Source organism: Pleurodeles waltl, chromosome 6 (genome assembly GCF_031143425.1).
Source record: "Pleurodeles waltl isolate 20211129_DDA chromosome 6, aPleWal1.hap1.20221129, whole genome shotgun sequence".
Lineage (NCBI taxonomy): Eukaryota > Metazoa > Chordata > Amphibia > Caudata > Salamandridae > Pleurodeles > Pleurodeles waltl.
In genome coordinates this window covers 1112015314-1112159492 of record NC_090445.1, presented here as the reverse complement: position 1 = coordinate 1112159492, position 144179 = coordinate 1112015314, and the positions used below count along the sequence as shown (strand labels likewise).

The window sequence follows — 144179 nt, the reverse complement described above, 5'->3', positions numbered from 1 at the left end:
TAGCACCCAAATTATCACTCCCCTATCAAATGCCAAATAGGTAGTATTGTAAATTTTCCCCGCCAGTGCTTCTGCAGTAGCAGCCAATTTTAATAAGGTGAATTTTCTGGAGATAAGGAACTTAGGGCCAGATGTAAGAAGTCTTTTGCATGTTCCAAACTGCGAAAAACGCAGTTTGCGGCATGCAAAAGGCTGAACGCGATGCTCATCCTCAAATTGCGAGTCGGTACCGACTTGCAATTTGAGGATGCGACTCGCAAATAGGAAGGGGTGTTCCCTTCCTATTTGCGACCGCATCGCAATGATGAGTTGCTTTGTGACCGCGAATGCGGTCGCAAACCAACTCGCAGTTACCACCAGTGTCACACTGGTGGTAACTCATTCGCAAAAGGGAAGGGGTCCCCATGGGACCCCTTCCTCTTTGTGAATGCCGAAAAAAATATTTTTTCAGAGCAGGCAGTGGTCCTATGGACCACTGCCTACTCTGAAAAAAACGAAACCAAATGGTTTCAGAAGTTTTTTCTTTTTGCACCTCGTTTTTCTTTAAGGAAAACGGGCTGCAAAAAGAAAAAAAAACTGCTTTATTGAAAAAGCAGTCACAGACATGGAGGTCTGCTGACTACAGCAGGCCACCATCCCTGTGAGTGCAGGGACTTGCTATGGGGTCTCAAACTGCGACCCACCTCATGAATATTAATGAGGTGGGTCTTTGCGACCCCATAGCGAGTCGCAGAAGGTGTCTGAGACACCTTTCTGCATCCCATTTTGCGAGTTTCAAATTGCGAGTCGGTCAGACTCGCAATTTGCAAGTCTCAAAATTTTCTTTTACTACATCTGGCCCCTGAACTCTACTCTAATAAATGTTTTTACTCTATGCCTCTTATTTAATTGAGTCTGCGTACAGTCAAGATAATCACCCTCAAAAGTCGCAGAAAGAGGGCCCTGCCACCTGTGAAAATAAGACCCTCATAATTTCCACCAGACAGGGGCCTGAAGTGTGTGTGTGCTTGTCTCAATAAGTAATCTCAGTCTTGAAAGTGCAGAAGGAGCACCACCATTGGCCTCTGTGGTGCTGCGGTGCTCTCTCTCAAGGACATAAAACTTGGGGACAGGCCCTCTGGGGTGACCACTTACTGCAACCACTTCTCAGGGAAGGCAGACATAGAACCTCCTTCAATGTTTGCAGGCAGTTGAACAAGTATGATATTATTGCCATCCTGATCCTCAATCCTGTGTTTTAGGGCTTTGCTTCAGACATTGTAGAGAGTGTGGGCACATGTTCTTTCGTAAAAGGTGTCAAATCTGACACAGCAGATTCCACTTTATGCACTTAGCGATTTTCCAGTGACCCACCCTCAGTAGCCTCAGGTCCACCACCAGAGGATCACTTCATTTTTTCCACAGGCTCCATTGTGGAGACTGGAGGAGTCAGAATACCATCCAGTTCATCTCGGGGGATGTGGCCCTGTTCAGCGGTGGTGGACAGAGGTAGCCTCTCCAGCTAGGGAGAATATGTATGTATGTATGTGCTCCCCATTGCTCCAGAGGGCGAGCAGACAAGAAAGCGAGAGGAGGGACAGCTGGCCACTAAAAGATGCAGGGGCTGCTCTGAAACGAGAGAAAAAATGAAACTATACACCCAGAAATCTGCAGCAGGAAAGCAGGTAAAGGATCAGTGCTTTCACAGTTCCAAAGGTTCTGCTGTCAAACAGAAGCTCAAACTCATGTCCAAGTTAGAGTGCAGGTGGCAAATTGATGGTGCAGGGATGGCTATTCAGTCACAAAGGGGCATTGGGAGCAGCAGTTATTGTGATAAGTAGGAATGTCTCTGAGCGTTACAGACCAAGAGAGGCCCCGTCACCGCAAACACCCACCATCATCTAAGGCAGACTTAGTGAAAGAATATTTGTGGAAGAAGAATACTGAACGTTTTAGATGCTTTGAAAGAAATTATAAGTGCAAACGTCAGAAATGACTGTAGATTGTATTTTGTAACAGTGTTGTCAGCCTAGCATCTTTACTTCATTAAAATTAAGATTTTTCTCTCTATAAGGAGAAATTGAACTATAAAGATTTAACTGAGTGACAAACTGACTTGCAAAATAAACAAAAACAGGATTAATCAATCAAACTAATGTTTTTTTAAGTTGTGATGCAACTGACACATGAGGTCAGGTCAGGTATTTACAAAGCAATAAAGGGCTATCACATTAGTTGTATTTCCATTTCTGGAAATTGAACCTCTACTGGGTGAAAACGTTTAAAGCCTGTGTGGGCCAACAGCAAGTCCGATATTGATTCCTCACAGGCACACCGACAGACTAGTGTGTTGTCACGCCTAACCAAGTGGTGCCATAGGGAACATCTTTTGGAACTTATGCACAAAGGTACACCTACCCCTAAGACTTGGGCCCAGTTTACAAAACTGTCAGGCAACACAGCGCAGCAGCCAAAAATGCTGCACTGCATTGCGTGACAGGGAGAGAGCAGAAGAGAACCATCTCCAAAGAGATATGGTACTCTCCTCTCTCCCTACCGCCACACACACACACAGATCTGTGCCATAGTGCAAGGGCGTGTGCGTGAGTCTAGCATAGCTTTGTACTGGAAGGGTACTCTTCCACTACAAAATACATGTGTGCTGTACAGAGCAGCATACGTGCAAAGTGGTCAAAGAAAGAAGAAATGAAAACATTTCTCCTTTTAACACCTCCTTTCAAGTGGCATTAATTTTTGGCCCAAAATCTGGTCTACTATTGTTAGTAGATAGGGTTTTGCATCAAAAAGCATGGGTGGTTGCATGGGAACGCCTATGTACCACCAATGTAATGCTTCCTTGGCGCTAAGTGACACAAAGCAGTGCTTTGCTCTGCTTTGCATCACATTTTGGGTACTTTTCAGTGTGAAACAAGTTTTGCACTCGAAAGTAAATTAGAAAAAAACATTTTGTGCTGGTTTGGTTCACTTCTGTCTTGCAAACCCAGCAAAACGTTTATCTCAGAAGCCCACTGTTGGTGTTGAGGAGACTGCAGGATTTTTGAATATCGTGGCTGTGAAGCATTCATTCCAAATCATGCCACTTTCATCTTCCACCAGAAACTGACTACCTCCTTATTTCATCCTTACAGGTTTTTTTTGGTCTCTACTTTTTCCTCTTGTGTTTTTTCTGCCTTTCTCTTCCATCTTCTTTTCCCCTTTTGTGTTTTTTCCTCTCTTGCTTCCGGTCAATATCTGATGAGGAAACAGAGGTATCAGTCCCCACAAATGATTGCCTGTGAGCCCTACCTGCAACCACCCGCTCAAATTAAGTGTTGTGGATATCCTTCCACTCAGTTCACCTTTACGTCACTAGAATTCATAATTGTTTCTTTATTGCTCCCTCTCCCTGCCCTTGGCCTGCCCTGGCTTCATTATTTTTCTTCCAAACTCTAGCACCTTTAGCTTGTAACCATGGATTTACTTTTGACCCTTTCTTTCCATTTCTAACCAAATGTCTCCTCTTAGAGACATTACAATAAGAATCTTCATAATTGTGCTTATTTTTTACCTTTAAAACCACTAAAATACTCATCAATTCACTTTGCCTGTGCCCTCTTGATTTCAAGCTACTCCATCTCTCCATGCCTCCTTGACGTTCTTGTATTTCAATGCTTCCCCACAAACTCCCAGAAATACCCCCAAATATTCAGGGAGAGAATGATTTGCTATTTTAACTAGAGCCCTCGAATATTTGGGGAAAGTGCTTGTTTGTGAGCATTCCTGTACATTCGGAAAAAATGGGTGGTTAAAAATACATGGTTGTCAGTGCACATGCTTGACATACATTGGCATATGCACCAGAGCCTGTAGGGCATTGACAGATGAGGAGTTCAATAGATGGAACACCTACACCTCTATGTTGAACTTCTTGCACATTCTCTAGCTCCTCTACATTATGTTTATATTTATGCTATTGCCAGGGGTGTGGCTTCAAGGACAGGCGTTTGTAGTGTTACACCCCCTATAATAAATGTAGTTTCTGATAAATAGTTGGGTACAAGTGCTTTCAGTCAGGTATGGTGAGTGAGGTATCTGTAGGATTTCACCAGGGAGTTTTACATATGCCCAGCTGAAAACACACACATTCTCTCTCTCTCCCTCTCTCTCTCTCTCTGTTAAGAAAGCCTTAAAAAATGTTGGTTATTTTACAAAATATTGGGGCATATTTATGCTATTTTTGCACCAAATTTGAGTATTTTTTTAATGCAAATTCATCGCAAGCTTAACTCCATGTTTATATTTTGACGCTAGAACCGTCTAGCATCAACATATTGGAGTTAAAGTAATTTTTGGGATGCGTGAAACCACCTTGCGTCAATGGGATACAAGGTATGCGTTAATGTCCAAAAAATGACTCAAAGCCCCTAGCACCTTATTTATCCTCTCATGTAAAGTAGTGCCACGGGGAGGGGGGACACCAGAGGATGGGGGACCCCATCCCAGGTAAGTAGGGTAAGTAGAGATAAGTACATAAAAAAAAATGATAAACTGCCTTTGTGGGCCCTGAAATGCCCCCCTCCCCCCACAAGGCAGTGGGTCCAATGGCCATGCCCAGAGGACCCTTGTCCCCTGTGCAGGGCACTGGGGTGGTGGGCATGACTCCTGTCTTATATAAGACAGGAGTCATGTGTTATGGACGGTTTTGCGTCAACTAGGCTGGTTAAAGGCACTTTTGTGCCTCTAACCAGCCTAGCGTCATTTTTTGGTGCAATACCCCCTTTCCCCATATCGCCACCCCCACCCGGCTAACATCATTTTCCCAGGCACTAGCCCACCCTTTCAGCCAGCTTTTGGGATTTCATAAATTTTGCGCCCGGCTGGCACTCTGGAATGCCGCAAGCCGGCGCATACCGTTTGATGCAAAACTGTGTTTGCGCAGTTTTGCATCAAAAAAGATAAATATGGGCCATTGTATGTTCTCACCATACTACCCCTACCAATCCAAATTCCCCTCCCCTTACACTTAGTGCTTGATTTGTAAATAAAAACGTGCGGGTAAAGCATATGGCTGCTGCATTTAAATGTGTGAGCACCGAATGCTGAAGCAGCGTAGAATCCAATTGGGGAGTGGAACTCTCTCCCCCTTCCTGTTTGTGCCACTTCATCAAACAATTATTTCTGATATTTAATAAAATAAGCATTTACAAAGCCAGTAGATCTTGCCTATGCAAGAGCTATTGTCTTTAGCAAAATGTTTTAACCATTTGTACGTCACAGTGGTTGCTGTTCAGCATGGCTGAAAATTTGTGGAGTAAAGAAGAGTGGAGTCGAATGCCATAAAGTGGAGTAGAGTGGAGTGGTATGGAGTGGCATAGAGGGTCTTGGAGTGGCGTGGAGTGGCCTAGAGTGGTGTAGAGTAGAGTTGAGTGGCTTTGAATGTCATAGAGAGACTTAGACTGAAGTGCTGTAGAGCGTTGTGGCGTGTCATTGAGGGAGTAGAGTGTCATAGAGTGAAAGGGCACAAAATGGAGTAGAGTTGAGTGCGTAGAGTGGAGTAGAGCGTTGTAGAGTGGTGTAGAGCAGAGTGGAGTGGCATAGAGGGTGCTGTATCAAGTGTAGTAGAGTGTTGTAGAGTAGAGTGACTTAGAGAAGAGTAGATTATTGTAGAGTGGAGTGGATAGAGTGGAGAGGTGTAGGAGAGTACAATGGCATGAGTAGAGTAGAGTGTTTTAGAGTTGAGTGGCATAGAGTAGAGTGGAGTAGCATAGAGTGTCAGAGTGGAGTGGCACAGAATGGAGTTGACTGGCACAGAGTGGAGCGGGGGTAAAGTGGAGCAGTGTGCCATAGCACAGAATGGAGTATAGCTGCATGGAGTGGCATAGAGGGAGTTGCATAGAGTGTCATAGAGTAGAGTAGTGTCGTAGAGTGGAATAGAGTGGAGTAGAGTGTTGTAAGGTGGGGTGTCATAGAATGGCGTTGAGTGTTATACAGTGGAGTAGAGTTTAATGGAGTAGAGCATCCTAGAGTTGAGTGTTGTGAGTGTCATAGAGTGGAGTGTCATAGATTGGGGTAGAGTGGATTAGAGTGAAGTGGTTACAGTACAGTAGTGGAGAGTAAATTGGTGTATAGTACATTGGTTTTGAGTAAAGTGGTGTTCAGTCCAATGGCATAAAGTGAAGTGACGTAGAGTAGAGAGGTGCAGATAATGATTGCAGTGGCATAGAGAGCAATGGCATACAGTGGAATGGTACTGAGTGGAGTAGAGTGGCGTAGTGAGCTGTGGCATAGAGTGCAGTGAAGTACAGTAGATAGTTATAGAGTGAAGTGGTGTACAGTGGAGTGGTGCAGGGTAAAGTGGTGTGGTGCAGGGTAGAGTGCAGAGCACAGTGGCATAGAGCGCAGTGGAATAGAGTAGAGTGGTGTGGAGTGCAGTTACATAAAGTGTACTAGAATGGCACAGAGTTGAATGGTGCAGAGTAGTGTGCAGTGGTGTAGATTAGAGTGGTGTTTAGTTCAATGGTGGAGAGTGCAGTCCTACAGAGTGTAGTGTTGTAGAGTGCAGTGTCACAGAGTGCATTGGCATAGATTGCATTGGCATAGAGTGGTGCAGAGTGCAACGGTGCAGTGGCAAATAGTGCAGTGGAGAATAGTAGACTGGGGTAGAGGGCACAGGGACAGAGTAGAGTGGAGTAGAGTAGAGAGGCTTAGAGTAAAGTGGCATAGAATGCAGTGTAACTGAGTGCAATGGTGCTCAGTAGATTAGAGTGGTGTACAGAAGATTGGCATAAAGTGTAATGGTGCAGAGTATAGTGACATAGAATGCACTGGCATAGAGTGCACTAAAGTGACACAGAGTGGAGTGGTGCAGAGTAGAGTGTAGTGGCATAGATTGCAGTGGCACAGAGTAGAGTGGTGCAGAGTAGAGTAGTATAGAATGCAATGGTGTAGAGTAGAGTGTCATATAGTGCATTGGTGTAGAGTGCAGTGGCGTAAACTGACTGGTGCTGAGTAAAGTGACATAGAGTGCAATGGTGTAGATTGGAGTGTTGCAGAGTACAGTATTCTGTCCTACAGAGCAGTGTTGCAGAGTAGATTGGCATAGAGTGCAGAGGCGTTGAGTATATTTGATTATGAATAAAGTGGTGTAGAGTGCATTTGTGTAGAGTGCAGTGGCATAGAGGGCAGTGCCTTAAAGTAGAGTGGCATAGAGTGTGGTAGGGAAGAGTAGAGTGGCACAGGGTAGAGTGGAGTGGTGTGGAGAGGAATGGGGCAGAGTGGAAGAGAGTGGAAAAGAATAGATTGTTTCAGGGTAGAGTAGAGTGAAGTGGCATAGAGTGCAGTGGCATAGAGTAATAATAATAATTTTATTTCGGATTCGTATAATCCATAAAAGTGCATAAATACATAAATACTTAATACACATAAAAACCAACAAGGGTGGATCAATCAATAGTCTATAATCTACTCCATCTCTTGATAGTCCTGTAGTACGTCATTATATAATACTTAGTCCATCTATATGAAGCGCTTATTAGCTCCACATAATCAACTATCAACATTAAAACCCAATTCAAACAATAAAATAAAACCACCAATTTAAACTTTTATGCTACGCCCATCGGTAAGATCAGTGCTCAACCAAATCTTTAGTCTCCCTGTCAACTCTTAGAGGCAATCCAACTCTCGCTCTACATAAAGTGCTCAGTGCAACATCGAGCCTATCAAGGTCCGTACTTTCCTTTTATCCTCGGGCTTTCTATAAATTAGCTCCCCAGGCCTCTCCCGAGCCAGAAACCTATATCTTTTAGTCCACACACCCAGGAGAAAATGGCTCATTGGGTAAACTATGGTCTTATCTGTACTTTTCATAAACATGAGCAACGCCACTCGATAATCCCCGATCCCTAGGATAGACAAACTGGCCTAAGCCACCGCTGCCTAGAGGCTCAATGCCATGGGCAGACAAAACAATATGGTTCACCGCTTCAGGCATTAATATGCGAAGAGGGCATAAGGCAGATGACCTATCTCCGCGCCAGGAGCTACAAAAGGCATTCAATGGCAAGCAGCCGTATCTAAATTGCAAATTCTAACTTTTTTTCTTCGGGAAGTAATATAATCCAAGAGTTCTTCAAATTTAGGCACAACTTTAAACTCCAAATATGTTTCTGTTAGATGGCCCTGGTTGGCCCTGGTCGGCTGGTACTCCCTATTATACTGCCATTAAGCCACCTTAGCTACCTGTTTAACTTCTCTGAGATTTGATCCGGCTGTTCCCAGAGTGCCTCAAGCTTCAGCTTTTTGGACCAAACATAAACAAAACTCAGCCATGGGACTTCCGAGCTAAGGCAAGTTTTACCAAGTGGCCCAGACATGCACTGTACGTGGCCAGTTCAGGGGAAGACCAAACCCGTACCCAGTAGAGTAGGGGATTTAGCAGTATTTGATCAGTCACATGGTTGATGCCCATGCCATGTCTCAAGGGGATAAGCGAAGTGCTAGTTTGTACAGACACTAATTCACTGATGAAATTGTTTTCAGCTCCCTCTAACCTATGTCTATTGGCATACCCGAAATTGTCTGCACCGTACATTGTTGCATTGAGGGCCTTGGCTCGATATGCCTTGAGGGCTGGTGAAATAGAACGGGAGCCTGTGGCTGTAAAAAAGTGAGGAATGGCCTTAGATCTATGTAGTAATGTTAGTTTTACTACTTGGGAATCCAATTTTAGTTTTGGAGACATAGTAATACCCAGATAATCAAACATTTACACCCTTTCAAGATTGGAATCACCCACTCTTATGCTCCTTGTTCTTGCTATAGAATTCCCAGTTCTATTAGAGATTATTACCCAAAAGGTGTGGGTGTCTCTTAGCTTCACGGCCTGAAGTATCTTCTGCCAGGTTTCTTCGTCCCTCTATTTCCTCGCCACCCTTAGAGCCTTTTTGTACCTTGCTCGAGCACACTTAATGTCTGCTCGTTGCACTCCCTTGTGGCAATTACCAGCACTGCAAGGCCATCCTACATTCCCGATTAAACCACCTTGGAAGTTTAGATCCCAACCTTTGGCTACCTTGGTATTCTCTGACAAAAAATTATTTAAGTTTGTCAATATATAAGGTATGGATTTATAAAAATGAGATTAGGGTCAACAAGCAGGCCTTTTAATTCAGCTAGATACTGTACAAACCACTGGTAAATCTCAGTGTGCGTGTCCTGGTCGGCAAAAACTCTAGGCCACGTTACTCCTCACTGGTTGCTAGTGACACTTGGTACCTGAAATAGTTCCCTCCATTTAGCAGTATAGTTAGGGGGGCAATGATCACTCTCAGTGGTACTCAGCACTTCCATATCCACCAGATCCTGCCATAACCGCACATCCATCAGTTTGTAATCGATAACACTCCTCTGGTGCCCCTTCTGAATGTAGGCACTTGCGCTTGACCTCAGCTAGTTCTCCCATTGCGGGTGTGTAGCCCATGGGCCACCACCATTGCCACTATCTGAAAGATGGCTTAGTGGCTTGCCAACCAAATCGGGAACACCCCATTGCTCATTCTCCTCTTTACTTACCAGGTTGAGAGCAAAACAAGGTTCAAATGAGGTATTGAAATCACCAGCACCTATTATTCTTGGTTTACATTTATAAGTCTCCACTAACTTTTCAAGCATGATCAGAACCGAAGACTCCCTATTTGTTGGCATTGAGCATGCATACACATTTAATATCACTAGAGTAACCCCATAGGGAATCGTAATCTGATGCCCATTACATCAGAGGAGTCTATCCTTAGTAATTTGTACCTGCAAGCTATTTCATTTCTAACCAAGATCATGAGTCCTCCCATTGCCCGTCCCATTTTCCTAAGTGGCAGGACCTCCACACTATATGTGGTAAATCCACAGACAAAGAACTTATTAACAGACCATGTTTCTTGAAACACACAGACATCATATTTCCCTATAAGAGAGATCCACTCTTTATCCACCACTTTAGGGTTCACCCACGCCACACTCCAGGAAATTAATGATAAATTTGTCCTGCATTCAGATGATGTTTCAGGAGAAACGTCCCTATGAGTGCCGACCACCAGTATACCAGATGCCCCCCCCCAAAGGGAACCTCCAAGGTTGATTCATTGGCAGCAGATCCGGGGGGAGTAAGTGTTCTCTTATCAGATTGTAGCCCCAACAAACCTAGTCAGTCTAGCTGATCTAGTGAGGTCAATGGGTAGTATTGGTTGCAAATTGGTACCCTAAAAGTAGTATGGTGTATACCCTGAATTTTTGGTGGTCGATGTACATCAGACTGGATCTTTCCAATGTCCCCTGCTACTGGGGGATTTAAAAAAACCAAGGGTAGCGCTCTAATGCCCCTGTTATCTTGGCTTTTTGGGCTAATCAAATATAACAAAAATTGGACACAACTTGGTGTGTTGAAGTTCACAATTATACAGTCACCCTGTGAGGATTTTGGCATACGATCCACCCAAGCCACCCTTCGGGTAGTTATAATTTCCCCACCGAGATCCTGTGGCCAGCCCGACTGTTTCCGTAGCCAGTATGCAACTTTATTTAAGAATGAGTTATGCAACTCACTTATTCCTCTTGATAGCCGTGGCATATTCTCTAGAATGATAATATATGGGTGCATTCTGGGGGAATACTAGGTCGCATATCAGGGGTTTCAGGGTGTAAGCGCGAAGTCCCTATTTCCTCTGTACCACTAGCTGGGTCCGGTGCCCCTTCCACTTCACCCGCAAGGTGTTCACTACATGGGCATTGGGAGGCTCCCTTTGTGGGTCCATTAATCACTAGTGGTCCTCTTTCCCTACTTATTACATGGTAGGTCAGTAATCCTTCTTAGTTCCCTCTCAGGCTAACTCTCTGGGCATCGGGAATTACACAAGACTCCAGGGAACTGTCACTACGCCCATCCCTAGGATTAAAAGAGTAGTCTCTACTATTGTGAATAAGCTCATACTGTTTGAACTTTGCCTCGATCGAGTTAAATGCTTCATAGTTTTACTTCTATCTGTTCAATTGTCACCCCCTGGGCCTGCATAGATCCCTGCCCCACCCCAATTTCTGCCCCCTTTTTTGGGTTGAGTGGAACATTATGTTACCAGCTGGTTACCTTTGGTGCTTATAATTCTTAGCAGAGTCAGGTTGTTTCCTCTTCCCACCTGTCACCATATCTACACCTGAACTTTGTGGAGAAACTAAAACTAGGGCTCTGGACTGGGCTCGGACTCCTCCACAGCCCCCTGAGTCCCATCTATCACCAGGTCAACAAAGGCCATTGCAACCCTACTTCCTCCCCTCCCGACCAACTGTTTGTCGTTTGTAGTGCATGACAACGACCCCCGATATTCCCAGAGAGGATACAGAGAGCCGGCGTTCCACCAGCTCAATTTCTTTGTCAATTATGCCCACAGCCCTTACTATAAATTTGTCCATACACGACTTGCAGGGCCTGCTTGACCAATAGGGCTCATAGGCCCTGGGGCGGCCTTGCTGGGTGTTTTATGACTAGATGTATAGACTCTAGGCATACTGCAAAAATAATATGAGTCCCAACAAACACTAGTCAGAGGCTCAAGCTCTCATCTCATAGTATGCCTTCCCTCAGCCCATATAATTACAAATAAAAGACCAAGAGAGTAGGCCCGGCCTCTTCTGGCCAATGACGGGCGAAGACGGGTGTCTGTTACATGCGCCTCCGGGCGCCGGAAATGTCGCTGTGCACCTTCCCCTGCCGCCTGCGCTACTGGGGGATGTAGTACAGCCCCCCAGTCAACATTCCAAGTTCCCAACACTAGGGATGCGGTGTTCATTATATGTGCCTCCGGGAGCCAGAAATGTTGGTATGCAGCTTCCCCTGCCACCTGGGCTACTGGGGGATGTGGTGCGGTGCCCCCGGTCAACTTTCCAAGTGGCATACAGTAGAGTGTCATAGAGTGTAGTGGTGCAGGGTAGATTAGAGTGGCTTAGAGTGGATTGCGTAGAGTGCAGTAGTAAAGAGTGTAGTAGTGCATATTAGACTACTGTGGGGTAGAGTGCACTGACATAGAGTACAGTGGTGTAGAGTATAGAGGCATTGAGTGAAGTGTCATAGAGTGAAGTAGTGCAGGGTAAAGTGCAGTGATGCAGTGTGTAGTGGAGTGACATAGGGGGTGATTCTAACCCTGGCGGTCGGTGTTAAAGCGGCGGCCAACCCGCCAACAGGCTGGCGGTAAAAAAAATGGGATTCTGAGCCTGGCGGGAACCGCCAACACAGACAGCCACCTTAACACTCCGACCGCCATGGCGGTACAAACAAACAGCGCGGCGGTCACCGCCAACAGACAGGCGGGAGACAATGTACCGCCCACACTATTCCAACTCACCAATACGCCACCTTTTCCGGGGCGGGAGCACCGCCGATAAAAACACGGCGGAAACAGACTACGGACGGGAAAACGCTCACCAATACGCACTCCAGGAGGAAGGAGGACAGCATGGAACCCGAATTAAACATCCTACCTGCTCTCGTCTACCTTCTCATCTACCACGAGTACGAAGTCCGGCGCAGACGACAACGGTGAGTACTGCACCTACGACACACGGGAGGGGGAGGACGAAAGGTCACGGGCACACACATATGCGACCCCCCCCCCCCAACTATGTACTCACCAATGCAGAGCACCAAGTCACAGTGACACCACCCAAACACCCCTGAAAAATGCCAGGACGTAATCATATTTGGAATAAATATTTATGTACCAAAAAGCTCCAGAAAATTAGAGTACAACCATGAAAGATATCCACAACAAAACTAATGACATACACATCAGTGTATAACTGAAGTAACAAGTCCTGCACATCCTACGAATTCAGCATGTCCGTGGGCCAAAGTCTTGAGAAACAAGGGCAAAGCCCACACAGGAGACCTGAGTCCTTTGGAGAGAACACTGCAGGGGCATAAGATGTAAAAACTACAGGCACCTCAGGGGGAAGGGAAGGGGGGGGCACCACAGCCACATGAGTCCACGACGCCAGATCCACGAGGAGCCACCATGCCCACTGGACCATCCTGGGGAGTGCAAAGCCACAGTCTCTCAATGTCTCTACAGTGGGTGGGCTGCCCACTGGACCATCCTGGGGAGTGCAAAGCCACAGTCTCTCAATGTCTCTACAGTGGGTGGGCTGCCCACTGTACCATCCTGGGGAGTGCAAAGCCACAGTCTCTCAAGTCTCTACAGTGGGTGGGCTGCCCACTGGACCATCCTGGGGAGTGCAAAGCCACAGTCTCTCAATGTCTCTACAGTGGGTGGGCTGCCCACTGGACCATCCTGGGGAGTGCAAAGCCACAGTCTCTCAATGTCTCTACAGTGGGTGGGCTGCCCACTGGACCATCCTGGGGAGTGCAAAGCCACAGTCCATCAGGTGGATGACAGTCTCCACTGGTCAAGGAGGAGGCATGGTGGGCACAGTGAACCATAAACGGTGCTTGAGACGGCGGTGCCCAGCGGAGCGGTGCTTGAGACGGCGGTGCCCAGCGGAGCGGTGCTTGAGAGGAAGGGCCCAGCGGAGCGGTGCTTGAGAGGAAGGGCCCAGCGGAGCGGTGCCTCAGAGGAAGGGCCCAGCGGAGCGGTGCTTGAGAGGAAGGGCCCAGCGGAGCGGTGCTTGAGAGGAAGGGCCCAGCGGAGCGGTGCTTGAGAGGAAGGGCCCAGCGGAGCGGTGCTTGAGAGGAAGGGCCCAGCGGAGCGGTGCTTGAGACGGCGGGGCCCAGCGGAGCGGTGCTTGAGACGGCGGGGCCCAGCGGAGCGGTGCTTGAGAGGAAGGGCCCAGCGGAGCGGTGCCTCAGAGGAAGGGCCCAGCGGAGCGGTGCTTGAGAGGAAGGGCCCAGCGGAGCGGTGCTCGAGAGGAAGGGCCCAGCGGAGCGGTGCTTGAGAGGAAGGGCCCAGCGGAGCGGTGCTTGAGAGGAAGGGCCCAGCGGAGCGGTGCTTGAGACGGCGGGGCCCAGCGGAGCGGTGCTTGAGACGGCGGGGCCCAGCGGAGCGGTGCTTGAGAGGAAGGGCCCAGCGGAGCGGTGCCTCAGAGGAAGGGCCCAGCGGAGCGGTGCTTGAGAGGAAGGGCCCAGCGGAGCGGTGCTTGAGAGGAAGGGCCCAGCGGAGCGGTGCTTGAGACGGCGGGGCCCAGCGGAGCAGTGCTTGAGACGCCGGGGCCCAGCGGAGCGGTGCTTGAGAGGAAGGGCCCAGCGGAGCGGTGCTTGACAGGAAGGGCCCAGCGGAGCGGTGCTTGAGAGGAAGGGCCCAGCGGAGCGGTGCTTGAGAGGAAGGGCCCAGCGGAGCGGTGCTTGAGAGGAAGGGCCCAGCGGAGCGGTGCTTGAGACGGCGGGGCCCAGCGGAGCGGTGCTTGAGACGGCGGGGCCCAGCGGAGCGGTGCTTGAGAGGAAGGGCCCAGCGGAGCGGTGCTTGACAGGAAGGGCCCAGCGGAGCGGTGCTTGAGAGGAAGGGCCCAGCGGAGCGGTGCTTGAGAGGAAGGGCCCAGCGGAGCGGTGCTTGAGAGGAAGGGCCCAGCAGAGCGGTGCTTGAGACGGCGGGGCCCAGCGGAGCGGTGCTTGAGAGGAAGGGCCCAGCGGAGCGGTGCTTGAGAGGAAGGGCCCAGCGGAGCGGTGCCTCAGAGGAAGGGCCCAGCGGAGCGGTGCTTGAGAGGAAGGGCCCAGCGGAGCGGTGCTTGAGACGGCGGGGCCCAGCGGAGCGGTGCTTGAGACGGCGGGGCCCAGCGGAGCGGTGCTTGAGAGGAAGGGCCCAGCGGAGCGGTGCCTCAGAGGAAGGGCCCAGCGGAGCGGTGCTTGAGAGGAAGGGCCCAGCGGAGCGGTGCCTCAGAGGAAGGGCCCAGCGGAGCGGTGCTTGAGAGGAAGGGCCCAGCGGAGCGGTGCTTGAGACGGCGGGGCCCAGCGGAGCGGTGCTTGAGAGGAAGGGCCCAGCGGAGTGGTGCTTGAGACGGCGGGGCCCAGCGGAGCGGTGCTTGAGACGGCGGGGCCCAGCGGAGCGGTGCTTGAGAGGAAGGGCCCAGCGGAGCGGTGCTTGACAGGAAGGGCCCAGCGGAGCGGTGCTTGAGAGGAAGGGCCCAGCGGAGCGGTGCTTGAGAGGAAGGGCCCAGCGGAGCGGTGCTTGAGAGGAAGGGCCCAGCAGAGCGGTGCTTGAGACGGCGGGGCCCAGCGGAGCGGTGCTTGAGAGGAAGGGCCCAGCGGAGCGGTGCTTGAGAGGAAGGGCCCAGCGGAGCGGTGCCTCAGAGGAAGGGCCCAGCGGAGCGGTGCTTGAGAGGAAGGGCCCAGCGGAGCGGTGCTTGAGACGGCGGGGCCCAGCGGAGCGGTGCTTGAGACGGCGGAGCCCAGCGGAGCGGTGCTTGAGAGGAAGGGCCCAGCGGAGCGGTGCCTCAGAGGAAGGGCCCAGCGGAGCGGTGCTTGAGAGGAAGGGCCCAGCGGAGCGGTGCTTGAGAGGAAGGGCCCAGCGGAGCGGTGCTTGAGAGGAAGGGCCCAGCGGAGCGGTGCTTGAGAGGAAGGGCCCAGCGGAGCGGTGCTTGAGACGGCGGGGCCCAGCGGAGCGGTGCTTGAGACGGCGGGGCCCAGCGGAGCGGTGCTTGAGAGGAAGGGCCCAGCGGAGCGGTGCCTCAGAGGAAGGGCCCAGCGGAGCGGTGCTTGAGAGGAAGGGCCCAGCGGAGCGGTGCTTGAGAGGAAGGGCCCAGCCGAGCGGTGCTTGAGACGGCGGGGCCCATCGGAGCAGTGCTTGAGATGGCGGGGCCCAGCGGAGCGGTGCTTGAGAGGAAGGGCCCAGCGGAGCGGTGCTTGACAGGAAGGGCCCAGCGGAGCGGTGCTTGAGAGGAAGGGCCCAGCGGAGCGGTGCTTGAGAGGAAGGGCCCAGCGGAGCGGTGCTTGAGAGGAAGGGCCCAGCGGAGCGGTGCTTGAGACGGCGGGGCCCAGCGGAGCGGTGCTTGAGACGGCGGGGCCCAGCGGAGCGGTGCTTGAGAGGAAGGGCCCAGCGGAGCGGTGCTTGACAGGAAGGGCCCAGCGGAGCGGTGCTTGAGAGGAAGGGCCCAGCGGAGCGGTGCTTGAGAGGAAGGGCCCAGCGGAGCGGTGCTTGAGAGGAAGGGCCCAGCAGAGCGGTGCTTGAGACGGCGGGGCCCAGCGGAGCGGTGCTTGAGACGGCGGGGCCCAGCGGAGCAGTGCTTGAGAGGAAGGGCCCAGCGGAGCGGTGCCTCAGAGGAAGGGCCCAGCGGAGCGGTGCTTGAGAGGAAGGGCCCAGCGGAGCGGTGCTTGAGAGGAAGGGCCCAGCGGAGCGGTGCTTGAGACGGCGGGGCCCAGCGGAGCGGTGCTTGAGAGGAAGGGCCCAGCGGAGCGGTGCTTGAGAGGAAGGGCCCAGCGGAGCGGTGCTTGAGACGGCGGGGCCCAGCGGAGCGGTGCTTGAGACGGCGGGGCCCAGCGGAGCGGTGCTTGAGACGGCGGGGCCCAGCGGAGCGGTGCTTGAGACGGCGGGGCCCTGTTCAGCGGTGCTCTTCTCCACGGCGGGGCCCTGTTCAGCGGTGCTCTTCTCCACGGCGGGGCCCTGTTCAGCGGTGCTCTTCTGCACCGCGGGCCCTGTTCAGTGGTGCTCTTCTCCACGGCGGGGCCCTGTTCAGCGGTGCTCTTCTGCACCGCGGGCCCTGTTCAGCGGTGCTCTTCTGCACCGCGGGCCCTGTTCAGCGGTGCTCTTCTCCACGGCGGGGCCCTGTTCAGCGGTGCTCTTCTGCACCGCGGGCCCTGTTCAGCGGTGCTCTTCTCCACGGCGGGGCCCTGTTCAGCGGTGCTCTTCTGCACCGCGGGCCCTGTTCAGCGGTGCCTATCTCCACGGCGGGGCCCTGTTCAGCGGTGCTCTTCTGCACCGCGGGCCCTGTTCAGCGGTGCTCTACTCCACGGCGGGGCCCTGTTCAGCGGTGCTCATCCAGCAGGTCAAGGGAGCCAGACCTGGCCTCGACTCCTTGCTCAGTCGCCCTCGGACCGTGACGTTTCTGGACCCTTCGGGGACGGACTCCTGGCCTCCTTAGTGTCCTCCTTCCCAGCTGGGATGTGGCATGTGGGGTCCACCTTCTCCGCGCTCCTGCTGGCCTTCCGCTCCTTTGATGGGGCTCTTGGGCCCTTGCCTCCCCTAGATGGTGTCGGGGGTGAAGTGGCCGCACATTGCTCCTTGGGGGCAGCCCTGTCGGTCCTCGCACGGCGGTCCTTGGTTTTGCGGGTCCTCTTGCCGGGGGGGGGGCTGGACGTGTCCTTGCTGCTGATCGATGTGTCACTGCTGGCAAAGGGTGGGCTCCAGAACCCAGGCACAACAGTGACACCCGAAGCTGGGCTGGTGGTGGCTGCGGTGCTCTTGGGACTCTTTGAAGATGGATGGGGGAGGTCATCGGGGGGAAAGAGGTTAAGGTTAGCCAGGAAAAGCTTTTTAGGGCCAAGGTAAAGGGTAGGAGAAGTGGAGATGGAAGTGGAGGTAGAGGAGGTGGTTGTAGGAGAGTCAGGTGTGCTGTCATTGGGTGAAGGTGCTGGTGCTGTAGGCTGTTGTGAGGTGGATGGCTGTTGGGTGGGTGGCTGCCTGCGTTTGTGTGTCTTGGAAGAGGGGGTGACAGACACAGTGGGAGAGGACACAGGGGACGTGTACATGGCAGTGGGGGTGGTGACTGCACGAGTGTGGACTGTACTGGAGGGTGAGGTGGTGATGGAAGCACTGGCTGATGTTGGGGTGCATGCAGGTGTGAGTGTAGACGTCACAGGGAGGGAGGAGGGAGACGAGGAGGAGGGGGACACAGGGGTGGCAGTGGCTGTTGGCATGTCTGCATCTGGGTGTTGCTCGGGTGAGTGTTTGCGGGATCTGTGGTGCTTGTGTTTGGATGAGCTGCTCTTGGGTGTTGAGGTGTGTGCAGGCTGGTCTGATGGTGTGGATGGGATAGGCTGAGGAACAGGAGACAGAGACAGGCTGGAGGCAGTCAGAAGAGGGAGGCTGGAAACAGGGACAATGGCTGCCGTCAGTGCTGAGGCCAGAGCAGTGAACGCTCGTTGATGGGCAGCCTGACCCGAATGAATGCCCTCCAGGGACGCATTGCTCTGTTGCACCTCCCTTTGCACACCCTGGATGGCATTCAAAAGGGTCGTCTGCCCAACAATGAGCGTCCTTACCAGGTCAATGAGCTCCGCACTGAGGGCAGCAGGGGCAACAGGGGCAGGGGCTGAGGTGCCTGGGGCGAAGGAGACGCGCGCCTTCCTGGGCGAACCGGCACGGAGCGAAGACTGAGGGGCTGCTGGGAGGGCGGGGCTGGTGCGCTGGGTGGCGGCTGTACCTGTAGAGGCGGGGGGCACGGATGTTGCCGCCACCCCTAGGGAGCTCCCATCCGAGGACGTGTCGCTTTCGCTGCTCTCACCAGCGGTCCCCGTCGTGGTGCTCCCCTCGCCCTCCGGATCACTGGTGCCCTCGGTGTCTGTTCCTGGGCCCACCGGGGCCTTGTGTCCTGCAGCTCCCTCGTGCTCCGATGTCATATCTCCTCCGCTTGATGATGCTAATGCACACATGCACAAGAAGATGAAGGAAAGGGTGGGGGGAGAAAAAAGAAGACCAGGTTGAGTGCATGCAATGTCAACACCGTTGGCGGAGAGGACAGACACAGGTGCCTAATGCACTAAGCCGCGCATTCGGGGTACACTACTCAGTACTACTGACTAAGACAACAGGCCAAGAGACGTCAAACGCGCACATGGGAGATGCTGGACCTTCAATGGCTGTACTTGTCACCCTACAGAGGTGGGGGCCGGGGGCACAGGGCCATGCCTAAGGGAGAGGACTACACTACAGAAAGCGCCCTGGCCTAATGTCACCCACAGCCCTCCTCCCCCACCCAGACGCCTCCACTGCGCAGAAAGATAGGAGAATGTGCTGATACTCACCCCCTTGTGTCTGCTGTGATGTCTTAAAGCGCCCATCCAATTCAGGGTAGGCCACCGCCAGGATCCGGGACATCAGGGGGGTCATGGTGCGACTGGCACCCCTCCTAGGTTGGGAGGCCATCCCCAGCAGTGTTTCTGCGGTCTTCCTTGTTCCGCGGCGGATGTCCTCCCACCTCTTGCGGCAGTGGGTGCCCCGTCTGTTGTGGACCCCCAAGGTCCGGACTTCCTTGGCGATGGCACGCCAAATCTCGATCTTCTGATGGGCGCTGACCTATTAGACATGTACAGGGTGGAAAGGAGGAAATCATCAATGACCTGCATGTTAGATGTAATTGGCCCCCACCCACCCACTTTGCCATATGGCACATGCTCTCATCTGTCGGGCGTTGCACTCCTCATTCGCCCCCCACCCCACCAACTTACATCCACCCCAATCCACACAGGCATAGCCCATTCCATTAGCACCCGGTGTACTCACTTGTTAGTCTGGAGGACCGTAGAGTAGCGCATACTGGGGGAGGACCCCATCCACGAGCTTCTCCAACTCTTCAGACGTGAAGGCAGGGGCCCTTTCCCCAGGCGCAGCAGCCATTGTATCTTCCAGACCGAGGTCACAGCAGCACTTGCAGTATAGGTCCTCTCCTGTGGATGATCAGGTCTCGAGTGATTAAGCAGATAGAAAATGGCGGTCACGCCCGCGGCGGTGCGTACCGCGGCGGTGCGTACCGCGACCGCCGGCGCACTTCGTCATTGGCTCCTGAAACCCATAGGCTTCAATGTTAACCAATGCGGCTTTGCGCCGCGGTCTTCGACCGCCTACCGCCACGGTGTGCCCCGCCAGCGCATTGACCTCACATCCCATTGTCCCACTTCACAGGTCAGGCAGCCGCCATTTCAAGGGCCCACATGGCTTAATTTTGACTGCGACACACAGGCCTAGGCCTTGCATTGCCACACATACACGCCTTTCAACCCATTGCCATTCTTTAACTGTGCAAGCTGTCTGTACGTAACTGTGGTTTGCCTGACTCTGTGCTCCATGTTGTCCTTCCTAGGCACCGTCCGCTGGGACTTGCGATGAGAAGGAGGAATCCTCGCGTGTACCGACCGCTGGTGGACCTGTCGACAATGGAAGAACGCCATATAATACTTCGATACAGACTTGACCGTGCCACTATCCATGAACTGTGTGCCCAGCTGGAGCCAGCCCTGATGTCCCCCATCCGCCAACCCACAGGGATTCCCCCTCTGGTGCAGGTTTTGTCAGTCATTTTTTGGCCAGTGGGTCATTCCAGACCACAGTGGCCATGTCATCTGGAATGTCTCAGCCTATGTTTTCTAAGATTTTGAGCAGAGTGTTGTCTGCCCTGATGAAACTCATGCGGAGCTACATCATTTTCCCCGAGGAGGGTGACTTGCCTACAGTGAAGGGTGATTTCTATGCCCTTGGACATATCCCCAACATCATTGGTGCCATTGATGGGACCCATGTGGCTTTGGTACCCCCAAAAGACGATGAGCAGGTGTACCGAAACAGAAAGAATTATCATTCGATGAATGTCCAGGTGGTCTGTTTGGCTGACCAGTACATCTCCCATGTAAATGCCAAGTTCCCAGGGTCAGTGCATGACGCGTATGTGATGCGAAATAGCAGCATCCCCTATGTGATGGAGCAGCTACAGAGACAACGTGTGTGGCTAATAGGTGACTCTGGTTACCCCAACCTGCCGTGGCTACTGACCCCAGTAAGGAATCCCCGGACAAGGGCAGAGGAACGCTACAATGAGGCCCATGGGCGTACTAGGAGGGTGATTGAGCGAACCTTTGGCCTCCTGAAGGCCAGGTTTAGGTGCCTGCATATGACAGGTGGATCCCTAATGTACTCACCAAAGAAGGTGTGCCATATCATCGTGGCGTGCTGTATGCTTCACAACCTGGCTTTGCGACGCCAGGTGCCTTTCCTGCAGGAGGATGGTCCAGATGGTGGTGTTGTAGAAGCCGTGGAGCCTGTGGAGAGTGAAGAGGAGGAAGACTCAGAGGACGACACAGACAATAGGGACAGAGTGATACAACAGTATTTCCAGTAACACCCAGGTAAGAATCACCCACGCCATTTCACAATTGCTTATAGCCTCCTGCATCTGTACTTTCTGTAGTTCCCCACAGATGTTTGTCATTGATTTTTGCCTTTCCCTTCCCTTCTCAGTGCTGTCTGACTCAGTACCTGACTTCTGCTTGGTTCGCCCATGAAATACAGCGTATTGACATTGGTATGTTGTCATGACTAATTGACAGAACAGAAATCGAACAGTAATATGTAATACATTTGTCAATAATACAGCATGACTCAAAACAGATTTGTGTGCAAAATGTGATTTATTTACAGTGCTAGATATCGGTACATGCGATTCTTAGGGTGATGGGTGGGGGTGGAGGAATATCCATGGCAGAGTCCAGTTCTCAGTCTCACAGGTGCATTGTCCTTTTGCCTGTGGAAGGATGGAGCATAGGCAGTTCATGGTTGGACAGGGTGGCAATGTGGGACAGTGGGAAGACTTGAGGGGGTATGTCCTGCAGGCGGGGTCTTGACATCCTACTCTGTCTTTTTCTTTGGTCTCAGGCTCCTCTTACGGGGTGGTTGTTCTTCAGCAGGAGGTGGGGTTCTGGGGGGCTGTCGAGGTGTTGGGACCTCCTGTCCACTAGCGCCGGCGGAGGTGGTAGGCTGTTCCTGGTCCGGGCTAGTGACAGGGGCCCTGTGTGGTGCACCATGGTCCCGCAACGCGTCCTCTATCCTGTGGAGGGCCAGGACGATGGTCCCCATTGCGGTCCCGATGATTCTCAGCTCCTCCCTGAAACCCATGTAGCGTTCCTCCTGCTGTGCCTGGATCTCAGTGAACCTGGCCAGTACCGTCGCCATCGTTTCTTGGGAGTGGTGGTATGCCCCCATGATGGTGGTGAGGGCCTCTTGGAGAGTGGGTTCCCTGGGCCTCTCCTCCCCCCCCCTGTCGCACAGCAGCCCTCCGAGCTGCCCGGTTTCCCCCGGCCTCTGTCCCCTGGACGGTGTGCCCGCCACCACTGCCCCCAGGTCCCTGTTGTTGTTGGGGTGTTGGGTTAGCCTGGGTGCCCTATAGTGGCAGACACACCGCTGATTGAGCTGTCCTAGAGACAGAGGCATGGGCCCGCTGGGTGGGAGCTGTGCTGGTGTCGGCAGAGAGGGTCGGGTCTGGTGTGGCCTGTGGCTGCCTGAGGGGAACCGACTGCCCAGAGGTCCCCGATGGTCCGGGCTGGTCATCAGGTTCACTGTCGACAGAGCTGCTATCCTCAGTGTGGGCCTGTTCCGGTGGTGGGATGGACACTTCTGGACCCTCCTGGCTGGTGTGTTGTCGTTCGGGTCCTGCATGGGGTAAGAGAGTTTGGTTATTATTTCTGTGTGTGCAATAGCATGCGTGTTGTGGGTGCCCTTGTCCCCCAGTGCAGGCATTCCCTGGAGGGAGGTGTTGTGAGGGTATTTAGTGGGGGGGAGGGGTTGGTGCAGTGGTCATGCTTAGGTGATGGGTGCCCATGATTTGTGTTGGCATGCAGGAGTTGGTGTTGGGATGGGTGGGTTGTGCTGGTGAGACATTGTCAGGGAGGATGTGTGCTGGGGGGTTGGGGGTGAGGGTGGGGGTGTGGGTTGGCATGCTGGTGGGGTGGGGGGGATATAGTAGTTGGGATTGGACTTACCAGAGTCCATTCCTCCGGCTACTCCTGCGAGGCCCTGAGGATGCAGGATGGTCAAGACCTCTTGCTCCCACGATGTAAATTCGGGAGGGGTGGGTGGGGGTCCGCCGCCAGTCTTCTGGACCGCGATGTTGTGCCTGGAGACCATCGATCGGACCTTCCCCCGTAGGTCGTTCCATCTTTTGCGGATGTCCTCCCTATTCCTGGGATGCTGTCCCACCGCGTTGACCCTGTCCACGATCCGCTGCCATAGCTCCGCCTTCCTGGCTATACTGGTGTGCTGCACCTGCGAGCCGAAGAGCTGGGGTTCCACTCTTAGGATTTCCTCCACCATGACCCGGAGTTCTTGGTCCGAAAAGCGTGGGTGCCTTTGGGGTGCCATGGGGTGGTGTGGGTGAGGTGTGGGGTGGTGTATGTGATGAGGAGTGTGTTGGTGAGTGGTGCTTTGTGCTACTATGTGGTGTGTGTGATGGTGTAGTGTGCCTCAGTGTGTCTTGCTATGGATTGTCTGCTGTGTCTCTCTCTCCTTCTCTCAGTAATTAGGGTCGCAGGGGTTTGTGGGTGATGTGGGTGTGTGTTTTATAGTTGGTTGATTGTGTGGGAGTGGTGTGTGTATGTGTATCAGGTGTGTGTATTTCAAATTGTCCAATGTGGCTGTGTTTTGGTGATGTGTGTGTATTCTGACCGCGGCGGGGTGTACCGCCAATGAAATACCGCGTTTGAATGACCGCCGTGTGGATTCGTGGGTCGTAATGGCATGGGCGTATTTCTGTTGGCGTGACGGTGGAGGTTTGGTCATCTCCAGTTTATCGCTGCCCGCCGATGTGGCGGGCTGCAGTGGAGGACGGATTTTTGGAGGTTTGGCCGTTGTGGGTCAGAATGACCGTGGCGGTTGACCGCGGCCGCGGCGGTGTTATGGCGGTCTTATGACCGGCGGTAAGGGCATTTTACCGCCGAGGTCAGAATCACCCCCATAGTGTAGAGTGTGCAGAATATAGTGCAGTGTTGCAGTGATGCAGTGTGGAGTGGAGTGGAGTAGTGTGGAGTGGTTCAGACTAGAGTGCATTGTCATTGAGTGGTGCAGAGTAGAGTGGAGTGAGGTAAAGTGGAGTGTGGTGCTGCTCTGTCTTATAAAAAAACACACCTTCAATTGAAATGACCATTACATTTGCACAGAAATATTATTTACTGGTAAAAGTATACAGCACTGAAACAATGATGTGTGGAAATGTCATCACCTACTGCATTGATTTGTTTAAAATATTTGTTTCCACCACACTTCAGAATTACCAAAAATGTGCTTCATCTTTGCTTTCCATACTCTAAAATATTTGCACAGTTCATTTACAGACATTTAAATTTTGTTTGGTGCTAGTAAGTAAGTACTAGTAAGTAAAAATAACATTGGACAGCACACCCCGAATAGCGTGCTTGATTGTTACAGTCTGACATTCGAACTCTGCCTTTGCAAGCATAGCATATGTGACAAAATTGTGACAAGATTTGAAGGCCTGTTTACAGAAATTCAGTACTGGTGGAAGAATACAGTACATGGGGTTTGGTCAAGGGAAGGGGCAAACTCCAACTGGACAGCCTAAAATAAATAAAACCAACAAATAGAAAGCAAAGAAATGTGAGTGACAAACCAAAGCCAATGGTACGCAATGCATTCCCCGGGAAGCTTTCTGAATGTCCCCAAGATGTTGTTAACAAACCAGACAGCTCGCTGTCTGGTAGGCTCTGACCTGGTAAAAAGGCCACTTTGTCTTTAGTTCGGGTGCCTCATCTGTATTTGTTATATGTAGAATTTCAATTGGCAGCTGTGAATTACACAAATGTTCTTCCACTGAGGTGTTTGGAGCACCATTACATCAAAAAGAGTTAAACTTGATTTGTCTATGAATGTAACTCAGAATCATAACGTGAAAAACATCCCCTTCTTACAAAGTGTACCATCTACAATTTTTGGTTCTGTATGGCCCTTCCACAGCCCCTTACTCTGCTCTGATGAGAAGCACGGGGTAAAGGCATCATTTTAGAGCCATGAAGTCTGGCGTTTTGTCACCCACACCTACTATCCTCAGCATTACCCTCTTCTCCCAAATATCTAAATAACTGGTGTCCTGTCCTCATCACCCTCGGCTTTCTCCTCTCCTCCCTTCTCAAATATCAAGAAAATTACCTGGTGTCCTGCTACCCACCACCACCCACAACATTGCATGCCCCTTCCACGACCACACATACAAAAATAATTATCTGACAGCCTTACATCCTGAGAGACCTCCCACATCAAACTCTGTGCAACCCCACTTCCCTCTGGTCTGCAGAGATCCATGGGAGGCTGTGGATCACACCAGACAGAACCTGGGCTTCAGTGGTCTGCCTCCACTGCTCTGACGTCAGAACAGAGACTAACCGGGATTTGAAACCTATGCTAATGCTTCGACACCTGTTATTATGCTTCTCCTGAGGCAACATTTTTCACAGTTATCGCTAATACGCGATTTGGATAAAGCCCTGTATACAACCGATAACGGGAAATGAATTGAGGCATTCCCAATTTGTTATGTGAATTGGGCCAGTACATCAATTTTTCGTTTGGGCTAATATACTAAAACGTGTACACTTATAATTACGGCTTATACCTCCTTCGTTGGCTTGTTTTTCTATATTTTAATAATTATACAAAAAGGAAACTCGCAAATACAACAAACGATTCTATAGTGTGATTGTCTTGATACCTAATTAAAACCCATATTAATCTAAAATACAATAAATAGAAAAACAGAACCCACCAGGTTTATAACCTTAACAATTAAAAAGGCGACCTGAGTCACAAAGGCTTTACGATGACGAGCTCTGACTTACTCCTGTCGTACGTACAGTCCTGGCACACTCTTGGGATGTCTGAGCATGCTAGGAGTACACAAAAGTAAGGAACAGAAAGAAATGTGAATCGTGCACACCAAGTTTAGCCCACTACTTGGTGCTCCTTTGACAAGATTTCCAATAGAGTGTTTACATGTTACATATAACACTTAAAATTGTAATTTCACATTATTTATAACAGCTTAGCATTTACCATTTCTATTCACTGTTTTTTGCGTTGCTTTTATTCTAACTACTCAGCTGACGATTTCACGCCACCCCATCCTTCCACACACACATACACATACACACTTGCCACAGCCCACTCAGTGTTGCATATGCACGAATGCAAATGTGTACACGTAGGCACAGAGCTTGTATTGTTTACTTCCCCCATTGTTAAGATTCGTAGCTGATGCCAGTGTAGCCTGGCCTTTGTTAAACGAGGGTGGGCTGGGTGAGAAGGGGTGGGGCAGAGGTGCTCTTGCATCTTTAATGCCAAATACCATGAACTTTCTCCTCTCCCCTGTGGGCGTCACCATGGCATTCCAGCATTCTGCCGGCCACGGCCAGCCCACTGCATTCTGCAGGCCGAGAGCGCAGCGCCACATCAGTACAGCTGCTCTGTCCACCGTGTGTCCCACAGATCCAGGGCCTGAATATGAAAGTTTCTCTTTTTCAGAGTCCTGATTCTTGCAGCATCTCTTAGCAGCACCAGATTTGGGCCTTCCTCTGTGGAATAATGACGCTGATCTAAAACCGGTAGTACCTGTGGGATGCCATTTTCTGATTGAGGCCCCGGAGGAGAAGCGGAAGGATTTCACTTGACTGAACAATTCCGGATCTAGAGGGAGCCGCATTTCTGTGACCATGGCCAATTCTGGATTTCAGCTGCTGGGCTACTTCCTGGCCCTGGGGGGCTGGGCCGGCATCATCAGCACCGCGGCGCTGCCCCAGTGGAAGCAGTCCTCCTATGCGGGGGATGCTATCATCACGGCGGTGGGGCTGTATGAGGGACTGTGGATGTCCTGCGCATCGCAGAGCACCGGGCAAGTGCAGTGCAAGGTCTACGACTCGCTGCTGTCTCTGCACGGTATGTGACAACACCATAAAAGCGGGAGAAATACTGCGCAAAAATTACATGTAAAACTAGAAAAGTTCGTTTGTGTTTTTGTCGGCTTTTCTCTTTTGAGCTTTAGGGCCGGGTTTACAAAAATCAGGCGCAGCGCGGTGCTACGCCAAAATTAACATTGCTGTGCTGCGCCAGTTTTGAAATGCAGGGATTGACAACAATACGACCCATCCCTGCGTTTCCCTTTGCGCCAGGGTTAAATTATGCAGCCAACGCAACTATTTGTAGTTCTAACGCGAGTCAGAAGACTTTGGGCCAGATTTACAAGGCCCTAGCACCACCGGAGCGTCACTTTTTGCAATGTTCCGATGGCGCTAACCACTTCTGCATATTTACAAGGAGGTGTTACCCCACTTTTTGTGGCTTTACACCTCCTTGTAAATATGGGCCCCTCTGACACAGTTTTCTGCATCAGAGGCGCATACAGTGGGTGTTGCATGGGGCGTTTCATGCCAACACCCATTGCTTTTGATGCTGTCCCAAATTTACAAGAATTTGTAAATCTGAGGCAGCACCAAAATCTAATGCAACCCCACGGGTGGCATTAGCATGGCGCTATGAGGAAGAATACTTTTATTCCTCCTCGTTTTGTGCTTTTTCTGTGTGCTGCATCACACACAGAAGAATCAAAATGCCATGGTTGATTTTTTATGTGCAGGAAGGTGCACCTTCCTGCACATAAACAATCACACCCATCAGCACAGACACCCTGGCACTATGGTGCAAGGATGCCTGCGTTGGTGCAGGCTGCTTAATGTAGCGCCGGTGCCGGTGAAACGCAGGGGTGCGCCGTATTCTTATAAATACAGCAATTCCTGCTTTTCAAAACTGGTGACGCACCACGCTGCGCCATTTTCTTGTAAATCTGGCCCTCTGTACTCCAGAGGCTGTTCCACAATGGTATTTTATGTGCTGCACCAGCATGGATGGCCCCCTATTTCATGCACTTCTTTTAGCTATCTTCAGCATATATATTAACATGAACATTCTCCAGTTAATGCATATGTTGCTGACAGCAGAGCTCGGAAACACAGGGCAGTAATTGACTCTTTGTGTTTCAGAGCTCACGTGCGTTTCAAGTTAATTTATGCGTCGAAGGTGCTAAACAGACTTTACAGGCCCCTTCTATGCTGGCGCACTGAAGAAAGAGGGCATCATGATACCCCCCATTGTCGGTATAATTATAGCTGTGTTGGCTCAGCACAACATTGTGGGCCTGTTTTTTGGTGTCCGCAGTGTGCAAAGTGAATTCCTTTTTCTTTATAGTTTTATCGGTTAGGGATGGATGTTCAGACAGTTCAGCTAGGAAACAGCGAACAGAGACTGCCTGTTTTTGTTTCTGAGCTGTACTGTGCGAAATAATGCCCTGTCTCAGAAAAATATCAGGTTAAATAAATTCCCGTGAAACTTGATCTTTTGCGTTGAGCAGCACATTCGATTCTGACATGGCGCACCTTTCGACTAATTTTCCAAGGGTTACTTGTGTAAAGTTCAGGGCGTTTGTGCTACCACTTGCCTCTCATATAAGCCATCGACCTTAAGGTCACGACCTTGACTTCCGGCAAGGCCAGTTCAGCAGTTAACATTTCTAAGGTCGGCAACTTGAGTACCAATACATTTGATAATAGTAGCATATGTTGCGTGCAACTCTTAGAACTGGCAAGAGTGCGCTAGAAAGCACAGTCTGTATAAAATATCTGTGTATTTAATGTTTAGACCTTATTGCACAGAAGCACACCTCCGCTCTTTTCTGCAACGGGAAGACAATAAACGTTGGGGCAAAATCGCAAAGGTATTTGTGAGTATAAGAAACAGTATTCATTTAGTGTTACTTCAAGTACTCTTAAAAAAATGTGTATTGGCTCCAAAATATCGAAAATGGGGATATTAAGGGGCTGTTCATATACAATTGGTACAAATACAAAGGACTTTTCCCCATTAGTTGGACATTTTGGGGCCGATTCACAAAGGTATTTATGAGTATCTCATATAGTAATTCTATACAGCTACTCGACTTAGTGAATCGCCTCAAGATGCGAAAACAAAAAACAATGGTCTCTGCTCGCAAAGTTTGAGCGAGCCCCTGAGTCTACTATATCTGGCTTTGTTGCAATTTGTTTCGTACTGAAACATGTTTCTGAATCACAGTATGTTCGCGGATGTTGTCAGATTGCTAATGCTAGAGATGTATAGTTAGGCGGTGTGGCGGTAAACCGTATTTTTGCAGTATGAAATTCAGAAACAGCGGAAATAACGTATTGTACTTGGAATGTTTCAAAACACAGCAGGAAAGCTTTTCTTCGGTATTTGTTTTGGGAGTTCGTTATTGAAATACATAGAACAATCCCCGTGGACAGCTCTAGATTTGGCAAGTCGAGGCCCCTCAGAATGGCAGGTATAATGTCCTTTGCCATCCCCACTCAAAATTAGTCCCAGACCTCTTTATTCCCCCAGCTTGTCTTTGTTAGACACTCCTTCACTCCCACTCATGTTACACCATCGTTGAAACTCAGCTTCACAGATTGGGGTTGAGAGCACTGGGAAACATCTTCCATGAGGACGGTTTCTCTTGCTGCAAACGGGTAAGGAGGGTGCACGCCCCTCCCTGCTAGACATCTTTCTGTACTATCACCTCGGAGGTTCATGTTAATTCCCGCATCCCTTGCTTCCTCAAACTGATCTCTTCTTCTCACTCTTTTACAGGGTGATAACTAGCCTGAGTGCGAAGCTCCTTTTTGACAGCCTGTGAACTTTCTGAACTTTCATGCAGAATGAATTTGTCCACACTACAATAGTGGTGAGGGCAAATGGGAAGCAGACTTGGGAATGTCGAATTCCGAGTGGGCAGTGGTGCTGTTGCTGCGCTCCAGTAGGAGAGATCTACATCAAAAATGGACATAGGATGATCCATTGTAAGATCAGGCAGAGAGCGCATTGTACTACAAAAGTGCTACTCAAAAGGGATTGGTGGAAAACTCTGGTTTGCCCTGTGCAATACTGATGCAGCTGAGCCCTGTATGACCATGGAAGAAGTGCATACTTCTATCCCTAGATACCGCTCTAGGACCATATATTTGGTACATTCTGAACTATCTTGGAGGGGCATTTGGAGGGAGATAAATTCCAAGGGATTTCATACTGTTGAGAAAATACATTTAACCAGACAGTATATTTTTAGTTAGAGACCCTGAGTGGATTGAACATTAACATGAATGAAAGGTCTGTTCAGCCAGTGTCAGTGGTATTTGGCTCAACTATGCTAGATATTATAATTAAACATAAGGATGATTCTAAGGCATAATGGTGGTTGTCAATGGGATTGCCCATAAACATTTTGTTCAAGATAATGTTGCACATATAAAGGATAAACAGAGTCATTTAGAGTTATGTGGAGTAGGAAAATTGCTGTAAATTGGTAGTTTACCCAAACACACACACAGTTTACCCACTCTATTTAGACTAGGTTCTTAATTGTGGAACCTCCACTGGCTCTACCACCAGAAGCCTCTGACCTCACAGGCTCTCCGCTACAGTGCTGTAAGGTCATAGTGACAGTTATCCCGCCCTCTTTAGAGTAGGACAACCACCAGTAGGTTTCCCTGCCCTGTACTATCACCCTGGGCAGGGATTTGGCCCTTTGGCCCTTATGTGCAGTAAGAAAACTTAACATCTGGTGCATTTCTTTAAAGAATAAACTCTTGCTTTGGGAGTTTATTCTTGCTGCTGAGTAGACGAATCCAACATGGTGCCTGCTCTGCAAACCTTCATTGCTTTAAGTGGAGCTGCCACAGCGCAGCTCCACTGAAAACAGGGTGATCCTAGCCAGATTAGCTGGGGTCCCTAATTATGGAGGAGGATCTTCTGCTGATAAGGTGGAGGTAATGGCCTCTGCTGAACTGGAAGCCTGGCAGACAACCTACCATTCTGTACATTTCCTCCCTAAAAACAGCAAATTATTGTCAAAGTGGAATTGCTAAATTTTCCTACGAACTTGATTTTATGGGCTGCATACCAACAAACGGATTTGACACTAGAGTCAAGGCAATATACCAACTTTTGAAAAATTCTTTTAATTAAATTTCACAAGTGAGGTATACAACAAGTAAACAAACATGCGAGGCATACCAGTCATTTTACAACATTGACCTTATTCAACAGCACTTTGCACATTTACAGTGGAGTACAAACAACCCCCCATCTCGTGGGTGTCGCCTGCCCTCCCTCAACCAGCAAGGAGTTCTCTATGTCCATCCCTTCCTGCGAGATGACCTCCTTTTGTCTCTACAGTGTTAGCCCAACATCTTTGGCGGCTCTCCAGGGTCCCCATATTTTTGCACATTTTTGTGGGCATCCCCTGCTGGAATGTTTAGCTGATTTAGGTGAAAGCCTGCTCTTAGGGCTACTTCCCAGGGATAGCGACATGCCGCTACCATCGTCATCATCCTCCAACCAGCCTAGGTCTCACTGCCATTTATCCCTGTGTTCCTCCAGGGGAGGAATGTTGTTATGCAGCGGGGAGGAATATAGACGGGGCCCAGTGTGACTTGTCAAGGGGGACCCCACGACTGTATATTCCAAAGGGGTTCCTCCAGCACCTCCTTATGATCTTTCAGGAGAAAACGTAGATGCTGGTAACTGGGATACTGGCTGACTGTCAGCTCGTATTGTTTCTGCAGTTCAGAGTGAGGTAGCATATCCGCACCCTGCCAAATGTCCCCTACTTATGATATCCTCATCTAGTCCCATTTCCTGCCGTAGCCTGCAGTGCCTTCAGAAATTCCGAATCCCACAGCAGGGTTTCTATAGTAAACTTGCCTTTCCAGTCCAGGGCTCAGGATGTTTTTTGCCATATTCTGACCACCACTGCGGTAGAGGTCAGCAAGGCCACCATCCCCCAATCGCTGTAGAGGGGACATTCATATCCCTCTGGGCTCATAGCTCTTCTATCAGCTAATACCGAGGGCTCCTGCTGGGAGGCAAATAGCCAGTCATTAATAGCCTGTAGCTGCAATGCCCAGTAATACAGCCTCACATCTTGGAGAGCAATTCCACTCTCCAGGGGTTTTCTGGTGAGAAAAGACCGTGCTATCTGCGGTCATCCCCCATCCCACAGCAGACCTCGTGTCACATCCACCACAACCTGAAAGAAGGAGTCTGGGACCTCAACTGGGGCATTTTGCAGCACATAAAGGAATTTTGGCAAATAAATAATTTTTATAAAGGGCTACTTTGCCCATCAGGGACAAAGGGAGTCTACTTCAACCATCCTCATCAGCTCTGTATGAATCCAGAATTTTATCCAGATTTCCTCTGTGGAACAATTCCTGTTCCAGAGTTACAAAGATTTCCAGGTACCGGAAACATATAGGTTCTCACTTCAGGGGGTGATTCCAGCTTCCTACCACTGTTCCCTCCATCAGAAGGAATTAAATTAGTTTTGCCAGTTACTGTAGATCACAGAATAGGAGCCAAATACTGTCAACATCTCTAACCCTCTATGAATGGAGCGATCTGGGTTAGCCAGGTATAGCGGGACGTCATCTGCATATAGGGAAACAACGACCTCCCACTCCCCGTCCCATCAAATGCTCCTCATCAGTGCATTCTTCTGTAGCCAGCAGGCCAAGGGCTTCACCGCTAATGTGGAGAGAAGAGGGAACAACAAACATCCCTGCCAGGTGTCTCTGCCAAGTTGGAATTCTTTGGAGACAGCCCCATTTACCTTAACTCTTGCAATCGGTCTACGTATAGCAACCGCATCCAGGCCAGGAAGGAGGGGCCTATCTCAATTTTTTAGAATAGCGACATTGAATAGGACCATTCTACCGAGTCGAACGACTTTTCAGCATCCAACAACAGCAGAATAGCTTGTTCCTCAATTTGGTCACACTGAGCCAGGCTACCACCAGTCTATACAAATTATGCCATGTGGCTCTACAGAGGAAAAAGCCAGATTAGTCAGGCACCATCACTGTGTCTACCACCCGCATTAAGTGGTTGGATAACACCTTTGCCAATACTTTGGATTCAAGATTTAGGATAGAGATTTGCATTTATGAGGTACAGGCATCCTACAGATTACCATTCTTATGGATTGTAACTGTAGTTGTCCATTGCGGGTCTTGGGATAGAGCAACCTCCTGCTTGGCTCTATTTAACATTTCCGGGACTGGACCTACTATGTGGGATTTGACACCTTTTAAAAAATCATGTAGCAGACTATTGGGGCACAGGGATTTGCTGCTTTTTATCTGTCCCAAGGCGTCATAAATTTCCCTTTCTGTTAGGTCCACTTCTAGGGAGCGACTCGCTTCATCCTGAAGTTTGGGCTTTGGACGTCCTAGATGAAGCTCTCCAGGCCAGACTGCATCATCCCTCCCCATGTCTGGTACAGGCTGGCCAGGTGTGTGGCTAAAGCCAGGGCCACTGTCTCTGGGTTTGTCGCCAGCCCCTCTGCTCCCAGGTCTATGACAGATATCCACCTTTACCCTTCCTCTCTTTTAGCCAGTCACACTAATTATTTACCTGTCTTGCCCCCTCCTCATAGAGTCTATCTTGTTTTACCCAGAAGTGTCCTTGCCTTATGTTTAACCAGTTTTGGAAGGTCCTCCCTCATCCCCTCTATCTTGGTGGCCAACGTCACGGTGGGGGGCCATGACATATTCCACCTGTCTTTGTAGGAACTTAGAAGCCAATTCTCTGGCCTACCTGTCACTTTCCCTACGTTTCTCCAACATGTGTGCTATCAATAGCCCTCATATTACAGCCTTATAGGTCTCCAACAGATCGATCTCAGATGCCACTGAACCACTGTTTTTCTTAAAGCATTGGTCTGTAGTGTCCTGAATCAGTTTCCTCGTGGCCGACTCCAAAAGCTGCTAGGGGTCCAGCCTCCACTCCCCCTCTATCTCCCTGGTGACTGTCAAGTGTGTCAGTAAAGGTGAGTGGTCTGAGATGCCTCAGGGCAAGATATCTGTATGGCTAAATGTGTGCAGGAAGTAGTTCAGCCTGGACATTGACCGCAGTTGGTTGGAAGCATAAGTGCATTGTCTAGTCCCAGATTGCCCTTCTCACCACATAGCTGCTATCTCCAGGGATTTAAGAAAGGAGGCAAGACGAGAACCTGGAAGGGGTCAAGCCTTAGACAATGTTGTCATGTCCATGTCCGCATGTAGGGTCAAATAGGATCCCCACCAATCAGGAGCAAAACCTCCAGCTTCCCCGCTTTTCTTTTTTCCCATCCCGCCTATTCCCTCAGTCTGCAACCCTGGGGTGAAGTACCAGGTCACTAGCAAAAGGTCTTCCTGTGCCATCATCCACACACTGGTGCTTGGCACCCAAGCGAGCCCATCCATGTTTGCAATATACCGACTTTCTCACCCCCGCAGTTAGATATTTATGTCTACCCTTTGATTTAGCATCAGCAGCTTCTGCTTTTCAGAAGGTAACGTGAACGGTTTTGGAAGATCTGTCAATTTCGGATATACATTTTAATTTTAGTGTTAAAGTATACACGTCTTTATGAAGTGTTGGAAATTCTAAAAAAGTAGAATTCATGTTAAATGAGAAAATGTGAAAATGAGAATTATTAATGACTGCAGTCGAACACCAGGTACATTTGATAACATCAGAAGGAGACAAACGTTTTTTTACCTACCACGAAATGTGTGTTTACAGTTGATGCCAATGCCACAGGATTAGGAGCAGTACTGTCTCCATTTGTGTCAATTTCTTATCACACCAGAAGCAGGCAAACTCAAATCTGATTTAAATAAAAGTATATAGAGGATCAATCGCATCCAGTTCATAGAGAGTTACAATTCGGTTTGGGACTTCCAATCCGAAGCGGCAGCCCCTGTTTCATGGAAAAAGGTGTCTTTAACAATCACAACTGTATTGTAGCTGTGATAAATGTTTTGTAGGTCGAGGCAATGAAGGTCAATAACATAATGGACAAGGTACATAATTTAGTTACGAGGAAGGGAAAATGTGCGTGTTTTCCCTGTCACCTATTTAAATGGGCAGCGATGACTTACCTGTGATGTGCGAGCTTGCATAAGGAGTTACCAGTTTATGCCACCTGAGAATATTAGATGCAAATAGATTTTTGTGACATATTTTTGTCACACATGAATGATGGTTATTAAGAAGATAAATGTGTGAAACATGTATTTGTGATGTTTTAGAATGGTACCAATGAGTATTTTTAAAGAGATCGTGCAACATATGTGAGGATGCATAATGTTCATTTATGGTGTATGCAGTTTCCATAGAGTGCTTTTAGGTTACTAGTAATATACTTGTTGGGGAATTTGATATTCTACTTATATTTAGGAGATTTATGATAGTTCTACCATAAAAAGTGGTTTGCGAGTGAGTGAACACTCCTTACTAATACAGTTATTGAGTTTTTACTAGGAGTTTTGCACTCAAAGTGTTGCTGCAGGAAAGTCACTTTTTTTGGCATTGTCACCCCCACCTTTTGCCTGCTATCAGTGTGTTTAAACTATTTTCACTGGGATCCTGCTAACCAGGACCTCAGTGATTGTGCTCTCTCCCTATAAATTTGGTTGCCTAGGACTTTGGTGCACTCCACACTTGCCATATTGGTGCCCCCTTTTCAGTCCCTAGTTTATGGTATTTAGGTACCTAGGGGATTTGGGCACCCCATGGGCTGCAGCATGTATTGTGCCACCAATGGGAGTCTCTGTAAAATGTGTCTGCAGGCCTGCTATTGCAGCCTGTGTGAAAAGGTACATGCACCCTGTCACCACAGGTCACTGCACCAGGTCATTGTAAGTCATGCCTATGGTAGACCCTCCTAACCCAGAGGGCAGGGTGCAGGTCCCTGTGTGTGAAGGCCCCCCTGCATAAGCAGAGGTGTCCCTGCAAACTCCATTTCCATTGCACTGGACTTCGTAAGTCTGGGGAAACCATTTTACCTGTGTACTGGACACAGGCCACTAACTGTGTCCATCTACGTACTCGTAACTCCGAACCTGAGCATGTTTGGTATCAAACATGTCGGAATCACACCCCAATACTGTTGCCAGTATTGGTTATATGATTCCATGTACTCTGGGGACTCCTTAGAGGACCCCCATTATTGCTCCTACCATTCTTCTAGGGTTTTCCAGGCAGCCCGCACTGCTCCACCCCTCAGATAGGTTTCTGCCCTCCTGCTGCTTGACCAGCTCAAGCAGGAGAAGGTAGAACAAATGATTTTCTGTGGGAGAGGAAGGCAACACCCTCTCCCTTGAAAATAGGTTTTGCAAGGCTTGGGAGGAGTAGTCTCCCTAAGCTACTGGTTTGCTTTGAAGGGTACATTTGGTGCCCTCCTTGCATACACCAGTTTGCACGAGCTCAAGGACCCCTGGTCCCTGCTCTGGTGCAAAACTGGACAAAGGAAAGGGGAGTGACCACTCCCCTCTCCATCAAACCCCAGAGGTGGTGCCCAGAGCTCCTCCAGGTGGCCATTTGATTCTGCCATCTTTAAACCAAGATGTGCAGAGGCCGCTGGGAGAATCTGAGTGGCTAGGTCAGGCAGGTGATGTCAGAGACCCCTCCTAATAGTTGGTCACCTTGCTAGGTGACCAAACCCCCTTTTAGGGCTAGTTAGGGACTCCCTTGAGGGTGGGGCCCCAGATTCGACATCCAAGACTCCACCAGGACTCCTCTGCAAAGTTTACTTCGACTTCTGTCCATTGGAACCGCAACTGGAATGGACAAGACTGCAATTCTGGCGACAACTTCGCTTTTCAACATTGCTTCTCCGGCTCCTTCCAGCAACAGCAACATTTACCTGGCTGTTCATCCTCTGGAGTCCACGGTCTACAGTCTGCACAAAGAAGCAAGAAGAAATCTCGCTTGGAGTGAAGGAGTCACTCCCCTGCATCTGCAGGCACCTACACCAACGACGTCCACCTGTGTGGATCTGCTGTCCTTTGGAGTTACATGGATCCTCCATCACGGGTGGTGGTCTGGAATGGTCCCCTTGGTCCTCTCTGTCAGCTGTCCAACTTGAGAGATGTCGAGCCATTGCCTTTCCTTCCATGGCAGTACCCCTGTGCACCACAACTCTTGCAGCTACCAAGGCTTGTTGTCTTCTGCTCCAAGGGATCTTCAGGCTCCGAATAACCAAGGCCACAGGACTTTTTCCTGCCAAGAACAATCTCCTCTTTGCTGCTCCAGTGACATGGGAATCCTCATCAGGTGTGCTGACTGGGCCTCACTGCAACTTTCTGTACCTGCCTGCTGTCAGTGGGTTGCCTGTGGGGACAGCAGGTGCTTCTGTTGGCTCTGCTGAAGGTCACCCCAGACTCCCCCTCCAAGGGTCCAGTCCTCTAGGCCTTGCTGGTCCTCTTCAGCCTTGCAACTCTTCTTTTGATCCTCTTGCGTTTGCCAAGGCTTGTTGGTGGTTCTCCTACACCCTCTGCAACCCGACAACCAACATGGGACACAATCTGCACCACTTCAAGGACTCCTTTTCAGCTCCTGGGCTCCACAGCTGAACTTCTTCTTCCCACGTCAACCTGGTTCTTCATCCACAAAAGGGTGGGTAGTAGCTCCTGTCCCCACTGGACACACCATTGTGGACTGGACTCTATCCCCTTCTTTTGCAGGTACCCTTCTTTCAGAATCCACTTTTGGTTTCTTCTAGACTGGTCCTGTTCTTGCACAATCCCTTTTCGAAGTCCTCCTGTTAGTCCGTGGGAAGACCAGGTACTTAACACCTGCTCTCCTAGTAGCTGGGGGTCACTCAGGCACTCACCCCCTGGGGTGCCTAGTTCTTCCAGCTCCCCTCAAACAACTCAATATCCTTGGGTGGGGGACTTCACTTTGCATTCCACTTTCTTAGTATATGGTTTTGCCCCTCCCAGGGCCCTTACTATTTTCCCAAAGTATTGCCAATGCTTGTTGTTTCTAAGGTAATTTCTGATTGCTATTGTGTATATAACTAGTGTGTACTTGCCTCCAGTTGAGGGGGACTGCCTATGAGTAATCTAGTGCTGAGTTACTATAATAAAATTACCTTTATTTTTGTAACACTTTGTGGTTCTTTTATGTGTGACAAGTTGCTGTGTGACTATAATGGTATTGCACAAGCTTTGCATGTCTCCTAGATAAGTCTTGGCTGATCACCCACAGCTACCTCTAGAGAGACCTGGCTTCCTAGTAACTGTCTACACTCCACTTATAGTGGTTGCCTGGACTTGGCATAAGGTGCCAACACCATAGGTGTCCACTAAACAGCAGGCCAGCTTCCTACAGTTGCATTTACCCATAATAATGGATAATGACAGTCTATATTTTGAATGTGGTGAAGGCATTTTTGCAATATCGTAGTATTGCCCTTAAGTGACAGTGAAGATGATTAGCAGTACCATCAAAAAACAGGTGGAGTTAGCCATTGCCAGTAGTATGAATTCGTTGACAAGTTTGAGGGGAAGATTCTCTACCTACAACTGTATGTCATACTGTATTACAGAAGTTTATATTTTCCTTCAGAGTTGCATAAGAAAATATTTCCAGTTCCAAAGTTACGACCTGGGTAGCTGTGGGGCATTTCCAAATCCAAAACGGAGTATTCCTTTTTTATTGCGGCTAGACAGAGAGTTAAACAGAGAGGTCAAAGTAAAGTTGTCAATGATAAGCATATTGTGGTGCAAGAAGTGCTTCATCACAATGGAGATTTTGTTAAGGTGAGGAAGCCTGATCTGATTAAGAATGATTTTCTGACATTTTCACAAGTGCAACACATTGTAGGAATTTTGCCCATGGTAGTTTGAAAGATTAGTGGACCTTGGTAGGGCCAGCATTGTGTTACTGTCGAAATAGTGAGCTTTTAGGATTGTCTCTAAATTAGGGGTCGTTCTGATTTGAGGGCAATGCTGACGCTACGTAGAATACCATCTCTGTTTCATCATAGAATGTGGAGTTAGAGGAGTTGATCGATCTTTTTCATATGAATGTCCCTGGAAAGGAGGGTTATTCTACTAAAAGGATTATTGACTTACCAAAATTCCTCTATGACTTATATGTATTTTGATACGTTTCTTAATTTTGTGTATTGTTTTTTAACAATCTTGAAGACTTTCGTTTATTTTGACTTGTTTCATTATTGATATTTTATTTCCCTCATTTGCATTGTGACATTCAAAGGGTGTGGCTAGTACCTTACATGGAACTTTATATTTTTTTCTACTGTGTTTACATTCTATTTAAATCATTTGCTAGCAGCTCTGTTGTTGCTGTTGAACCCTGGTTATTGGACAGTTGCTTCCTGTATCCGATAGTTGCTAATTCACAGCAGCTCTCTATTTGTACTTTGTTCTAAATTGTGGTATTGTGGAATTATTTTTTAGAGCTCAAATAAATGTTTTACATTTTCACCAACATAAATTTCAAGCTATGTTAAATGTTATAAGCTACAATATTCTCCACTTGAAAAAGTCACCATTTAAATTTGTGTAAAGAATATCATGCAGGAGGAGTATCTAATAATCACATCATATTAGGGAATAGAGTTTGATGATTCAGTTTTGACTTTTATTCATAAATATGTGACGTGAAATGTGGAAATCCAAAAAGGAGAGTGTACCTCATGCTTGGCATGTGAAATGACCAAATCAAACATTTTTTGTCAGTAGTAAGCCACTATGTTAAAGGGAAATCGTGCAAAATACAATCCTCAGTAAAAGAAAGAATCCAAACACATCACTAACTATAATCAAATTAAAGGAACGCTAAAACGGATGTACATTTTGTTGCAGAGAACTGCACTGCAGATGGACTTTCAGTAATTGCACAAATCACCAAGGGCCTGATTTAGACCATATTCTATTTCAAGCTAATGGGGTCACTTAACAAGTCGAAGGACCTGGGTAAATTATGATGCATATAACAAGTGGTTTTCCGAATCAAACAACGTATACACAAACAATATTATGCAAATTGAACGATAGTATAAAGCAACAGTCAGAGAGCGAGACATAGAGAAAAAACAAAAACACTCCAAATCGTGAACACGTTTTCACTGTATGAAACATGGATAATGCATAAACAATATGTAAAGTTCAATGGTTGCTCCTTGAAAGTAGAACAAAGTGCAAGAAAAGGTTCTCAGGAAAAGGTGAAAAGATTAGGTATATGTTTTATTGTGTAAGGATTAAGAATCCTTGATACCTTCTCAAGCTAAAGACCCAGAGGGACATCCTGAAGCAGATTTGCCTGGGAGATGTGTGGAGTTTCCCAATGACAAGAAAGAGAAAGAGACGACTGGAATGGTGACGGCTACTGAAGAGTAATTTTAAAGATGAACAAGTCCAGGAATAGGTTAAACATTGAGAAAATACCCAAATTAAATGTCCAAGTAAATACCCTGCAGCCACAACACAAGATCCGAATGGAAAATAAATGCCCAAAATAAATGAAAATCCACTCCCATTCCTAAGCAGCTGAGGCCCTTCACATCTGGTCATGACAGTTCCCTCCTTCCTAGCTGCCTGCTGAAAAGGAATGAAAAGAGAACAGGCAGCTCCTTAGGGCAAATGTCAGTCACTTCACATGCAGTACAGGAGACAATTTGGTCATTTTATTAATCCCTGTGCTAAAGACTTGCATAATCATGTACCTCGCTCCCTTGTTGCATGATTGTATTCTCTTTAATGCCCATTTGTCCAGTGACTCTTGGAAAGAAAGGAGCAGTTAAATGCCACTAGTGGATTGACTGCAGCACCTATTGTGCCATCCACTACAATAGCAGTGCAAATATGGCTTCAGGCCTACCCCTTTAGCCTGACTGTAACAGTGCAAAACATACGCTGTGACCAGGCATAATAACCCCTTTTGACAGGTACAAGCCACCATTTTAAATATACATATCTCACTTCTATGTAGGCCTGTAGCTAACAAGGCAGACCACATGGTTTTCAAGAGTAGGACATGTAGAAATGTCATGTTAGCATGTTCTCACAGTGACAAACACCAAAGACTATTTTCACTGGGCAGGCCTACTAATACTGTATCTTGGAATTGGGACCAGCTAGAACATTAAATTATTTGAAATCCAATTCAATGCTGAAGTCAGTGTTTTAATAAATGCTATGAAAAGTAACTTGTAGAAAGTTACCTTTTCCTAGCCTGAAGTTCCCCCGGGGCCTGGTTTGTGTTGGCTCTTCAGCTTCTCCCAGTCTCTAGGCAGCCTGGAATAGGTGTGAATAGATGTGAAATGCCTTCTAGGAGCTAACAATAGGCTAACCTGAATAGGGAGTGATGACTCCTCTGAACTCAACACAATATGCAGGGTGGTGGCTGTGGGCATCTTTTCTGACACTACAATGTCAAATCCTGCTTCAGTTTCAAATCCTGCTTGACAGGACTGTTGGGTTCACATATAACACTTGGGGTACATTTGAAAGGGTAGAGAACAGGATGCAACAACAATTCATGTTGATCCCCTGTGTGGCTGCTTAAGGACTTTGGGGCATATTTACAAGAAACTGACGCATCACTGCTGATGCGTCAGTTTTCTTGCGTCACCCCGTCCCACCTAACGACATCATGTGTGCGCCGTATTTACAATATGGCACACCATGGCGCACGTTAGGCCAATAGCATCAAAATGTTTGACGCTTTTGTAGTGCTTTGCTGCACTAGCATAAAAAAAATTGACGCTAGTGCAGCAAAGTGCAAGGAGGCCTATTGATTACAATGGGTGCATCACTTTAACGTCTACGTTGAGCAGGCATTCAAAATTAAGCCTAAAATGGTGCAGTGAAATCTTGTAGATCTCACTAGCCCATTTTTGTAGGCCTCCTAACGCCGGAATGACCTTGCCTACATTATTAAGCCTGACTCAGGCATAGTGTGGCGCAAGGGGTTGCAAAGTGGTGCAATGCATGCATTGCACCACTTTGTAAATATGGTGCAGCGAAAAATGCCTGTTTGATCCACATTAGTGTAAAGAAAAATGATGTTGGTGTGGCACGGATGGGCTGCTAGGGACTGTAAATTTGGCCCTTTGTTTTTTTCCTATCAAATGTGTATTTCCAGACTTGTTGTGGATGCAGTTGTTGTGTCAATTTTTTTTTTTGTCTTACATTTGAGAGGACTCCAAGATTACAATAGGACACTCTCTGCACACACCCTCAACCATCGGGGCCCAAGCTGAACACTTTTACCATCTTCAATAGGTCCAATGGGGTAAAATTGGCCCGGGACCATTCAATCCCTTGATTAGAGCATGAACAGGAGTCATTCCCACCTACTAGCTGATGCCGGAATAAATGCGGCACCACTAGGCACCCACTTTAGAATACTTTCTGAACCTGCAAAAGATCAGAAGAGGACTGGACCTGTTGTCTGTGACCTGGGAAGAGCCCTGAAATACTGGACCTGCTCCCTGTTGTACCCAGGACAAAGAGGTGGACTCCAAGGTTAATAGGCCTGATCCCCATGTTCAATCTACAAGGATACAACAAGCTACAAGAGGGCCTTTCCAGAAAATATCCAGCTGACCGGTGACAACTGGACCTGGACTGGATTCTGCTGTTGGCTGCTGCCTGACAAGCTGTGAATCTCTAAGCACCGCCCCAGCGAACCTGGGGGCTTTAGAAGCATACCCTTGGGGTGAATTGGGACCTAAAGAACTAAGTTAGAAGGTAAAATGTTTAACCAAGATGAACATGGTTGACATATCCGGCCTGTGCTCCATCACAGTCAGCCTTAAATTGTGCCTGGGTCCTGATTTATCTCGACCATTGACTATCATTGGTGCTTTGTGCTTTTTGGTGCTATTTCTACTTAAACCTGTATATTTCTGGTTCCCCTTGTTGGAGTTTAGACATTTTGGTGTCATTTTGTTTATTAAATTTTGCTTTCTTTTTCTAATTTGGTTTGGGATATTTATTGTTTTGCATTTTTACCTTTATTACTGTTTTGGTATTGCATAAATACTTTACACAGTGGCATAAGTTAAGCCTGTCTGCTTTGTGCCATAGCTACAGAGGGGGGTTCAGCTCAGGCTAATTTAGTAACTTTGAGGGTTCACCCTGACAAGGGTTATGATTGTTCCTCAATGTGGGAAGTCATCCACCCCAAACAATAACCCCATTTCTTACAATAATGTACACAGTGTCTATGATCTGTGACATATATCAAGTAGTACTGTGTGTAGGTTAATTGTTCATTTAGCAGGACAAAGTGCCAAGGGCCTATCATTTGAAAATATGAGCATAATCACATTGAGATTTGCTTGAAAGCTACACATGATCTGTCACAACCATGTTCCTGTTTGCCATAGTGAGATACAGGTGCATGTGATACATGTAGTTAGGTGACTGTGACAAATCCAGATGATAATTACTTTGGCCAAGACTTCTGAATCACAAGTTGTGTCTGATACCATGGCATTTAGACAACTTGGACAAGACAAGGCCGAATGAAACAACAACACTGGAAATCCATAGATGAAGGTGGAGAGTTTACCTGTATATTACTGCCATACTGGTGATAATGTTTTTGGTTGAGCTTGGCGTTCCATCCAAGTTGTTCTAAGGTCCTTCCCGTGCAGTGGGGTCAGCTGTGGATAGTGAGTATTTGGTTGGGAGGACAACCCCCAGCACACCTACTGACTTCAGACATGCCCATAACTGTAGGACCTGCCAGCACTTCCAGCTTTCCCGGGATCAACAAGAGGCTCCCATCACACTGCAAAGCTTGGTGATGTCTGCTGAGACTAGATTGCCATAGATGCTGTATTGCTCAACCAGGAATCTGTGTCCCGACATAGCCGAGGGCAGTTCTGCAGGACTTCCATCACCTTGTCCTCTGCTTCATCTTCGGCAAAGTTTTGGATCCTCTCCTCATGATCCTCAGTCATTTTGGGGGCTTCTGTAATGGATTCAACATCAGTAGGCGAATTGTGCACTTTCTGTTTGTCACGACTGGTGGAAAACTTTGCCTCTCCTACATTGTTCTAAATCAATAAGGCAAAGGTGGAGAAATGCCTCTGTTATATACTTCTACAATGCATATGCATAGAAACTATTGAAAAAAGAGAGAGAATGTGAATTGGATAACATACCTGACACCATGTGTGGCAGCATAGAGATACCAACACAACACCTTCCAGTGACAACACCGACTTGGAAAAAATATGTGTGAAATGTTTGAATTATGTGAGTTTACTCTAACACGTGTTATGTCTATTTCTCTGCAGACAACATGGAGATGCCCTTATCTGGAGGGATTACAAGTGTGAGTGAATTATATAGGTGCTATGAATATCACATTTACAAAAGCAAGTTTGGTAGTATTTGCGGACCATTGCATAGGCCACATTTCATCATTGGCTCAACCATGTCCAATCAATAGGATGCAGTGGTCAAACTAGCAGTCCAGGTGAAGCTGAGTCTACTGGTCCAGGGGTCATAGATGTGATTTTTCTTTTATTTTTTTGTACTGTGTGACTGCTCCAGGTATTTTTACACAAATGAAAACAATTTTACTGTCACAAGTGTATTGGGATGGGATAAAGTTAAGAGTGAAGATCTTTGTGAAGCCATTAGCAGGTAAACGGCCCCAACGTGAGTAATGTATTAATAGTCGTATGTCACTGAAATCTCCAGCAACCAACTCACATACAACAACTATCGTAAAATGTAGCTGTTGAGTGTGAACCAAGGGAAGGCAACATGCATACCACTAAAGCAGCCCCTGATGCTACAGATAGCTTGCACGTTGAAGTAGTGGGAGGGTGCCTGTTATGGAAATGTTGCTGCCTGTGTCAGGCTGGCTGAAGCACCATGTGGGCCCAATCAATGGCACTTAAAACCAGAGGGAAGGGGGTAAAGTCTTAGTATTGTCGTGCCACCCATTGCTTTTCCACCAGTGGATGTGAGGTGGAATTACTGATACTCCCTTCTGGTTATGCATCTCAGTACCTGGGTCAAGCACCAGGATTGGCTTGCCAGTCAGATGCCTAACATGCCCCCATTTGTCCTCTGCAAAAAAAAAGAGTAGCCCTGAGATGGCATGCAGCCACTATTTTGACTTGGGTAGGGATGGCACAGTTTGTAGGTGCTGTAATCTCCTACTCCCAGTCTACAACAATGTCAAGAATCGTATATGGAGGAAAGCGGGATCATGTTAGTACTGCTTAACTGGCCGTACAAAAAACAGTGATCCCTACCGGAAGATACTCCCGCTCTTTCTCAAGAAATTGTTCCTCAAAATGAGAGGCAAAGTGACAAACACATTCCCTGAAATGGGGAAACAGTTGTTTATGGCTTGCCTTCTTACAGTTCTCTCATGGGACTGGTTGATGGTGTGCTGGGTCTGACCTCATGATGGGTGTGGTGGAGTCATGAGTATTGATTCCCCAACCTTGTGGATTGGCAGGCGCGTTCAAATGGAATATACCATTATAGCTACACATTTATAATAATTAGTCTGAAGTGATCATTTTCTGTTTATATTTTTTATTGTATTCTTGTGTGTCAGTTGTGACACTGTGAAACATATATTGCTACTTCTGTAGGTGTGTACCTCAGAAGGAGGATCTAAGATTGCATTTGATTTATTTTAATTTTACTTTTCGCGCTGCTAGTTTTAGTCACTGCTCTATTGATTCCTATATGGTGAACTTGCAGTAGCTATGACTGGCTGTTTGTGGGGTGTGACTTACTCCAAGGTGTTTCTGGGGTACAATTGACTCTGCATGCTCTGAAGTACATGTGGGTGTTACTGTGGTTGATTGCATACCCTTTTGTTGATGTATGTTTGTGTTTTTTGGCACTCCCTGTATCCCTCCTTCATTTTCCATTTCCTCCTTCTACTCTATAGTGCTTGTTCCCCATCCACTCCCCCATGCCACTCCCACGTGTACTCCAAACATGTATAACCCTAGGTGTTCTTTACAACCATGGCAGAGAATATTGCACATATGACTTAGGACAAGTGTCGCCAGAGATCTCGGCCTTTATCTTTGTAAATTGTAATTGCGATTATGTCAATTAGTGCTACAGAATTTTATGGCAAGGCAGGGAGGCAAATATTATGCATTCCTATGTATTCCCACTCTGACAGCAGCAACTAGAACTTTCCATTTAGAGCTTAGAATAAGAATCTTAACAACATTTTAATCGTGTATAATCCTAAACCAGACAGCCATCTTCCTTCTTTGTTGCCTCTCATGCACAGATAAGTAGTCAGAGTGCAATTTAACATTGCATAGTTGGATTTTCTGGTGCTTTTCTTATGATGTGTTAAGAGAATATGGGCCTGATTCTAACTTTGGAGGACGGTGTTAAACCGTCCCAAAAGTGGCGGATATACCACCTACCGTATTACGAGTCCATTATATCCTATGGAACTCGTAATACGGTAGGTGGTATATCCGCCACTTTTGGGACGGTTTAACACCGTCCTCCAAAGTTAGAATCAGGCCCTATGTTTGAAAAGGGTATGAATAAAGGTTATGGTTCGTTGAGGAATGATTAATTTCTGCTGGGAATGGTAATAAGTAATAATGTTTAAACATTGAGTTGGTAGCAGTCTTGTATGGATTTCATTATTGTTACACTTCGGTGGACATTTGTATTTACTTTTGATTAGGCAGGGATTTCAGCGGTGGGCACGTGGCAAGCGCACAGTGTAATTACTTAGACTCAATAAGGGCATGCGATGTAATTAGTACCAGCAACGGCTCAACTGCAGGTGGACGATGTTAGTTTAATCGGTAGCATCCAAAATTTGAGATCTATAAAAGCGTTGTTATGCCACGCTCTAAACAATGGCCCTCATTACAACTTTGACGGGCGGCGGAGGCCGCCCGCCAAAGTTGCGCCGCAGGAATACCGCACCGCGGTCTGAAGACCGCGGCCGGCATTCTAAGATTTCCCCTGGGCTGGCGGGCGGCCGCCGAAAGGCCGCCCGCCAGCCCAGGGGAAAACGACCTTCCCACCATGAAGCCGGCTCGTAATCGAGCCGGCGGAGTGGGAAGGTGCGACGGGTGCTACTGCACCCGTCGCGTATTTCACTGTCTGCTATGCAGACAGTGAAATACAAGCGGGCCCTCTTACGGGGGCCCCTGCAGTGCCCATGCCATTGGCATGGGCACTGCAGGGGCCCCCAGGGGCCCCGCGACTCCCCCTCCCGCCATCCGGTTCCTGGCGGGAGAACCACCAGGAACTGGATGGCGGGAGGGGGAGTCGGAATCCCCAAGCCGGCGCAGCAAGCTGCGCCGGCTTGGAGGATTCCTTGGGGGCAGCGGGAAACCGGTGGGAGACCGCCGGTTTCCCTTCTCTGACCGCGGCTAAGCCGCCGCGGTCAGAATGCCCCGCGGGGCACCGCCGGCCTGACGGCGGTGCCACCGCGTCCCGCGGCCCTGGCGGTTACAAACCGCCAGGGTCGTAATGAGGGCCAATGTCTTTTTAATGTTGGAAGGCTGCTCGTGCATCGTGTCAGGCGTAGAAGTGCCTAACATTTTACAAGCGATGTAATGATCGGGTTGGTGTTTTGATTGTTGCCGGCTTGCAATGAAGGCGAAAATGCCTTTTAGTCGAGGAGGTTGAGCGGGTATACGCGAGCCGCGTTGTCTTGGCGGTCTCGCGCTTCCAGGAGAACGACGCTACCTTGCCTTCAACAGACCGGTGCTGATGTTTGCCCTGTTGAGATTGCTGTAGGAATCTTTTTACGCCAGCTGCCATTTTAGATTAGGTATAGCCTAAGCAATGATATTGGACAGATGAGGTGAAGGTAGTTAACACTGGGGGTTGAGATTTTTATGAAAAAATAGTAGAGCAGTATTCGATAACATTATTGAAGCAGTGTTTTAAATAATAGTAAAAGTAAGTGGAAGGGAAATTTAATAGGAACGAGGATGAACAGTTTACGTCAGTGGAGAAGAATGCTGTTAATTCATGTGGTTCAAATAAGGGTTGTAAAATGACTCAAAAACGGAAACATTTACAAGACCAGAAAGATAAAAGCATTACATTGAAAGGACATTACAGTCCTCTTGGAAGAAAGAAACTGGCATCTCAGTTGGAGCTGGAAGGAAAGACTAAAAAGGCCACAAAGAGGGTTCACAGAGTGATGTCTCATGACGAGTGACGGAGCAGTGCTGACATAGTAATTTTATGACAAGACCGGAGGCTCTATTATGCGTTCTTTTCTTACTTTATTTCCAATAGCAGCAGTCAAGAAACTACAACTCCCAAGAGGGTTAGTAACAGACTAACCAATGGGAGTAAAACAAGAACTAACGATGGACCAATCAGCTGAGGCCATAACCATAGAGTGTACACTTGACTGCAAACAGCCCTCTTTTCTTGCTGCTCGCAGTCAAGATAAGTACACTCTTTTGGTCTTCCGTCTACTTATTTGTTTATTTAAGTATTTCAGTAAGAATATCGTGTTTTGAAAGTATTTTTCTGTCTAGGTATAAGGTGGTCGCCTTCCTTGCCGCTTCGCGTCATTTGTATTCCCGCCCCCCCCCCTTCTCCCTCCTTCGGGCTGCCGTTTTTTCCCTGGCGCGCGCGTTAACCGCCACGCGTTTTACCAGCCTGTGTTCGTCTCGTTCTGTCAGCGCATTCCGAACTCGCGCGTCTGACAGACGAGGCATTTCTGTACCTGCGCGCTCGGCGGCTTCCGAAGCAGCTGTCTCAGAGCGCCGACTCCGTACAAATTCCTGGCAGTCCGGCCTCCTTCTCCCGACGCATTGCTTGTAATCTCCGGCCCTCCCTCACGGTCCCGCCCCAGGGGAGGAGCTTTGGCATACAACAGAGAGCGTGTTACTCTCTCCTTAACCCCTAGCTTCCCATGATTCTATCCAACTATTCTAACAACTGTTTTTGCTCAGTCATCCTCCCTATTTACGGATAATTATGAATCCTGATACTTCATCTTTAAGCTCTGAGGAGAATGAGGAATCCTTTAAACAGGATTTAAACAAATTTATACAATCCTCAGTGAAAAATGCCTTAAAGGCATCTATGGTTACAATGTCTAAAAACATTGAGAGTTCAGTAATGTCCATGGTGTCCAATCCTATGGCCCATTCTGCGGGGGAAGGCAGAAAACGGAAAGTAAGTTCTTCTTTTAAAATAACAAAAGGCGCACATACAGAGAGTGAGCTTGCCTCACACCAGACTGAGGACTTGGTTCCTCCCAGGCCTCCTTCTAAGGAGGGGAATTCTGCCAAAAAGTCGACCTCACAAACAAAATGTAAATCAAAAACGAAACATATTCCAGCGCCAAAAAAGATTGTTATTTCAAAAGTTTTGGACACAGATGACGAGGACATGGACGAATTATCTCTGTCAGATAATCCCGATGATAGGTTTTCCCCTTCTTCTCCTCCTCCCAAACGTATCAAATTTGCTTCTAGTGACCCCTCGACCAGTGTTGTTGACGCAGAGGGTGTTCCCAGGTCCCTCATTCACCATCCTAATTCCACGGAGTGGTTCCCTTTGGATCACGTAGCTGAATATATTTCTTCCCGTCTGCGCCTTCCTTTGGACAAACAGACACGCTCCAAACTAAAATCCGAATGTCCTAGACCATCTTTGGACTCTAACATTACCGTAACCCCAGCCATTGATGAGTCCCTCATCACATTTTTTACGAAATATGGCAAAGATCCCCGGAAAGGGGTAGACAAAGCCTGGACCACGTGCCAAGATAAACTCCTCGACGTGGTCGGTCCTTTAGCAAGAATACTTGACTTAGCCGAATCGGCCAGATTGGAGGATTCCCCTATAGACCCTTTGGACCTTTCTCTTTGGACCCAAAGAGCCTTTTGCCTTTTGGGCAATGCTAACTCAGCTATCATCCACGAGAGACGTAAGGGTCTCCTTCTCAGAATGGACCCTAAACTGGCTAATCTGGCTACCAGAGATCCCGGCATTCAGGCCGATGGTAAACTCTTCCGAGACTCGTTCATCAAGGATCTTAGTCGTTTCGTTTCCACTTTTTCGTCTATTGACAAAGCCCAACAATCTCTAAAGAAGGTTTTTAACCAGCGTGTTTTTTCCCGGGCCGGTAGAGGTAGGAGTCGATTTACCGGCCGCCAATATAGAAACCAAGGCTCCAGAGGATATTCCAACCCCACCTATTACTACAACCAAGAGTTTAAACCCCACTTCTACCCTCAAAGATCAAGGGGTTTCCGCAATCGTGGCCAGCGCCTCTCCAGATCGTCCAATACCCCAGGTAAGCCAACGTTCTGGCCCTCCCGTGGGAGGTCACCTTCGATTCTTCCTTCAAAAGTGGAAGTCAATTTCTTCAGATCCATGGGTGCTTTCCACTATCCAGGGTTATCGCATCGAACTTCTTTCTCCTCCTTACCAATTATGTCCCCCTCCTCTTCCAAGGTTCTCTCTCGAAATGTCATCTCTAATTTCTTCGGAAATCCAATCCTTGTTAGAAAAAGATGCCATCCAAGGTTGCATCCCAGACTCTTCCGGTTTCATCAGCTCTATCTTTCTCGTCCACAAAAAGAACAAAAAACTAAGACCAGTAATCAATCTAAAATCCTTCAACCAGTTCGTCGTCTATCGACACTTCAAAATGGATACTATTATCCATCTCAGGGATATTTTACTCCAAGGTGATTGGCTAGTCAGACTAGACCTACAAGATGCATACCTGACCATCCCGATCCATCCTTCTCACAGAAAATATTTGCAATTTCTTTGGAATTCAAAAACGTATAATTTTTCCTCCCTTCCATTCGGCCTATCGTCGGCTCCGTGGTGTTTCACGAAGCTCTTAAAACCGGTTGTATCCTACCTTCGATCTCTGGGCTTCAGACTCATTATCTACCTCAACGATATACTAATTATGCATCAAAGCAAATCCTCTCTTCTGACTCAACTGCAGATAACATCTACTCTCCTGGCAGAGCTCGGTTTCCTCATGAATCACGAAAAATCTGTGGTGGTTCCTTCACAACAAATAGAGTTTCTAGGCTTCCAAATAGATTCGGTTTCGGCATCTCTGTTCCTTCCCCGTGCCAAGGTTTCCGCAATCAAAAAAGAGTTGGTTTTAACTCTCCAAAAAGACTCTATCTCCCTCAGAACTCTAGCAAGAGTCGTCGGCCTTCTTTCTTCTTCCATCCAGGCCATCTTCCCAGGACCACTTCATTACCGTGCCCTCCAGCGCCTCAAGATTCTACATCTTCATCGAGGTTTGGCCTTCTCCGACCTCGTGTCTCTAGACCAAGAATCCCAACTCGAAATCCAATGGTGGATATCCCATTTAGAGGCTTGGAACGGCAGATCCCTCTTCCCCTCTGTGCCCGATCTTGTGTTAGAATCAGATGCAAGTCTCACGGGTTGGGGAGCCCGTTGTGGCTCGATATCGACTGGCGGTATATGGTCCGCAGAGGAGTCCAGATTGCACATAAATTGTTTAGAGCTTCTTGCAGGCTCCTTTGCGATCAGAAGTTTTACGAAAAACAGAGCAAGTTGCTCCATTCTGCTCCGCGTGGACAACATATCCGCGGTTCGTTACATAAACCATCTGGGAGGCACCAGGTCCAGACCCCTTGCTCTTCTGGCCAAGAGCCTCTGGGAGTTTTGTCTGTCCCACAAATTTTCCCTTCTTGCCGAGTACCTCCCAGGCTCTTTGAACTCCAATGCAGACTGGCATTCCCGACAAATCTCGGATTCCAGCGATTGGAAATTACACCACTCTGTCTTTCGCCAAATAGAAAGGAAATGGGGCCCCTTTCAGGTGGATCTTTTTGCATCCAGACTCAACTCTCAACTTCCTTGTTTCTTCAGTTGGCGCCCGGATCCGTTGGCCTTAGCTACAGACGCCTTTCTACAGGATTGGTCCAGAACCCTCAATTACGCTTTCCCTCCTTTTTATCCTAATCAACAGAGTATTAAATCAAGTCAGGCGTCAAAAGACGTCCCTTGTCCTGCTAGTCCCCTTTTGGCAATCTCAAGTTTGGTTTCCACCTCTCCTCGAACTCACTGTAGATTTTCCAATCTTACTCCCCTCATTTCCGTCTCTCCTCCTAGACCCTCTCGGACGGCCCCACAATCTGATTCTCAACAAATCGTTAGTCCTATCAGCCTGGTACATTTCCGGCCTACCCAGCGGTCCTTCCTTATTTCGTCAGAAGCTTCAGAGCTCATCAACAATGCATGGGCGCCTGGCACAAGGCGAGCCTACAGATCAGCTTGGTCTCTTTGGTCAAGCTGGTGTGTGGGAAAATGTGCCGATCCCTTTTCAGCAGATTTAAACCTAATTATGAATTTTCTAGCGGCCCAGGCGGGTCTGGGTAAATCATATCGTACAATCAATCTTTACAGATCCGCTATTTCTATGAACCATTCTAATATCGATGGCAAACCTATCGGGATCCATCCCTTAATTTGTCGCCTTTTAAAAGGAGTCAAACTCTCAAAACCTCCTACTGCCAAATACTCCCATGTTTGGGACGTTTCATTGGTTCTGAATCTTCTACTTTCTTGGCCAGACAATCCGAGTCTTTCCTTAAAAATGCTGTCTGCCAAACTCACTATGCTTCTATGCCTAATTTCTATCAAAAGAGTTTCTGATGTTAAGTCCCTAGATGTCTCTGCTCGCCAGTTTCTACCTTCAGGTGTTTTATTTCACATTGCCAAATGCACCAAAACTAATTTACATTCAGTGTTCTATCCTTTTTTCCCCGATAAACCAAAATTATGTGTGGGTCTTTGTTTAAAAGAATACGAAAAAAGAACTGTTAACCTGAGAACGTCCTCCTCTAACCAACTGTTGATTTCCTTTCGCAAACCTCACAATCCGCTGACTTCCGCAACCCTGGCTCGTTGGGTCAAATTGATTATGTCCCTAGCGGGAATTGACACTTATGTTTTTGGAGCCCACTCCTCCAGGGGGGCCATGGCCTCTAAAGTGTTCGCTCTGGGATCTAGTTTGGAGGACATTCTCAGGTCGGCAGATTGGTCTAATGATAATGTTTTCAAAACTTTCTATTGTAAACCTGTTAGAACTGCTTCTTCAGTAGTTATTGATAAGCTTTAAACTCGCATAATAGAGCCTCCGGTCTTGTCATAAAATGTAGATTTTCCTAGTAATTTATGACGGAAAGTCTTAATTTTATTAAAGACACGGAGGCGAATATTATCCCACCACTGTACTTTTTAATATGTACTTTCTCTTTCCCTCCCAGCGACTCCTGCATTGCCTCCAGCTTCCGGATAACGCTGCTGGCTCCATCATCGCATCTTTCGAGAACAACCCACGAGATGTGTCATCACAACCTTCTCAAGATCATCTACCTTTACCATCGTACTCTCGGTTTATTGCTGTGGTTCAAGAAGTTTGTTCCGTTTCCTTGACTTTGGCGATTGTGGGACTCATTTACCCTTTGTTTTATGATTCTCTCTGACTTGCTCGTTCAAGAAAAGAGGGCTGTTTGCAGTCAAGTGTACACTCTATGGTTATGGCCTCAGCTGATTGGTCCATCATTAGTTCTTGTTTTACTCCCATTGGTTAGTCTGTTACTAACCCTCTTGGGAGTTGTAGGTTCTTGACTGCTGCTATTGGAAATAAAGTAAGAAAAGAACGCATAATATTCACCTCTGTGTCTTTAATAAAATTAAGACTTTCCGTCATAAATTACTAGGAAAATCTACATTAGCTGCTCTCAGGAATGGGGGACACTGATGATGATAAAACTGAAAGGAAGAGACAGAAGAAACATTTGGAAAGTAAGGAACAAGTAAAGGATGTGAAAGATCCTCTTGGAGGAGTGTATGTTTGATCCTCACATGAATCAACATCATTTGTCCCCACAGTGGGTTCCAACTGACTGTGTGGCAGAGTATTTTGAGTTTTGGGTTAGATGTGAGATGCCCAAAGAGATGAGAACTAGATTATGTTCAAAGTGCCCCAGACTGTCTTTAGCCAACAAAGTGGCTTACACTCCTGAATTGGATCCAAAAACTATGGCTTTCTTAAACAAGTCACGGTTAGACTCTAGGAGAGGTTTAGACAAACGTTTGAAGGGCTGCCAGGACAGATTGTTGAATGTATTTGGGCCCTTAATGCAGATTTTTTATATGTTTGAGGAGGCATATTTGCAGGAAACATCTATTGATGTACAAGAGCTGTGCCAATGGGTGCAGCAGGCTGTTTGTTTGCTGGGTAATGCCAATGCACTCTTATGTGTTGAGCAAAGGAAAAGTATCTTTAGGAAACTAGACCCTAAACTGGCATACCTCACAAGTAAATTATTAGGGCAAGCGGTCAATATTATGCTCTTTGAGGAAGAGTTTGTAAAGGAAATGGCAAAATATGTTGGAACCTTTAATTCTATTCACAAAGCGATGAGTAAGGTTTTTGGAGGGGGGCTAGGAGAATGCTGAGAATCATGTGAGCTTCGTTTTCACAAGGGTATAGACCCTCAGGATATCAATCAACAGGATTTTTTTCCTCAAAGGCAGAGAGGAAGAGGAAGATATAGGGAAGACAGAATGGCAAGAGGACAACAAGGTAAAATATACTTTGTGTACCCCAATAAAGCTGGGTGGCAGACTCACCCATTTTTTGGAAAGATGAAAGAAGATAACTGCAGTGTTTTGGGTTTTAGAAACAGTGCACAGTTATCATATAGATTTTGTGGGGTACCAGTGCATGTGAAGTGGCTGAGGGCATTAAGGTTTACAAAGAAACAAACAAGGCTGGTAAGTCAGGAAGTAGAGGAACTTTTAAAAAAGGGAGCCATAGGAATATCACGCAGTGATTCAGTAGTTTTTGTAAGCAATTTGTTTTTAGAGGAGAAAAAATATAAGGGAATGAGACCAGTAATAAACATGAGAGAGTTGAACAACTGGGTGCAATACAATCATTTCAAGATGGAAGGTATCCATTTGTTAAGGGACCTGTTAAGAAAAGAGGATTGGCTGAGGTGCCAGGATTTGAAGGATGCATATTTGACAGTCCGGGTATGTCGGGGGCTGAGAGATTTTCTGAAATTTCAGTGTAAAGAAACGATGTGGACGCTCAAAACTCTCCCATTTGGTCTTACATCAGCACCATGGTGCTTCACAAAGGTGATGAGACCAATAATGGAGTGGCAGTGGTCGCGAGGGATCCATTTCATAGTTTATTTAGATGACATTTTTATCATGTTGGAGAGCAAGGAGCTAGCTGAGGAGCAAACAGATCTAGCATTATGGCTATTGGAGGACTTTGGATTTGCGGTGAACAGGAAGAAGTCATGTTTAGAGCCATGTCAGGAGATGGTGTTTTTAGGGTTTCAGATTCAGACGTCAAACTGTGTGTTGATGTTACCAGTGGAGAAGGTGCAGAAGATTCACAGAGAGACAAAGAGGATGTTGGAGTGCAATTGGGTCTCCTTACGGCAGATAGTAAGGATTTAGGGTTTGTTGTCAGCGTCAATCAGACAATTTTTACTGCCCTTTACACTATTGAACTGTGCAGAGACTGAAAGCAAGGTATCTACGCAAAGGAATGAGGTACTCTGAGAAGGTTCAAATGGATGTGGAGACAAAAGTAGAGCTGGAATAGTGGTGAGGAAACCTTGACCAGTAGAATGGGAGAGCAATTTTTGGTGAGGTCACAAACATGGCAATAGAGTCAGATGCCAGTCTTCTGGATTGGGGAACAAGATGCGGTTCGCTTACAACAGGGGGGAAGTGGTCATTGGAGGAAAAGGAAATGCACATCAACTGTTTAGAGTTGTTGTCAGCATCCTTTGCTGTGAGGAGTTTTGTCAAGGACCTTGTAAGATATTGTGTGTTGTTGAAGATGGGCAATGCGTCTGGTGTGAGGTACGTGAATAAGTTAGGAGGTCCACGTTCAAAGGCTTTAGCGGATTTAGTGAAATAATTTTGGCATTTTTGTCTAGGCCAGATTAACATGGTATAGGTTCACCATATACCAGGTCTGAGCAATATAGTGGTAGACTGGAAGTTAAGGGATTCAAATGATCGAATGGTGAATAGAGCAAGGCATTGGAGAGCAAGCAGGGCCAGTTGAAAGTGGATTTGTTTGCAAGTGGGTTGAATGCTCAAATACGTAGGTTTTCCAGCTGGATGCCAGATCCTGAGAGGCAGGCAGTGGATGCGTTCTTGCAGAAATGGGAAGTAGATTGCAATTGCCTTGACTCAGAGATTAGTGTTAAGTGAGAATCACTCCTAAAGAGTGGAATGACCTGCAGCTACACATTACAGCCGCCTCACTTCTTGAATTCTGCATGAAGACCTGTTTTTTTGGTAGTCCCACTATGCTCTAGTTGTGGCTAGACTTATGCCTGTTCCACACCAGGATACCCTCCTGGTTGAACGTGCACTCTACAAATCTGAATAACATAACATACAGGAGTGGTGAGGGTCTGATCCAGCATGCCCACATATTTAAACCATAAACTATGCCTAAATATTTGCTCCCCAATATAACTCATTTACAAAATTGCTGTGCTTAGTATGATGACTAAAGCTAACCATTTGCACAATAGCTTATGTCAGAAATGATTAAGAGCGGACGGTCTGGTGTCCTTTTTTTCCTCACTGTCACCATCAGGTAAAACCAGGCAGTCACAAACAAAAAATGATGACAACCACACCCTGGGAGAAAACGTCCTGGGTGTGAGGGACATTAGTTTTTTGTTTTTCACAAACAAACTCCCCCTTTGGGTGTTTGTGAAAAACAGAAAATAATTGTGTCTTCTTTTAGGCAGCCATGCACCAAAGGTTTGATGCCTTCACAGTAGCCTCCATGGCGGCAACTTCTGGAAATGCACAGAGATCACTGCTGGGCCGGCAGTGATCTGTAAAAATGGCAGCCCTTTGTCAATCACAGTGTTGGTTGTAATGTCCCTGATGGACAGAGGTACAAACACCAATATCAGGCCATTAATCTCTTATGCACCCTTCCCTATGATTTGGCCATGACTTTTATAACAAGCTGCTAAAGTACTAATAACTAGCTACACAGGATATTATGGAATCGTAATACGGCGGACGGGACATCCGTCACACTTGTGACAGAGTAGCCCATCCGCTAAACTCTAAATCAGGCCCTAAGTGTTTCCAAAATGAAAGTGCACCCTTAAAAATGTGAACATATCCTGTGAAGAATGAAATTCAACCCAAATCATTCTGCTGCATCCAAATGTCAGGAGCTATTTGTTGTCTGCTGTAAAAGAAACCCAAGCTCATACCGTAAAATTTATCTATTCCAATAGTGTATTATTCTTATTAAAACTATAAATAATGGTATATTAATAACAAAGCTGTACTAGAAGTGATGTCACTTCAGAACGTGTTGTGTATAATGCATGAGTAATATTTAATATTTTGGGGGTAATTCATAATGGTAAATTTGGTTGTAAATGTATCTTTTTTACACCTGCCGGGAATTCAGAAAGGTATTCCTAGCAGACTGAAAATGTTTTATGGGTGTAGGTTTCTCTGTCACTTGTTTGGACTAATCCACACTGATAAATCCCACTCATGGGGTGGGAGAGGGCATTCTGAGTTGTGGTCTGCTTCAAAAGTTTGAGGCTGCACAAACACAATTTTATGGGCATTTCCAAACCTCAATTCGACCACTAAAAACCGTGGGAATTGTCAGAGATTTACTCAAGTGCAGGGCTTGCGTAACTCACTTTCCAGGGTTGGTAAGACAACAGATCATCCCTGCATTTTGTGGTTATGGGAAAGTTCTTTCTTCATGGGGAAACAGACCCGGAAAGGCTTTTTGCTGTGATATTTCATGATGGGTCAGTACCCCTATGGGCATGGAGATGGCTGGTGCAAGTGCAAGTTTGTGGTATAGTTTAAGAACTAGGACAAACAAAATGTGTTTAAAACTTAAACTGATGCCATGAATACATTTTAGAAATGGTACTGCAGGGCTAGATGGCTCCTACTGTACTTAGCAGTTTCAATGTTTGTGATATATTTATTTGTAACTTCTTTAATCGACTGTTTTCAATTGCAGCTCATATTCAGACTTCACGGGCACTCATGGTGGTTGCTGTCCTTCTTGGATTCGTTGGTATGATCATCAGCGTTATGGGCATGAAATGCACAAAAGTTGGAGACAACAATCCAATCACAAAAAGCAGAATTGCTATTTCTGGTGGGGTAATGTTCCTTCTGGCGGGTAAGTGATTTTTTGACACATAACCCAACCATGCATTCAGTGGTCATGAGAGCAATATAAACTAATACATGATGTTTATATAATGCCATGACTATACCCAGACTGCATGTAAAGTGCAAATAGATACTGTATGCGAATTATCAAATTGGTAACTGGCAAAAACGTATTCAGTCCTTAATGGAAATATATGTTTTCTAATACAAATGATAAAAGAATATTTATATATCTTACAGCAATCAAGAGCTTTTCCTTTTTTCAAATAAAAACATAACCAAATTAGACAAAACAGTCATGGTAAATCATGCTTGATTAAATCGCCATCCTACAAATTTAATCGTGAAACAAAAAGGAACAGGGAATGGTGGGCTAAAAAAGGACTGTAAACAAGTGAAAATACAGAGACTCGCTTCCAGAACTGTGAATGGTATCTCATTCCATCATACTCAGGAGGAAGTCTCTCAGACAGTTGGATTTTAAATCTCAGATTGAGAACGGATGCAAGAAACATAATCTAAAATGTGATGCTGGTTTCTAGAATGGCTCTGAGACATTTAATAATTGTGAGATATTATCATTAACCATAATGGAGAGTTAACATTACAAGTCGGTAACCTTTTCTTCTCCATCATGGGATATTCTGTGATAAACTAGAGAAAGAAGCTTGAAATTGTGGGAGAAGCAGGATAGAATAAATTATTTAGCCAACTGGTTAGGCAGGGAAGCCAGATTTACCAGGATGTAAATCCTTGAGTAAGAGCCAATGTAGTAATGTTTAGCAAATGTATATATTGATCTCCATATTGTGGCCTAGCAAATGAGTGTAACAGAGCCCTTCTTCATTACAGAAGCAGTGGCTGCCTTCCTTAAAGTAGCCTGTGTCCTGGGTTTATTCAGTAAGGGTCTAATGCCTTTCATGTACTGATTAACGATTAAAGAGCTTATTCATCTGTCTGCATTGCTTTGAAAGGTCCCACCCTGTGTGGACAGTTCCATAATGAGCAAATAGATGCTTAAACATTTGCATGTCTCTGGTTTAGTCTACGTAATAACAAATCACTCTCTGTGTTTAATGTGTGCAAAGAGCTTTCTACTAGAGTGGTAGGTTTCAGGAAGAAGTTGGAAATGAAACTGTCTACTTGATGGGAAAGTTAACTCTTAGAAGAAAATAAGACAAATCTGGTCTAAATAAGACTTAGTGCCTGATTTAGATCTCGGTGGATGGAATACTCTTTTCCAAACATGACGGATATTCCAACCACCGTATCGCAATCTCCGTAGGATATAATGGGATCGTAATACGGCAAACAGGATATCCGTCACGTTTGTAACAGAGAATTCCCCTGCGTCAAGATATAAATCATAGCCTCTTTCTTACACAGAGTTTGAAAATCACTGGCTTTTCTAGCTGATGTTACGCAACTAGGATAGCAATGTTTACAAGTGAGACGTTTCACATCTGTTTCGTGCACAGGCTCAATTTATAGATGCTGTGTTCCAGTTCTCACTTAGGGGAAAGCTTTATTCCAGAGGAAACACATTCTTTGGACATGCTATGGAACCTATAATTACTGGAACCTTAAATAGAGTTTATAAAAAGGACAGCTAAGCAGTAATATTAGCCAAATGCGCCTTTTTGAAATATCTTTATTGTTTTATCATAGTATTTGCCTTGTAAACATAATAACAGTGGTGTTGGCAAGTAATACATGGCGGTACAGGTACACAGTATAGCAGTTCACTAAAGAAAGTACAGGGGCATTGCACCACACCTTCATACTTTCCCATCCTCTGAAGAATAAATCAGAAGATCTAATCTAAACTATCAAACAATACAGTAAAACTAACTCCTGTTGCCCGCCGTCCCCTGATGTCATGTCCAAAGTATGACCAATATGTGTGTGTGTTTCTTCTTTCAGCACCATTTTCATGCACCCCGACATCTGTCCCTAAACTCTCTCGACCTTCCCCCCAAGTCAGTCATCTCCCAGCCTCCAGCACGGCAACATTCACACAACCCTCAGATTGAACCACCATTCGGGCTAGGAGCCTACACCACTCCTGTAACGCACCAACTGGTCACACGACAGACATCCACCATGGTGACGGGCCGAGCAATCTCTTCAACCTCTATATGAGCATCTCATCAATCCATGGGTTGGCACTTCCCGTCCCTGAAGTCAGCATGCACCAATAATTCTGTTGATGACCCTCTAACCACATCCTTCTGCCACATACACAAAAAAGGAGTCACAGCTGCCTTCCAAGACATAGCTATGCGGCTTTTGGCAAGTACTAAAGCCACATTCTGAAATTTTGCTAGCTGTCTCGTCTTCTTAGTCACCACTCCTGTATTAAGTAAGCATTGCAGTGGATCCTGTGGTAAAATAGAGGCTGTCACTTGTGAGAGACACTGGCTAACCTCCTGCCAAAACTCTGTGACTACCGAGCAGGCCCACACCATGTGAATAACATCCTCATTCTATATCTGTCATCTAGGGCAGGCGGCCCTGAAACCCACATATATCTTCCCTATCCTATCCAGAGTGAGGTATATATGGTGTGCAGACTTTAGTCCCTTGCAAAATCTGGAATTTTTACTAAAAGCCTTACCTCCCACCACCACTCAAGAACCTGGGTACCTGGAATAAAAGACCCTCGTATTAGTGCCGCATAGAGTCCTAAGACTACCTGCCTTGTTCTGGTCATGCCTAACACCATTTCTAGCTGATCCACTGCTGGTGGCAATTTGCAGTCAGACCCCCACTTCTTACCCATCACCCCATGAAGGGCCAAGTATAAAAGTAATTGTCCAGGGTCTAAGTCATTCTTGGTATGCAGGTCATCAAACTGGTGTAGTTTCCTCTCAGTCACTACATTTCCCACCTTGTAAGTCCAACTGCTGTCCATCCCCCATCTAGGGCATCTCTGCCAATTGTTTACAAAGAGGCCTGGTCCACAGCAGGAGACACGGAGCAGAGGGCACCACCCTCCTGCCACTGTGTATATATTTTCTCCAACACCAGGTAGCCACCCTTAGTACCACATTAGGAATGCCAAGAAAGGAGGGAGAGCCCAAGGACCACTCCAATAATGACCTTTGATTAAAATCAGGCACGATCATTTCCCGTTCAGGTATCAGTGCTTCCCCAACCAACGCATCGCCCAATGGAGCTGTACAGTAGCTTAGTAAAGCTCACAGTTGGGTGCCCCTAAATTCTGGTCCTCTATCGTGGCATACAAAGTAGAAATCATGACCAAATGTCTCCCATTTCCCCATATGAGAGAGGCACGTTGTTGCTGCAGGTCCACAAAAAAAGGGTTTTTTCAGGATAACTGGTATGGCTGCCAAAATATAGAGATGTCTGGGGAGAATCAGCATTTTTGCTACTGACACCCAACCCATGGGAGACAGGGGTAGCTGTGCCCAAAAGGGCAGGGATCACCAAATCGATGTCAGCACCTAATCTAAGTTACCCTCTTTAAGGTCATTTTCCATGCGATGTATCTGAGTCTCTAGTTATTTAATGGTGACAATTTTCCACTGCTGCAGGACATCTACACCTATTTGGATTTAGATGTCGGTAAGAGGAGGAATAGAATTGATTTTCTTCAGTTAATGAGGAGTCTGGATATCTGTCCAAAGTCGTCTAGGACTTAAATAACATCGGAGAGGATGGTAGGGTCCGCCTTCGGATATATTACGGTGTCATCGGCGTACATTGACACCACATCAGGGTGTCCAGAAAAACAGATACTCTGCTGATATGCCAGAGTACACAACAAACATGCTATTGCTAGGGTGAGCAATAAGGGAGAAAGGAGGCACCCTTTTCTGGTGCCCTGTTCAATGTCAAACCTGCCTGTTATAATCTCACCTGTACAAACCCTGGCCATACGACACTCGTATAGGACTCCAGTCCACCTGCAAAACTCTTTTCCCATCCCCACTTTGGCCAGTACAGTCTGCAGATAGACCCACCCCAGGGTATCAAATGCTTCTTGATATCCAAGGAGGCTATCCAACAGTGGGTGTCTGATCTGCATACCCATTCCATAATACAAAACAGACAGAATAGTTCAAGAATGTGTTTCTACCGGAAATGAAACCATTCTGATCCAAATTAATTATATTCTGTAGAAAGGAATTAATTTGGTTGGCTAGCACTTTTCCCAGAATCTTGTAATCAAAATTAAGCAGGGAGAGGGGGTGGTTTGATGACACCTCCAATGGGTCCTGTACTGGCTTCTAAAAGCACCGTTATTAGAGCCTCTGTCATAGAATCTGAAAGCCTAAGACATTTTTTCACCTTTTCGTAGATCTGTAAGATCTGAGGAGCCAGTTGGGTTTGATAAAACTCAATGGGTAGCCCGTCTGTGCAAGGAGTCCTCCCCCTGGCCATCTGTTTTATCACTAATTTAATCTCCACCAGAGATAGTGATGCGTCGAGCTCCTGTCTCTGTATCAGTCACAATGTACCACAAATAAGACGATATCAACCACTGGTCTGTGCCCTCAGAGAACCTATAGAGCACCCTATAGTAGCTATTGAATTCTCCATTAATACCCAACTATGAGCTACGAGTACACTATGGGGTCTGCCGCTGCCTGAATCACTCCTATGGGGTATCTCTACGCGAAGTGACCAGGCCAGCAAGCCACCTGCCTTATCACCCAGCTGATGTTGGCGTTTAACGTATTCTTTGTAATCCAATGCAGACAGACGTCGTAATGTCTCCTTGTACTTTGCTCTAATATTTTCCAGCATAACATTTGACTCTGGATTAGCTGTACATTCCCTTTTCACTGCTTTCATGTGCTCCTCTTGCCTCAGTACCTCCTCCCTCAACCCTCGCTTCATTCCATATTGCGTGGTCATGCACACCTCCCTAATCACCACCTTGAAGGCATCCCATTGCACCACTGCATCCATAGCGGACCCTTAATTGTCAGCAAAATATCTGTCTATATGCTCACCTACATGAGTTCTGAATGGTACATCCCCCAATCAGCTGTAATCCTCATGTGGGTATCTCGAGACATTGTTGCCCCCCACAAAAAAGGTGACCAGCAATGGAAGTGATCTAAAAGTGCTTGCCCAGATACTCAGCATGCATATATTTACTCACTAGGGCCACACTGTCATAGATCATGTCAATCCGTGTGTGCAGAGTATGGCGTGCCGAGTAATGTGAGTAATCCCACAGACATGGATTTAAGCTACGACAGACATCCATCCCCTGTACATTATGTGCCCACTGTTGCAACTACCTGTTGTTAGTATGTGACTAAGCTCCCACTACAGGTGTAGTCGGCCCGTCACTCCTAAGATCAGGGACATAATTAAAGTACCCACACCAGAAAATTGGGGAAAGCGCTGATCGCAGGAGCACTGGCATCAATGAGGCAAGGAAAAGGGGTTGTCTCACATTCGGAGCATATAATGTGTTCAATGTGAGAGGCTCACCATCTAGGGTGCCTTCCAGAGACCCCAGATGCCACCCATATCAAGATACCCCTGGCATATGCCTAGTAAGTGGTACTGTGGAGCAAACCCTGCAAGTGCTTGCGTAACTTAGTGAGTTCCCCTGCCAAAAAAGTGTCTCCTGGAGACAGGCAAACTGGATCCAGTGGTATTTTAAGTATGATTGAATCTTGTAACATTTGCTACATGTGGCTATCCCCCTCACATTCCACATCGCAATTAGGTATTCTCGTCTGCCTTATAAGCTGTGTGTGCTGAAGAGTATTTGTGACAACAGGTGTAATGAGGGACCTGTGGAGGCAAGAACAGGCATAACTGTTGAAAACCAAACATGAAAACATAATAATCAAACTCCAACAATCCCACATCCCTCGCCGCACCATCAATCGGACACAGCCAATGAACTCCACCAATTATTCGGCAAGCAATCTTTAATCGTTCTGCCTCCAGGGGTGGTCCAAGCAAACCATGACACAAGAGTGGAATCCGGTATCCCTGTTATCAGCACTGCACAATTCTCCTCCCCACAAAACTGTTCAAGTGCCGCCACCCCTCCTACCTCACCCAGGTGGACAACCTAGTAAACATCACAATAACAAAGAAAAGGCTATCACTCCAAATAATGACACATCAGTAGTTCTACCATCATTGGTGTAACCTGAGGGCCACCTGTCCGTTCAGCAATTATCTCCGCTACATGCAAAGGGTCCACAGACCCCACTGTGTCAACACCAGAGTGTTGAATGTTGAAGCCTGGCACAACTGATTGTTTCACTGCAACCAGCACCTCTGCCCTGCCCATCATGGCCTGCGCCTTAGTTGGTTTACCTTGGATGTTTCTTGTGGAGCACCGTCTGTTCCTCTGTGTCTTCCACTCAACCTCAGCCTCTGGCAGGATACTGCATTGGAATACACCCCTTGTTTCTAGCCAGGCCCACACTTCCTTTGGGGTAAGGAAGAAGAGAGTCTCATTGTCTGTGATGACCTTTAGTTTCGCCTAGTACTACTGGGCATATATAAACCACTGGAGACGGAGGCGCTGCTTCACCTCATGAAACAACTCCCTCTGTCGGCAAACATCCACTGTGCAATCTGGGAAAATTGTGATGGTGTTGTTGTCCACTGTCAAGGGCCCGGAGCTCTAGTGATCAACAGAATGTTGTCCCTGGCCTGAAAATTTAACAATCTCACCACCACTGGCCTTTGAGGGGCTCCCAAATTAGGAGGGGGACAGGCACTCTGTGGGCCCGTTCCACCGAGAAGAAGGTTGAGGTCTTACCCCTCAACTTGAGATCTGTCAACCAAGTCTCTTTGTACAAATCCATGCTCAGCCTCTCCACCCCTTCAGGCAGCCTCACTACCCGGATGTTATTCCTTCGGGAGCGACCATCCTCATTGTTCACCCTGGCACGTAATACTGCTACCTCTTTCCAAAGAGACTCTTTTATGTTGATGATGGTCCACCAATGAGGGGCGCATGGATACCAACTTCAACTCTGTGTCCTTCTCTCTGTCTTTAAGCTCTTTGGTGTCTTCCTGTAGAAACCCCACCTCCATCATCAAGGTGTCCAACTTGGGCTCCAGAGAAGTTTTGAGACTACTTATAGAGGCCAGGAGTTCTGCGAACTTCTCTGTGTGATCCTGAAGGAGATGCTCCGTTGCCAATACCTTCGGTGGATGTCTGTGGTCAGTCGCAGGTGCAGTCTTGTCTGAGCCCCTTCGCTGACCTTTCTATCCTTCACTTTATCCATTAATGTGTCTTAATGCCCAAAGGCAGTAGTGTGTGAACCCACCCAGCAAAAGGCAGGTAGTGTTGTTGAGGACCCCCTATGCACCGTCCATGCATCAGGGCATACAATCCAAGCAAAGTGGCAGAAAGGTAAATCCTGTGTGAGGAGGGAAGAAGAACGCCAAATCACATAAAGGAGGGATGGTGGGGGAGACATACAGTAGCGTTGAGAGAAACTGCGGGCCTTGTTAGCCCCTCCGAGTGTTATTAGCTGCCAGTCCAGACAAGCAATATCTCAATATGTATTAGAGATAGCATGCCAGGCGTTCTGGCATCCGAGTTGTACAGCGTCGCACTTCCAAGCCCCTCTGCCAGTGGCGTGTAAAGCACGGTACACATGTCCCCCAGCAGCCCCCCTGGTCCTCAGTTAGTGCTGGAGCATGTTCCCTCTCACCTTGCTTCCACCCTGCTCAGTGCCGCTGGACTATATCGGCAATGTTGCTTTGCCTTCTCCCGAACAATGAGGGGTAGTCCACTGCATCTCCTCAAATCTTCAGATTGCCAAATACCATGTTGCTGCATCAGTCGTGTCGTTGTCAGTGGGCCTACCGTCGCGACTTGTTCTTCGGCTGTCAGGGGGACATGTACACTTTCAGCTCGTACCCACCGTACTCCATTCCCACACCTTGTTCGGAGCAAGCGTCACCAGTTCCCCCAATTAGGGCAGGGTTTGGGCCGCAGACTGTGGCGCTCCATAAGTGTGCCACACCACACAGCTCCTCTCTAATACAGCAAACAGTTCACCTTCAGTGGTCACCAGATTGCCATTCCTGCCTCTGTGAGGGGTGTGCTCATGTACTCTTCCGCCATCCCTGCCTTCGGCTGTGTCCCCTCTGTACCTGATGGGGCACCATCCAACCTTCTGGGCACGGAGAGGGGACAGCGACGGAGGTTGGGCCATTCCAAAGGCCACAGCATTAGGCAAATAGGCTGTGTCTATTGTAGGGGCCCCTTGGCATCAATCAGGAGCTCCCAGTGGGGCTTAGTGGGATGTACTCATTTCTGGGATCCCAGCAAGTATTCCAGTCCCACCGCAGAATGAATTCATGGGGGACAGCTGCAGATATCTAGATGGGGCGGGCCTGAGCTTGCATTCATAGGACTGTCTTGGTCGCCATCATGGACACGCTTCAGCCAAATGTGCTTAATAGAGGATAAATGTAGGGCAGAAGTAGTCATACTTTGCTCTCTCTTCCTGCTTCTGCTCTTAGGTCTGACTGCATCTATAAACAAATTCTTCCAATTGAAGGAGTATTAGCATCTTATACTACTTCAGGATGGTCATGCAGTCTTCTGCTTGGGAGTCTGTATTGAAAGCACTCAGGAGCTAGGTGGTTAAGCTCAGCAATCAAATACTGACTGAGAATTTGAAATTTGCTTGACATCTTAGAGAGGACGCCTTATCTGCAGGTATGTCTCCTGTGCGTCTGTATAGATAACTGCAGGTGATGTGAGTATCACCTTTGGCAAAGCCAGTCAGAAGCAATGAAAATTATCTTGACCATGTACTCCCTGAATGTGGAGATCACCTTAGGTAGAAGTGGGCTTGAATGGAAGTTTTAAAGAATTGTTGCAGATCAATGTATCAAAAGGACATCTCACTTACAGAAATTCTCTCAGAATCTTGAGCCTTAATCTGGGCATTTCAGATTTGCATCTGTGGTGAACAGATTTCTCATTGGACCTAAAAACACAGAGAAATACATGTTAGCACATTGGAAGAAGGGGTGAGTGAATTATTTTTTTAAACCAGAGGGAAATTCTTTTAATTTCTGCTGGTGTCATATCTGCCAGTAACAGACTTAAAAATGTGAAAGGCAGGTAGACTGTCCTACAGCATAAGTATTCATCTTTCCGTGCAGGGAGGAATTTATGGCATGAGGAATATTTGTGCACTTTGTTCTGTCTGAGGTAAATATGTACCAGCACCCTTGCAACATCATCTTCTTGCAGCACCATCATCATAGAGAATATACAGTAGGTATGTTTAGTTGATCCTATCATCTTGATCTCCCATTTCCTAATACTATTGTTCTTCCAGATAATGCTGTTAAAGTATTATAGGCAGTCTGGCATCTATGACTGGGAAAATGCACAAAATCACTGAGCCAAGAAGTGAGGAAACTTGTGTGATCAAGGGATAAGTCTTTGGGCGTTATATAGAACATCTTCTTTTTGCAGCACCATCATCATGGAGAATATGCAGTTGGTATGTTTAGTTGATCCTATCATCTTGATCTCCCATTTCCTGATATCATTGTTCTTCCAGATAATGCTGATAAAGTATTATAGGCATTCTGGCATCTATGACTGGGAAAATGCACAAAATCACTGAGCCAAGAAGTGAGGAAACTTGTGTGATCTAGGGATAAGTCTTTGGACGTTATATAGAACTTGGCAGACATTGTACTCAGTCACCAGCATGCCTTTGACCCCTTGTAGGATAGTGAGATGCCTAACAGACTCTAAATAAGGACGATTGTCTGGAGATGGTGACATTTGTTTCTGAAGTAATCACTGTTGCGTTTTCTTTTTTTTTGCCCTGAAAACTTCTAAGTGTTGAATAGTTTGTGAGGAAACAAGATAAAACAGAGCCTATTCCCAAAGTTAAATGCACTCATGAGGACATCTACATGTGTAAATTTACTCACACACTTTTGGATATCAACTGTTTCCGAGTGTTAAGTTACTAAAAAGTGTAGACTTACATGTCAGACAGTGCAGCGTAATGTATGAGCCTAAAGTTGCACCTAGTAACTTTTCACCCATAACCAGAGTTCTACACCACGGTGCTAGAGATGTCCCTATGGTAAAGTATAGGGAAAAGTAAAAAGGTTTACAAACTTTTTAAAAAACAGTAAAGATATTTCATACTTCAATGTAAATTAATTTTATATATTTATTTTAAATGTAGAATAAAATAAAAACTATAAACTTAATTTTGATTAAAAATGTTTATTTAAATTGATTATATTAAATTAAATTAAAATTATTTGTAATACTTTTTTTAGATCATTCACACCTAAGGTAAACTATTTGTATTTCTTTATTATGTATTAAATACTACTAAAAGTTACATAGAGACTTCATTTGAATTAATTTCATTATTAAAAAATATTACATTTATTTTAAAATTTCTAGTATTAAAATAACTGCAAAAGTTAAATTAAAATGTATATGTAAAAAGTCAAAATAAATTAATTTATTTTGACACTATTTCCTATTGTATTCTCTTTTAGGTTAAAGTTCCTGCCTTAATTATGTTCTATGGGAGGGTGATGCAGTACCTGTGGTTGGCCATGTGAGGTGCTAGATTCACTCCTGTTCTGACTTGGAGTACATTTACTACTATTTTGAGTCCTTTTGACTATAAGAACTTTAGAAGTGCCGTTTGTGAATAACAATGGGATTTCTCTTTTGGGGTCTGTCCTTTCTTGCTTTCCTAATATCCTCCCACCTCACCTTTAGCCCCTCCTAAACCGCTCCTTGTTCCTCCCTAAACCGTCACATTTTATGATAGTTATTCCCCATTTTCATGATGCTCCCACTGGTTGCTCCCACACCTACTACTAAGTAGGATGCTTAAATGTGTAAACATCTGCTGGTGGAAAAAATATGAGACATGGAGTCGGAGATTGTGTACAGATCTGCCAATAAAAAATAGGAGAGGTGGAGTTGGAGATTGTGTACAGATCTGCCAATAGAAAAAATAGGAGAGGTGGAGTTGGAGATTTCTACTGGTAGGTTTTTGACTTACATTTTGTAGTAACTGTGTGGTACTACTGTAGCAAATTGTAGTTTGTGAATGAGGCCCAATGTGTCTGTTTAGCTATTGAAGAGGGTCTATCATGACTTGCAAGTTCTGGGGCACTTTTTGGCTACTGGCACATTCGAAGAGCCAGTCATTTTAGAACATATATGATCCCCTTTCAACAAATGAAAGTTGCTGCCACAGTCATGCACTTTTTAATAACAAAATTCAGCGGACTTCAAGCCAAAAAGCAGGAAATGGCATGACTTATGTTTTTTGCCAGTGCAAAATCTCAAGTAGCATCTATTCCTCGAGTAGATTGAATTATGAAAGTATACAGCCTCTAAGTCTCTGATGGACATCCAATCCCCTTGAAACCAAAACGAAAATATTTGATACACTGACAGATTCTTGGATTTCTGTCTCTTGACCCACGTTTTCTATTTCGAGATCACAAGAACAAAACTCCTGTTCAACTCCCTTTGTGTTTGAAGAGATAGTAGTGGGGTGGACACCTTTGTTCATTTGGTATGTCAGATGAAACGTATAATATTTTTTTCATCATCAGGATGTTCACTTTCTGAACCAGCAGCTCATTACTGTTAAAACATTACAGTGAGCTCTAGTTTGATGGGTTGGCATGGATAAAGGGCACTGTCGCTCCTTGCTGTCCTGCTGCTTCCTGGGTTAGCCTGGGCAGAGGCAGCGCGTGTCCACCTCCAAACTCTGAGCCTGCTGGACAAAGGCAGCATGTGGTCACACCGTCCAACGACGCAAGCAATTGGCCCATCAAATCCTACTTCCCTTGGTGCAGGTACTGCATCAACTAAGCCGATATTTTTGATGAGTGATGCCAAACATGCGTGGCAGTCCCCCCCCCCCCCCCCTCTCTCCCCACCTCCCCCCTCTTTCTAGTTACTAGAACAGCAAAGATTCACTTCTGTGGACTTTGTAATTCAAGAACCCTTCACTTGTGCAGGTCATACAGGTGTGATGATATATAGGGTGTTGTGAGATGCTAGACATTGTAAGTGATACAACTTTAAGTGCTTCCAGAGAAGTGGTTAATAGTGCGTTTTTAGTTTTTTTTTAAAGTGGTTATTATGTATCATGGAATATTTGTCTAAGCTAGAGTTATCAATATTTATCGTGGATTTTATATGGGAATGCCAGCCTGTGCAGGACATTGTATTGAGACACTTTTTTAGGTATTAGCATCACATGTAAGTCTTGGCTTCTGCCACAAAGCATTGACAACATTTGGTGGGCATCATTTGAGTTGGGTAATACATTTGTAGGATACGTTGATGAGTACAGTAGGCGCATGGCAGCCAGTGCTAGGCCTTGTGTAGTACTGGTGCCTGAAGTAGCTAGTATACACAAGATGGAATGGCGACACTGTCCAGCGACTACTCTTAAATGAAGAGCAGCAGCTTATGCTAGCCTTTATAAAGCATAATACCCCTTTGTGTTAACTTCAGTGAGTTGATGGGCACTATATGGTAGTATCAGTCCTGTCGTTACAAAGGGTTGGCATGATAAACTGAATGTTACATAGTGGAATATCCGAAGGTAGGTCTTGTAGTCGGTTGGCCATTGTGAAAAGGGCACAACTCTTGATAGAACTGCAACTGTACAGCTCTATTGGCCGTCATAAAGTAGAAACACTGTTACTATTGATGCCTATGCTTAGAATTATAACCAGTTGCCTTGTTTAAGTGGCTATTTCAAAGTGGTTGTTCTCTTCATGGATACTGAGAAGATGTCAGTCTATGCTTGGATTTTTGCAGAGTTGGTGAGTTCTAAGCAAATGATGATCATTATCAACTTATGAACGGCCTCTACGGACACTGTAAAGAGATGTCAGTCCATGTCAGACATAGACTGCCACCCAATGTTGTCATGTAAGCACTTAGAAGGGACTTTGTCACAATCCTAGCTTATACATTCTATAGCAGTGGTTCAAAACCTGCAGTCCGCGGACCCCTGAGGGTCCGCGAAGCCTCTTCAGGGGGTCCGCGACTGCCTAGAAAATTAAATAATATTAACATATCAGGTCCCCAGCTTTCTGTAATGACTCACTGGGAAGTACCCGACTTCTAATAATGATTCAGTGGGGGTCCCCAGGTTCCAGTAATGATAAAGTGGGGGTCCACAGAAGTCAAAAGGTTGGGAACCACTGTTCTATAGCATCTGCAAGCAATGTAGTGAAGATATGGAAACTAAGAATCAGTGTTTAATTTGTAAATAAAAACGTGCCGGTGCCAAACTATCTCCTCTTAAACACGCAGCTGCTGCAATTAAATGTGCAAATTCGGAATACTGAGGCAGCGTAATCCTGAAGCCATCTCGGGTCTCTTCTATCCATTTACAGCCACTCCCTGCCCCTTCAGCTCACTCTTGCAGCTTTCTGCTTTCTTCCATTGTGAAGCTTTCTCGTTTTTCTCTTCCTCCGTCTGCAGCAAATGCTTGAGGTAGAAAAATAAGTGCTGGTGCCCCGCACTGGAAACAACAAACACAAATTAAGCACTACTAAGAATGCAGTTACTTACTTTCCAGTTTTCAGCTTACATGTAGAAAATTGTCGATCACACTACTTTCCCACTTTAATGTACCAAATTATGTAATTCCCTACTTGCAAAGCGTAGAGCAATGGAGAATCACTTGAAGCTCAGAAAAATGGTAACAGGTTGGTTACTCCTATTCCGATCCATCAGAGAATCTGTATGATCTTTTTAATAAAAATGATGCCAGTGCAAGTGCTGGCCTCGCTGTCTGCAAACCGATGCCCAGTCTAAAGCTAGACAACGTCCTTCTTGGAAATAATATCCCTGCACCCTATTAATACCTAAAATCGTCTTGCATTTCCATTAATCCCAGCAACCATTTTTGCATGAACGCACATACCCACAGAAATGACACATCTAACTGCTTTTAATTTAATCTACCAGAATGAAACTGGAATGAATGCATTGAATGGGGTCCTTGCAATCACAAAACTAATCCCAGCAGCCAATATTAACCAATACTAACCAAAAACTTATATCCAACAGTAATCAGTTGTTTAACCTCTAACCTTGGGTTCTGGGGTAGTGTTCTACTCTCGTAAAGTGTGTCAACATCTCTTTATAGGTACTAAGAGCTATATAAATGCAAATGCAATACCGTAAAAAAATACTTGTGAGGCCTTCCAGAAGCAGCAAGAGGGTGGTTACTGCATCTGCCTTTGGTTGTATTTTGCTGCTTGATTGACATGATTCTGTTGATGTGACTAGCTTTGTTGACGCATGAAATATCTATGATACTAACGTGTATGAACACTCTGGTATTGGGCACTAACATACCCACTGAACTGAAATTTAGGGAAGGTTTGCTTCTTCTCCAGCCCCACACATTTAAGCATTTCAGCTTAGGGTTGCATTTTCATTATTTAATTGTCATCCGCATTTTTTATTGAGCTTAAGAAGTAAGAGATGTAAGGTATAACCAAGAGAAATCACATATTGAAAGACCATGGCAATCATTTAAGGTGGTCAGGTCAGTGGCACTAATGCCTATATCTACATTTATGAAGTTGCCAGTTAAAGTTTGGGGTGATTCTCTCTTGGTCATTCTTGTTTTGTTCTGTGTTGATGATACTCAGAAGAGTTACCCATCCTTGACTTCTTGTGTGAGTCTTTCTTAGGGATAGATCTTTTTACCTTCAGTAATGGAGGATAAAGTTAATGTCTGGGGACAGAGGCTTGAGAAACAAGTTTCACAGCTGGAGGTTGTTCTGCTTCCAATGTACCTGGCCAAAGTTCTTGAGGCGGTGGCCAATGTTATCATCCTCTGATGCAAGAATTGGTATGTGCTTTTCAACCAAGGGCTCCTGTAAGTCCAGGAGGTGGTGACAAAAGCAAGATACCTTTCTATGACCCTTTGTTCAACTATGTGACTGGTGCACCCTTGATGTTGCAACTACAGTTGAGACCTAGTCTAGCACTGACTGCAGGCAGAGAGGGAGCACCTCAAGAGTATGGGTGTCCACTCTCTTGAGGTGTGTGACTCGATCATTTCAGAGCCACATGAGGGCAAAAGCACCCTCTCTTGCTACTTCTGTCAGAAAGAAGAAGGAGAAGTTTCAGAGCAATAGCCAAGCTATGCCTGCCTTAGGGTCAACTCTTTGTATTTCACTGTTCTGTGATGCTTTTCGTGACATATGTCATATGGACTGTTTAAGTGGTTGAATTGGGAGAAGCCTCATCTACTTCCAGCTAGTCAGAGGTTATTCATTGGGCGTGGCTTGGTTCCAAGAAGGTGAAAGTATTCCTACTGGAGGGCAGGATGAGGAATCTACAGATCCACCTTTATCAGTAGCACCAGCAACCAACACCTTCAGCCAGGCAATGGTTGAGCATTCTTGGTCTAATGTCCTCTTGTACGACAATGGTTTCATGGTCACGTTTTCACCTCAAGCCACTGGTGCAGCATGTATTGCTTCACTGGTCATCATCTTCCCTGAACTACACATAGAGATATCAGTGGCAAAAACCATAGCTCATTATCTCCGGTGGTGGCTATCACCTCAGAATCTGTGGGAGGAGATTCACATGGCAGACCCCCTTCCCCTAGTTAAAACAACAGATGACAGTCAGTGGGGTTAGGGGGAAATCTTGAGCATCAGGATGTGCAACGGAGGTCGTCAGACTTGGAAAGTCACAATTCCCTGAATTGAATAGAATTAGCAGCAGTAGGAAGAGCACTGCTTACCTTTGCAACTTCATGGATATAAAAATCAGTTTTATTCAGAACAGACAACCAAGTTGCAAATTCATATATAAACAGGCAAGGTGGGACAAGGTGTCAGGCTCCTCCACCACTTGTCAAAGAAATTCTCACATGGGCAGAAGTGAACCTCTACTCGATTTGGGAAGTGTACATTTTAGGGTCAGCCAGTGTCCGGGCAGACAGCGTGAGTTGGTATATTCCATTGTCCATAGCCTTCCACCAGACTCTTTATCCCTTTCAGCTCGTGATAAATTAGTTTGGTCTCCCAGTGATAGTCTTGTTTGTGTCCACATTGAATGTTTTCGCCCACTATTCTGTACTGAAGGGCCATGTCAGGAACCTTGAGGTATAGATGCCTTGACTCTCTCATGGCCAAGTGAAGTACTGTATGCTTTCACGCTGTTTCCCATCCTCCAGACGATGCTTAATGGGGTTTCAGAGGGAAGAGAGTGATAGTTCTCATAGCCCCTTACTGGTCAGAGCAATAGTGGTTTCTCCCATTAAAACACTTGCATTGGAACTATGTCCACCTCTAGCTATTTTTCCTGGCCCCCTTCAGTATCCTGCTTTTACAAAATCGAGGCTGCTTCAAAGAAGGCACATGTCACATACAGCATACAGTCAGTAAAGAAAGATTCCACCTTAAAAGCAATTGCAAAAAATTTGGAAGCACTTCTGTTCCGGGTGAACAGTCAGAGGAGTTGATCCAGTTTTGTGGGATCCATATAACATTTTGGATTTCCTGATAGATGGTATTGGTAATGATTTATCCCCTTCTACATTGTGTTCTCAGTGGGCAGCCATAAAATCATGCACGAAATCCAGAAGAAACCTTTAGTTGATCTTAGTCTTTGTTAAAAAAACTTCGGGCCATATTTATACTCCGTTTGCGCCGAAATTGCGTCGTTTTTTTTGACGCAATTTCGACGCAAAACTAACGCCAACTAACGCCATATTTATACGATGGCGTTAGAGGCGAATAGCGCCAAAGTTCCCGGAATGTGCGTCATTTTTTAGCGTGAACCCCTTCCTTGCGTTAATGATATGCAAGGGAGGCGTTCCCGTCTAAAAAATGACTCCCAGGCCTTTACGTGGTATTTATACTCCCGGGCAAAAGAGACGCCCGGGAGTGGGCGTGGCTAAAAACGGCGCATTTGCGCCACTTTTTAACGCCTGCTCAGGGCAGGCGTTAAGGGGCCTGTGGGCTCAAAATGAGCCCACAGGTGCCCTCCCATGCCCCCAGGGACCCCCCCTGCCACCCTTGCCCACCCCAGGAGGACCCCCAAGGATGGAGGGACCCACCCCAGGGACATTCAGGTAAGTTCAGGTAAGTATAATTTTTTATTTTTTATATTTTTTTTTGGTGGCATAGGGGGGCCTTATTTGTGCCCCCCTACATGCCACTATGCCCAATGACCATGCCCAGGGGACAGAAGTCCCCTGGGCATGGCCATTGGGCAAGGGGGCATGACTCCTATCTTTACAATGATAGGAGTCATGTTGATGGGGGATGGGCGTCGTTAAAAAATGGCGCAAGTCGGGTTAAGACGATTTTTTCGACGTAACCTGACTTGCCCCATTTTAAGACGCCCATGCGCCATTTTCCCCCTACGCCGGCGCTGTCTGGTCTACGTGGTTTTTTCCCACGCAAACCAGGCAGCGCCGGTCTGATTGCGCCGTCTAACGCCATTCCATAAATACGGCGCCCGCATGGCGCTTCAGAATGGCGTTAGACGGCGCAAAACTTTTTGACGCTAAACTGCGTTAGCGCAGTTTAGCGTCAAAAAGTATAAATATGGGCCTTCAAGAGTAACTCACCATGTCCACTCAGGTTCTTTCTTGTTTTTGTTCTGTGGTTTAAGAGGGTTTACAAAAGGAACTCTTAGAGCCACTGGAACAAGCAACATACCCTGGTTGTCAGCGAAGCTAGCATTTTTACTGGTCATCACCTGTGGGAGAAAAGTGGGTGAATTAACATCTCTGTTAATCACTTCTCCCTACGTTAAATGTTTTCATGACAGAGTGGTGTTGCGGCCAAATCCAAAGTTCAGACGGACAATTCAATCTTCTTTTCACAAAAGTAAAAAAATCGTTCTTCCAGTACTCACTCATCTCAGGACATTCCAACTTCAATAGCTGTGAGACAAACAAGCATTGGCAAAGCCAATAGGTCCTGCCCATATATGAGCTATTGACTTTGGCAATGTGTTTTTTGCCATGTTGTACACCAGTGTGACTGCTCTTCAGCATGGCTAAAAGTTAGTGGTGTTGAGTGTCAAAGAGGAGTGGATTCGTTGGAATGTCATAGAATGGAGTAGGAGGAGTAGAGTGTTGTACAGTTGAGTAGAGGGCAGTAGAGTTCAGTGGTTCAATGTCAGAACGTGTTGTTGAGTGGAGTGGGGTGAAATAGGATGGAGTGAGATGGAGTGGATTGAGGTAGTGGGGTGGATTGTTTTGGGGTAGAGTATGGTGAATTGAGTGGAGTGGATTGGATTAGAGTGGGGTGGATTGAAATGGGGTGAGGTGGAAGGGATTCAAGTGGATTTGAGTGGGATGGATTAGATTGGATTCGGGTGGACGGTATGGATTAGAGTGATAGGGGTGGGGTGGGGTGAATTGGATTGGGTGTGGTGGGGTGGATTGGAATGGAGTGGGCTAGAGTGGGTTAAAGTGGGGTGGATAAGTTGGACTGGAGTGGGCTGGACTGGATTGGAGTGGGCGGATTGGATTCACTGGATTGGAGTGGGGGGATTAGACTTGAGTGGGGTGAGTAGGACGAGAGTGGAGTGGGTAGGATTGGAGTGGGATTGGTTGGATTGGAGAGGGTGGATTGGACTGGAGTGGGGTGGATTAGATTGGGGTGGGGTGGATTGGACTGGCATGGGCTGGGCCGATTGGAGACGGGCTGGCTTGATGGATTGGAGTGGGGCAGGATGTATGGATTGGAGTGGTGTGCACTGAACTGGGATCGGGTGGACTGGATTGGGAACATGTGCGTGGACTGGAGTGAGTGGGGTGGATTGGAGTGGGGTGGGGTGGATTGAAATGGGTTGGGGTGGATTGGATTGGGTGTGGTGGGCTGCAGTGGTATGGGTTGAATTGGGGTGGAGTAGTTGGGTTGGATTGGAGTGGACTGGAGTGAATTGGATTGGGGTGAATTGCATTGAGGCGGGGTGGATTGCAGTGTGTTGGGGTGGATGTATTGGATTGGAATGTGGTGGACGGAACTGGGATGGGGTGGAGTGAATTGGGGTAGGATTGAAATGGGGTGGGTTGTATTGTATTGAGTGGATTGGACTGAGTGTGGTGGATTGTATTGAAGTGGAGTGGGGTGGGTAGGGTGGATTGGGTTGGGGTGGGTTAGATGGATTAGAATGGGGCGGGCTGGATGGATTGGAGTGGGGCGGGATGGATAGATTTGAGTAGTGTGGTGTGGACTGAACTGGGATGGGGTGGACTGGATTGGGGAAGTGGGTGGATTGGAGTAGAGTGTGGTGGATTGGAGTGAGTGGGGTTGATTGGTGTTGTGATGGGGTGGATTGAAATGAGATGGGGTAGATTGGATTGGGATGTGATGGGCTGCAGTGGGATGGATTCGATTGAGGTGAGGTGGATTTGATTGGGGTGGGGTGTGTTGGATTGGATGAGGGTGGATTTGATTGGGGTGGACTGGGGTGGATTGGAGTGGGGTGAATTGCATTGAGGTGGGTGGATTGGAGTGTGGTGGGGTGGATGGATTGGATTGGAGTGAGGTGGACTAAACTGGGATGGGGTGGGGTGGATTGGAGTGGGGTGGACTGGGTTGGAGTGGATTGGATTGGAGTGGGGTGGATTGGATTGGAGTGAGGTAGGCTAGATGGATTGGAGTGCAGTGGACTGAACTGGGAAGGGGTGGGGTGACCTGGGGTAGAGTAGAGTGGATTGGAGTGGAGTGGGGTGGGGTGGACTCGAGTGGAGTGGAGTGGGGTGGATTAGAGTGGATTGAAATGGGATGGGGTGTATTGAGGTGAGGTTGGGTGGACTGGGTTGGGTCAGCTGGGATTGATTGGGATGGAGTGAGTGGATTTCACTGGGGTGGATTGCATTGAGGTGAGGTGGATTGGATTGGGGTGGGGTAGTTTGGGTTGGAGAGTGGGATAGACTAGAGTGGGTTGGACTGGAGTGGGGTGAACTTGATTGGGATGGATCGGACTGGGATGGATTGGGGTGGAATGGAGTGGATTGGAGTGAGGTGGATTGGATTGAGTGGAGTGGATAAGGGTGGATTGGATTGAGTGTGGTGGTTTGAATTTAGGTGGATTTGATAGGGGTGGGGTGGATTGGATTAGTCTGGGTTAGATTGGAGTTGGGTGGGACAGACTGGAGTGGAGTGGAGTGAAACCCTCTAGTTTCACCCTGTAACAAGAGCTCTGACACCCGTGGCGAGGCCTACTGCTTCGGGATGCTGGAAGATAAAGACAGTGGTTGTGGGAATATAGTGGGTGTGGATGAATATGAAAGGAGTAAATAAAGAAAAGGATATGAAAGGGGTAAATAAAGGAAATGGCATTGGAAAAGGAGGGTGTAACTAAAGAAACCCTCAGCAAAAATAAGGGAAAATGCAGGCTACGTTTTCTTTAGCTACACAACATTACTGTAGGACAGGTTGCAAGACACATCTAGAGTGCATCTTGGTGACAGCTTCAGTCAAAACCAGGTCTCTTAGGGGCAGATTTATGGAAAGTGGCGCTGCACTGAGTGCAACGCCACTTTCCCTGCACCCTTAGCGCCCCCCCTACCACCACCATGAGTGTGACGTATTTAAAATACGGCACCCCCTTGACACAAGGTAGAGGGCAATAGTGTCATTTTTTATGTTGCTATTGATGTACTCTGCAGGAGGGGTACCAATTATTGGCGCTACTCCTGCAGAGTACATAGGGGCCCATTCTAAAGAATGGAAGACCCCTTTTAATGCCTGCTCTTGAGCAGTCATAAAAATGTCATAATAAATGGGGCAAGGAAATCTCATAGATTATAGATATATATATATATGTGTGTGTGTGTATTTGTATATATGTGTGTACATGTGTATGTGTATGTATATATATATATATGTATATATATATATATGTATTATTATTATTTTTTTTCTTTTTGAACTGCAAACAGGAGCACATGTTTGGTGACCTCTTTGGCAACAAGTATACATACTTCTCTAGTGACACCCATGTGTTCGCGAGGATACTGCTGATGAGCGGGGTATCTTCATTCCTTCTCCCTTCCTGTCCCTTACCAGCTTTCCTGAACAAATTTGATCAACCCAAGAGTCTACCGTGTGCCTTGGGTTTATCATGCAAAAACAAATGTTCTTGGTACTGCAGGAAATACACAATCTAAGGCTGAATCCCAATGTTTTTCAGTTTCTATATCAACATGAATGAATGAATGATGGGCATCCTGTAAGATTCAATTGTCAACAGGACAATTAGAGCAGTGTCCCTCATTAAGGTATTTGGAGCAACCAGGTTTTAAGCTTTTCCATGAAGGAGCTATTTATAAATGCACAGAGAATTTGTAATGGAAGTGATTTTCAAAGTTTGGCAGATAGGTAAGAAAATGGCCTGCCTGCTTGTTTGCATACCTTCAGTTTCGGAATCACCACTTGTTGAAGGGATAGTGACCAAAGACAGTGAATGGGAAGAAATCACATTTTTTTTTTCCTAATGTAGACTGGCGGTTAGCAAAGAATTCCACTCCGCCAGCGTTTTCCCCATCCTGCGCTCCGCTCGGAGTTCCCAAAAACTCTGTGAAGTGACATGGAACAGTGTTTTTTCTCTCACTCTCACTTGCCAACTTTAAGTTGGCAAGTGTGAGCGAGAGAAATCACTAAGTTGGCGAGCACAAGTGAGATTTCTGAATCATAGCGGTCGTGGTAGGCCGTGACCGCTCGCAATGAGAAAACTGCCGCTCATGTTGAGGAAGCTGCTGCTCGAGTAGAAAATCTACTCGAGTGGCAGAAACAAGTTTGCACTCTCTGGCATTCTGTGTGATGCTGTTCATGCTGATTTTACAGCACAAGAGAAACTCCTGGTGCTGAAAATCAGTGCAACCAGTGCGACTTACCCAAACTCTGCCGCTTGCGGAACTCCGTGTAGTACGGCTGAGTTTTTTCAGCATTTCACGGAGTTCCGCATAGCAGAACTCCACATGCTCCGGCCAGGCCTAATGCAGACTCGGTCAGCATTATGAAAGCACTTTGTCTGAAGCAAAGGGCTTTAAAATAATGTGTTTACACACTGAAAGCCAATGCAATGTGTACAAATGTGCTTTGACGGAGGAGCTCCTAGGAATGTGCAGCAAGAGCCTCGTTACGGCATTCTAATCTACCTGCATGCACTCCAGAACACAGTGTTGTGTGCCTAAATACCATGAGTTCCCATAGTCCAACCTACATGTAGAGGTGGACGGGCCAGGAAATCATACAGGGAGGGCCGAGCCAGAGTGGAGCCAAGAGTCTAGCTTGGAACTTAGAGCCCGTGCATGAGTGGAGCCTTTAAAAAAGATGGTATGTAAACCATACAAAAAACATCAAGTAAAATATGAAAAAGTCTTTTAAAAGTCAAAAAAGTGTACCTCGTTAACATTTGGAAGCTTAGACATTAATAGGGCACGGTATAGCACTGCACTGAGAGATACTTATTAAAAGTGATATTTATGTACAACCGGTAGTCTGACCTCATACATTTGAAAGTGGTTTCATGCACAATAATTAAGAAAAAGAGTTTTGGTGAAATAAAATATTTGCCATGATTCACACAATTTAAGCTGGGAAGCCACGATTTATCCAGGTTTTCTGGCCTCACTTTGTACAAATCTGACGGAAATGCATATCTGTGTTTCCTTATGTTAAGGCTTTGTTTTGAACTCCTAATTCATTTTTCTGTAGTTTTTAAATCCAGCATGAACTCGAAACGATGGTCTAGCGCAACATGAGCACCATTTATATTACAAAAGGTCACATACATTGTTTATGGGAATGGGTAAATTAAGTACTTTGCCCAGAATCACAGGATGTTGTGCTGACGCTGAGACTCAAACCTAGATCCCAAGTTCCACAGTCAGCAGCTCTGACGCAATGTCAGATCCTGGAGGAGGGAGGAAGGGAGGCAGGCAGAAGCCACATGAAAGATCTGCTTGTTATGGGCTTGACGTTCCAACAGGACCTCGAGCCGAGCCAGAGCCAGGCTTCAGGCTCGAGACTAGCTGTAACTTTCAGTGGCTCACTCACCTCTACCTAGATAAGATAAGGGTTTTGACTACTGTTTTTCAAGAAGAAATTGAATCTTAGTTGACTATCAAATAAGTTATCTTGATTTCTTGCTATGCTGACCAGTTATTGGGGTATTTCTTAGTTCCTCAGACACCATTGGGCTATCCAAGCTGGCAAGTGTTTACCAAAGATGGGACTCAGTTTTGACTGTTTAGTTTTAAGCAGTACTGGCTCATCCATGAGGCCACGGCTGACATACACTGTTGGAATTTACATCTGCTAATATCATGGTTCTCATAGACAGACATGAAGATCTGTGTGCCTCCTGCAGATGAGACAATGTAAAAAGTTAAAAGATCTACCTAGAGAGGCCAGTGGAAACATGTAAACATTTATTAGGAATGGGCTAAGGGGTGAGCCCTGGGACACTCCACAATATTGGGTGAGAGGAGATGACTGATATGAGGGGTATCTGACATTTTGAGATCTTCCTGTCAGAAGGCGTCATAGTGTTTTGTTTGCTACTTTGCACCTCTAACCAGGCAAGAGACACACTTTTCCTAACGATCATCCAGGATGAACAATAAATAGACCACTCTATCTCCCACATTATGTCGGGCAGAGGCACTGCAGTGATGGGCACAGGTTTTTAAAATTATGGAATGGACTGTCTGAGCAAATTACGTCATTAGAGAGCATGCATCATGCCACGCAACATGAATAATGCCTGCTGTTGGCCTGAAAACTACTGAAAAATTCTATTTGCATAGATTATTTATCTTGAATACTCCTATTGTCGTAATTTTTGGCAATTTTATAGCTTGCGACATATCATGCAACTTAATCAAATTGTCCTGCAAGGATTCCTTTGTCCACGAAAGAGAGGTTATTTGTGGAATATAAATTTTCAGGACCTCTGCAAAAGCATGAGGCGGCGGGGTCTTCATTCATGTTTGGTTGTTCCACGCTTTTTCCGGGAGTTTTATATTGTAACTTAATTTATATACTACCACAATTTTTCGAGTATTCTAGTTTTCAAAAAACAGCTATCCTTTAACACAATCTGTAGAATGTTTTGTATATTATTGCACTTTAAGGGTGGCTTTCAGTCAGGACTCGCGTTACTGTCGGAATTTAGACAATTCGACTTAGCAACTGCATTTAGATGTATTTTTATGGCATGAATAGGTGTATGTCAAACACAGACCCTGTTTACCTGTCATTTCTTTGTGCAACATTAGCTTTATTTCCCAATCAGAAGACGCGACAAATCTTCCTAACACCGTGATATGCTGTCTAGAGCTCTCGAACGCATTGCTTATCTCCATGTTCCCCCTTGTGGTCATAATGCGGGATGAACCTTGAAAAGTCAGCATTCACGAAAACAGTGGAACACTTGTTAAAGAAGCATTGTCAAAGCTAATAGGTCAATTAAATTTGCCAATGTCTTTAAGCCACGTTATAAATCAGTGTGGCTGCTGTGTAACAGGGCTAAAAGTTAGAAAACAAGCGCTATGACACAGTTAGCGCTGTCTGTGTCCTAATGCTTTCTTTTCCCTATAGCAGGTGGGGGGGGGGCATTTCAACACGGACAATGGCAGGCAGAGTGGAAGGGAACTGGCAAAGGGAGGGGAAAAGGCCCTATAACACACCTAGCGATGGCTGCATCATAGTAATTCTTTTCTTCTTATGGCAGTGGGGCAACGCTGCAACTGGGGGAAGAAGCAGCACAAACAACGCGAGCGTGGGGTGGGAAGAAGCACATGGACAATGGGAGGGTAAAAGCAACACATACTAAGGTGGTGTGGGAGGGGAAGAAGCAACATGCACCAGGGTGGTGGGAGGGGGATAAGCATTGCGCACAGCGTGGGAAGGGAGTGGGAAGAAGCAATACGGACAAGGTCAATACGGCAGAAAATAAAGTAGTAGCTCTATCACAGCACAAGAAGGATAGTAATCAAGAAGAAGCAATCAGTTTTTGGTCCATGCACCGTACTCATGAAGAAGAAGTGAAGACGGCACACACTTGCCAGTTAAGAAGCAGCAAATAAGAGTGACAATGAAGCCAATGAATGATAAGGAGTGGGCGAACTCCAAGCTCCTTGTTGTATGCCATTTCTGTTGCAGGCGGCAGTGCGAGACCTAAAACATCATTTGTTGTCCTGTGCTAACAAAAGCTATGAGAAAATATTGCAGCACTGCAAAACACTTTAAAAAAGAATTGCTTTGGGCATACAGTGCAGGGATGAACTACAGAATGAAATGCGTGATGTCAAAGTGTACTTTTCAAATGTAAAGTAGTCCCTCTTGCATTCAAGTGTATGAGAAAAGATACCCACAAACAGCCTGTGGAAATAAGGTGAGACTAAAATACTGCAGAGGGATGGTCCAATATGTGATGGGCAATGTCTCAAGCCAACTGCTGAATGCCCCTGAGTCAAGGAAGCAAATGGCTGGAGAGGGTGAACCAAAGCCCATAAATTATATATAGAATACAGTATGTTTGCCATGAATAACACAGGTGTCATTACACATAAAATCTTAAAACCACCACAAGCTGCAATACATGACAATATTATTATTTTTTATGAATAAACAAACACAATGATCTGAGGTTGATATAGTTATACCTACGTAAGATACTTCTGTTAAGCTAAGGCGGCTTAAACAAAAAAGCAACCTTTTGTGGCTTATTATGACTGAACTAAACTTAAGGGAAGGCTTAGCTCTTTTACAATGAAATGGCATCAGAGATTTCATCGAGCTGTAAAGGAGCTTCCATTTGAGTGGTTTTGCTTAACTTGTAGTAAAATGTATGGTCGGGCACAATCTGGATAATATACTGATTCGACACTTATTATAGGAAGATTGTATTTACCGATGGCGCAATGAACCGTGTTACCGCTCCCACTTTGAATTAAGAAGTCCATGAAGTTACTGCAGACCTGTCATGTTTTCCCTGTGATTTCAGTAGCTGAAGCAAAAATGGAGTAGGTATTGGGCAATTAAAATGGAAATCGGGCCCATTTTAACTGATTTCCACCATCATTTCCAATTTTTCAGTACATTTTCGGGGTTTGGTTTCTACACCGTTAATTCCGCACCTTAGAGTTAATGAGAACCTGTTATCATTAAGTGAAACATTTGTATATTTAATATGTATACCTCCGTCGTATTTCAAAAGGAGCCATAAAATAAAAAAAACTTCAAGTAAATGCTAAAGATGATGGTGTTTTGGAGGAACTATGGGCCAAGGATTATTCCTCTTCAATGGCAGCCGGTAATTTTAGGAGGGAGTGGGGTGGGCTGGAAGCACACTCACACTTATTCATTCACACACGCACTCACGCAAATCCATTCTCAACATTTAAACATACATACACGCACCAAACATTCATTTAAAACACACACACACTTACCTTCATCTCGGAGGTCTCAGGAGGGTTGGGACTGCTGCCTTCCCTCTCTGGCTGCTTAGGTCAGCCAATGAGGGAAGGAAGCAGTCCCAACTTCGTCACAGAGTGGGATGGGGTCAGTGAGACTGCTGACCCCATCCCACTCTGTGACGCGCTGTCACTGATTGACATCCGCCCTGGGGGCTTTAGGGCTTAAACCCTAAGCGCCCAGGTCTAAGCCAATGGGTGACGCTTCCCCTCGTCACCGAGGGGAAGGGCCTTGAGGCACCTTTGCTGAGCTGAGGAGGTCACGCCCATAGGAGCTGTGACCTCTTGAGCCCAGCAAAGTTCAGCTCAGGCAGCCAGGAGTTTGTGCAAATCACACATGTCTCTCTCGTGGCTGCCTAATCTGAACATGAAGAGTGTCTGTCAGGCTGACCTTTGCTCAGCCTGACAGGCTCTCTTCATGAGGGGCAAAAGGTGGGGGGGGTGGCCCCTCCGCCCTAAAGGACGGGTCATGGCTGTACCTCTTTAATTTAGCATTGGAATACGTTTTGATACATTCTTTTCATGAGATAGAATACTCGTGTGGCAATATATGTATGATATTTTGTTTTCCTGGAGTGCTTATGTGCCTTCATCTATATTACATGAATGGGACCACCTGCGCCTGATGCCAGACAAGTGATCCTATGGTGGCTGGGGCTGCAACGTTGACTCTGGGAAATGTCGTTTTATGTGTCAAAAGGCGTACTTTTCATGGCCCTGTGTGCCATCTCTTACAAGTTTGCCTTCTCCTATGTCATATGCTCGATAACAACAATCTACTTATACTTTTAAAAGTTCACGTTGGCCATCACCATTTGAAAGTCTTGTGAGAGTCCTGTGTTTTCATGGGACAAACAGTCTTCCTTGGCTTCAGGCATGTGTTTCACTTAGCGCATTTAGCAGAGCTATGAAGCCTCTTTCCATGTCGTACCCACACTCCATCTATACCGCCAGCCTCTCCTGCTTCAGAAGGCACCCACATTCAGGCAACCCAGAGTAATGTGCCTCCATGCAAGACCAAAGTCAGGGGGTAAGTGTGAACTCCTCTAGAAAAATCTGACTTCAGGGAAAAATGCGAATTTGCTTATTCAGTTCAGGTGCCACAACATGTTTCTGATAAATTCTTTATGTAACAAAAATGCTCATAAAAAATATATGATGTTATCATTTCTTTTCACTTTCACTAGCCTTCATCGCTCTGCCCCTCCAAGTTCAATCCTCTCTCCCACGGATTTTGGTTGAGTATTGTTCTTCTTCAGTCTTTCCCCTTTTTCCTCTTCTCAGTCAGGTACACTGTCTGCTTCACTTGCCTTCCTGCCCAGGGTGGCCCTGCCCAGTAATCGTGCTCCACGCTACTCCTGCAGTGGAGTTTTTGTAGCTATTTCTGATTGCTCACTCCAATCTTTTCTTTTTAGAAATTCTTGTAATTATTAGGGTGTTATTTTATTGTATTTTCTTACCCTGGTTTGTGTATGATAGCAAGTTTAAAAGCATTGCAAATAGCGGCATTCGCCTTCTTGGCAATTCGTTGATTTAGGCTTTCTTTAATGTCTATTGTCCAACTTGAATATTAGCGTAGATAGCACCTAAACAATTACATCGAAAGGATGAGTGATTTTGTAATGTTATCACTATGTAGAATGTAGGTTTTAATGTTCTGATATTGTTGCTATTGTGTAAAAAAAACTGGGACTCGAGAGCAAAAGCATAGTGTATGTGCAATTTCTTTCATATGACCAAAATTCTGCATTCCTCTGCCACATAGAAGTCAATAAAAAATATATTATATCTTCAGAAGTACATAGGAGCAATCTGCTTGAGAGTAAGTTTTCGGAATTCACACAAAAACGTAAGTTTTCTCTTTAACGTACAGGAGTTAGTTGTAAGCTATAATAAGAGAGTACAATCATGATTATTTGCAAAATTTTTGATATTCTGAAACAGTTGAGATTTTGTTTGTCAAGTTTTACTTGACACAATTTAAATGGCGACCATTCGACACAGTTTATTGTAAAGGAAAATTATCAAAATTTCTGATTAATGTGTGTATGTTATCTATTTTAAGGTTTTTGCACATTGATAGCCGTTTCATGGTATGCATCTCAAGTTACAAGTGAATTCTTCAATCCGAATACACCTGTTAATGCCAGGTAATTCACCTTTTACTCTTTTAATAGGAAATAAATTCTTATGGTGTTTGATGTAACTTTAACGGAGTTCAGCTTAGTGGGAATGGCCCTTTCAAGCAATAAACGTTCCAGTGCCTTGCTTCCATTACCCAATTAGACTGAGTGGTTTTCCTCTTTTCTCTGAATCTCATAACTTGCAATAGGGTTCTGATAGTTAACCATTTCAAGTCCCTTGACAATTTCATGGAAGGGGTAATTGAAGCTACATGCCCCATCAAAAGTACAACATCCGCAGAATCACCACACATTTGGTTTGTTTTATTTGTAGATTTTGGCTCCTGAAGGTGAAACTCTGAGGAGAAATGAGAAATTACTGTGGGAATCAGGCATGAACTTACCTATTTTTCTGGTAATTGCGAAATTTGAAAGAGACCCAAATGCAATTCCTGGCAGTTTAGCACCACATTCTTCTAGGAAGCAAGTGGGTGTAAAGGAATGTTTAGAGGCCAATGCCGCTTATGGTTTGTCTCATAAATGAAAGAATAGATGCATACTCGTGTTATCAGCGTGATTTTGGTTTTGATGCATCAGATGTGAATTCATTGATCGCAGAGGGAGAAAAGAAATAGGAGGTATGGCAACTTAATGAAATCATTATTTTTTTGTCGTTAATGATGAATTGTTTCTTCTACCACAAATAATCGTGGTCTTAAAATTCAGCTTTTTTCTGTTTGTGTGTGTGTGAGAGACATATGTATACTGTTTATAAATGATGCTTGGAATTACATAGGAACCCTCTATTGTAACCAATGTAACACTTAATACTTTTCAGTACTCAAGTAGACATATGGATAGAGAGGCTGATAGCTGTACCGCTGAAGCCACAATTATTTTGAAAGGGCTTGTTGGGCATCTTCTACCCATTCACCCTACCTACCGGTCTAAATTACATCTGAAGTCCCTTGATCACCGACCTAACAATGCCAGCAATAAGCAAGATCCTCCCCGATATATGTTGTGCTGACCTGCTTCGCTGCTGGGAAGAGGGTGCGATAGTACAGCCTTTCAACACTGGGGAGCCCTACTGGAGGCAGCTATGCTCTCTGTAAATCTCAGACATACACCTAAACAGTATAGTGCAGAAATTGACATGCAACTATCCCTCACAGCTGCAACATGGAACACCTAAAAAACTGGATGTTCAGCAAATCAGTACTAGCTAAGTAACTGGCGGGAATTTCTGCAAGTCACTGTAACAATCACTAGAGCAGGATCACACAGAGAGGAGAGAGACAGAGAGAGAGACTAAGGACCAAACAAATGGAGGAATAGCTGCCGATGAGACATTAAGGCAACAGAAGCATGTTTGAGATTTGAAGAGTGAACAGAAATACATATGCCAGTTAACTGAATACAACAAAGATACAGAGCTTCAGACACAAACCTTCAATCAATAACTCAGTCGATTTCTAGAGGAGCGCTTATCAACCTGGATGGTCTCCAGGTGCTGACCAGGCTTACGGTTCATGTGGTTTAGTCGAAGAGCCAGGTCTTCAATGATTTTAGAATTCGGGTTACTGTAGTTATGAGTTAAAACAATATCACCGTCACCGCCTGCCCATTCAGAAAAATCGAACAATATAATTGGGATAAAGAACTTTCTATGGAGGATAGAGATACTGCAAGGTCAGATTCTTTTCCTCCTGAATGGTGTAACAAAGAATACATTGAGCAGAACTACAGTCCTCCAAACTTCTTACCCCAAAATGTCCTAATGGAAATGTGGCAGACGAGTGAAAGAACACTGAGGGTGAACTAAAAACTGACGTAAATAGTGAAAACTGCGCAAGAAACTGCAATAGGATCCGGAGCACACTGAGAACAGGAATAACTCAGACGTCTGGCAGTGCCTCTGAAATGATACAAAATGGAACACATTACAGGACTAAACTGTGGCTTGGTGGAAGACAGTACATACGAATGAAACTCGCAGAGAAGCCTGCAACTCAAACAAGAGGCAGTTTGGGGGAGCGTGATACAAAGCCTTACATAAAAAGGTGCACAATGACCAGTTTGAGATGTTTTAGGAGGATCCACGACTGAAGGTAGTTAAAAATCAATGCAACAACCACATAAAAAATCTAAAAATAAATAAAAAGGTGGTGCTGAAAATGAGATAGCTTATGAAGTAATAGGGAAAAGGCTTGGAAAGATAGAAAGATCACAGAGGCTGCCATTGCCTGACGCTAATTAAATCACAGAATAGCAGAAAATAATTTGAACTCATTAAAAAGTCCTTACAATATTGTGGAGAGTTGGAAGAAATGTTGGTTACTGTAAAACTATGGTAATACAACAGCAGAGACAATATAATTTCTGGTGCCTTGAAAACTGCATCTGCGACAGTAAATGAGGTAATTGGTGAGAGAATAAAGCACAGAGTAAGCGTAAATAAATGTGAGGGGCCTTTGGTCTTCTTCGCAGACTTTACATGCCTTAAAGTTTTTCAACTTCAGGACGCTTTCACAGAGAGATCGGGCATGCCTATGCAATCCTGAGCTGTGGAAACTGATTCAGACATCACCTGCAGCACTCTCACAAATGATCTTAAGCGGCAATGCTTTGCAAAAGGCCAGACCTCCACCACACGCCGAAAGGTGCCACCAGTCCTTTGCCTGGCATTTTTTGTGCGTGCTGCTAATAAGACTCTTATTCTCCATGTGTTCTGCAAGGTTTCACCTTAAAAAGTAAGTGAAATGTGGGCGAAAATAACGGACAAATTAGGAAAAACATGCAGGAATTGGCAGAGGTCCTGGTCAATTTTCAGAGTGAAGGTGCTGGCCGTAGATGACAACACACTAAAGTTAAAGTGTATGTGAAACATTATAATTTAACTTGAAGTTCCAATTAAGGGACACTCGTTCAGCTGGAGGGTTCTAAAGAGACTAGTCATGAGATCCAGTGGAGCACTTTAGATCTCGTTTTCATAAATATACTGCTAAAGTCGGTGCTACTGTCAATTATAAAAACTACATTCTGCGACTAAGTGACAGTCTGTGAAACTAAGTCACCAGAAACAGCCACTGCACTAAGGACTCAGTTTTGAGTGGGAAAGTACGCTCTTTGTAGTTTTCCACAGCTTACACTGATCTGACGTAAATAAAGAAGAAAAGACCTGAGGTGCTTCAACACTTATTGGCACTTGTTAATAAGAATCCACTTCCAGGTCAACATATTTTATCCCAGACTCCAGTTCATGCAAATATGTGAGGAAATTGCTGTCCGTCAGACTCCTGAATGATTTGTTTTGCCTGTTTTGGTCTTAGAAAGCCCCATCATGAAAACTTCCTAAACTGTTTGGAAAATTAAAAAAATAATTGTTGGAGGATCTGTAATAATCCACTGCCCACAGTCTTTATCACTCGTATAGTACACAACCACAGCATTTCAAAAAGAGATTTGATTAGTGACCTTAAGAAAAAATTAAGTGCTTCACATTTTCCAACCATGCCCTGCTATCATAATTAGTTCTCTGCAACTCAAACAAATGTATTCTCATGAGAATAATTTTGCGCCATGTAACTTTAGAAAATATTTTACACTTGTTGCAAGGTGGAATATTATTTGGTATGGCTGGGAGGCCTTACCATGCAATATTCTCACAATACACAGAGATGATCCTTGGATTCAACAGCAATACTCCTTAGCTCAGTCCTGGTAGTGTGGCAAAGAGCAGTCAGGCATTACTGGAGGAACATGTGTAAAGTATTTTACAGTACCATTTGGTGCATAAGCAACAGAGATGACTCCAACACCAATTTATAAAAATAGAGTGTATTTTATATAAATATAGGCACCAAAACAAACGTTTTATCATACATCTAACCAGAGCTATGAGTTTTAAAATCATTAGAAAATAATTGCATTAAATACTTCAGACATTCAACATTGCTGTCAATGGGAAATGCTGCTAGTGACAAACCATCACTTAGAGGGCAAGTTACTTTCTACCCTCTCGAGATAGATGTCTTTTGGGGCCCAGGACCAGGTTTCTACAGACAGATTACTTGTACTGTGTTCGGGGACCCTGGGTGCAGAGGTAACTTTTGAACTGTCCGTGGGCTTTAAATCAGGGCTTTCAACATTGCGGTCTATGGGAAAAAGCACTCTTGAGACAAACTGGCTCTTCTAGTTGACTTACTTCTCACCCTCGCAGGATAGAGGTCTGTGGGGTCCCAAGACCCAGGCTTAATAGCTGGATTTCTTCTACCTTGCTCTGTGACTCTGGGTGCAGAGGTAGCTTCAGCTGTCAATCACTGGGGACGTGTTGCGCCAAAGATCGTTTACCAATTTCGACCTCACCAGTTTGAAGATGTAGAAACTCATGAGTGGGGTCGTTGCTAACATCAGTCACAGGTGCTGAGAAGTGCTCTTTTGCTGTAATTGTCACTTAAGGTGTCAGCTACCAGACTGGCGCCCAACAAGCCTTGGTTGCGGTAAACATAATCCAAAGTTACTTCGGCGCATGGCGGTCAAAGGGAGTGCGGTAGCAACTGGAAACTTGGTATGAGCTCAACTACAACTCCCCGCATGCACTTCACCACTTTTATTTGGGCTATCTCTTGGTGAGCCCAGTGGATGGCAATTCCTCTGGATCATCATGTCAATTTACCTGCAGTTTGCATGGGACTGGTTCCACCATTCCAGGGGAGTTTGACTTGATTTCTAGTGTCCACAAGAGTCCCTCTTGCAGGTAGAGTAGAGTTTCGGCCACGGACCCAAGTCGTTCATGCAGTTCCAGTATATGGTGCCCCAGGGACTTAAGGATCCCTTCTCGACCTTTGCAGCAGAGACCACATCCTGTTGCTGGTGATCACTTGCTTCCTGGCATCCTTTCTCATAATCTTGTGCAGAACTGAGGTTCTTGTGTCTTGGGGTGGCCTTTAAATCCTAGTTTTAGAGGTAAGAGTGACAGTGGCCAATAGGCTATCTGTCCCTGCAGCTAATCTGCCCCTGAGGTGAGAACATCCTGTGGGTGTACGCACTATGCTACCCTAAATACTCTATTTCAGGGTCCTTCAAAATGGCAGGGCTCTTCCTCAGCTGTACAGTCCTCCTAGCCCACCCTAAAGGTGTGGCTAGTCTTTTGGGGGTTTACACCTCTTGTCAGCTGGGACAAGGCAGGAGGCCTTTGTCCTTGAGTTGGGAGACAACAGATTACATATCAAGGGCAGTGAAAGCCTTTGAGACTCGCCACCTTGATTACTGTAAACACTGGCCATCCTGGGAGGGAGGAGGTGTGACCCCCTTCCTTCCCAGGTTCTTAGTCTGTGTCCTGGGGACATGCTACCATGAATCAGCAGGAGGGAAGACTCTTGTCTTGGCAGCAAACAGTTCAGGGGGAGCCCGCCAAGGCACTGGGTCACTGTATCTTAGGGGGCACCCACTCAGAGTAGCACCCCTGTGCATGCCAGCTCATCCTTTACACGAGAATCATGTCAGGGGTGAATAAGCACAGTGTTAGAATCCAAACGTGACACAATTTGGTGGTACCATAATGGAACTGGCTATCTCGAGTTTGCTAGGTAGCCAGCCCATGTTATTCTATGGACTGCCGGTCACTTACAGTAAACCTTGCTTAATAGGGTTAGTGTAGAGATATATATGTATGACCATATATATAAACACCTTTAATATAATGCACTCTACCTCCAGGGCTTAGCTTAGGAGGATAACCTTAAGAGTGACCCACTTACAGTAAGGCAGTGATGTGGCTTTGCAGCACATAGTGTGCGCAGAGCTCTTCTTGAGAAGACAGGCTGCTTGTGCAGGGATGCAATTGTAGTCCTGTGTCTTATTTGTATGTGGATCACACAGGGTGGCACAGTCAAGTGCTGCATCTCTGGGGGCCCCTCTTATCACCCCTGCCCTGGGTACCACTGATACCATATACTAGGGACTTACATGGAGTGATAAGTGCTTGGCCAATTGCGTGTACCAATCCAATTGTGTGTACCAATTTACAGTTAACTTTTGGGTAAAGAGCACTGGCAAAGAGGCCTGCTTTGCAGGTCCCTGCACACTATCAGAGTCAAAAAACAGCATCTAGCAGTTCTAATCGGGGCAAAAAGTGGAGGGTGGGCATCTGCAGAGAAGTCCAGTTTCCAATAATTCTGATACACAGATTTGCAACAGAAGTAATGCACATCTTAAGTCTTGATCCCTGAGAGGTAAAAGCCATTAAAATAAAGTCTCATTCCATGTCATCTCGCTCTATGTGGTGAATGTTTTGCCTTATCTGAGAAAGCATTGAACTGTTCTCTGGAGGAGCTGCACAGGTTTGGCAGGATGGCCAGTCCCAAAGTGAACCTAGATAAGACCTGCCTGTACCAATTGCAGGGTGAACCTTCCCACACAGCAGGAATCCACTACCAATGAGACTGAAGGAACCATGTTTATTTATGTTCACATGTACAAATAGGAAACTGATTTGATTGATGGCAACATGCAGAAAGTTTTTCGGGGAGTAGTAGAATCTCTAGATTTTTGGAAAAGGCTACCTTTATTGGCATGAGGCAGGGCAAGATGATTGTTCTGCCAAGGCTTTAGGGCTGGTGTGATGTTTGAAGACTGAGGGTCTGATTTAATTCTAGGCTGCCCAGCGGACATTTCTGGCATTGGCAAGAACTGCTGTCACAGCAGTTCAGGTCAAAGCATTGTAAGTTTGACTGACGGCCCCAATAACATGACGAAACCATAAGGCAAACTTACAACTTTATTTTATTTTCAAAAACAAAATCCCAAAGTGAAATTTTCTGTTAGAAAATAAAAAACAACGCCCCATGGCAAGGGAGGCATTGACCATTTTTAAAATCCCCCTTCTCACCAAGTTTTTCCTGGCAATTAAGGGCACTGAAAATTGGCTGCATGTCCACCCACCTAAAATAGTTGGGTGGAGATACAATCAAGCTTCTGACAACCCTTAGTTCATCTGGATGCTAGAGGGGTTTGGCCATGGTGAAACAGACTAGTCTCTGCTGCTGTCAAATCCATGGTCTGTCCGATTTAAAATTGGGAGGGTGGACCATATTGTGCGCTGGGAGGGAACACCTTCGCTGTTCTGACAGAGTTCGCTCTCCACTAACATCTAAATCAGGCCCTTAGTGATGGGAGGATTTTTTTATACGTTTCAGTCACTTTGCAGTACTACATGTTTGGGAGTGGGCACTTCATGTATTTTAATGCTATAATGGAAGTAATCCAGACAACCATGGGTTCGAAAACAGAATTACCACCAGCGCATGCTGCACTGAGCTTGTTAAATTTATAATGTGCTATCCATGACCAAAAAATCATTGGCAGTGTTGAAAGCTCTCCTTCAGGAAGACATGGGAGAGGAGATTCCAGATAATATGTGGAAGAGAATAGTTGCTTTCCCAAAAGATGTGGCGTATAATGCCCACTTTAAATTATTGCAATTTAGCACACTCCACCGCACATATCCTACACCGAATAGTATCTTTCCAGTCACGTCTGATAGATGCCTGAGATGGAGGACTCCTGGAGCGGATCTGGCACACATGTTTTGGTCTTGTCTGGGACTTGTAGCCTATTGGAAAACATTCTTTGAGAGTTTAAGAGAGATTGCAGACCTGGAACTCGAAGCGAGTATGGGGGTGGCACTGTAGGGAATACTGCTACAATCCAAAAACCATAAAATAACATGCAAGTTTGTAAAACTGCAAATGGTATTGGCCAAATGACAAATTGCAATGTCTTGGAAGTCCCTGCTGTCTCAGTCACTTGATAAGTGGTAAATAGAGATGGGCAATTGGGTTCAGGTAGAGATATTATCATTGACTGAACTGTCTAAAAGTATGAAACAAAGACAAAGGTGAATTGAATGTGATACAAATTTGGCTAAAATAAAAGAAAGATGACACCATGCCATTGTAAACGGCCTCAACAAGGATCGAGAATTAGATGTACCAGCAATGGAAAAGGTTACAATGCAGGGAGAGAGAATGTATTTTATGATGTTATTATATATACAAGACATTGTCTGTAAATATTCCAGCTGACTAGCAAGTACTACTGGGGCATATTGAATACAGTAGGTTGAGTGGGAAGAAGTAGGCAACATAAATTGTGAATAGCCACGTTTGCTAAGTTTCTTGAAAGTTAATTGACCTATTATACTGCATGAGATGGATCATGCACTACGAAAAGGAAATTACCTGTAATAATATCCACTGCACATATCTAAACTGCTATGTATGTGTTATGTTCATCAAAGTGTTAGGAAACAAGTTAAAAAAGAGTCTTAATGTAAAACAAAAACCACAATGAGGCCTATTGTGCCTTATATACTCTTATCAGAGTATGTTGTGCCAAACAGAAATATTAACCGTAGTTCCTGAAATGGATTAATGCCCCTCAATCAGTGGTTGTTGGAGAACTCTGAAAGCAACCCACCTTAAATTGGACAGGGTGATGGGGGAGTCCTCCTCCACACTAAGAATGTTTTGGGCCAGATTTACAAGGCTCTACCGCCTCCTTGCGCCACATTAGCGTAATGTTTTTTACGATAGTGTGTCTCAACGAGGCAAAAATCACCACACCATATTTACAAAGTGGCGCAATGCATGCACCACTTTGCGACCCTTTGCACCACATTATGCCTGTGTCAGGCATAATGTATACAAAGGCGGCGTTCCGGTGTTAGGAGGCCCGCAAAAACGGCGCTATGAAATGTTAATGATTTTATTGTGCCATTTTGGGCGTCATTTTTTAACGCTCAAAGCAGGTGTTAAAAAGGCACACCCATTGAAGTTAATAGGCCTCCTTGCACTTTGCTGCACCAGTGTCAACCTTTTTGATGCTAATGCAGCAAAGCGCCACAAAAGCGTCAAAAATGTTGATGCTATTGGCCTAACATGCACCATGGTGCGCCGTATTATAAATATGGTGCATCCAGGGTGTCGTAAGTTGGCGGTGTGGGCGGGGGGGTCACAAGAAATCTGGCGCATCAGTACTTATGCGCCAGATTCTTGTAAACCTGGGACTTTGTGTTTAGAAAAGGGCTGGATGGTGCATTTTACAGCAGCACAAAGTTCACAGAAATATGCTAAAAATGCGTAGGGAACTGGATTGTGAGTATTCAAGTGCCTCAATACTGTCATGATGTGGCAGGGACGCCTTATGCTTCCCAGCGGACTTTGAGAACTCTCTTAGGACTCAAAACTCCCCCTGTGCCAGGGTAAACCAGATAGGTAACAAACTTAAGCAGGAAACCTACTCCTTGCTGGCAAGCTGGTCAAAGAACACACCACTCACTAGGCAAGTTTTCTTTGAGAGGGTAAAAAAGCTAGTGACAGAGTAAACACAATAGTTGCCAAACACAGATCTCTTTGCCGTTCGCCCCCTCCACTGTGGACTGTGTTGCTTCGTCTTGTCCCCTACCATTTCCCGTGTTGCTTCCACCCCCCACCTGCTTTAAAAAAAAACTTTTGCACGTTTTATTTTCTTTTAGTTGCCAATCCAGCTCGGATGGTAACTAAAAAGAAAAACAGATACCCGAATCATCCTTGCGCACCAACACAATGACGTGGACAGCCACGTCAAAGGCTGTTTTTTTAGCCATGCTGCACAGCATTGCTGATACTGTGCCTAAATCATGAGCAAAGCAAATATGTCACAAAGGCGAGATACATTTGCTTTGTCAGCGCTTGTTAAATAGGAGACCACTGGATAGTCAAAATAAATTCTGAAGCTTGAAGACCAATAAGTCTTAAAGTGTATACATCCACACGGCAGAGGAACACAGGAAATCTCTCAAATCTCTTGTCACACAGAGCCTCCTCGTCTTACTGTATAAAAATCCATCTGATGGACAGTTTCCTCACAACGTGCCACTGTAAATTCTGATGCTCTCAAATACCTGAAAAATATTGCTGCAAGCCAACTGTATTGCTGTGTATAGTTTCCTCTAGTTGTTTTAGTTATTTTTTTCGCCTTCTAAACTATGTACCTATTCATGGTGTTGCGTTTGGGTGGTCCTTGAATCGCCTCAAAGTACCTTGTAGTATTCCCTCTTGATTTAGGGTGCTCTGAATGTACTCTGCTCAGAAGCACACTGTCCTGAATTATCTTCCTCCGAATCCTGCGTCTCTGATTCTCTCTTACTGCACAATGCTTCCTTTTCGGGTTGTTACGGTTACACCCGAACAGACCCTACACGTGAACTGTGCTCCAACTCTTTATTGTGGTGCTCTGAAGTGTTGTCACTTCATTTGTACAGTGGAAAAGTGTGTTATTCTGACTTACTGCTCTGAATCACAGACCCTTGAACTGGGCACCTCTGAAATCTGCTTACCTAATTCTTCTTGCCAGGCTAGTACTATGCTGCGATTGCAGTTGTTGAATATTGAGTACAAGAATATCATGGCACATTATTATTATGGACAAAATATCTAGGGACAACATTTTGAAAGTTAAGGTCATACATGGAAGTATATATTTACTATTCCTAACTTCTCATCTATGTACCTTGAAGATATATGGAGCTAGGTACAGAATATATGTGTTACTGACCATTTGATATTTGGTCCCTCGATATTTCATCCCAGATATTAGAGTCCCATGATATCCTGGACTCAATATGCAGTAGCCACACCCTGTAATTCCTCACCTTGGGCCAGATTTATAAGAAAGTTGCGCATCAGCTGTGATGCACCACTTTTCTTGCGCCCCCTAAGGACTCCATGGGTGAGCTGTATTTTTAGTACGGCGCACCATGGCGCACATTAGGACAATAGCGTCAAAATGTATGAAGCTATTGTGGTACTTTGCAGGATTAGCGCCATAAATTGTGGCACTAATCCTGCAAAGTAAAGGGAGGCCCATTGAATGTTTTGGGCATGTCATTTTAACGCCAGCTCTGAGCAGGTGTTAAAAATTACGCTTAAAATGGCGCAGTGAAATATGAATTTCACTGTGCCATTTTTATGGGCCTCCCTGCGGGGGAACGCCCCACTTGCATACATTATGCCTGCTGCAGGTATAACGTGGTGCAAAGTGGGGCAATGCAAGCATTGCGCCACTTTGTAAATATGCTGAAGGAGAATGGCCTCCTTAACGCCATAATAGCGTAAAAAAAATAATGCTAGTGTTGTGCTAAGAAGCGCTAGGGCCATGTAAATCTGCCCCCCGTGTGCTAACCCTTTACCTGGGTAGACCCTGCAAATGACCTATAACCCTTTGAATTGTGTTACATGTGCTTGTTATTCTGTCTATAGTGCTGCTGTGAATTGCAATGCTCTGAATTGTGCTGCCTTGTACTATGTTGCATGAGACTGCTACGAAATAGGGCTCTGAATTATTTTTCTCTGACCTGCGCTTTATTGGAGTCCTTCCCCTTAAAGTCCCTCTTCCTAATCTGATACTCTGACTGCGGCTCTTCTATATCTCTCCGATGCAGGTTGTGTCAGACGAAAACAAAGAGATGCCTTGCACCAGTGCTAAAGCCCAGTGTACAAGCATTCATACCTTTTTTATTGGGGAGAGTTGCCAATTTGACTACCCTCCTACTCCCTAAGAAGCACACCCAAGACAATAAACTTCTTGTCCTCCTTGTAACACTACTTCACCTTCCCCTCCTTTCCTTTACATCTCTTCTCTTCTTTCGTGATTTTCGACCAACCACTTCCACATAAGCTCAATCAGACCTTTCCACTACTGTGTTCCTCTTTACCAGATTAGCTGGTCCACTCTCTCCCACTACCGCCATCAGCTGTCCTATATAACAGTTGTTAGACATGGCATCCTTAGGGTGGTCTTACCCCAGACCTTTTTGCCTTTACCTCCTATTTTGCTGCTGTACCTTTTTGTTGGCCTTAGGACTCTGAGCACTTTACAGCTGCTAACCAGTGCTAGAGTGCATGTGCTTCTCCCTTAAACATGGTTACATTGGTGTATTAACAATTGGCGTATTGAATTTATGTGTAAATCTCTTGTAAAGTGGTATACCACAAAGCCAGGGCCTGTAAACTAAATGCTACTAGTGGGCCTGCAGCACTGATTGTGCCACCCACTCAGGTAGCCCTGTAAACATGCCTAAGGCCTCCCCCTCACATGGGCCAGCATTGGGAATTCCTTAAATACTTTTAAGCTTTAATCCTGATCTGAGAGGAGTAACTGCATCATGTTTAGTACCATCGGAATGGTCATGATAAATCCTTTTTACTGGTAAAGTCGTAGTTATCATCACTATTTTTGAAATGCCACTTTTGGAAAGTGGGAATTTCTGTGCCCTCACTGTCATCTGTGCTTACAGCCTATCTCCAATACATGTCTGGCATGAGATAGGTGACAGCTACACTTGCGCATTCCCTTCAGACACTCCCAACACAGAATACTCAGCTTCATTCATCTGCATACTGATGGGTCTTCCTGGGGAGGAGGTTGGAACAGCTCCCACTTACATCTCAAAAGGTAGTGGCCAGAGCCCACACAAATGGGCTGATAACCCCCCACTGAAAGTCTGGAGCCGGGACTGAGCTGAAAGAGGGACCTGGGCACTTCACAGAAATCTTTTGAAGTCATCCCTCATATCAAAGGCACTTTCTAGTATAGTCTGTGGGTCTCTGGCCCACTCAAATGAGTACACTGCTGGAGTCAAGGAAACTCTGCTGCTGTAAAGAGTGCTGTGTGCCAGGATCACTTCTCTACCAGATACCAGGAACTGCTGCTCTGCCCTGTTGTGCTGCCCTGCTGCCTACTGATCTTTGCCCTGCAACCTAAGGCCTAGGAACAACTTCCAGAGTGTCTTCAAAGGCTTGCTGGCTTGCCCCTTGTTCTTCCCTGAGGTCTCAGGGACATTAAAGACCTCGTCAACCCATCAGATCACCATCGGGACTTCACGCTGCTGAGAGACTGAATGCAGTGCTCCCCCTGTGATTCCTGCTGTTGTGAGCCATTCTGAGGCCAAGTATGAGGCGTTGACATGGTGAGACACAGCTCGGGTCTAAGGTGCTGTGAGGACTGAATCTCACTGATTTGACTTTCTCCACGCTGAGCACCCACCTGCTGGGTCCATTCCTCGAAGCTGAGAGACTGCCTGATGGGCCAAACACTGCCGCACACTGTCTGCCCGTCTACCTCCGTGGAAGCCTGCATCATAGCGATCCCACCCTGAAGCGCAGGGCTGTGGGTGCGAAGCTGCTGACTTTCCAGACTCGAGTCGTCCGCTCCACCTGCAATTAAAAAAGACATGCAGCCTGATTCACCCCGAGCGAAAGAAATTACAGCCATAGCACTTTCTGTAGAAGCACACTGGCACTTCCAATGTTGCAGCGTAACCCCGATCTTGAAACCTGCCCACATTTCGGTTTTTCTTTTAAACACTAAGGGGGTCATTCTGACTCCCGCCGGCCGCGGTAACCGCAGGGCCGGCGGGAGCCGCCGAATGACTGCACCGCGGTCAAATGACCGCGGCGGCCATTCTGGCTTTCCCGCTGGGCTGGCGGGCGACCACCTGAAGGCCGCCCGCCAGCCCAGCGGGAAAGCGCCTTCAACGAGGAAGCCGGCTCCGAATGGAGCCGGCGGAGTTGAAGGCGTGCGACGGGTGCAGTAGCACCCGTCGCGATTTTCAGTGTCTGCTTTGCAGACACTGAAAATCTTAGTGGGGCCCCCTGGGGCCCCACGACACCCGTTACCGCCAGCCAGGTTCTGGCGGTCAAAACCGCCAGAACCAGGCTGGCGGTAAGGGGGTCGGAATCCCCATGGCGGCGCTGCCTGCAGCGCCGCCATGGAGGATTCCCCAGGGCAGCGGGAAACCGGCGGGACACCGCCGGTTTTCCGTTTCTGACCGCGCGGCTCAGAATGCCCATGGATGCACCGCCAGCCTGTTGGCGGTGCATCCGCGGTCGTTGGCCCTGGCGGTAGTCTACCGCCAGGGTCAGAATGACCCCCTAAGAGCCTGATTACGACCTTGGTGGAGGGGATTATTCCATCCTAAATGTGACAGATATCCAGCCCTCCATGTTCTAAGTTCCATAGGATAAAATGGACCTGCTAATATGGCGGACGGGATATCCGTCACATTTAGGACGAAATAATCCCCTCCGCCAAGGTCGTATCAGGCCCCAAGTCATTGGGGCGCATTACTTTGTCCCTGAATAGTGGGGGACCCAGCCAAGACACCTTTCCACTTGCTAGCACTGCTAGCTTGGATGGCTACAACACAGTTGACATTCCCATATCTATCTTAAAGGCATTGCCGAAAACCTTTATTATGCACCCTGTAACTTTTCAAAGCCCTGCTTTTGCATTGATTGCTAAAACTATCATATTTCCTGATTTTTTAATTAGATTTGCATTGTTCTTGTCTCTAGTTACACAGATATACAAGCTTTATTTTTCTACACCTTTGTGGAGTCTTTTTGTGGTGTGTTCACTGTGGTTACTGTGTGTGAGTTGCAAAAATACTTTACATATTACCTTCTAAGTTAAGCTGCCTGCTCTGTGTATATCTACCCGAGGGTGAGCACAGGTCAATTTAGGTTGTGTATCTGACTTACCCTGACTAGGATTGTGGTCCCTACTTAGACAGGGTGCATACCTCTGCCAAATAGAGACCCAGTTTCTATCACTGGTTCTCTGCTTCATCCCCATTTCTCTCTCTCTCTCTCAGCCCTCCCACTGCTGTTGCTCTCGCCCTTAGAACACTTTTTATTTAACCTTGTGATTTATTTAATCTCCTTCTCAAACTATAGAGCCCTGCATTCCAACAACTCTGCCTTTTATAACCCTCCTCCTATTCATACTCCATATAAGAGACTGTACCTACCTAGAGCTAATCAAGAAACCTAGCTATCTCCTCACTCCCTTATTTACCCAACCCAGCACTATCACTTCTACCTTACAAAATGCTCCTCATTCCCATCTGTCACCTCTTTCTCTTATCACTGAAACTCGGTCTCACTATTTGCCTCTCACTCAAGTTATTCACCACTCTTTACACATTTTCCTGTGGAGGCATTATAAACAGACCCTTGTGCCATAGGTACATAGGGAGAATTGTGGCACAACCAGAGGCATTCCCATTGCTAGTGCCACTAGAAGAATATGTAAGCAAGTCAGGTTTGAGCCATATGCACATTTCTCAGTGGTCGGCCACTCCAACAGTAATGAAATCGGGGTACGCTGCAATTGAGAACTCATCTCTGCCTTACTCATGGATCCAAGTGAAATCACCCTTAGGGCCACGCTACTCCAGTACATGGATCACTGGGGGAGGCTTTTCCTGTCCTAGGTGCTAAATTCCTTGTTGTGCACTGATAGGTGAGCCCTGATATGGTGGGCAGAGAAAATGGTAATAGTTCTTTTTGCCATGGGAAAGGGCACAGAGAAGTGCAAAAAGGATGCAACAGAGTAATCCACAGAAGAAATACAATTGGATGAAGGGTAGAAGACTACCTTGTGCTCCAAAGATGCTTCAAATGTGAATCTGGATGCAACAATTGTGAAAGTGGCAGCAGCTGTAACTAAGGTGGAGGAGAAGCTGGAGACCTATGCAAGCTGTACACGGTTGCAGAAAAACTGTTGGAGATAAACAAGGACAACGTACGGGTACTGGAGGGGCAAGGAGTGAGTTTCAACTCAATTGGTGGAAATTGAATCCTTTCAGACAAACTGGGGGATGCCATGGTAAAGTTAGGTGAGCAAATATGGGTGCTTGACATCCTGTGTAGATGTACCCATCTCTAGGTTGTAGATGTCCCGACTGAAATAACTGGTGAGTCTCTTAGGGGCAACCAGACTAGTGGTGACTGACATGATGGCCATACAGCATGCAAAGGCAATGGAAATAGTTAGTTCTTTACATATGCCATGAAGAGGCAGAACTCAAGTGGAGGATCAGGTGGCAGTGTCATGTCGGTTGTGAGCTTGGTGGATTGGGGGGATCGGATAAGCAAATGTAGTTCTTTTATTATCGATACCCCCCTGGAGTGCAGAAATGTTTGAGCTTTCTAGTTAAAGAGTGTCTAAGGGATGCCACTCTGGCGAGAGTGATTAAATGGTTTCGTTTTGGTTAATGCTTCTTCTTTTGTCTCTCTATTATCCTTCTTCCACCTGAGAGCTGAACCAAGGTATGGAGGCTTACACATAGGCACAGCACATTGATAAATGTATATTTGATGTGGGCTGTTCATTGAGTTTTCGAACATATGAGTATGGAATCACTGGCCCTTTTGGACGATGGTTGGGAATTTGTGTGCCGACACCACAAAAAATTTAAAAAACATAAACTCTAAGGCAATATCGTCTGTAATCTTTTTTGATCCACCGTAGGAATGGATTAACAGCAGGTGCCAGTGATAGCGTTAGACTGGAGGCCTTGCATAAGCTTTCCATGATGATAACCCTATTGCAGGCACCAAAGTCACAAATATCAGGGAAATGTGGTACTAAATATATAAGGCCTGATTTAGGTCCCGGCAGATGGGTTACTCCATCCCAGCGGTGACGGATAGCCCTTCTACTGAAACATAAATCCAATGGATAAAATGGGATTTGTATTTCAGTGGAAGGGTACTCCATCACCGTTGTGATGGTGTAACCCATCTGCCGAGATCTCATTCAGGCTCATAGTATTTATTAAGGTTCTATGAAATTTGGGAAGAAGCTTAACATTGTCTAATTTGGGTGGAAATTTGCATCAAGGAAGTGTTACCTGACCTCTGTTTTCCATGTGCTATTACACAATTTTAATATCCTGGGCTTACAGACCAGTTAGTGGTGAGATTGGAAATGTGAAGTTATAGTAGAAAAACAAGATCTTATTTTCTCTGATGATAAAGGGCCTCATATTTAGATACTCTTTTTATGCGTCATGGGTGATGTGGTTGTCACACTGGAAACAATTCTGCATGAACATGGGCTCGCTCTTAAACTTCAGCTTTTTTCTCTTTTTATTTTTTATTTGGGGGCATATGTATGGAATGGTAGAATTGCAATTACCTATTTGTGAATTTTTCTGATTCGCAAATAGGTAATCGCAATATTGAATGTAAGAAATTGGTTGGTGTTGTAATAGTGATTTGTTATTTATTTGGATTGCGATTTAGGGAATCACAAATGAGGATTACCTAAATAGCGAATTGGCTCGCAAACAGCGAATGCTACATATACCCCACTTTGATGATATCACATACTGGAGGCAGTTCACCAGTGAACATTGTAAAGAATTGCTGTTGGAAGGTTGACTGAGAATCCACCACTCTCATTCTATCTGAGGGCGTGCCGTCCACCCCTAAAGAAGCTGAACATATCATATAGGGAAACCGACAAGAAGGCTTGGCCAGAAAACAGAAATTAAAGTTTTCTGAAAATGAATTGGAGATCCTGACAGAGGAATGCATGGTCCACGATGATTAAATGTTTGGTAAAACCTCCCTTGCTATGCCCGAGTCCCGAAAAAGAAAATTGTAGATGGCAATGCATGAAAAATTAAATGAGGTAGGAGTCACAGATCCAGGACAAAGGAGAAGGTTTCAATCCAGCTAACTGAGGCCAAAGGAGCTGGAGGAGGTCCTCCACTACACTCCCCAAACTGTACTTGAGAAACTTGTTGAAAGAAATTTGGAGCTAGACGCAGCGAAAGGATTTGGAACTATTGATACTTCTGAGATGGCAGGTACCTCTCAAGATAAGTGCACTACAGGATTCTAATCACCAAATACATATTAAGCATCGATCTTTACCACAAGATAGTGAAAATGTGTGTATATAAAACACCAAAATCATATTATGTATGGCCCCCAGAGAAATGCCAGTGTGATTAAAATATCCTTGCACATGAACAGTGCATCATGGGATATGTATCATTCACAGCATTCACAAAAGGCTGCTCTGAAGTTTAAACACTTTAATATAACTACACAATAACAGAAAACTCATATAACACAGCAATCATACACGTTAATAATTCCTATTCCATTTTTAAACCGTTATCCATGGCCATGGGTCTGATGTGTCTGAAGGTGAGATATTTCAGGATATTCCAGTGCAAGAGGAAGAGCCACTTGTCGATGATAGTGAATAAACAATTCCACAACTGACACTAATGAGCACCACAGTGCAATTACAGTCACAGCTATCCAATTTATTAGGTGCAGGAGGCACTATGAGACTGAGCCAGGAACATGTAGTCAGCCTTTAAGAACACTGGGGCTGACATAGATGTCGCACTCACCATATGCCAACTAATCCATCCCCCGCAAAACTTGAAAGTGATGACATTGCAGAAACTTATGGTGTTTGTGATTTGGAAACATCAGTGCAGAAAGTTCAACGCCTAAAACAGACCGAAATAAAGCTGATCAATAACAATATTGAGAATTGCATGGAAACAGGATTGGAAAACTTTGCAGCAACCCTAGCTGATAATCAACAGCACATGAATGCTAAAATTGATAATCTAACAGAAACTGTGAAGCTCCTTTGTCTTGATATCAATGCAGACCATGTACAACACAAACGTAGGGAATGTCAGCAGTCTGGCCACATGGATGGCTTAGTAAGTGTAATAAACAAACTTGCACATGCAACATCTGTGTTACCAAGACACACTGTCAACCTACAAGTTAAAATGGGACATTACAGCAAGGATGTGGCCGGTGGATGGTTACAGATCACAAATGCTGGTGAGACCTTGCAAATCACTCACATGGCAGGTGTCAGTCAGGTAGTACGCCCTGACAGCGAAGACTACTCTAGTGTGAGTAGTATGTCTATCAGTGATACCATGCGTGTACCTGAAACTAGGAGTCACACTGCTGGAGGTGAAAATCTGGGTGGCAGCAGTTCTGTTTGTACCAAACAGAAGTCTTAGTCTGATATCATTGGGCTTAAGATGATTGTTCTGTTTGTCATATTCTTATGTCAAAATATGTTTCAATACTACTGTTGATAAAATGTAATTTCATTTCCTACGCTTGCCATCCTAAAAAAAAGTAGAACTAAAATGTTTAATTTTTTGTTACATGCACAAAATGGCTTTGAGTTTTATTTAGTATTAGTTTGTGAAGATTTCACTCACCAAGAAAAATAATTCTCAGTAATGTTGGCACAGCGCCCCATGTCCCTCTGCTACTCCCAAATCATCATGTTGCAGATCTCGTAGTAGCTTTTCTTCATCCTCATCAGTTTCAGAGTTTGATACAGAAACAGTTAAACCTCTGCATGGCGCTACATTTGAAAGATTGCACATGTTGCAACAATCTTGCAGCAGATGTAAGGATAGTACTGTACTGCATCACCACTCTGCTGCAGGCATCTGAATCTACTTTTCAGGATTCCAAATGTGCACTCAATCACACTTCTGGTTTTCCTATGTGCCCCATTGTAGTGACAGTTACTGCGTAAGGATGGATAGATATATGGGGTTATTTTCCAGGGGTGTATGGCATATGCGCTATCACCTGAAATAGTATTGTATTTTATATTACATTGCGTTTAAAGAAGATGTCTGGAATGTCAGACAAAAAAATAACATAGGCTTATTACCCAAAATGTATTCGTCATCATACCCTCCATTTTGTAGCCTTGCGTGGATGCCATAGTGTCAGAAAAATTATAAACCACAGGTGCTCTCAGGAAAACGTGCCAATATGTCTGTGATCACATGTTTTGCATCTCACCGAACTTGTATAGTCCTAGAATGAGTATTTTGCCTGTTGCAGGATAAATACTGTATGGTGAAGGGTGGACAGATTGACACATGTGTACCATCTACACATCCAATGATATTTGGGAATTTTGCTATCTTGTAAAACTGGAGCTTGGTTGATACAGTTCGTGGTAATTTCTAGGCAAATATATGTGGCCATTGATTTGCATTAAGAGTGCATCAATGAATGCATGGAAAAATCTTGTTAATGAACTCTGGGACACACCACCAACTGCTGCTTTCACACTTTGATAGATACCATCTGCTTGTAGATGCAAACTGCATAACTCCTACACATGGGTAGGGATTGCCTTACTACATAAGGTGTGTCTCTCAAGCTGAGGCTTTAAATCAACAATTAGATCCAGGACTGATTCACTGCTCAGCCAATACTTGGTGTATATTTCCACCTCTGTTTGTTAAAACAGTGTGACCTTCAATCTGAAAGCTCTCTCCTTTCTTCTCCTCCTCTGCACTCAAGCCAAAATTATAATTCTGAGTGCCATACCATACGGAGCAGCCATTTTGGAAAACTTCTGGTGCATTCTGGGCCAGTTTATGTAGTTTGCACAGGATTATCACCTGGTTTGAGGTGGTGGTTTATTGCATGTCCAATTTGCTGTTTTTGCAACTATTCACAACTGTGATGAACATAAGAATAGCGCAAATAACGCAAATAACAATTTCTTATTTGTGATTCGCTTTTGGAATTGATAAATTACCGAATTAGAAATGATTTGCAATACTAATTTGAGGACTGGGAATGGGTTCCATACATTTCTACGATTTTGCGACTGGTATTCAGTTTGTGACTGAATACCGTTTCGCTAATGTTCTGTACCTATGGCCCTTGATGTAGTGCATAAGTAGCTCCAAGAAGTAGCTTGGAGATTGACAAAGATTTCTTTGTTGGATATATTCTCTACTTTAATCATGTAATTAGGCAAGCCTATCAGTAACCGTAGCAGGGGAAACATAGAAAAAAGTACACAGATTGAAAATTGTTGCTAGGCCAGAGAGAAATACATAGGCCCTCATTACGAGTCTGGCGGTGACATGCGGTGGCGGTCCCACAGCCGACAGGCCGGCGGTATGGACCACCATATTACGAGTGTGACGGTTTGGCCTGTGCCAAACTGCCACTTTCCTGTTCTTACCGCCAGGGCGATCAGACCAGCTAAGACCACCGGCGGTATTACAAATCCCATTTCCACCTGGGTTTTTGTGGTGTTAGTACGCCATGAAAACTCTGACAGAAAGGCTTCCGTTTACAGGAATTTACATTCCTATCACTGGTAGATGACTCCCCCATCTACATCCAAGAGCCCCCCCACCTCCCCTTCCCTTACAACATTCTCCCTCCTCCGCCTGCTCACTGTAGTAACCCCCATCTCCCCTGCACACTGTACTTACCCCCCCACCCCCGCATACACGCACTCACCCAAATGCACACACTTCCACACACTGACACACAGGCACCGATACACACACCCTGACACTCACTCACACTCACAACACCCTTACACTCATGCACACCCACACAACACCCCCCCCCAAATCCATACACACTCTCACACACACACAATTCCCCCCCCCCGGTCCTCGAGGTGGTCATCAGGGAGGGAAGGGGTGCGGACACTTGCACCGCAGCCAGCACTCGACCAACACAACACCGTCACGCCATTTTTCAAATTGAAATACGGCGGGCGGTGTTTTGTTGGCATGGCGGTGTTGGTAGTGCAACTGCCACTAGACCGTGGACTGCCAGTACAACTGCTGGCGGTTTTCTGCCTGGAAAATGGCGGCAAGCCACCAGCAGTCATAATATGGCAGCCTGAGGACCGCCGTACTGGGGGTCTTTTGGCGGCCACCAGTACGGCGGTCGGCGGTCTTCCCCGCTGAAGTCTTAATGAGCACCATAATGTATTCAGATTAATGTCATTGTCATTTCTCGAAGCAAAAGATATAAGGAGATGTGGAAAAACTTTAATTATACTTACTTTAATAATGCATGGTCTTGTAACGAGGGAAGGACATAGAATAACGGAAGTGAGAACTCTAATGAACATCTGGCCGCAGCTATGAATTTGATTATTGACTAGTTGACTTACATTTGCCTTAAAAAGTAGTAATGTGAGCTGTACGTTTTAAAGATAATAGTAAAATCCAAGTAGAATAAATATTTATTATGAACGAAAGTGTTATGAGTTTGAAAAGACTGTCTCTAGAGGAAGAGGTTTGTTAAGTTTACTATTGTCGTAAGCTAATTTTGCTTTTTGTTGTGCTGTAGGTATGAATTTGGGTCAGCTTTATTTGTCGGGTGGGCCTCTGCTAGCCTCACCATGCTTGGAGGGTCATTCCTTTGCTGCTCCTGTCCCAATGAAGAAAGAAGAGGACAACAATACTACAGACAGTCACAGCCTTCCACCAGCAGAGAGTATGTGTAAATAAGAACAATTTAAAATGCATCACTTGGTTACGTAGCTCAGTACCTTTTGCTTTCATAATCTGAACACTGACACCATTTTCTCTTGCATATCTCTCTTTGTAAATCCTTCAAAGGAATCTCATTTACAGAATCTAAATACAGTTTTAGATATGTGGCATTCTCACTCCTACCCCAACTTTAATGTTTTGCTACTAGCAGAAACTTCTAAACGCATCAGCTGATTTTGCTATTTCTGTAAACAAAATATCAGATATCCCCCCCCTACTCATCATTCCTTTTGTTACATTTTCTTTTTTGCAAGCTGTTTCATTTTGTAGAAATATTAAAATTGATTATGAGATATCATTTGTGACGTGAGTTCCTAAGGTCTTAGCACGGTATTGTTTATGGTCTCATAAATCTCAGGTAGCAAACATAACTATGTCTGCTTTTCAAACAGAATGCAAAATTAGACAACTGAATAAAACAAAATAATTATCCAACTATCCCGTCAAATTCCCTGATGTATGCACAGCCATTTCAATAGTTTAAAAAAAAAAGCACATTAAGTGAATAGAAATTACCCTATAAAACATGTTAAGTTTTTTAAAAGCTTCAACTCTATAGATTAGGGAAATTTACATTAAATCCTTTCATCCTCCCCTGCCGTTGAGAGAGTATGAGCTGCACTAAATTGTAGACAACTTTATAAAAGAAATTTATTTTACTCAACGTGATTTGACATACATTGTAAGATATCAAAAGTACAGTGAACACCAGGATGTTAGCTTTTCCATTTAAAGCTCCCACCAGGATTCTATCTATTAGGTGAGTTTTGGTGATCTGCATTACATGTACGCCTACCTGTCACCTGCATCAAAACTCGAAAACGTTTGTTTTGGCAGCTTTGAAGACCCGATCGTCTAACACATTTCGAGCTAAAGGAAGACAGCCGAGTGAACCTGAAAAGACACCCTAGAACATAAGTGCATGAAAAAGATGTCCCCATGGCTCACAATCACTTATGACACACAGTAGGCTCTAGAAGATGTAAACCACCACAGACCAAAGTTTAACTGTATACAGTTCACAACGTTTGGCTGCACTATTAGTGTAAAACGATACAACTCCGTGGAAAGTATTTGTAGTAAGCTTTTACTAAATACAGCCACTGGCATACCCAGGCCAAAGCACAACTAGTATGAAATACAACTTAGGACATCTTACATAATCAGTGTCAACAATACCTTCTTAGCATGAAAGTGGATGAACTCACATTCAGCGTAAGGCAGCATGATGAGAAACCGGCAATGCTCATTGGATGAACAGAGCAAATCACCTAACACAAGAATACATATTATGTAGTGATACCATATTAGACAAACTTGCCCCAGTTGCTCACTCTTTCATGGTGCAATCATGTAAATAAATTGCCAAGAATGTGAAAGTCAACATGATGTGATGGCCACTTGCCTTAGTCCAAAATCAGCATTCATCCCCAATGTGCACCACCAGAAAAAAGCCTAAAGTTTTCTACAAGAGGTTGTCCTGTGAATGGACATGAATCCCTGCTCATATTGCATCTGATCGTGCTTTCCAGGTTTGTGAAATGCCTTTTGGAATGGCATCCGTGCTGTTTTTTTATGCCTCTGGCAGACATTTTCTAAGCATTTGTGGAAATTCAAGAGACTGGAGAACTGCTTTGTTTACAAAGGTGGAGGCTCATCCCTCTCGCTTTGCAAACACCTTTGAGCTCAACCAACTGCCACCGGAACACATGAAAAGGCCCTTCCGATTTAAGGTGGTCCTTCTGAATCTGTTCTTGTGTGCCCTAAGGCTACCTTCCATGGCACGGCAGGCACATGTGGGTGAAACAAACAGTGTCTCCAGTGCGATGAGATAAATCCTTCAAAGCATTATGGACATTCTTTTTTTCAAAAATAAGTCACTGCTTTGAGGTTTGTCTTTGAAAGAGAAAGAAAAATGCTGATCCACCAACCCGGGCATTCTGCATTCTCCTTAAATGTGCTTTTGCCATGTTTACAGGAACTTTTTCAGCAAAACTTTCCAATTTCTCTAAACATGGTCAGCTGGCTTTGGCCGTGGAAGCAGTGTCCTCACCACCCCAGCTACTTCAGCTGGAATCCAAATGAGTACCTACCGATTGTTTGTCCAATTGTTTGCAGAGAACGTGACATGCATGCAAAAGTCAACATACTTCATACATTTTTTAATATAAATGATCTGAAGCTTTGCCTTTTAGACCACGGAAAAGACATAGGGGGTCATTATGACCCTGGCGGAAGGCGGAGAAGCGGCGGTAAGACCGCCAACAGGCTGGCGGTCTTTTTTGTAGTATTATGACCATGGCGGTTACCGCCATGGTCATCCGGCGCTTCTCCGTTCCGCCCGCCAGGGTGGAGGTGACTGCCGGGCTGGAGACCTGGGTCTTCAGCCCGGCGGCCGTCACAATACCGCTGCTGGTATTTTGACCCGGCTTACCGGCGTGGATTTCCAGCGGTAGGAACTGCCATGAAATCAATGGCGGTAAGCACTATCAGTGACAGGGAATTCCTTCCCTGGCACTGATAGGGGTCTCCCCCACCCCCCACCCCCACCCCGACTCCCTCCCCTACACCCCCCACCACCCCTGCCACCCCCCAAAGGTGGCAGGGCCCCCCTCCCCACCCGACCCCCAACATCACAGAACTCACACACACACACGACACGCATTCAGGCACCACCAACACACACACGCTGACATACATGCCTACATCCACACACTCAGTCAGACCCATATACAGACATACACGCACACATCCATACAGACATACATACAGACATACACGCACTCATTCCCAAAACACACAACACACCCGCAAGCATACACGCACTCACACACCCCCTCTACATACAAAGACACACACCCCCATGCACCCACACAACACACAACACCCCCTCTCCCCTAATGGACGATCGACTTACCTGTTCCGTCGATCCTCTGGGAGGGGACGGGAGCCATGGGGGCTGCTCCGCCGACACCACACTGCCAACAGAACACCGCTGCGCCGAATCACAGGACGAGATTCGCTGGGCGGTGTTCTGTTGGCGTGGCGGTGGAGGTGGAGCAACCGCCACTTCCCCGCCGCCCGCCAGTATGGCTGTTGGCGGCTCTCCGTCCGAAAAAGGACGGAGAGCAGCCAATAGTCATAATACGCTGAGTGGCAAACCGCCACTACTGGCGGTCTTCCGCAAGGCCGTCCCTCAGCGGTCTTGTAAAAAGACCGCCGAGGTTGTAATGACCACCATAATCACTGTTTGGCTAGGTAACTGAGCAGTTAGTTATATTTCAGCCCTTCAGCTGTACAGATCTCTCAAGCATCCATAGGTTTCGCAACTATTGAAGTGTCCTTCACATTTCACTGACTTTAGGAGCACACAATACCAAAACGCATAAAATGTGTTCCAAGCATAACATTTTCACTGTTCCTCTGGGTTCTGAAAGCTATCATCTTTGTGGAAAGTGTCTTGGCAAAATCTGGAAGATAGATCAAATAAAATTCTGGAGTAAAAGGTGTTTGTATGTACTGAGGAGCAAAGATGTTCAGCTCTGGAAGAGAAGAGGCTAGTGGAGTGTAGCAACCTATGCTTTCCTTCATAGAGTCTGACAATAACCAAGTCGAACAGGATCTTCAGGCCTCTAGGTGAACAGTGTCCTTTGTGAATGTTGACATAATTGAAGTTTGGGTCTGGGAAAGCATCTTCTCTCATCAACAGCATTCTTCTATGCTGAAGCACGTGAAAAAGGTGCGCTAATGAAGTATGGTGATCATTTTCTCTGTATTAGAGCATTGCATCACACAGTTTTACAGCACCAGTGTAAACAACTTCGCCTTCAAGAATCTAGGATGAGGGGTGTTCCTTTTACCACCTCTTGCACTAGGTCTGTGTGGCAAGGATGGACATGGAAAGTTGGAGACTGTACAGGGGCGTGTGCTTTCTTGAAGAGAAGGACTAACTACCCTTGGAGCAGTGGCGGCCGGCAGCTTTAGGAGGGAAGGGGGCGGGCGGGACGCACACACACACACACTCATTCTTTCACACACAAACACGCACCCAAGCACGCACATCCATTAACAACACTCATACCATTCAAACATGCACGCATGCACCAAACATTCATTTTAAAACATCACACACGCTCATTCTTTCACACACGCATGCACGAACATCCATTAACAACATTCATACCATTCAAACATACACACACACACACTTACCTTCAACTTCCAGGTCCCAGGAGGGCTGGGACTGCTGCCTTCCCTCATAGGCTGACTTTAGGTCAGCCTATGAGGGAAGGCAGCAGTCCCAGCCTCGTCACAGAGTGGGATGGGGTCAGTGAGACTGCTGACCCCACCCCACTCTGTTACGAAGTGTCACTGATTGACACTCGCCCTGGGCTCTTCAGGGCTTAAACCTGAAGCGCCCAGGGAGAGTGTCAATTGGTGACGCTTTCCTCGTCACCCAGGGGAGGGCCTCGAGGCACCTTTGCTGAGCTGAGGAGGTTACGCCCAAAGGAGCTGTGACCTCCTCAGCCCAGCAAAGTTCAGCTCAGGCAGCCAGGAGTGTGCGCAAATCATGCATGTCTGCTCCTGGCTGCCTGACCTGAACATGGAGAGTGTCTGTCAGGCTGACCTTTGTTCAGCCTGACAGACACTCTTCATGAGGGGCAAAAGGTGGGGTGGCGTGGCCCCGCCGCCCTAAAGGACGGGCCGCCACTGCCTTGGAGTTTGAGGAAGCCGTATTTAGGTTAGAAGCACTTGCAACCTAAAACTTTAGGAGAGAATTACTACATGAATGTGTGAGAGCCATCACTGCACATCTAAGGCCTCCATACTAGAGAATAACTATAATTAATAACTGAACACTCTTTCACATACTGGTGCATGCCAAGTGTGACCCATTCGCAATCATAGGACATAAAGCAGAGACACCACTCTTCAAGAATCAGGGAACCTAAGGTCACTACAGTATCACAATAAATAATAAGGACAGAGCAACTTGGTAATAATTAGCAATAACGAACAAGAAGTAAATAAAAAATACGCATGTGTGTAACTACCTAAGATAATGACATTCAGAGTGCAGAGATGGCTGCCCACTAAAACTTGGACCGTGGTCTGTTGTCAAACTAAAATAAAAGATACAATTCCTAAACAGATATTGATACATTCAACCAGAGAATATACAGGCCTGCAAAATACGTCAAAGGAGGAGAGTAACAAAAACACTGATTGGACAGCATTAGTACAAAGATTGGACTCACCATTCCGTGGCCATGCTGTGTCCTGAGGTCGCCTGTCGAAAGATATAAATGCCAAAATGCGTCAGTATGATATGGAGGCATATTTCTAATGAAAATAAAGGAAGGAATGTTTCTTCTTTAAAGATATGCACGAGATAACTCTTATTAAGGACGTTGAAGTATTTTCATTTGGCTAAGTGACATGAATAAGATTGGGGTTTGTCTTTGCAAATTTCTGGGACTAGAAATGATAATTTAATGTCTATTCTCAGTAAATGAGGTGCACCTGCACACAAAAAAGAGAATATATGTCTAATTAAATGTTTGTAGTTTTTTTTTTAATAAAAAACGCTATTATGTAATGACTGTTGCCTGTCTGTGAAATAATTTTGAAATGGATGTTAAAAACTAAAATGGTAGTTGTAAGCAATTTATGGGTTGAGGTTGTGTATCATTTAAACTCCTCCTTATTGTTGAAATAAAAAGGGACACTATGGGGCATATTCATATCGTCATATTTGTTAAGCAAATTCAGCGCAAACTCAACTCCATATTTATATTTTAACGTTACACATGTGTAACATCAAAATATAGGAGTCTGCCCCATTTTTTGGATGCGTGCACCTACCTTGCGTCAATGAGATGCAAGGTAGGGGTTCCCATCCAAAAAATGGTGCTATCCCCATAGCCCCATATTCATCCCCCGTGCAAAAATGACGCACGGGTGGGAGGAGGGGCTAAATAATGGTGCTAAGCTTTCTTAGAACCATTATTTAACGCATTATTTAACAACAGTCAGACCAGGCATTAGGAGACCTGTGGACCCATTTCCATGGTCAGACACCATGGAATAGGTCCACAGGTGCCCACCTCAAGCCCTATGAACACCCCCACCTACACCAGAGGGACACCAGAGGATGGGGACCCCATCCCAGGTAAGTAGGGTAAGTATTGGTAAGTATGTTTTTTTTTCTTTAAAGTGCCATCGGGGGCCCTAACTTGGGGCCCACTGCATGGCCCTGGGGACACTTGTTCCCCGTGCTGCCCATTGGGGTGGTGGGCATGACTCCCGTCTTTCCTAGTACAGGAGTCATGTTTTTGGTGGTTGTGCGCCAGGAAATGGCACTAGTCAGGTTAGAGGATTTTTTTTTCCCTCTTACTAGGCTAACGTCATTTTCTGACGCACAACCCCCTCCTTCCCTACCACCAACCCCACCCGGCTAGTGCCTTTCTTGAAGACGCTAGTCCAAGTTTAGCGCCGGCTTGCGCCATTCAATAAATACAGCACCCAGCTGGCGTTGTGTAATGACGCAAGCAGGCGCTAAACTTTTTGCCGCAAAACTGTGTTAGCTTAGTTTTTGTGGCAAAATGTATAAATATGGGCCTATACATTCTATACCAATCGCAGTGAAAGCATAAATTCTTACAAGAACTTCCGAGCTTTCAGCATTGTGTGCTCAGGTAGAACCAGACTAGAATTCCACTCCTCATGTCATCATTAGCCCAAAAGTAACCATTGCATGTGATGTATGCTACGGAAAAGTAGGACAACCATCTTGCACTGTCACATGCAAAATAATTACTTGTAGTGCTTTGCAAATAGCTCTGTATTATTCAGTTTCTCACCACTAGTTACAAGCAATTATAATGTAACAACCATATAAAGAGACAAATATTTTTATTGTAAATAGTATAGAAGATATTGACTATCGTAGTACAATAACTGCTTTTATCGTGTAGTGGTCTCATGAGAACATATGGCTGCTGATCAATCTCTGTTGGTTCAGCTGCTGGAGGGACCCGTCAAGTGTGATAGAACCCAGGAACCGTGCATCTCAGCTACAGACTATCCTGTCTCATGAGATGTGGGCCACCTTCTTTCTGTTCTGGCTACAGTGCTTTGCATTTTAGGATTTGTAGACTCTTGTACAAAGCTAAATATGAAAATACAAAAATCCCAAATGTTGCTGGTCTGGTAGGTAGGGTAGGATGTGCATGCACCTCATAATGCTTTGCTAGGTTATTGGCATTTAATTAGCGATTATTCTTCTATTGGCCAGGGAAAATACAAAGACAACATATTTTCGAGGAATAAACATCTAAACAAATATTTTAGGTATGTATACACGCCAGCTTGCAGCACAAAATATAACTCTCACTAGGGGTGTAACTCATTCATCTGCTGTCCCTGCCGTACAGGGAAGCCCCCACCCGACAGGGGCCTCTATTTAGTCTAAAGCTTATAGATTTCTATTAGTAGTGGCAGTCTTGGGGGGGCCGTCATCATATGCTGCTGGGAGGCCTTGTCATTTTGCGCTATTCCACGGACCGCCGTGTGACACAATCCATGAAGTTAGCAAGTACTACAAGAAAACAGCTTATGTAACTAGACCCTGCTGGTGTGTCAAAAGAATCAGTGAAGGCTGGGGATCTTTAAAAGTGATGGAACATAAAACTTTCCCGGAAGTCCTGAAACCTAGTGAAGCAAGAGAGGCTGACTTCTTCTGCCAGAAAGATTTGAAAAAAAACTGGGTCACATAATGCATTTTGAAGCACAATTTTCAAAACAGTTTGCTCCAAAAACCATTGGACATCCGCCCCCATGTGCGTGCTCCCATATCGCAAAAATTGACTAAAATATGCCAGTGCCATTTTTTTCCATTGACTGGGGAACTTCGCAGATAAAAAGATAGGTCTTCCTTATATTTTTCTGTACAGAGTTCTCCGCCACAACAGTCGTAAACTTACTTTTGAGTCAGAGCTTCTGAATAACAAAAAAATGTAAACTTACAAAAAAGTATAGGTTTATCTTTGTGAACCAAGCCCAGAGTGTGTTGTTGAGTAGAAAGCTCCAATACAGGCAACACGTGAATGGCACACAATAAGTATATTGTGTAGGCAATGTTGGGACTTTTTTTAAAAAAAACTCATTTTATTTACGAATAACAGCACAGTAAATATTTCTTCTGACCGTTTTTGCTTAGCCTTACGTTTTCTTGACATACACGTGGACAATCTGGTTTCCTATGGGCAGTTTCACTACCTACAAATACACAGTTTAGGTTTATTATTGGTGTTTGTAGAGATGAAGTGTTTGGCCTGCAAGCAGATGCAGAGAGTTATGTTGGGCATTTGTTACAACTCTTAGGCCCAGATTTAGGACGGCCTTGCACCATTCTAATGCCACATTAGCGTCATTATTTTTTATGCTAATATGGCATTAGAAGGCCAAAAACGCTGTGCCATAATTACAAAGTGGATCAATGCATGCATTGCGCCACTTTGTAAACCTTTGCGCAACATTATTCCTGTGCCAAGCATAATGTATGCAAATGGTGCATTTCCCCATTAGGGGGGCAAAAAAAGCGTTGCAGTGCCATTTCTTTTGGTACTTTTAACACCTACACAGAGCAGGTGTTAAAAGGAGGCTTCCATTGGTTTCAATGGGCCTCTGGGTGCTTTACAGGATTAGTGTCAACATTTTTGTCCTAATTATATATTTGTGAAAAACACTGGCTTCTTTGATTTAAATCTGGCATTCATGTGTGGCCTATAAAAACAAATACACAATCGAAGGTAATGTTCAAAACTACTTAATACAAAACAGTTTAATGGCTCCTAACACTCATACACAAGGTAAAAATACTTGATTGAGAACTATGATAGGGTACAGCAGCGAGGCTACTGATAAGGTGAAAGGCTTGCAAAAGATTACTCAATTGTACATATTTTCCAGGATTTTACTGTTGCCGCGATAAGATGACAGCCTCTGGGAGCAGATGAGAGGTTGTCCACTCCCAGGGGTAAATTTCATGCTTCCTACAAACCAAAAGAATGTTCTAAAAGTTTTTATATGTGACGTAGCCAAGTTTTTAAATAACAGTAATAAAAATTAATGATTAATTGACGATGTATACATCGGAATTCAATAAATTCATGTACCTGGTAAAGGAACTAGCAAACTAAACAAGAGAGAAGCCAACCTCCAAGGGGCCATTATAATCGATGACAAAATGACCCCTCTACTGAACAATTCACTTTATAATGTCGAATAGATGCAAGACTGACAGCATTCTTTGATTAATGTTAAAACAGGCGAGGTGCAATAAGGCAATAGTTACTGAGTATGCAAATGGAATTGAAATATTGCTACAATTATACGCATTTAGTAGATTCACAGGGGGTCTTCCATGTATACATTTGGTTTTCACACAGTGGAAGCTGTAATTTACACCGGTATAATCTACATATGATTCACAAGTGTCTCCAACGTAAATGCATCAGATTTACACCACTACCAGGGCCGGCTTTTGGCGTGTGCGAGCTGGGCCCAAGCTCAGAGTCCCAATCTTAGTCGGCGCAGGGACCTGTGTGCATTAACGTTATGCAAACAGCAGCGTCCTCTCATCGTGCTCGGCGTGTCCCTGCATGCGCCTTTCTCTGTCAGATTTGCCAGTTTAAAGTTGTTTTAATCCTTCATTATCATACCGTAGGCAATGTTTTTAACACCCTCTTCCTTGCCCGACTTTCACCGTCTCACCCCTACTGACACATACCAAGAACACCCTCATCAGTGAGGTGTGGCAGCTAAGCTGTGAGCGATTCAGGTGAACTGGAGGAGGTCTGGAGAAGGCAGCACTAACTTTTAATAAATCAGGCCCTAGGGCCCGTATTTATACTTTTTGACGCTAAACTGCGCTAACGCAGTTTAGCGTCAAAAATTTTTGCGCCGGCTAACGTCATTCTGAAGCGCCATGCGGGCGCCGTATTTATTGAATGGCGTTAGCCGGCGCAAGCAGACCGGCGCTGCCTGGTGTGCGTGGAAAAAAACCACGTACACCAGGCAGCGCCGGCGTTGGGAAAAGTGGCGCTAGGGCGTCTTAAAAATGGTGCAAGTCAGGTTGACGCAAAAAATCGCCTCCACACGATTTGCGCCATTTTTAACGACGCCCAGATGCCATTTACATGACTCCTGTCTTAGTAAAGACAGGAGTCATGCCCCCTTGCCCAATGGCCATGCCCAGGGGACTTATGTCCCCTGGGCATGGTCATTGGGCATAGTGGCATGTAGAGGGGCACAAATAAGGCCCCCCTATGCCACCCAAAAAAAAAAAAAAAAAATTTTATACTTACCTGAACTTACCTGAATGTCCCTGGGATGGGTCCCTCCATCCTTGGGTGTCCTCCTGGGGTGGGCAAGTGTGGCAAGGGGGGTCCCTGGGGGCAGGGGAGGGCACCTGTGGGCTCATTTTGAGCCCACAGGCCCCTTAACGCCTACCCTGACCCAGGCGTTAAAAAGTGGCACAAATGCGGGGGTTTTTGACCCGACCACTCCCGGGCGTGATTTTTGCCCGGGAGTATAAATACGACGCATTTGCGTCGCCGTCATTTTTTTAGACGGGAACGCCTTCCTTGCATCTCATTAACGCAAGGAAGGCGTTCACGCAAAAAAATGACGCTATTTGCCCATACTTTGGCGCTAGACGCGTCTAACGCCAAAGTATAAATATGGCATTAGTTTTGCGCCGAATTTGCGTCGAAAAAAACGACGCACATTTGGCGCAAACGGAGTATAAATATGCCCCTAGGTGTTTCATGAGGTCCCGTCAGCAGTGCATAAGGGCACAGTGCCTTCAACATTAGGAAAGTGTCACTGCTAAGGTGCAGATCTCCCACTCTGTTCATCCAGATCTGCACTGAAGGATGGAGCCTTCCAAACTTTTGTGAGTTATCCTTCCAGACCTTCTCAGGCTCAGGCTACTAAGGTCACCCCTCTCTGGGCTGGGGTGTCCATCTTGGTGACATGATGGCATGGGGGTTTTGGTCTTATAGCAGTGCCTGCATATAATGTGCTTGAGTTGTGGGCAGTCTGTCTTGAACTGACAGCATTTCTCCATTCATCTAAGGGGGAGACAGTCAGATTTGTTCAGAAAACACCACTATTGTCGATTATAATAATAGTCACAACAGTGTGGGTTTGTCGATCTTAATTTCGTAAGGGATATGGCTACGGAAGTGGGTGCAGTGATGTGGAATCTTCATGGTACCAGTTGACCTTTGCTAGATCCATCAGTGCCCCGGTAGATGCTCTCAATCATCTCTTACTGGAAGACCATGAGTGCAAGCTGCATCCTGAAGTGAAGGAAGTTACCTTTTCCAGAGTGGGATTTCCATTCATTGATCTGCTCGCCATTGCACAGAACAAGGATTTTTTTCATACACTTGCATCTGACTGGTTCCCTTAGGTACGTCTGTAGGTTAACCCTTAATTTAGCTTCTTTCAAAAGCACTATAAAATGTGGGAGGATGAAGTACAGCTTATTCCGATTGGCCCAGTCTAAGCACTGTCTTCAATTCCTGAGCAACGCAGACCTGTTCTCATAACAGGATAGTCACAATCTTTACCACTACCCCCAGATGTTGCAACTACATGCATGGAAATTGAGCAGTGCCAGTTGGAGTCCCTTTGTCTTCTTGATATTGTTGCAGTCATTATCTTGGTGGCCTATGCAGCTCACTGGAACAAATTCATTCAGTAGTGTGAGTGGGAAGGCCTCAACCACCTTTTTTAAGTCTTGTGGTTTCCCTGGCACAGTAGGGTCACGAAATGGCTACAATTACGTGCTGTGAATTGGCAGTGTTCTTTCAGAACAAAATAGTCAATATCTATCTGTCTTTACAAAAGAACATAATCTTGAATGGTCTTACATCAGAGAAGTGTGTGCCCAACATATCCCATACTGGCCCGCCTTTCTACCCCCCTGTCACAGAGGAAGGACTCCCTTCCCTGCTCAGCACGGTCAAATCGGGGTCTCCACTGGACTCAACACCCCGCATTTACTATTACAAGGAGCTCGAGCCACCTTCCCCATTATAATGGAACTCCTCTATTTGTCCCTATCCACCGGAATAGAGCCATCCAAGTGGAAAACTGTTGTGGTCAAACGTTTGCTAAAAAAAAACAATCTCAACCTGACATGTCCAAGTAACTATAGGCCAATTTCCCTGCCCCAGTCCAGCACAGTCCTAGGCAAGGTGCTGGAGAAACATGTCAGTAAAAAACTGTCTACTTTCCTCAAAGAAAATCATCTATTTTATACTTCCAAGATGGGTTTCCGCACACAACACAGTACAGAAACCACCCTTCTCTCACGAACAGAGGAATTAAAAATGCTGCTGGACCAGGTAGGAACAGGTGTTATCATCCTCCTGGACCTAAGTGTAGTGTTCAACACTGCTGACCATAAGATACCTATGTACAGAATGTGCAAAGCTCAAATAAAGAGCTCCGCTCCTTTTTGGCTCACCTCCTTTTTGAATGACAGATCCTTCCAAATCTGTGAAAATTCATGCTACTCTGATGTGCATATTTTGAAGTGTCGGTACTGCAGGATTTGGCCCTCAGCCCCATATTTTTTCACCTCTACATGCACCCTTGGACAGATATTGTTCGGGAATATGGATTGTCAATTGTGTCATCCCAAAGACACACAACTGGTTGCTTCACTCGCACCAGGATATTGCTCACAGTTTCATCAGTTGTCTCCTTGCTTCGAAAACGTTTCCAAGTGGATGGTGAAGTGCTGCTTAAAACTAAACAGGGAAAAACTGAACTGATGATATTGGGGAACTAACCTGTCCCTGCATTGACCAGAATGTTTGGGCAAACAATCCTGACCCTCCTCCCCTATCAAAAGCCTTAGGAAATGGCTGGACAAGTTCTTTTGCATGGATGCACAGGTCAATAAACGTGTGACCTGTTTTGGCACCCTCAGTACGATCTGTAAAATTTTAGACATTTTTCTGAGCGTCTCCAGAAGAATTGTGTCCAATCCCTTGTTTTCTCCTAGTTGGACTACGGGAACACTTTGTATATTGGCCCCCCACATCTGTTATTAAAAGGCTCCAGGTTGTCCAAACTGCCGCAGCCAGAGTACACCACAAGATTCCAAAATCTGCTTCAGTAAATATTGCTCTAGCCTCTCTGCACTGGCACCCAGTAAGGGGTGATACAATTTTAAACACTGTCTGCCACATAGAGTGCTTAGCGCCAAAGGACCCACTATGATAAGGCACTCCTGACCCGTACTCCCCCAGTAGAAGTCTGAGATCCTCCACAGGTCAATTCTTGAATATACCTAAAATCTACAAGGCCAGGTGGGGTGATAGGTCCTTTTCCTATCCTATCCTCAAACTTTGGAACACTCTTCCCATAGAATTAAGATGCCTAAACAACAAATCACAGTTTAGGAAAATGCTAAAAACATGGCTATATCCACATCAAAAGCCCTTCGGAGGTTCGCCACATGACCTGAAGCAATGCTATGTCTTAACCAGTGCTGGGAATCCTATGGGTACCACACACTTTAGAAATCTGCAGAGCATGGCATAGTATAGCGTATCTGTCAGTCCTGCCTGCCTTCTTGTGTCTTCCTGGTAAACCTTCACAGTTTACCTTACTGCTAGTGGAGCATTTTTTTTAAAGGTTTGCTTTACTTGTTTCCTCCCACTCAGTTAATTTTTCCTTAGTCAGATTTGAATCTTGTTTTTACTTTCTTGAAGACATTCGCGTTTGAACCGATGCATAGATACCCAGTTTGACTTCTTGTACTGAAGACACTTTTGTGGTGGCAACACCTTCAAGCCATTTCAGTGCGTCCACCTTTCAGTTTTTTACCATGATAATTTTCTGCATTGCACCTGTTCATCCTTCTTACTCAAGGTGGTTGCTGCATTTCATATTGGCCAGTAGCTTCGATCTTTCTTTTTGTCTTCACATTCAGAACAGAGAGGATGATCAGCCGTTCGTAGGCTTCAGTGGAGCTAAGAATGACCAGCACGGGACCAAAAACACCATTCTGCAACCCTTTGTATCAAGATTTGATATGCCTAAGTCAAGAAAGAAACCCCAGAGGGTATTCGGCCCTTGGGAGGAGGGTGTCTCCACAGCTCTCTCCAGAAGCATTCCAGTTGCAGACATCTGATTGGCAGCTACATGATCATCTTTTTACACTGTTGCCAAGCGCTACTACCAAACTTCTCAGGAATGAAGTACCAAGTTGTGTTGTATGACTCCTTTAGTTAACCAGGACTGCTCAATTCCACATCCCACGGAGGTATTTCTTCGGCACTCTTTCATAAGAGGAGAAATCTGCGGGAAAATGTATCCTTCAGAAGACATGCAGCAACTATTTTTCATGTGGATACACATTCTTCCCACAGAATCATCATTGCCCTCCCCCACTCCTTATGAGTTGGTGTTGTGACGAATAAGATCAAAGGTAGGCAAATGTGTTATATGCTGTATTTGATGGTGTTGTTGCCATATTGTTTTCTCCCGGGTCATCCCGATACGTCAAAGAAAAAATATAAGTAACAGATGCCAGTGCACAAGCCTATGCCTAATGAACTCCAGAGTTATCATGCCCGAAGGTGGAGGTTAATCCTCATGGCTTCACCCAGCAGTGCTTAAGAGATATTATGGTGCAAAATCTTTTCCGAACCAATCAGAAAAAAGAAAGATAATTCATATAGTGAGAAGTCTGCTGGAAGTTTATGTTTCAATCAGAAACATTGTTACCAAAAGTAAGTTAGCATTTTCTTTTATTCTCTGCCCACTGACTTACCCAACTAATGTATTTTGTCTTACTTCCACTCATATTCATTCAGAAAACAAATTCCTGTATCTTTCATGAATGCTATCGAGTTATTATGCAAAATATGTGCCTGCTGAATCTTTGTTTTTAAGAAACCCTCTGCTGGTCTGAGAAGTCTGCGATAATTCTTTCTCATGTGATGGTCTACGCCTGCATGCCCCAGTAGCACATATTTACAGCTGTCATATGTCTTCAGAAACAGGGACTGCCAATTCCCATTGGTTCCTGGTAACAGGTATTGACAATCCCGCCATGCTTCAATTACTACACATTTCCAACTCCCTTGCAACACATCAACTGGTATTTTCAGTGATCACGTTACCCAAGCACAGTAAGCAGCACAGAGAGTTACTATTGCTGAGTACCAGTTAATGTGCGTATCTGTATGCCCATGTCAGTCATTGCTCTCTTCTGCATACCTGCAGTCGTTGGATTGTCTTGGTCCCATATTGTTGCGTTAAAAGGGTAATGCTTGCTACCGCATGCCCTCAATACAGGTGCTTCCATGTTCCAGATTCACTTATTAACAGTTATCATCTCCTACGTTCCTCAGTGACAGGTGGAGCGGATATAAAGCACTATGCAAATTCTGCAACACAAGTAAGCCTATCATTCTGCTGTAACTGATATAAATAACGCTGTATCACATGGGTGGGGAGATATGTTCCTCACTGTGCTTTCCATACAGATTTTTGTAGGATATCTAGTACTACTTTTAAAACCCTCCAGGCACCCTATTTATTTATATTATTTTATTGTATGTGACCTTTGCAGTGGATGCAGTCCACACAGTGCAGGAACTAAAGTTTTTCCTTAGTAGTCAGGGTCGCTGAACACCAAGAGTGCCCAGACTTGATTCAAATTCATGCTTCTTTCTTCATTTCCTACTTCTCCTGTGTCTTTATCTCACATTTACAATTTATTTCCCATCCTTGCATTCTTCTTTTATCTCTGTTTTCTAATCTTCCTCTCCCTCCTTTTCTCACCAGTCTCTCTCTTGCTCTGTGTCAAATTGATGACGACCAACAAATCATGATCCTCAAAAATGAGCACTGTTGCCCCACCTTCAGCCACCAGCAAAAAATAAGCTCTGATACCAGAAGTAGACTTTTCCACTACGGGAAATTGAGGCAAATCAGTATCTAAAAGATTTTGGGGCTAGAACAGGGCAAACAAAGTGAACCACTTTGCTTGGCATATGACCAGTGCTTAACTTGAGCAGGTGGTTGCAGGTGGGGCCCACCAGCACTCATTATTGGGGGCAGGACTTATTTTTCATCATCAGACTTTGACTCAGAGCAAGAGAGAAAGGCAGAAAAGGGGGAACGGAGGAGGAACATAAAAACAGTGACAAAGGGTGACATCAGGAATGAAAAATGATCTATAAGTGTGAGATAAAGAGATAGAAAATGTGGGATGGTGGATAAAAGAGATGTGACGTGGATTCAAGACACCAGTGCCACTTGCTCCTGTGCTGGGGCACCAGATAAGGAAACTTTCAACATGGGTGTCTCTAGCCCCATTCTCCCCCTACACCCTTCACGAATTCTACATTAGTGCCAAGGCAGTGCCTTCGGAATGCGGTAGTAGAGTCCGCCCTGACCATGCACCTGTTGGTACACTCAATGAGGGCTCATTTTGTAGTCATCTAAGGGTGTTACATATAATTTGGACACACATTTTGAATTCATTAGTGTATCCCTATGACCCCTCTTGGCAAATTACTCTTGTCTATTCTTGCTCCTTGTCCCACCTTAAACTTTAAGGGCCAGATTTTTCAAGGCTGTAAAGCCTCTTAGCAACACACTGTGTCATTGTTTTTTTATGCTAATGTGGCATTAAGGAGGCCATTCTCTTTTGCCTTTCTTACAAAGTGGCACAATGCTTGCATTGCGCCACTTTGTAAACCCTTGCGCCACATTATGCCTGCACCAGGCATAATGTATGCAATGGGGGCGTTCCCCCGCAGGGAGACCCGTAAATATGATGCAGTGAAATTTATAACATTTCACTGCGCCATTTTTAGTGTCATCTGTAACACCTGCTCAGAGCAGGTGTTAAAATGACACGCCCTTTACTTTCAATGGGCCTCCCTTTACTTTGCTGGATTAGCACCACAAGTTATGGCACTAATCCTGCAAAGTACCACAATAGTGTCATAAATCATGATGCTATTGTTCTAACGTGCGCCATGGTGCACAGTATTGTAAATACAGCGCACACATGGTGTCATTAGGAGTTTACAGGGGGGCGCAAGAAAAGATGCACCACGTTTTTGTAAATCTGACCCTAAATCAGGAGCGGCTCCTCCATTTGGGCAGAGGAGCGTCACCCCTCCCCCCCCCCGTCAGCAGGGGCAGCTGCAAAACCTTTAAAACAAAACAATAATAAACAGTGTTTTTTATTGTTTACCTATAAAGGGGAGGGGCCATTGTGGTGATGAGCAGTGAGGGGGAGTGTACAGCACTCCCCCTCAGAGCGCACGTGTGTTTGGCCAGCCATCTGGGGCCAGCCAAACACACATGCACAGTAGGCTCTCTCCAGCCCAGCAACACAGTCTGCTCCAGCCAATCCTGGCGCTGCTTTAGCAATGTCAGGATGGGCCGCAAGGCAGGCTGGGAGCCTGTGCCTGCAGCAGAGAAGAAGCAGATGGAGCAGTGCGGTGGTGACGAACAAGGTAAGTGTTTGTTCATTTATTTATTTTTTTAATTAAATTTTTATTCCTGCCCGAAACCCCAGTATGCCACCCCCTTCTAGCCGCTGTGCGCCGCGACTGCATAAAATTAATATTATATTTAATTTTATTTGATCCAGCCTGCTTGAAATCAGCATTTTGTACATTAATGTATTATTTTTGGAAAGGTGTTTTATAATTGCAGCGTCCCTTCCAATGTGCATTTTTTATTGTGAGATCATGGCATATATGAAGATTCAGGTGACAAATAACTCACTATCAACGTAAAGGTGATATAATTCAACTCAAGAATGTATATATTCATTTGTAAGTCCCACGTCTGAACTACTAAACATGCCATGGTTTATTGCATTGTGTTTACCACAAGGGTAAGGAACGTGCACATACGCACTAATGCAGACCTACAACATATCTCAGGGTGCACTGTTGACTGTGCAATTTACACTTTATTTTCTATTCCTCTTTGCAGATTGCATTCATTGCCTAAGTGGTATAGCCTTTTTATTCACGTTATGGTTCTGTTGATTGAAATTAAGTGCTGTTTTTGAGGTGCACATACAGCTATGTGACTGGTGCTTCTTGACCCAGTGTGGTTCACAGATGCTTGGATTTGCTGTAAAATGATGCATGCCCAGTGGTTAATTTCAAAACAAAAAGGTGCCAGTGCCCAAAGCTCTCCTCTGAAACACAGGGCTGCTGTATTTAAATGTACAAGCACAGAATACTGAGGCAGCGTAATCCTAAAGCCATCTAGGGCCTCTTTAATCCATTTAAAACCACTCCCTACCCCTTCAACTCACTCTTGTGGCTTTCAGCTTACTCCCTTTGTGACCCTTTTCCGTCTTTCTTTCCTCTGTCTTTGTTATATGTGTCTTTTGCGCGCAGTAATTGCCTGATGCAAACAAACAAGTGCCAGCCCTCAAAAGTAAGTGCTGGTACCCTGCAGCAAAAACCACCGGCTCAAATTTAGCACTATGCAGGGTCCAGTAGCTTAAACTCTTTTGATGTGTTCACCACCCCTTAACAAAGATTTCTGTCGTTTTTATTAATTCCTCTTTCTGTGCCTTAGGGCTAAATTTTCTGCTACTTTTATTTAGCAAAGGTGAAACTGTGTGCGAGGTGGTGATGGCTGTGCCTCCACCCATGAATGTGCCATTAGACATTTCAGAGGTTGTACTGCTTTTGGTTTGTGTATGTTGCGCACTCATGGTACCAGTGGCAGCCCCTCCGCTATGGCAGAGAAGCATTGCCCCGTGAGCAGCAGCCACTGCAAACCTTTAACAATAAGACGATAATAAACTGTGTTTATTACCAATTTATTGTTAAAGAGGCAGGCCATGGGGGATGAATGGACCGTCCAAACACACGTGCTCTCTCCGGCACTGTATTGCCGGGCTGGGGAGAGTAGGCACAGGTTTCCAGTTTGCCTGGGAGCGCCGAGCCAGGGCGCTCCAGCCAATCCTAATGCTGCTTTCATGCAGCATTAGGTTTGGCCGCAGGGCAGGCTGGGAGCCTGTTCCTCCAGTGACCGGGAAAGAGGAGCGTCACACCGGTGAGGAGGGTACTTTTTCTTTTTAATTGAATGTTTAATTTGGAAACACCGCCTCTACTGCGTGTCGCCCCACCCATTCACCATGTAGCGAGCAGCGACTGCGTGGTATGTGTTTCATGTGTGTGGCATATTCCTTTTGCATACAGGCACCTCTGCAAATAGACTGATTGAATATTTTGCTAATATTTCATCTTTATAAACTCAGGGGCTTATTTACAAGCAGCCTGCCCCGCTAGTACATCACTTTTTGCTAAGCACAGGTGGCACAGGCTGCTGACTATTGATATTGTATGGTTGTTCCCAAGCAACATCCATGGATTTTGATACATTCCAAGATTTAATTGGTTTTGTTAACCTGAGAATACATCAAAAGCTTACCCCACCCCAAGAGTGGCGTAAGATTGATGCAACAGAAACAAATATCTTTATTTCTCCAGTTTTTCCTCTTTCTATGTTTGCTTCATTTTGCAGCACACACAGAAAGAGGAAAACGTCTTTCGTGATTTTTTTTTTGCAGGAAATTGTCCCTTCCTGCACAAAAACAATCATCACCGCAACGCAAGTACCATTGTTGGCGCATGGCAGCAATTTGTGCGCCACTGCAAGGGAAAAGGACGGCAATGTGCCGTATTTTGTAGATATGACGCATTACTGCCCTTTTGTTTTGACGCAGGCCAGCACAGCAAGAAGGCTTTTGGCACTGCCCTGATTCAAATCATTGTAAATGAGGCCCTAAACCGGTCATGAACGGTACCTGTAAGGAGACCGAAAATTGTTTCATACATGTGGGATTGTCAAAGAAATGTGAAACAAAACTGGAAAAAAGAGATAAAAATAATTGTATACATGATTGGTTAACATGCCGTTTACTGTACAAAATATTGTCCTTGATATTTTTCAATAAGAAAGTGACACTAAGAAAGATGACGATTTGGCCTATTGGTTTGCACAACAGAAGGATCCACCTCAACAAAGCAGGCGGAATCACAGAAATATTTTGAATATATAAGTGGCCAACATAGAGAGTTATTTCCATTTATGTATCGTATTGCTGTGTAAGACTCCGTCGTGGCGGCATCGGCTATGAAGAAGGGACGTTTCACAGATAGTAGACACCACATATCTAGGCAAAAATCGTGCTTTAAAAGGAAATGTGAGACTTTGAGTGGAAATGTGCAGTGCCAGCTAATAGCTCATACATATACGGTGGTGTTTATTCATAATAAGGACAGGCATAAACAAACAATAAAAGTCAGATTTATTTTTTATTAATTTATCTGTCAAAAATTGCCATGCTCGTCAACATATATTTTCAGTGTAACATCTAAATAACTAAATTTTTTTCTTTTTCAATTTCAGACCAATCGTAAAAACATCCTCGACCGTCAGGGGGGAGCAGCAATACTTGTAGTTTATATGTCCGCAAAAATGTCAAAATGTATAACGCAAGAGCAAAAAATAATCACGGAAACCATAACCAATGATACTTCTTTTTTTTAAACTGTATTAACTGTGTATTTTTTAAAATCTGTGTAACCTAAATTAATGTTGACTTTTGTGAAGTATTTTAGAGTGCTAATACTGTTATTGGCACTGTTTTGTTCTAAAACAGTGGCTCTTGTATAGTGATTCTTATCACTTATTTTGTGCATGCCATTTCAGCAACAAAAAGTAAAATTGCCAAAGTATAGTTTTTTTCAACTAAAGGTAACTATATTTTTACCTGAATTTTTTGTCATTTAAAATACTGTAGAAGCCACTGTAAATCGCCTTCCGAAAAGTACTTCAAATAAAAACAAACGTTTTGGATTTTTTTTTGTATTTTTCAGAACAAATTCCAATCATTTAAATGTAATGGACAAAAGACGTTTTTTACAAACTGTTTTTTATAAAGTATTAAAAGAAACAATTGGAAATTTTAAAATGTAAGTTGATCTCTGGACTTACTTTTGCTTGACTTTCATCTCATGAAAACCCAAAATCAAAACCAGAATCTCAGATGCACCCATCCAGATAAACTACCCTAGTGGTTTCACTTCATGTGTTCTTGCTTGTCATTTATGCACTACGTACAGTTAGCCTATTATTACAACTTACTATTATCTGCACATGACTGTTACGTCTGCCAGAGTATTACTTTGACCGATCAGTACTGCAACATGGTTGTAAAGTCCAAAATGACTAGCCCTGGAGTTAGAACAGAAAGTCTAAACAGTTGAATTAATGGGTTTAAATAACGGTCAGGTTCACTTAAGATGCTCAGGTAAGACTAATTTAAAGTAGTGAGGTTGATGTATTGACATAAACGTATGCACACAACATTTTCAAGATTCCAAAATGCAGAAAAGTTGCAGGACAAGTAATACGTCAGAGTTTGTAGGAAAGACTGCAAGCGTTCATTCTAACATCTTAGTGGTCATTTATGTAATTACCACTGCCACATTTGTGGCTTTGTACTGTCTCCCTAATGCATCGAAGTTGTACTCTAGTGTCCTCCAGGACACTTGAAAAACGTCTTGTCCCTTTTCTTCATCACAGACCTTATTGTGTGAGAGCCAGTTCACATACAGAAGACAGACAACACAACTATTGTTGTCCCTCGCCCAGACATATGAGAGCCTGTTCATATACTTAAGACAGACAACCCATTTATGTTGGTCTCTGACCCAGACATATGAGAGCCAGTTCATTTAAAGAAGACAGACAACCCAACTATTGTTGTCCCTCACCCAGACATGGACCATATTTATACCTGACCTCTCACAAAGAAGAGCACGTTTGAATGTCTTCCCCAAGGAATCACTCATAGTTGTAACTTGATGTGGATGATTCTTTGTCTTTTGCTCTCCAAAGAAAAGCTGTGCCGTTGCAGGCTTCTCTCCATGCACTTAGTTGTTTACCTCTTCTAGGGGCACCACCAAGTTCCAAAAAAAGACCTTGCAGGGCAATATGTTGCACTCCTTAGCAGAGCAGTGAATAGAAATGAGTGGCTCCTGCTGCTCATTTAGGCCCATATTTATACTTTTAGGCGCAAACCTGCTCTAATGCAGGTTTGCGTCAAAAAGTATAGAGCCGGCTAGCGCCATTCCTGGATGCCGGCCAGGTGCCATATTTATGGAATCGCGCTAGCCGGCACTAAGGCCCTGTTAGCGTCCTTGGAACGGACCCTAACAGGGCCGGGGAGGCATAGGGGGAACCGAGGCTTGTGCGCCAAATTATGGCACTACACTGTTTAGAGCCAAAAAAATGCCTCTAGGCAGTGTAGCGCCATTTTCTGGTGCACAAGCCCCATGGACATGTCTCCTGTCTTAGTAAAGACAGAAGCCATGCCCACCACCCCAATGGCCATGCCAGGTGACGAGTGTCCACTGGCATGGCCATTGGGGCCAGCGCTGTACAGGGGGCCCCAACTCAGGGCCCGAGCGGTGTAGGGCAAAACAAAAAGAAAATACTCACCCGGACTTACCTTGGATGGGTTCCCCATCCTTAGGTGTCCTTCTGGTGTGGGTAAGGCTGGGTGGGGGTATCCCTGGGGACAGGGAAGGGCACCTGTGGGCAATTTCCATGGTCTCCGACCATGGAATTCTGCCTACAGGCTCCCTTACGCCTGCCCAGACCCAGGCGTTAAATAATGGCGCTAAGAAAGCTTAGCGCCATTATTTAAGGCCCCCAACCCCCCATGCTGGATTTTAGCATGAGGGATAAATATGGCGCAAAGACCATTTTCTGGACGGGAACGCCTATCTTGCATCTCATTGACACAAGGTAGTTTGTCCCCTCCAGGAAATTATGTAAACTCCATAAGTATAAATATGGAGTTTGGTTTGCGTGGAATTAGCTTTAAAAAAATGATGCTAATTCAGCGCAAACCGAGTATAAATATGGGCCTTAGCATTCCTTTTCTAATTATTTTCGGGTGTCCCATTGCTAAGCTGGTCTCACTTTTTTTAATTTTGAGGCTGTGAAACAGTCACCATTGTGACGGGAACTGGCCACTTTGTCATTTTATGGTGGGTGCCCTAGTGCCCACCAGGGACACCCACATGCTTGATTTCATTGGGTGGCAATAAATACATTGTTACAGAAATATAAATAAGTAAAGCAAGGCAACAATGACAATGTACAGCAATTTTTTTTAAAATCAGTATACACAAATAAAAACATACTGTTTATTTATAGGCTGTGTACTATTCATACAGTGTGCGCTACAAACTGGAGAAATCACAGTAATACATACAATGCCACACAAATATTATTAATAATACTAAAATCTAAGTTGGCCCATTATTTAGCATATAAGGAAGACAAGACCTCATTAAAAAGATCTTGCCTGAGTGAGACTAATATAATTTCCAACTGCAACTGCAATATCAAAGTGGTTCATGGAACATAAAGTGACTTTATGTCCTCTAATTACTTCCATAACACAGGAGAAAGACCCTTTTTTAGGGTCGAGCCTGCGTTGCATGCGCTCGCGCATGCGTATCGCTGCGAGACTCTTTAGTGTTTAGAAAAGGGCTCAGAGCCCTGTCAACATCACGTCAGTGTTTTTTATTGGTTCGTGGGCTTGCCTAATAAAATCTGCTTGCTTTCATTAGTCAAAGGAACGCATACGGCATGCCTATTCCGGTGGCTAGCCCTCCTCGAGCGCAGCGACCAAGTACAGAAAACATGCGAGGCTCGCTGTTTTCCATCGGGCTCGTGGACTTCTTTTTCTCTAATTTACGAGCGTGATCTTGCTTGGCAGAAGTCGAGCGCTTTACATAGTTAATTGCACTTTTTCGGTTACGTATATAAATGCACTTTTGCCCGATAGGTGAAAGGAAGGTCGGGTTAGGAGTTTCAACGCTATCAGCTCTAAAATGAGCAAAGCGAGACCCGTTGCATTACAAATGCTTGTTCTTATTGTAACTTGTCAAAGGCACAACATCTTCCCGTATAAAAGTGGTACACCCATAAGGAAAAATTTAATTAATAAAGAAAGAAACAAAGCAAGAAAGAAAGAATGAAAGGAACGTCAATAATCTGAGGTGGTAACAAGGCCATAATCTTCCCTGTTCTGAAAACCTACTACATCGTGCAACCTTTGAAGAAGCCTCTGCTTAATCCCAGAACCCAGTCCATTACAGACTTGTTGCAATGAGATCCTTCCTAGGTAAGGTCAGAGGAAAAGAAGAGTTCATGCAACCTAATGATGGCATTGAGGTTCATAAACATGTGTCTGGTACCAACTCCCCCCCAATCCCAAGCCCCTGCTTTGGAACTGCAAATCATAGGTGGACCAGAGTAAGACTTCCATCCTCAAAGGTGGACCAGAGTAGGGCTGTCATCTTCACACTGCTTAACTCTTGGTTGCAATCTTCAACATGGTTATGATCCCATCTTCCACTGGCACCTGTGTGGCATTGGAATCCTGGATACAAAATTGAATTGACTGCCTCCTTCGTTACTATTCACTTTCAGATCATCCCACTCTGCCTTTCGCCTCATTACCTGTTCCTTCGTCCGTGGTGTCGCACAGGGCTATGGCATCACTCAAATCATATATTCTACATCTACCTCAGGCCTATCTCATCTGTTCCGGCAACCTAACCTGACCTAGTTATGTGGATGTTTTATAGAGCCTTTGGCGAAAAAGCATTGACTGCTTTATGCGCAGATCCTACCCTGCGACCCAACATGACAATATGACAAAAAAAACTAAATTACATCAAAATATAAATTTTGTCTTGTGGATACTGATACTCCAGAGCCTTGTATCACACTGCGCTGAGAACCCTGACCAGTGCTGGCACAATCTATGAAAAGCTTTGAAGTGACACTGAACTACTTTACAGGACCGTGGGAGGCCTTGACAAAGCCTGCTCTAAATTTCCCAGACTACCCAGTAGCTGGACACACGCCACAAAGGCCACAGAGACCATGCGCCAGGAGGTGCATAATAAGGGGCAGTTGACCCTGCTGTGTGAGCCAAGTTTGCAGAAGCGGGGGAGGTCTTGACAAATCCCGCACTCTATTTCCCAGACTACCCTGCGGCTGGACGCACGCCGCGAGGACCACACGCCAGGAGGTGCATAGTAAGGGGCAGTCGGACTCGCTGCGTGGGATGTGTGCCTGCGGGGTGCGCCCGGGAGTGGCCTGGGTGAAGAATAGGCCAACAGGGGGCCTGTCTTCACCTGTCATCACCCGGAAGATGCTGGGCTGGGCCACCTCTCGAATGTCTTTAACAGCAATAACTTCCTGGTATATACAGTAAGTGGAGTTTTGTATGTCAGCTGTCTTGCTGTCCCTAGTTGGTGTTGCGAAGCACGTGACCTGGGTGGAGACTGCGATCTGTTTCGTTGTTACCCTGATAAAAGATGGGTAAACAAGTAGCTGTGGCTCATTATAATTCCAAGGGAAACAACACACTGGATGAGTACCCACAGAAGGTAGTTGGAGTTTTAGAAAGGGAGATCGAGTCAGCCAAACGACAACTGCCATTGTAGCCCCCTTGGTGGCCCCCTTATCGTCTCCTTTGTCTTCGCTGATGCTCCAGCTCAATCTGAGGTCTAGCCAGCAGGGGGCTGTGTTGGGTGACTGCCAAGAGTGGCCAGCTGCTAGCCCCATAGACCTTCTTACAGCTGACCCTCCTTTGACTAATATTGGTCCTGCATCTGGGAACTCCGCTTCCAAAGGAAAAAGGAAACAAAGTGAAAAACCTCTAAGGAGCAGGCACACACGTACTGTACGTCTTACAAGCCCTTTAATAGAAAGTAGGAAGGTTGAAGGGGCTCAGGGGTGTCCAGTCGGCTTAGTTTGTTTTTCAGCGGAGCAGCGTGTGGAGCACATAATTAAGAGACTGCACCTAATAGAGAACCGCTTATTAGCTATTGCAGAGAACTTGGGGAAAGTTGCACAATTGCTCACTAATGACTTATTGCCCAAAATTCCTCTCCACCAGCTGCAGCCCTTTAATCGTTCAGTATCAACTGGGGTGCCGACTGGGGTTCTCTCCTTTCAAATGGGCCCCAGCGTGTCCGGATCCCCAATGCAGAGCTGACCACACATTATTATAACCGGACCCATCCCAGAGGTGCATGAGGTTGCACCCACTGAGCTAGTCCTGGAGCAGTGCCAACTGAATAGCACAGCCCACAATAAGATGGGTGGTGGTGGAACCAATTCAGGGAACAGCGGTGGATGAGGGAGGCCATCAACTGTCAGGGAGTCAAAAACAGCACGGAGGCAGGAGGCAGTGAAAGGTGGCTTAGGGTTCTCCATCTTCCACCTGAGGCTAGTCTTCTGGTGGCAGCCATTACTAATGTTCCTAGCCTTCAGTTAAATAGCTTAAAATCCTTCACTGAACTGAGAAACAAGGTTTTACAACTGCTACATGTTAATGCCAATTTTTCATACTCCCTAGCATCTACACTATTAATGGTGAGGAGGGTGGCATGGGTGGGTTCACTGCGCAAGCAATGCAAGGGGGATTGTATTGTGATACATTTTAATTCTTCCTCAATTGTCAACCAGGTTTTTTTTAACTGCTGCAAGATTGGACTTATGCACAGGATTCTTTCTCTGTGCGGACTTGCAACTTTCTATCCTCGCCCAGGTCCCTCTCTTCCCAAGGGGCCGCAATATGGCCCTGGGGAATCTACAAGTACCTGCGGCCAAGACGGCGGTCTATTTCCCAAAAGGAATGTTTACCGGTGGGCTCCCTCCCCACTATCTGATGGTGAATGACTTAAAGGTCTGGACAATCAGGACTTATTGGGTCCCCTTAGGGTGGGGGGGTGTGGCTGTTGTAGGTTTACTTGAATTCTGTGATGCTTGCCCCACGGTTAAGATCAAGGAATCCTCCCAGAGGCTTTTAACCCCCCCCTCCTCCCCCAGAGTTAGGAATGTTACAAACTCCAAATTTAATAGGTGCCCCTTTAGGTCAATCTCAAGCCATGTCCAAGAATATAGTTAAAATTATTAGATGGAATATAGCTGGATTAGAAACCAAACTGTCCATCCCAGATTGGGGGAATCTTATAGACAAACATATGATCTGCGTTTTCCAGGAAACTTAGGCTTTGGAGCCCAAATACAGACCAGGATACAAGAGCTTCTGAGTTACTGCGTGTAGGTTGTCTTACGGTAGGCCCTCAGGGCATACTAATTTGGGTCAGTGGAACTCTCAGGTGTAAAACGGAACCTAGTTTTATCCACCCACAAAGAGTACCACTTCTACTGTTAAATCTTTCTAAAAGAAGAGTGGGAAGGAGCAGCGAATCTGAAACCTTGTGTGTGTTAGATAGTATGCATGCTAGATATGATAGAGCCTACTATGTGCTGATTGCAGGGGACTTTAATACTACCTTAGAGCCCAACTCATTGGCCCATGATCTTTATTGGGAAGAGGACAGTTTATGGAGGATCCTGCAATTAGCCAAATCCAGCGGCCATAGACTGACCAGTGCTGCACTACAGGTTGTTGATATTACTTTAGCAAATGGCCTTCGGGCATGTAATTGTCACTCTTGCTCAGATTTAAATCCGGCTCTTAGATTTAGATGAGGGATGTTCAGGAGCCATTTAGACTATCTGTTATTAGACATATGCCTGTTGGGCCACATGGAAGATATGGTGGTGGTGGAGCATGAAGAAAGCAACCATGACTGACTGATACTTTCTGTTAGAAGTTTGTTCCCCTTTATCGAGGCCTCCTTCTCTGGAGATTCTGGTCACCATCCTATAGTGACAAATAATAAACGCAATGTTAAGGGGGAGGTGGTAGTTTCCTCTTCCCGCACCACTGCGACTTTGTATCAATTACTGGCAAGTCATATGAAATCTATGCTTCAATATGGGCATGATAACCAGAAGATAATGGTTGAGCATCTTAAACTATATGATCTTCTCAAAGCATTTTTTGTTAAAGATTTTGCAGGCAAGAAGGCGCCCCTGGGGCCCCACGACACCCGTTCCCGCCATCCTGTTCCTGGCGGTAAAAAACGCCAGAAACAGGGTGGCGGGAAGGGGGTCGGAATCTCCATGGCGGCGCTGCTTGCAGCGCCGCCATGGAGATTCAGCCCATGCAGGGGAAATCCGGCGGGAAACCACCGGATTCCCTTTTCTGACCGCGGCTTTACCGCCGCGGTCAGAATGGGCTGTGAAGCACCGCCAGCCTGTTGGCGATGCTTCCGTGGTCCCCAGCCCTGGCGGTCTTGGACCGCCAGGGTCGGAATGACCCCCTAAGTCTAGATTCGAAAAGATGAGTGTTTGTGGGGGAGAGAGTGTTCCTTTAATCAAATTCATTGTAGCTGAAACATCAGCAACTGTCACTTCCCTTAAATAGGGTAAAGATCCCAGCCCTGACAAAATACCAGGAAATCTTTATAAGTCTAACTCAGAGATTAGGGTACCTTACATCAACATGGTCTGCAATGCAGTTGCTGCTGGTGTGCCTACTCCCCATACTTGGAAGGGGGCAGAAATAGTCTCTCTTTTTAAGAGGGGGAATCCTAGCAACCCTGCCAATTTACGGCTGATAAGTTTGATTGTTACCCTCCACAACATTTTCCATAAACAGATTTTGGAGTGGCTGGATGAGTGGATTGAGGAGTGTGGGGCTATTTCATGTTTGCAGGCTGGATTTAGACTGGCAGTTCGTTCAGTAGATCAAGTTTTGAGGTTCATGACAATCAGATGGAAGACTGTGGATATCAGTGCAGGGAATTTATGTGTTGCCTTCATCGACCTCCATGCAGCTTTTGACCTGGTTTCAAGGGGAAAGTTGTGGGGTACATTGAATAGAATGGGCGTCTCACCTGAACTTCTAAACTTGATTATCCACCTACATGAAGGCACATATGCCCAAATTAGATGCGCAGCACCAGTGTATTGTCAGACCCAGCTATAACTGAGAGGGGGATGCGGCAAGGTAGTGTTCTGGCCCCCACCCTCTTTCTTCTATATATCAACAACTGTATTGAGAATGTAACCAATTGTGTGAATGATCCCCCCTGCCTGGCTGGTCGGAAAATATCAGGGTTGTTTTATGTGGATGACACTCTCATCCTGGCAATATCGCTCAGGGGTCTCCAGAATCTAGATGTTAACTTCTCTCCGTTCTGCAAAAACTATGGGCTTTAGGGTAATGCCGGGAAAATGAAACCGATGGTTTGTAACCATGGGATAAAAAAAAGGTGAATGTCAAAATATCGATGAATTCTGTTACTTTAAATAGATTAGAGATAAACTACCTGGGGGTAAGATTAATGGATTCTGGAAGATGTGATGCACATATTAGTCGAAGTTCCCATGTAATATGTAATGGGGGCAGCCTTAGGCCAGGAGGCCAAAGTCACTAAAAGTCCCTCATTAAACCCTGTAATGGGAGTATATAAGGCCCAGGTCAGGGGAGCTGCCTTGTACGCTGCAGAACTGTGAGGGTTTAGTAACCATAATATCCTTTAAGGTAAAGAAAACAATTTCCTAATAAACATCACGGGGATGGGGGAGGGACCCGCTGGTTCCTTCAAGAATAGACCTTAGGCTGCACACTGTCTCAGATAATGCAACCCTGGATCCACCTCTGGAAGACAGCAGAATTGGAACCCTACAGGGAGAGTATTACAGACATATCAAGATGTTCAAATTTTTGGAAAAGGTTAGCTGGTTGCGGAAAATGAAATCAACTTGGGCAGAACTAGGTTTCCTCCAGTTCTGGGATAATCCTGAAGCGATTTGTCAATGGAGCTCCACTTGTTAGGCAGAAATTCTGGGAGAAGGTCAATACCAGAGTTTTTCAGATGAGTAAAATGGGCTGTCTGACAAGCAAATTCCTGCTTGTTAAGCAGGAACCACATGCTGAACCCTTTACGGGTTTGATTATAGCTTCTCGTGCTTGCTCCTTGTTCCTACAGTTTAGGTTTGGCACTCTACCTGTGGATGACTACACCGGCCAGAGGCTGCCGAATGGTCCTGGTGATAGTAAATGCAAACTATGTATGGTAGGTGAGGAAACAATTGAACATTTTCTCTTCTGCCCCAAATACATAGCGACAGGGAGAGGGTGGATTGTGCTTCTGTGCAAAAACCTGGCACTTTACCACTGTGTCAATCCCTTCAGGCTTTGTAAAAGTGATCCATCATCGATGATAGTAACTGCCATTTCTAAATATATTTCGGCTGCTTGGCTTATCTGCAGCAGAGCACTTAATGCTCTTGGTAGAAATGGCCCTGAGTGATGGACCACTATAGCACTATCTACATATGGCTATTGGTTTAGTCAGAAGCCTGAAAGTCTTCTATCCATGCTGCTGTAGTTTCGGGCCTCCTTTATTTATTGTTTGGTGATTTTATTGAATTTTAGATCTATTTCAATGAGATGAGCTGTATTATTTTGTGGTCAATTGTTGTAGACCCCTTGAATTGCCTGTGTTATGAACTATAACAACCATTGAACGGTTTTAATTACAGTTTTAATTTATTATATTTACAATGTATATAATTGTATTATTTACATTTTTTTAAGTTTTCCTGATCAATTTTATGTTTGACGATGAGATTTCATAGTTTGATATGTCAATAAAATTTGAACATTTTAATTTGACGCTTGTTAGAAATGGGGTTTCTGGTTGGCTAGTGTATGCAGCTAAGCCAGGCAGAACCCACCCACTCTAGTCAGGGCAAGGTCAAAGATAACCCCTGCTCACCTCCTTGGTAGCTTGGCACGAGCAGTCAGGCCTATCCCAGAGGCAATGTGTAAAGCATTTGCCCAACACACATAACACATGACGCACTATCCTCACCACAAACGAAACACAACACCAAGTTATATAAAAATAAACTGTATTGTACACAACATAATTAGACCTGTTACAATATGTCAGCAGTAACCTGCACCTCAAGCAGTTGTCAGAACGTTACACAATAGTTACTCTGCAGAAACCAGCAGTAGTCACACATAACACACAGGTTACTTATTATTCAGCAACATGAGCAGTGGTCAGGAATCACATTACTAAGGAAATGCAATTGTCATAGAAATATAGAAATATCATAAATGCCCATACCAGGAACATTATAAAACATATGGCAAGTAATAAAAATATATCAGCATGTCATGCCCATAAAAGGAACATCAGCAAAGATATGCCACATCATATCAGAAAAACAGCTTAACATACTAGTCAATAATGTCCATGCCAGGAACATTAAGAAAAAATATGTCCATAAAAAGTACCTCCGGCGCTCCTCTGTGCAAAGCAGGGTCCTTAGGCTGATGTTAGGGGGCGGCACACACTCCCTCCAGGTTATATATTGGCCCCTCCTAGGGCCCGTGATCTCTGGGGGCCACCCCCTTGAGCAGGACTGGCCCTCCTATGGGGGCAAAGCACAAAACAACACTTGGGGCCACAAGGGGGGACTTTGTAGTGTGGGGGGCCTCCGTCAAGGCTTCCGCCCGCCCTCCAAAAACGCAATTTGGGCTATGGTGGGGTAGGGACGAGCCTCTGGTGAGGCTTGCTTCCCCCCACCCTTCTCCAAGACAGCTGAGGGGTCCAGTGGGGTGGGAAGCATCCAATGAGGCTTCCTTTCCCGCCTGTCTCCTTCCAGACAACAGCCAGGCCCTACCGGGCCGCAGCGGTGAGCAGGCACCAAAGTTGGTGCCTGCTTGTGCCCTGGGGTGCTCCTCAGAGCGTACCTACCCCCGGGGGCACGCTAGCAGCACGCTTGCTCTGATTTTCCTTTTCTACCGTGCCCTGGGGGCACCAAGCAGCATGTTTCACACAGACCTCTCGGGCTGCGATGGAGATCCAAAGCACAGCAACGCGCCCACAAGCACTGGGGACACCAACAGAAGTGCTCCTCAAGGCGCCACTCATTCAAAAGACAAGGTGCTCTCAAGGTGCCTCAGGGTCAGGAAAGAAAGCGCACTCCACGTGATGTGCGATCGAACAAAGCACTCCTTGTGCTTTAGGCAGTTGCAGGGTTCAGGGGCCACAACACTCTGGGGACAAAGTAAAATGGCGCACAGGGTGGCAGGGCAAACAAGCAGCCAGCGAAAGGTGGATGCAGGCAAGTGGCCATTCCTCCAAGTGACCAGGGAGGTCACAGGCAGCACAGCAGCAGAAGTCCAAGGCGGTTCCTGGTGAGTCCCTCCAACGACCCTTTTGTGTGAGCCAGGGTAAAGACTTTACAGATGCATGTGTGACCTGGCTCCCCCTTCTCTCAGCCAAGACCATTCAAAATGCAGATGCATCTCTGTGACACCTCCACCCTCCCTGGGTACAGGCTGTCTGAAAAGTATGCACAAAGCCTAACTGTCACTCTGCCCAGACGTGGATTCGAGTCAAGCTTCAAAACACCAGAGTCATAAGCACAGCTAAATGCTCACTTTCTAGAAGTGGCATTTCTGTAATAGTAATAAAAAATCCACCTACACCAGTAAGCAGCATTTCTCACTACCATTACAACCATAACAAGCATGCCTACACTACCCCTCATAAATCAGACAATACCCCTAGACATAAGGCAGGGAATTTCCAATGCAATCTTATGAGAAGGCCGCACTCACAGCAGTGAGAAACCAAATAGGCTGTTTGTCCCTACCAGGACAGGATACACTACTAGGCACATGTCCTACTTTCTACATACATAGCACTCTGCCCATAGGGCTAGCTAGGGCCTACCTTAGGGGTGACTTACATGTAGTAAAAGGGGAGTTCTGGGCCTGGAAAGTAAATTTAGATGCCAGGTCCCTGTGACAGAAAACTGTGCAATCAGGCCCTGCACTAGCAGGCCTGAGATAGGTTTGAATGGCTACTTCAGTGGGTGGCGCATAATTTACATGCCCTGGGTATAGCGATACCACTGTACAAGGAACTTACAGGTAAATTAAATATGCCAATTAGGTATAAGCCAATCATACCAACTTTTGAAGGGAGAGCACCTGCATTTTAGCACTGATCAGCAGTGATACAGTCCTCAGAGTCCTACAGCCAACATCGAGAGGTGAGAAAAAATAGGAGCTAGGAGGCAAGAAGTCAGGGGATGAACCTGCCAAAACGGCCAGGTACAACACGACCCCCCACCAGCCTAAAGCCAGGGGAGACCAATCAATACCTTGATGGGTTTCCCCGGTTGGTGTGACAGAATATGGACCCTGGCCCGCAACTGCAGGGGCACGCTCCAGTTCTACGCCACTCTGATCCCAGTGAGTCTCTCTGTCAATGCCTCCCAGGCAACCCAGTCTAACCCACGGGGCTCCCTAGCTGCCAATGGCCAGAACCAGGCCCCAGGCCATCTAGGAGCCTTTGGTCTCTGAATCCACAGTGAGTGGGGGGCGGTAGCCCCAGGCACATAGCAACCTGTTTCCACTCCACTTCCAATCAGTTCAGATCAAATCAAATCAAATCATTAATATTTATAAAGCATGCTACTCACCCGTGCGGGTCTCAAGGCGCTAGGGGGAAGGGGATTACTGCTGCTCGAAGAGCCAGGTCTTGAGGAGTCTCCGGAATACGGAGTGGTCCTGGGTGGTCCTGAGGCAGGTGGGGAGGGTGTTCCAAGTCTTGGCCGCCAGGTAGGAGAAGGACCTCCCACCCGCTGTGGAGCGGCGGATGCGAGGGACGGCGGCGAGAGCGAGGCTGGTGGAGCGGAGAAGACGGTTGGGGGCGTAGAAGCTGAGGCGTCGGTTGAGGTATTCTGGTCCCTTGTTGTGGAGGGCTTTGTGTGCGTGGGTGAGAAGTCGGAAGGTGATCCTTTTGCTGACGGGGAGCCAATGCAGGTGTCTCAGGTGGGCGGAGATGTGGCTGTTGTGGGGTATGTCGAGGATGAGGCGGGCGGAGGCGTTTTGAATTCGTTGCAGACGTTTCTGGAGTTTTGCGGTGGTCCCTGCATAAAGGGTGTTGCCGTAGTTCAGGCAGCTAGTGACGAGGGCGTGGGTCACGGTCTTTCTGGTGTCGGCGGGGATCCAGCGGAAGATCTTACGGAGCATGCGGAGGGTGAGGAAGCAGGAGGAGGACACAGCGTTGACTTGTTTGGTCATGGTGAGAAGAGGGTCCAAGATGAAGCCGAGGTTGCGAGCGTGGTCTGAGGGGGTCGGTGCGGTGCCAAGGGCCGTGGGCCACCAGGAGTCGTCCCATGCGGACGGGGTGTTGCCGAGGATGAGGACTTCCGTTTTGTCTGAGTTCAGTTTCAGACGGCTGAGCCTCATCCAATCTGTGACGTCCTTCATACCATCTTGCAGGTTGGTCTTTGCGCTGGCGGGGTCCTTGGTGAGGGAGAGTATAAGTTGAGTGTCGTCGGCGTAGGAGGTGATGATGATGCTGTGCTTGCGTACGATGTCGGCGAGGGGGCTCATGTAGACATTGAAGAGTGTCGGGCTGAGCGAGGATCCTTGAGGGACGCCGCAGATGATCTCGGTGGGGTCTGAGCGAAAAGGTGGGAGGTAGACTCTTTGAGAGCGGTTGGAGAGGAAGGAGGCGATCCAGTCCAGGGCCTGGCCTTGGATCCCAGTGGAGCGGAGGCGGGGTATTAGGGTGAGGTGACAGACGGTGTCGAAGGCAGCCGAGAGGTCGAGGAGGATGAGGGCGACTGTTTCACCGTTGTCCATCAGGGTTCTGATGTCATCTGTGACTGAGATGAGGGCGGTTTCAGTGCTGTGGTTGGCTCGGAATCCGGATTGTGAGGGGTCGAGAAGGTTGTTGTCTTCAAGGAAGTTTGTAAGCTGCTTGTTGACGGTCTTCTCTATGACTTTGGCAGGGAAGGGGAGGAGCGGGATGGGGCGGAAGTTCTTCAGGTCGCTTGGGTCAGCCGTGGGTTTCTTTAGTAGGGCGTTGACTTCGGCGTGTTTCCAGCTTTCGGGGAAGGTAGCAGACAAAAAAGAGGAGTTGATGATGGTCTGGAGGTGCGGGCGATGATGTCGTCGGCTTTATTGAAGATGAAGTGTGGGCAGGGGTCCGAGGGGTCGCCGGAGTGGATTGAGTTCATGGTGGTTTTGGTTTCTTCTGTGTTGATGTGGGACCAGGCGTTGAGGGTGATGGCTGGGGGTGTGGGTTCAGTGTTGGTCGGCTGGGTCTGGTGTCCGAAGCTGTCGTGAAGGTCGGTAATCTTACGATGGAAGACGGTGGCGAGGGAGTTGCACAAGTCTTGTGAGGGCGTGATGGCGTTGGCGTTGGGGTTGGAGAACTCTTTTACGATGCTGAAGAGTTCTCTGCTGTTGTGGCTGTTTTTGTCCAGTCTATCCGTGAAGAAATTCCTTTTGGCTGCGCGGATCAGGTGGTGGTGTTCGCGGGTAGCGTTCTTGAGGGCGGTCATGTTGTCAGCGGTGTGGTCCTTACGCCAGGCTTTCTCGAGGGCGTGACAGGTTTTCTTTGATTCCTTAAGGGTGTCAGAGAACCAGAGAGGTT

The 144179-nt window shown here is 45.7% G+C and overlaps 1 protein-coding gene across 2 annotated transcripts; it reads left to right on the top strand.

Annotated features, from left to right (window-relative positions):
* The first annotated feature begins 26092 nt into the window (after positions 1-26092).
* Positions 26093-129600, top strand: CLDN19 (claudin 19). 2 transcript variants are annotated; one of them, XM_069240259.1, is made up of 5 exons: positions 26093-26612; positions 57642-57806; positions 86360-86444; positions 108446-108592; positions 129151-129600. In XM_069240259.1, exons 1-5 carry the CDS (start codon positions 26390-26392, stop codon positions 129200-129202), a joined length of 672 nt encoding a protein of 223 aa, XP_069096360.1. In that variant the 5' UTR covers positions 26093-26389; the 3' UTR covers positions 129203-129600. The 2 variants fall into 2 exon arrangements, with proteins under 2 accessions (XP_069096360.1, XP_069096361.1); XM_069240260.1 differs by lacking the exon at positions 86360-86444.
* The last annotated feature ends 14579 nt before the right edge of the window (positions 129601-144179 follow it).

Bases quoted from the DNA above. Each gene is read 5' to 3' on its own strand.
- CLDN19 (XM_069240259.1), top strand. From the start codon at position 26,390: ATGGCCAATTCTGGATTTCAGCTGCTGGGCTACTTCCTGGCCCTGGGG. The intron at 26,613-57,641 runs GTATGTGACAAC...TTTCAATTGCAG, and splicing joins CTCGCTGCTGTCTCTGCACG to CTCATATTCAGACTTCACGG. The intron at 57,807-86,359 runs GTAAGTGATTTT...ATCTATTTTAAG, and splicing joins GGTAATGTTCCTTCTGGCGG to GTTTTTGCACATTGATAGCC.